The sequence below is a fragment of the Mobula birostris genome, chromosome 22 (assembly GCF_030028105.1).
Source record: "Mobula birostris isolate sMobBir1 chromosome 22, sMobBir1.hap1, whole genome shotgun sequence".
Classification (NCBI taxonomy): Eukaryota; Metazoa; Chordata; class Chondrichthyes; order Myliobatiformes; family Myliobatidae; genus Mobula; species Mobula birostris.
Genome location: NC_092391.1, coordinates 36,536,964 through 36,681,142, shown reverse-complemented (window position 1 = coordinate 36,681,142; position 144,179 = coordinate 36,536,964).

Below are 144,179 nucleotides of genomic sequence, written 5' to 3'. Positions count from 1 at the left end.
AACACTGCATGCAGCATGGCAGAACTAAAGGATAAAGAGCAGAAACATCTCTTTAAAGTACTTGCTGGAAGCGGGTACCCGCAGTACTTTATACAAAAATGCCTATGAGGTCAACAACCCACCAACCAAGAAGTAACCAAACTGGCTGTCCTTTCATACATTTGAAATAACTCAGAAATGACAGCTCGACTGCTCCAAGAACAGAGAATTTCAGTCGCACATAAGCAAACAGCAACGTGAGGAGAGTACTTTGCAGACCAAAAGAACGAACCAAGCTATTAACCAAGCCCAATGTGGTCTACAATGTGGGGACTGTAACAAATATTACATTTCTGAATGTTTCATGGACACTATCGTGTTATTTCTTTTGATACACTATGTATTTATTTTTGTAATTTATAGAAGTATTATGGTTTGCACTGTACTGCTGCAGTAAAACAAAAATCTCATGCTATATTAGTCAGTGGGTTGTAAACTCAGTTAGCTTCATCATGGGCACTAGCCTCCCGAGCATTCAGGACATCTTCAAGGAACGATGCCTCTAAAAGGAGACATCCATCATTAAGGATCCCCCATCACCCAGGACATGCCTTCTCATTGCTACCAACAGCGAGGAGGTACAGGAGCCTGAAGACACACTCAAGAATTCCGGGGCAGCTTCTTCCACTCTGCCATCAGATTTCTGAATGGATGTTGAGTGGCCATGATGTTTACATCTCACTGTTTTTTTTCCCTCTTATTGCACTATTTATTTAACTTAGCTTATATATATATATATATAGCATACTTCTTACCATAGTTCACAGTTTTTATTATGCTTTACAATGTACTGCTGCAGCGCAACAAATTTCACAACATACAGTATGCCAGTGAAATTAAACCTGGATCTGATTCTGATTCTACATGGAGCTTCAATTATAAGTAGGACAATAAAATAATCCACATGTTGATTTGATAAATATGAATGTATCAATTGTGCAGGAAATGAGATATCGTTAGTCATATCATCAGCAGACAATGACGACCGGTGACAATGGAACATTAATTATATACAAAGACACTAATGTTAAGGAGGGGCTGATTTTTTTTTCAGGACGAGTTATTCCCTTGTAGAAAATAAGAAAAACACTTCCATTTAAGATACTTCTGCTTTGCTTGTCCATTCGTTTTGTCCGTTTGTGACACACTAGTTATAATGAGCATTCAGATTCATAGTCATAGTCATACTTTATTGATCCCAGGGGAAATTCCCCATGTGCATGATACCCTGCCTGACATGCAGTAAAAAAAAACAGTTAACACTGAGTTAACAAAATAATCCAGAACAGAAGAACTCGACAAGATAGAAACAGGAGCAAGCATATGCTAGAAAATGTTTTTAACAAGACAAAAGCTGCCTCAGAAATAGCAGAGAATATTAGTTCCATTTTGGCTTTGGTATTTCTCTGATAAACAGTGACTCAGTCTCACAATGCCATTACAGACTTGTGATCCATCTACTCTTGAATCATTACAAACACCTCAACAACTAATAGGCTGTTCCATTCTGATAATTAGAAACCAGCTCCCACCAGCACCATCATTACCACCACTGAAATTTGTGTTTTCAAAGTGGAAAATAAAAGGGATTGATACGCTGAGCAACCCTCAGAGTTAGATGCAGGCAAGCCACATTATAGATAAAATATTGTCTGCAGGCTTATGAAAGAAGCATGTGCCTTGTTTTGGTAATCGGATTTATTTCTTATCAGTAAAACCTGATATCTTTATCTTTACCCTTATTTCTATGTATATTGGAATCATTGATATATGAGGTTCCTGCATTTTTGTAGAAGGAAAGATAAAGCACAGGACTGTGCATTGGTGATCTGGAGAACTAAACTGCAAAACAGTTTCAGTTTTAAATGAGGTATATTCCTGAACTCCTATTGTTCCAGTCACCTCTTCTTCCACTGACAAGTGCTGGGAGATACGGTTTTCCTTCAGGGCACTATGGTTTTATTATACCATAAGAACATAAGACCATAAGATATAGGAGCAGGAGGAGGCCATTTGGCCCATCAAATCTGCTCTGGAATTCAATCACAGGTGATCCAATGCTTCCAGTCATCCCCACTCCCCTGCTTTCCTCAAGGTTTATAAAGGTATGGGCCAAGAGCTGTCAGCTGGGACTAGCTTGGATGGGAGATGTCAGGGGTAAGATTTTTACGCCGAGAGTGGTGAGTGCGTGGAATGGGCTGCCGGCAGCGACGTTGGAGGCGGAAACGATAGGGTCTTTTAAGAGACTCCTGGATGGATACATGGAGCTTAGAAATATAGAGGGCTGTGGGTAAGCCTAGGTAGTTCCAAGGTAAGGACATGTTCGGCACAGAGTTGTAAACCAAAGGGCCTGTATTGTGCCATAGGTTTTCGATGTTTCTAAGTTTCTATGTTTCATCCCATACCCTTTGATGTCCTGGCTAATCAAGAACATATCTATCTATGCCTTAAATACACCCAATGACTTGGCCTCTACAGCTTCTCATGGCAACAAATTCCAAAGCTTTACCGCCCTCTGACTAAAGTAATTTCAATACATCTCAATTCTAAAAGGACGTCCTTCAATACTGAAGTCGTGCCCTCTTGTCCTAAAATTCTCTACCAGGAGAACAACTTTGCCAAATCTAATCTGTTCAGGCCTTTTAACATTCAGATTGTTTCTATAAGATCCCCCCTCATTCTCCTGAACTCCAGGGAATACAGCCCAAGAGCTGCCAGACGTTCCTCATATGGTAACCCTTTCATTCCTGGAATCATTCTCGTAAATTTTCTCTGAACCCTCTCCAATGTATCCTTTCTAAAATAAGGAACCCAAAACTGCACACAAGTGTGGTCTCATGAGTGCCGTATAGAGCCTCAACATCACATTGCTGCTCTTATATTCTATACCTCTAGAAATGAATGCCAACATTGCATTCGCTTTCTTCAGAACTGACAACCTGAAGGTTAACCTTTAGGGTATCTTACACAAGGACTCCCAATTCCTTTTGCATCTCGGCATTTTGAATTCTCTCCCCTTCTAAATAATAGTCTGCCCATTTATTTCTTCCACCAAAGTGCATGACAATACACTTTCCAACATTGTATTTCATTTGTCACTTCTTCGCCCATTCCCCTAAACTACATCAGTCTCTCTGTAGGCTTTCTGTTTCCTTAACACTACCCAATCCTCCATCTATCTTTGTATCATTGGCAAAGTTAGCCACCAATACATTAATACTGTAGTCCAAATCACTGACATACATTGTAAAAGACAGCTGTCCCAAAACCGACCCCTGTGGAACTCCACTGGTAACCGGCAGCCAGCCAAAATAGGATCTCTTTATTCCCACTCTCTATTTTCTGCCAACCACCCAATGCTCCACCCATGCTAGTAACATCCCAGTAATTCCATGGGCTCTTATCTTACTAAGTAGTCTCATGTACGGCATCTTGTCAAAGGCCTTCTGAAAATCCAAGTACACCGCATCTACTGCATCTCCTTTGTCTACTCTGCTTGTAATTTCCTTAAAGAATTGCAGTAGGTTTGTCGGGCAGGATTTTCCTTTCAGGAAACCATGTGCCTCCAGGTATTCGTTAATCTCATCCCTAACAATCAATTCCAACAACTTCCCAACCACTGATGTCAGGCTAACAGGTCTATAGTTTCCTTTCTGCTGTGTCCCACCCTTCTTAAATAGCAGAGTAACATTTGCAACTTTCCAGTCATTTGGTACAATGCCAGAATCTATCGATTCTTGAAAGATCATTGTTAATGCCTCCGAAATCTCTCCAGTTACTTCCTTCAGAACCCAAGGGTGCATTCCATCAGGTCCAGGAGATTTATCCACCCTCAGACCATTAAGCTTCCTGAACGCCTTCTCAGTCGTAATTTTCACTGAACAAATTTCACTTCCCTGATACTCTTGAATGTCCAGTATACTGCAAACATCTTCCACTGTGAAGACTGATGCAAAATATGCATTCAATTCCATTGCCATCTCTGCATCTCTCATTACAATATCTCCAGCGTCATTTTCTATTGGTCCTATATCTGCCCACAACTCTCTTTTACCCTCTATATACTTAAAAACTTTTAGTATCTTCCTTGATATTATTCGCCAGCTTCCTTTCATAATTCATCTTTTCCTTGCTAATCACCTTCTTAGTTTCCTTCTGCAAGTTTTTCAAAGCTCACCAATCCTCGATCTTCCCACTAGCTCTGGCTTCCTTGTATGCCCTCTCTTTTGCTTTTACTTTGGCTCTGACTTCACTTGTCAGCCGCGGTAGTGTCCTTCTTCCCTTTGAAAATTTCTTCTTATTTGGAACATATCTGTCTTGTACTTCCCTCATTTTTCACAGAAACTCCAGCCATTGCTGCTGTGCTGTCTTTCCTGCAAATATCCCTTTCCAGTCAACTTCGGCCAGTTCCCCTCTGAAGCCATAATAATTTCCTTTATTCCACTGAAATACTGACACATTGGATTTCATTTTTTCCCTCTCAAATTTCAATGTAAACTCGATCATATTGTGATCACTGCTCCCTCTGGGTCCTTAACCTTAAGCTCTCTTAACACCACCGGATCATTGCACAACACCCAGTCCAGCATAGCCGATCCCCTAGTGGGCTCAACAACAAGCTCTTCTAAAAAGCCATCCCTTAGACATTCAACAAATTCTCTCTCTTGATGTCCATTACTATCCTGGTTTTCCAAATCCACTTTCATGTTAAAATCCCCAACGATTATCATTACATTGACTTTCTGACATGCCTTTTCTATCTCTGCTGTAACTTGTAATTCACATCCCGGCTGCTGTTTGGAGACCTGTATACAACAACCATTAGGGTCCTTTTACTTAACTCAACCCATAGAGGCTCTACACCTTCTAATCCTATGTCATCTCTTTCCAATGATTTAATATTATTATACACAGAGCCACCAACCCCTCTGCCTACTAAATTATCTTTCCGATATACCATATATCCTTGGGCGTTCAGTTCCCAATTGGCAGCCATCCTTTAGCTAAATTTCAGAGACGGCCTAACGTCATATTTGCCAGTCTTTAGTTAAATTTCAAGATCGTCCATTTTATTCCTTATGCTGCATACTTTCAAATACAACACTCTCAGTCCACTATTCGTTGCTTTCTGTTTTAATTACACCATGTCTCTATTGCCCTGTAACTCACGACACTGGCTTTGATTAAGTCTCATCTTCTGCCTGTTCTTTCTATAATCTCTGTTGTATGCTATCTTGGATTTATTTCTGTTTTCCCCTTCCTCAGCCCTATCACTCCCTTCCCATTCCTCTGCCAAATTAGTTTAAACCCTCCGTAACAGCTCTTTTAAATGTTCTCGCTAAGATATTGGACCTCTTTGGGTTCAGGTGTAACCCATCCTTTTTGTACAGATCGTACTTCCCCCAGAAGAGGCCCCAGTGATCCAGGAATCTTAATCCCTGTCCCCTACACCAGTCTCTCATCCACACATTAATACGCCAGATCATACTATTCTTTCATCGCTAGTCCGTGGCACAGGCAGCAATCCTGAGATTACTATCCTAGAGGTCCAGCCTTTCAGCTTCCTACCTGACTCTGAATTCTCTCCTCAGGACCTCCTCCCTTTTTCTACCTACGTCGTTGGTGCCAATGTGTAAAAGACTTCTGGCTGTTCACCCTCTCCCTTCAGAATACTCTGTACCCGATCCGAGCCATCCCGTACCCTGGCACCTGGGAGGCAACACACCACACGGTTATCTGTATTAGGTAGACAGAACCTCCTGTCTGTTCCCATCACTATGAAATTCCCTTTGACTACCGCATTCCTCATCTTCCTCTTTCCCTTCTGCACCACAGAACCAAGCTCAGTGCCAGAGGCCCAATCGCCATGGTTGCCCTTGGTCAGGTCATCCCCCTCAACTGCATCCAAAGCAAGATAACGATTACTGAGTGGGATGGCCAGAGGGGTGCTCTCTGCTATCTGAGCTCTTTCCCTTGCTCCCTGACCATTACCCACTTATCTAACTCCTGCAGCCTCGGGGTGACTAATTCCCTGTAGCTCCTCCCTATCTCCCGTTCACTCTCCCTAATAAGCTGTAGGTCATTGAGCTGCAGCTCCTGGTCCCTAACACGATCTCTCAGGAGCTGCATCTCGGTGCACCTGATGCAGATGTGGCCATATGGAAGACTGGAAGATTCCCAGGATTCCCACATCTGACACCCAAAGCAAAATACTAACCCTACTGATGTGCTTGCTATTCCTCAAAAAAAAGGCAAAGAATAACCAAAAACAAAGTCCACTTACCCACTTACCTCGCCAAAGCCTGTCGCTTCTACTCTCGCCACTGGCCTACTCCCGACAATGGCCGTCTCAACAAAGGCCACTCCACTTATTCCTTCTTATCCCTTCATTTAGTTCGTCGAACTCAGTTGCCACCACTGATAGCACAATGGACTAATGCCAGTGAAGCTCTCATTTTAAATCACTGACTCTGACCTACTAGAAACACTCCTTCGTCAAGCTCAGTTGCCGCCGCTGATAGGCCCCACACAATGGACTAACACCTGTAAGGCTCTCGTTTTAAATCACTGGCTCTGACTTGCGAGAAGCACTTCTTCGTCAAGTTCATTGGCCTGAAATTTTTTTCCATGTTCTTTTAACATGTTTTTTTTTCTACCAATATTTAAAAAAAATCCTTTCACAAGTAAACTTCATGCACCTTTCAAGAATTTGGTTTGACTTCCTTAGAGCATAAGATTGAGGACTGAATTGCTGGAGTTACGTAAAGGGATACAGCAACGGTCAATTACCCTGAAGTCGTTTATCATTATGAGTACATAATTTGCAGGTGCAATGAAAGACTAATTTTCCGCAGTGTCAAAACCTCATAGCATCAGATAGGCAACTTTTACAAGAAAAAAAATATAGAGGTATATAAAATGTAGATTGCAATAAACTCTCCAAAAACAAGACAGTAAGTTGGAAACATGAATGAATGTGACAAAGAAATACAACAACATGCGTGGGAAACTCGTGAAGCAAGGAGGAGAACGTTTATTAGTGGGAATGATAAGGCCTGAAATTAAGGCACACAGTAATGTCAGATGTGTAGCACTTTCAGCTTTGAGACCAAATCCCATTCCAGAAATACTATGATATAAAGTCAAAAGTCGAGTTTATCATCAGAGTCATGAGTACATGTATGTGCGGGTGAAATGAAAGACTAATTTGCAGTAATGTCAAAGGCACATAACATCAGATAAGCAACTTTGACAAGGAAAATATAAATGTATTGATACTCCAGTGCAACACTGACATTCTGGCCCACTGTAAGTGATAGGATAAAACAACAAAACAAGGCTGTATCTTTTCTTTCATTTGGACCTCAAAGCATTATTCTGGTAAAGGACAACAGAACTCACCAGAATGCTTTGACTGAAGTTTAAATCTCATCATATTGCAATGTTGTCTGTGAGAAGTTTTTGTGCTAAATTGGTGGCAAAAAAACTCAAAGTTATAAAGCCTCTATATTTGAAATAACTAGTCAAAGAAGAGGTCAAAAACAGAAAATTATGGAAGTTTCAACAAGTTAGACAATATTTGTGGCGAGAGAGCTAGAGTTAGTGTTTTACTGTGCTATCTGGATTGTGCTTTCTTATGGATTAGAAAGGTTTAAAAGGTTTGCCAAATTCTGGAAAATGGGATATGTTTGGATGGATCTTCAAAATCTTCAGCAAAAATCCTCTAGACCAATGTCCTGTGCAGAATCAACATGTCTGTGTCAATTTCCAAAAAACTCCATGAAAGCATTATCAGATTATTTAGGAATTTTGCTCACTGTGATCCACTGGGTCCAAGTTTCCATGCTTATTTCCAACTACTGAGGATTCATTTCTCATCCTCCTTTTCTATCAACTGACAGCCTGGTTCATACACTAATTTATGACTGATCAGCGCTTTGCTTCACATACTCTCCTCCAATTCCTAGCCACAGATCCTGTGATGCCTTCCAGCTTACTGGGGCTCAAGTCCCTACATTCCCTTTAAAACAACCAGTATCGTATTCCCTGCACTCCTTAGAAATTCTACTCAATTTGCTTCCCATGATTCTTGAAAAAAAATTCTACCATGTAACATTTGAAAAAACCAGGTAAGTAGAAGGGCTACAAATTACAATGGGAGATTAAAAAAAAAGGTGAGTATAACGAGCCATGTTGCAACAGTGATGGGGGATTTCAAAATGCAGGTAGGTTGGTGCTGGATTCCAAGAAAGGGAATTCGTAGAATGTATACGAGATGGCTTTTTAGATCAATGAGGTTGAGCTCAGTACGGGAGCAGCATTTCTTGATTAGATGTTATGTAATGACCTTGATTTGATTCGTGAGCTTAAGGTAAAGGAACTTTAGGAGGCAGTGATCATATTATGATAGAATTCACCCTGAAATTTGAAAGGCAGAAGCTAAAGTCGAATATGTCAGTATTACAGTGAAGTAAAGAGACTTACAGAGGCATGAGAGAAAAGTTGGCCAAAGGGATACTCACAGGGATGATGGCATAACAGCAACGGTTGGAGTTTCTAGGAACAACTTGAAAGGCGCAGAAAAATACATCATAAAGATGAAGAAATATTCTAAAGGGAGGATAAGACAGCCGTGGTAACTGAATTTATTGTATAGTTCTGGATCAGCAGTCTTGAATGCCACAGATCTAGCTCTCAACAGACTGAAAATCTACTGGTTCATCCATGGCTTTTGGTTTGGTATATCCAGTATGCACTTGAAGGTACACACAGATCAAGATGAAATCGGTGTCAACAGCATTCAAGTGCAACTCCAGGGTGTGTATGATATCTCTGAAGATGAGCTAACTTTTCGCTCTTCTGCCCTTGCAGTGTGGATATACAAAGCTTTTACTGAGTTAAACCCCTTCTCAAAAATCACCCAAAACAGAACCTTCCTTCATTTTTAATGGGTTCTTACTTATGAAACTGCACAAATTTAAGTAAAATATGTATTAAATTCAATACAGAATCATTGCATGCCTGAATATACTAATACTGTCAATTATTCTCACTATCAGTGCTAACCAAGGTAACACACACAACCAACACTCCATAACTATGCCATGTAAAAATAAGAGTAAGCTCAAGGCACAACAATATCTTAATAATGAAAAGTGATAAATATACTTCCTTCAAAATATATCTACTAATGATTTCCAATATTAAAAATACTTAAGACTAAAATATTTTGCTGTTTTAAGGGCAAATAAAAAATGAATGGAGATAGATATATTTCCACCATGTGCTTCAAAATGAAATCTAAATTAATACATGCGGGACATGATAAATAATAAACAGCGTATGTTCAGGAAGTGATGTACTAGAGGCCAGAACATTCTACTTCTCTCCATAGATGCTACTTGCCTGCCTCCATGTGTAACTGAAACTGAACACATTATCCAAGTGTGGCTTCACCAATGTCTTAAACAACTGCAACATAACATCCCAAATTCTACCATGACTGATGAAGTACATAGTTACCAAGAACAACAGTGAAGAAGAGGGTGGGTACTGCGGATGAACATAACTACCAGGAGGTTTTGATGAGAACCTCACAACACAGCCACTTTCACTAAGTGGGGAGGTAAATATAAACAGGTAATTAACATTATGTGGCTTTAGAATCCACGGTAGAGTGCTGCATCACATTCACCATGTGCTTCAAATATAGTTGTTATTGTCACCATCTGCAGTAGAAGCTATTAGCTATTTATTATGCAATCAGTAACCCAGTTGGATAACACTTTTTGAAGTACATACAGATTGGTGAAGATGCAGTGATGAGCACACTGCTTTCTTTGCTTGAGTTGGATTCTCTCCACTAAACAGCCCAAAAACTGCACTGGTTTTAAATTGACCGAAGAGGCAGCATAAGGATTAAGGATCACAGATCAACTTTATTGACCTTATAGATTTACATGTGTTAGAAATAATTAGCAGCATTTATCTTGATGAGGACCATTCCATATCCAGAAGAATCATTTAATAGAATCAATTACCTTCATTAAGGATCTTTTAAATATTAAGGTGTAAGTTACATCTCTTATAACTGTTCTCCAAGTACAGACTGAATTTGTCAAGTTGGAGTAAACTACCAAGGCTCACAGAACAACACAATTCAGAATTATTTTTAGACTTGCACTGCTTCTATATCCTCTCTTCCTATGATCTTAGAGTAACTTTATTTAGCAAAATGGAGTCTGAGCAAATCCTCTAAGGCCGCATAAAGTGCATTATGTCTGTTCTAACCTGAAATGATTGGAACTCGCAGAGAGAGTCATATGTGGATCCAGGAGTCAGAATTCAGAAGAAGTTGTCGTTGAGCACATTGCCGCGATAAAGACCTGATTCAGGGCTGAAATACTGTTACAATGTGTGCTCTGTGGCATGCCAGTTTCTTAATTGATGATTAAGTTCAATCAATATGAACTCCTCAGAATTCGGCAATCATGGATAAGCAGACATACATATATGAGAGAGGTTCACCTGCTTACCCCATTGACAAGTATAATGAACTTGAAAACATGCTTAGGCAAAGTTGTTAAAAATAGCTTGCATGAAGTCACTATACTGTAGTTGATTGCATTAATTATCCAACAATAATGAGAAAATTTAGTCAGTGAATTAAAGTGAATCCTGCTTCAACATATGCTGGGGAAAATCTGAAAATATGTTCTAGAGTAACGGTCACCAACATTTCTAAGACCAAGATCCCCTACCTCGACCTCAGTGAAAGGCAAGATCTACCTAATAAATCGTTTAGCGAAAAAACAGATCAGATTGTACTTCCAATTTGAGGCCTTTTATTTGGGCGAATTGTATTTGAATTACACAAAATACTTTTGTCAAACTTTCAAATTAATTCAAACAAGAAAACACTGTAACTAGCATATCAAACAGGCCATAGCTGTCTTTCTTTAAGAATATTACAATACTTCACACCTTTAATTCTGAGTTTCATTATTTAATTTTATTTCAACATGAAAAATAAATGAATAAAAATTGACTGTTGCACTCAGTGTGATGACTGGGGCTGAATACGTTCTGCTAGTTCCCTGAAATTTGGCTCATAACTACAGACAGACAGTCTGAGACAGTCTGTGAGGTTTAGGGTTGCCAATTGTCCTGTATTTCCCCTGCTAAGGTAGAGTGTTCCTATGAAACCGTTCGTGCCGAAATGCTTTATGCCAAAGAAGCAATTACCATTAATTTATATGGAAAAAAATTTTGAGCGTTCCCAGACCAAAAAAATAACCTACCAAATCATACCAAATAACACATAAAACCTAAAATAACACTAACATATAGTAAAAGCAGGAATGATATGATAAATACACAGCCTATATAAAGTAGAAATAATGAAAATTAAGTCAAAACTGATTCGTGGGGTAAAAAAAATTGGCATGTACGCGCATGCGCACACAGGTGCCTGCTCAAGGCTTCATGGTCATGGTAGTCTTTCTCGGGGTAAACGCAAGTGTCCCGGGATTTGACTGCTACTTTTGTCCCTTATTTGGGAGTGAGAAAGTTGGCAACCCTCGTGAGGTGTCTGTCAGTAAGTCAGCTCCCGTACTTAGATTTAATAACTTTCATCTGTGAAAATGCAATTTCACATAGATAAGTTGACCCAAAGTAGGCACTGACTTTCAGTGCTATAAAACTAGTGCACACACCACGCGTTGCTCGGCCCCATCAGTAGTAATTGTCACCAGTTTATGAATGGGGATGTCATTTTCACAGACATTTTTTAAACTCATTGTAAGTATCCTCACCTCTTGTTCTTTCCTTTAATTGCAAAAGAGTGAGGAAGTCCTCCTTTGTTGTAAAATCCTGGAAAACAATTCCGACAAATACAACAAGCTGAGCTGTTTGCATTATATCCAGGGATTCATTGAACTGTAGTGAAAAATATTCACATCCTCTGACAGTGACTCTACCCTCCTTGTCACTGTTGCAGGGCCAAGTGGTATATTATGTATTGCGGTTGTGATGCCGTTTTTGTTTTTAAAGTCATTAAATACGGTCTCTGCGGTAATGACCAGTGCTTCCTTGAATAAATCGCCATCTGTAAAAGGCTTCTTGTGTTTAGCCAAAAGGTGAGTTACACGAAATGATGCTTCAATAGCAGCCTTATTTTGAGCAGCATGTTTTGTGGAAAACAATTGTTGGGCCTTCAACCCCGATTTCAGCTCCTCAACTTTCCTGGCATGAATTGCACTCTTTGGGGGATGGCTGTCTCTAAATTTCTGGTGGTTGGTGTAGCGGTGCTGCTCCAGATTCCCTCTTTTAGTCAGTGCTTGTGTTTGGTGGCACAACATATATATACACTTGTCTTTCACCAAGGTAAATAGAAATTCCTCTTCCCATTCTGGAGGGAATTTGTACACTTTCGCCTTCTTTCGTGGAGCCTCCGCCATGCTATCAAGGTATCACGAGCGAGAGCTGATTGTGTTGCCTCTGATCTGGGCCGACATTCACGTGCCGGGTGGCACCTAATTAATTATCTTGTTTATTTTGGCTTTTTTTCTTAAATATGTGCTGTGTGCATCCCAACTACTGCTACACCCCTGCTTGCTTTGCGGCCCGGAGGTTGGGGACACTGCTGTATATTGATGTTTGCGACAGTCTGCACTCTTACCTAATCTAATTGGTCACTTTGGTGCAGCACAGGCTACGATGAAAACGCGGTGCATGGCAGGGGAACTACACACATGTGCAATGGGCAGAAAGAACGGAACTAAACCCCCACAACCCGGAAACGATCTCTCTTTACAAACAGCTTTTAGTGAAAGTATTGCTATATTACCATTATCCTAATTAGTATTACTTTTATAATGCCCACTTTACAACAGTATTTGTGTATTTATTTTTGATTTTTCTTCGAGATCTACTGGGCAAGTCTCAAAGATCGACTGGTCGATTGCGATCGATGGGTTGGTGACCCCTATTCTAGAGTATCTAAATGGACTAAGCCCCTCATCTTTCCCTTTTTTTATTCTCTCATATTAGATTTCTTTTTCTTTGGCCTCTTATCTTTCACCTATCACCTCCCAGCTTCTTACATTATTTGCCCTCCCTTACCTACCCTTTTTCTTCCTTATCTGGTTTCACCTATCACCTGCTAACTTGTTATCCTTATATTCTGCCCGTCTCACTATTCTGGATTCTACCCCCATCCTTTCCAGTCTAGGTGAAGGATTGTGGTCCATTTCATTGACTGGTTATTCACCTCCATTGATGCTGCTTGCCTTACTGAGTACATCTAGCATTTTGTACATGTGTGATAGATAATCACTATCCTGGGTCAGGGTCCCCATGTTTTGTGCCTATCTCAGCTCTCTAAAGATCAAAGAGCTGTTCTGAATACGTTAAACTTCCAACTAATATTCATTGTTTAGCTTCTGGCCATAAAGGGGAGCCAGTCTTCAGTTCTTAACGTAAATGGAAGGCAGAGATCAGTTTGAAATTGAAAATAACATGTTTGCAAAGAATATTGTCTATAAACTCAGACTTGCAAGGCTCACTTTTCAAGAGATGCAGTATAAGACAATTATTTATTGAATTTGACTTGCTTCAAACCAGACAATGCTGACTAAATTGTTTAGTTCAAGGAAGCCTGCAGACAGGATTAATATTATCACTTAGCATATCAATAGCTAATCTATGAATAAATTGGAACGTCTGTATACTCATGGAGTCAGCTTCACAACATTAAGTGGAGGAACTCAGCGGGTCGGGCAACATCCGTAGAAAAGATCAGTCAACGTTTTGGGCTGGAACCCTTCTCGACCCCAGCACCTGCAGATTATCTTGTGTTACAACATTAAGTGTTGGTACCTGGGACCTCTGTCTCCAGAAGCTTTTAGACCGTTTGTGTTGAAAGGTAGCTGAAAGAACATCACATGCATAAAGTCACTCAGGTGGTTAAAAAGATAGCATTAATTTAGAAAGCAGCTCAGACTTTTTAAGGATGGCACAAGAAGATCAAGGAGAATGAAAGAAACGTGGGGTGAACTAGAATCCATTTCCCTGCCTGTGACAGACTTGTGGGTATGCTTAATTAGCTTATAGAAATTGTACTTACGTTTTGGAAATTCTTTGTGTGTCAGAAATGATTTGTAATTTGGAAGGCTTTTATATGATAGAAATCCTCTGAGTTTTAAATGTGTACTAAGAATGTTGTTTGCATTTAAATGTGTATCACCCTGAAATGAATGAACTGAGTTTAAACCACTTTGTTAGCTGGAATTATCTTCTCCTTGGTAAGGAGAAGGGACCACCACTCATATAGTGGATATTGGCAGGTAAACTCACCATGGAGAATAAACAGGGCGGTGAACTAGCGTTCAAAAATTGGGAAGTTACATCATAACCTCCCTTTCGTGAGGGTAGCCATGACTATTTGTATCTCATAGGGCTTAAGGTCTTTCTTTGAGTTTAGAACGTTGCGGTCAGTAAACCCAATGCCACCACACATATTGCTCAAGGTTTCCAACATCAGCAGAATCTTTTGTGTTTAAGTTTGCACTTGTTGAGAAAGTAGTTATATATCTTGTGTGAAAAGAAAATGCATTGCAAGCATTCAAATAAAAAATGGAAAAGTTCATGAAAGCAAAGATTGTTGAAATTATAGAAGGTCATGGAGCCAACCCAGTGCGAACTCCTTTATAAAGGTGGAATTGGCTGATAAGACTTTGGCAGGGTTCAAATTGATCGTTGTCTAAAAAAAATGATGACTTTTTCATAATATAGATAATCCTTTGAGCAAGATCAAAGTGAAACATCAGATGCTGTACAAAGCTATGCATTATCCATTGTCTCATATCAGAAGATCTACTGACAGATAATGATAATTAGATTTCCTCATTTCTGTTTGCATGCATGATACAGTCATAAGGTTAAACAGCATGGAAAAATGCATTCAGGATCAACTCATCCATGCTAAGTAAACAAATAGAAATGAGGAAATCTGATTATCATTACCTGTGAATGGATCTTCTGGCTAAGGTACAGCTCCAATGGTATATTCAGGATTGCTGATAACACCATTGTCATTGGCCGAATCAACGGAGGTAACGAATCAGCATATAGGAGGGAGACTGAAAATTTTGTTGAGTGGTACCACAACAACAATCTCTCACTTCATGTCAGCAAGACCAAGAAGTTGATTATCGACTTCAGGAGGAGGAAACCAGAGGTCCATGGGCCAGTTGTTATTGGAGGAACAGAGATAGAGAACGTCAGCAACTTTAACTTCTTCAGTGTTTTTGTTTCAGAGTACCTGTCCTCAGCTCAGCACATAAGTGCAATTATGAAGGAAGCACGGCAGTGCCTTACTTCCTAAGGAGTTTGTGAAGATTTGGCATAAAACTTTGACAAACATCTATAGGTGTGCGTTGGAAAATATGTTGACTTGCTGCTTCACAGCCTGGTATGGAAACACCAATGCCCTTGAACAGAAAATCCTACAAAAAGTACTGGAAACAGCCCAGTCCATCACGAGTAAAGTCCTCCTCACCATTGAGCACATCTACATGGAGTATTGCTGCAGGCAAGCAGTATTCACCATCAGGGATCTGATCCCCACCACTCAGGTCATGCTCTCTTCTCACTACTGCCATCAAAAAGGAGGTACAGGAGCCTCAGGGCTCACGTCACTAGGATCAGGATAAGTTATTATCCCTCAACCATCAGGCTCTTAAACCAAAGTGGATAAGTTCACTCAACTTCCCTCGCCCCATCACTGAACTGTCCCACAACCTATGGACTCACTTTCAAGGTCACTTCATCTCATGTTCTTGATACTTATTATTTGTTTATTAATATTATTTCTTTCTTTATGTATTTGCCTAGTTATTTGCCTTTAGAACACTGGTTGAATGCCCAGATGGCACTACCTTTAATTGATCCTATTATGGATTTTTTTGAGTATGCACACAAGAAAATGAATTTCATGGTTGTATATTGTGACAGATATGTACTTTGAAAATAAATTTATTTTGAAATTTGAACTCCAACCAAGATGTACATCCAAACTAGTCTCATTAATCTGTATATAGCCTATATTCCTCTAAAACTCTTCTATCCGTATCCTTTTAAAATATGGATTTTAAACACTGAAATTGTCCCTACACAAGGCCTTTTATATGCACTGATGTTACCGTATGCTCGCAAAGGACAGGACCCAGATGCAGAGAAATGGCAGGCTTTCTCTCTCATGGAGGACGCAGGCACCAACTGAACCCAGGAGTTGTTGATTGCAGACTCACGACTTGATCCAGGAGAGGAGGAACAGCAGGAGGAGACAGAAACAAGAGTGTAGACATTGGAATACCAACAGAACCTCAGAGGAACGACTGAGCGACACTGCAAGACAAATTGTTTTCTCCAACACAGTGACTCCGCTGAGGCACTGACTAAGAGTCGTCTTTAAATCAGCACAGAATGAGGGAAACACGTGCCAGTCACAACTGACATGACAAGATTAAGTATAAGAGCTTAACAGCTCTAGTTAACATATTAATTAGTAACTACAGGTGCTCAAGAACCCTAGAAGATGAATGCTCTACAGCAAGCCACAGAGGCCATGATGGTTTGGGCCATACACAGCCTTGGTGGAGATTAAGAAAACACTGATGTCACCAGAGTCAGCAAGATGTTGTATTTCTAGGGACCTCTCAGTCCACCACTGATTCTTTACTTCCCTTATTCTATCCTCAACTATGGCCTTAGCTTTGGAGTGGGCTTCTCCTTTTGGCTTGCAGTTGATGTTCTTCTGTCAGGCACAAACATCTTTCCTTTTGTTGTTGATTAGCTCTTCTATTGCATTGTCATTTTCATCAAACCATTTTCCTGGCCTTATATTCAATGATGTTTTTACAAGTATCAAGAATGGTGGTCTTAAGTGTAGTCTACTGTGCTTCAGTGTCCTATGGATAATGCTTTGTGAGTCTTACAGAAAAGGCAACCTGGCGATGTTGTACCTTTGCTGTGTCTTTTAGGTTCTCGATGTTGAACCTGGGATGTCTCAGCTTCTTTTGTACTCTACTCTTCCGCATAATTTTGATGGTCATTTTTGAGCATATATGCCAATGGTCTGTCCAGCTATCATTTGTACTGATCATGGCTGTTTTATTTTTTATGTCTCTGAGATCCAGCCTCTGAACAATGACATAATTTATAAGGTGCCAAGTCTTTGAATGGGGATGCATCCACAAAGCTTTCGCTTTATTTGTCTGGCAGAAGAGGGTGTTGTTAATGGTCAGGACATGTTCAGCACACTTGGAGAGTAAGAGCACTTGACTAGAGCTGATGTTGCCAACACCTTCCTTCCCAATTGTGCCTTTCCAGCAGTTGCTGTCACTGCTAACTCTAGCATTGAAGTCTCCAAGAAGAATGACCTTAGCTGCTATGGGAATATCTGATAGTATGCGGTCTAGTTCAGTGTAAAAGTTCTCCTTAGCACTGTCTGGTGAGCCTAGGGTTGTAGCATAGGTGCTTACAGCTCTATCCATTTGTTTGTTAGTGACCTTAAGGTGCATGATTAGGAGGCATTCATTGATGCTAACCGGCAATACCGAGAGGTGATTGATGATGCTGTTCTTTATGGCGAATCAAACTCTGTGGATTCTCGTTTCATCTGCTGATTTCCCCTTCCAGAAAAGGGTGTATCCCCTCTTCTTCTCCTTCAATTGTCCTTCCTTGGTCAATCGCATTTCAGAGAGGGTGGCATGGTCAATTTGGAAACTTCTCAGCTCTCTTGAGATGATGGCAATACGTCTTTCAGGATGATCACTGGTTTCACCGTCCATCAGTGTCCGTGCATTCCAGGCTCCAAAATTCATATGCTTTTGTTACAGACCGCAGTTTTGTGATCCCACTGGATGCAGTAATCCAGTCAGGAGTGAGGAGGCAGGCTATTTTTAGTGCAACTTTTCTAGCTCCTTCCCCATGTGGGGTGAGCAGAGCAGGTCCTGAATAGGGCTGCTTAGTCATGGGTGCAGCTGCCGAAAAGTTCTATCTGCCTCAGTACAAGATCAAGATGACTCTTTCTAAAACCCACTGCTTGTGTGCCAGGTTGTGGCTGGTAGCTCCCAGTTTTCACTGTCATGCTCTTGTCACCACTTCAGGATACTACAGGGCATCATCCAACTTGGTCGATCACATTACCAAACTAGGAAAAATGCCTGTGTGTGAGATATTTTAATGTGGGGATACTAATACACAAGCAGCCACTGTGTGGTCCTTGACAGAGAAAGGGCCAGAGTCCCATAGTATGGAGACTAAGATGATTAGGTGCCCTCTTCTGCTGCAGCCTTCTTCCACCTTCACAACCATTATGGTGGTCCTCCTAGTTCCAAGATTCCAGACATTCTAATTTACCATCGTCTTTCACCTGCTCCAACACTGAGGTCTTGGTTGGACTGCACTTCATCTGGATCTTCCCCCTTGACTTTACCATCATGGGTACTCTAACAGGAACTAAGCTCCAAACGGCATTATTTTCAGTTTCTCAGGATCACACAAGGCTCTCCACCACGACACCTGGAGTGGAAATAATGGGCTAATGATGCACTGAGAGATCATTTAGTTTATAGAACCTTTGATGAAAGCATGAAAAAACAGTTCCTAACTGAAGCTCAACTCACATTTAAAGGAGCAGTTGAAATTGTATCAATGGCAACAATGAGCATGAACAAAATTGCAACATCTAAACAGAAACCAGATTGGCTGAACAATTGTGTTACTGTTGTGTCAGGGACTCACATACACCAGACCAATACCAGTTTAAAGGTGAAACTTGCTGAAAATCCAACAAAGTAGGAAACATACAAAGAATATGTTGGGCAGACAAAAATAAATTAACTGCACAATGAAGAATAAAGATGAAAACTCAAGTTGCAGTTTCAGAAAGAACATCAATATGCATGCTGCTGATGAAACATTGGATAAGGATGAGAGTGACACGGGACTGAGTAGACTTAAGACTTAAAGTGTGAAAACTAACAGGAGACAAGCGACATGGTTCACTCCAGAAGTGAATGACAGATTAATTAATATTGAATTGGACCCTGGCTCAGCTGTTTCAATTATCCCACAAAATAAGTTTGAATGGTATTTCAAAGATACTAAGCTGATGCCTGCAGATATCCAATGAAGAAATTATTCTGGAGAAAAGATAACTCCTGCAGGAATGACATTTGTAACAGTAAAATAAACAACCAACTGGGCACATTGGGTTTGTATGTGGTAAAAGTAGGAAGGCCATCATTGTAGGACTGTGATTGGCTAAGACAACTACAATTTGATTGGAGATCCATCCAATATTTGCATATCATATCCCATGAAATAGAGTCAACAGAAAGCAAGTTAACAAAGGTACTGGATGATGCCACAGTAGTATTCAAGGATGGCATCGGAAAACTCAAACATACCAAGGCCAAAATAGTGCTAAATGAATCTGCCACACCTAAGTTTTACAAAGTCATTTCTGTACCTAATACCATCTCTGATAAAGTAGCCTGGGAGCTAGATTACATGGAGTCTGAAGGAATGCTTTCCAAGGCTGAGAGGAGCACATCGGCAGTGCCAATGGTCGCAGTAGCCAAGAAGAATGGGCCTGTCAGGATCTGAGGTGATCTTAAGATCACCATCAACCCAATACTGAAAGTAGATCAATACCCTCTGCCCAGGATAGGTGATATCTCTGTAAACCATTCTAGAGGGAAACACTTCAGCAAAGTGGGCTTAGTTGAGGACTATTTACATTGGAAATGAAAGAAGAATCAAAAGTGTTTCTCACCATAAACACTCAAAGGGCTTAATTGTAATAGTTGGATTATTTTTAAGAGTAGCAGCTGCACCTGCGCTTTGGCAGAAAGCTATGGACCAGGTGCTGGAAGGCTGGCCGTGTACTACCCAGTGTTACCAGGATGATCATCGTTTCTGGTGAGGATGAAAAGCAACATCTCCAAAATCTCAAGACGGAATTAAAAAGATGATCAGATTATGGGCTCAGAGCACCGGCAATTGCGAATTATTTTACTGTGGTCACACGATTGATGCGCAAGCATTACACAAGTGTGCTGAGAAAGTTCAAATAGTGGTGGATGCCCCAAGCCAAAGGATGTGTCACAGATGCAGTCCTTTTTAGGATTTTCAGTTACTATAACACGTTCCCTGCCAAACCCAGCGACTGTGCTCCACCCTTTAAACACATTACTTCAGATCAGGAAGAAATAAACAATGAGACAATGGACAAAGCAATGTGTGGTGGCTTTCAAATAGGTAAAGAACATTGTACTTACACATCAACATTCACCTTGTCGAGTCAAGCCTGCCTGCGATGCCTCACCTTGTGGGATAGGTGCAGTCATGTCACATGTTATGAGTCATGGAAGTATACATCCCATAGCCTTTGCATCACATTCACTTAATGCTGCAGAGAAAAAAATTACACACAGATTAATAGCGAGGCCTTGAATCTGGTTTTGGGTGTAGAATGTTTCAAAAGTTTTTGTATGGGAGAGAGTTTACCCTCATTACTGATTATCAACCACTAGAACTGGAAACCTCTTCTCAACAGTCGAGAGTGTGCCTGATATCAGCTGGAGACAACGCACCAATCAATTGAAGAGAGCTGAGTCAATTGTTTGAGAAGTCTACCCAACAATGTGGAAAATTGCCCAGGTATGTCCTGTACGCAAGAAACAGGACAAGTCCAACCGAGCAATTACCACCCTATCAACATACTCTCAATCATCAGCACGGTAATGGAAGGGGTCATCAACAGTGCTATCATGCAGCACCTACTTGGCAACAACCTACTGACGGGTGCCCAGTCTGGATTCTGTCAAGGCTTTTCAGCTCATCACCTCCTTGGTCCAAACATGAACCAAAGAGCTAAATACCAAAGGCGAGATGAAAGTGATAGCCCTTGACATCAAGGCAGCATTTGACTGAGTATGGCATCAAGGTGCCCTAGCTAAAATGGAGTCAATGGGAATTAGAGGGAAACCCTCGACCGGTTGGAATCATAGCTGACACAAAGAAAGATGGTTGTGGTGGTTGAAGGTCAATCACCTCATCCTCAGGACATCACTGCGGGAGTTCCTAGGGAAGTGTCCTAGTTGCTTCATCAGTGACCTTCCTTCCATCATAAGGTCAGAAGGGGTAATGTTCACAGATGACTGCACGATTTGTGACTCCTCAGATAGCGAAGCAGTTCATACCCAAATGCAGCAGGACCTAAACAATATCTAGGTTTGAACTGACAAGTGGCAAGTAACATTCCAACCACACAAGTGCCAGGCAATGACCATCTCCAACAAGGGAGGCTCTAACCATTGTCCCTTGATATTCAGTGGCATCACCATCACTGAATCCCCTACTATCAACATCCTGGGGGTTACCATTGACAGGCAACTGAACTGGTCTAGCCATATAAACACTGTGGCTACCAGAGCAGGTCAAAGGCTAGGAATCCTGTGGCGTGTAACTCACCTCCTGACTCCACAAAGCCTGTCCACCATCTACAAGGCTCGGGTCAGGAGTGTAATGGAATACTTGCCACTCACCTGGATGAATTCAGCTCCATCAACACTCAAGAAGCTTGACACCATTCAATACAAGGCACCCACTTGATTGGTACCCCTTCCACAAACATCCAATCGCTCCACCATCGATGAACAATTGCATCATTGTGTATTATCTGCAACAACACACCGAAGTTCCTAAGGTAGAACCATCCATAACCACGACCACTACCATCTAGAACCACCTCCTGTGGTCCCAGATTCAGCTCCAAATGCCACCACAGAGGAGACCCCAGAACCTGAGATTGTTTCAGAGCCACAAGTTTCTCCTACCAGGCAGAGATACCCAGATTGTCAGGAAAGACGTTATGCCATAAGAACAAGAAATCCTCCACAGTGATTAAATATTTAGGCCTGACTGAGACAATTTAAAATTTACTATGCTGTAGATAATTTAATGTATAATTTGAGATGCATTCTATATATGAGTTGGAGTTTAGAGCTAACCATACAACCATATAACAGTTACAGTACGGAAACAGGCCATCTCGGCCCTTCTAGTCCATGCCGAACACTTACTCTCACCTAGTCCCACCGACCTGCACTCGGCCCATAACCCTCCATTCCTTTCCTGTCCATATATCTATCCAATTTAACTTTAAATGACAATATCGAACTTGCCTCAACCACTTCTGCTGGAAGCTTGTTCCACACAGCTACCACTCTCTAAGTAAAGAAGTTCCCCCTCATGTTACCTCTAAACTTTTGCCCTTTAACTCTCAACTCATGTCCTCTTGTTTGAATCTCCCCTACTCTCAATGGAAAAAGCCTATCCACGTCAACTCCAAAGAATAAAGACCCAACTTGTTCAACCTTTCTCTGTAACTTAGGTGATGAAACTCCGGCAACATTCTAGTAAATCTTCTCTGTACTCTCTTTATTTTGTTGACATCTTTCTTATAATTTGGTGACCAGAACTGTACACAATACTCCAAATTTGCCCTTACCAATGCTTTGTAAGCAGGGAGGAGTATTGTGTATTTAATATTTCAGTAATATTTGTTTAATATTGTCAGTATATTGTTTGTTTAGCATTCCTTGCTGTTTACATCATTTATTATGGGTTATATGTAAAAGTACATATGGGTATAGGATATGTCATTATGTCACCACATCATATGCGCACACCTCACTTAAAGTGAAATGAAACTGAACAAACACAAGTTATCTCCAGCTCTCCTATGTTTTTCTTTTGATTACTTTTGGAGTTATAAAACATAACAATTACCCATTCTAATTTTAGCAGGCGTCGAAATTATGATTTTTCACTCACATGTTTAGCACCACTCCTTTGTTCTTTTGTTATTGCTATCATCAGAAAAAGGCTAGGGTGGCATGAAAACCCATACTCAGCCTCTTCCCTTCCACCATCAAATTTCTGAATGAATCAGAATCAGGTTTAATATCACCGGCTCCTGAAGGTAGCAATGAGAAAGAGGCATGTCCCGGGTGGTGGGGGTCATTTAATATGGATGCCACCTTTTTGAGACATTGTTCCTTGAAGGTGTCCTGGATGCTGGAGATGCTAGAGCCAATGATGGAGCTGACTGAGTCTTGTTACTGCTGCCACATGTCATATTAAATCAGTGATAATAAATCTAATCATGATGTTGATCCCTAACTAGCTGAGGACAGAGACATGAATATCCACCCCTCAGCTACGTACTTTCTCTTCATGCACACTATGAGTCAATAAAAAGGGACTGAAAATAACTGTATCATTAATTGTTGGGAAATTTATTTTTACAATTTGTTTTCATGTACTCTGTGATGAAACAAAATAATATACTAGCACAACCTAATACTAAGTTGCAAACTAGAAACTAACAATACTGAGGGTAATAAAATGAGTGGTGTAATATTCACAGCACATAAATGGACATTCATTCAAATTGCATATACTTCTTCATATACTACCCTGAGATTCACACTCTTGTGGGCATTCACAGTAAATACAAAGAAACACAATGAAAGTACACATACAGCAAAATGGGTAAACATCTAAAATGGAAAAGAAAAACAATTGCAAATTCACAAAGAACAAAAACAATCAAAATAATAATAATAATAATAATAATAAATAAGCAATAAACGTCTAAAACATGAGATAAGGAGTCTTTGAAAGTGGATCCATTGGTTCAAAGTTCAAAGTTCAAGGTAAATTTATAATCAAAGTACGTATATGTCACTACATACAACTTGAAATTTTCTTTCTTGCAGGCATACCTCGTAAGTTCAAGAACCATGATAGAATCAGTGAAAGGCTGCACCCAACAGGGCAGATAAGCAACCAATATGCAAAAAAAACCAACAAAATGTGCCATACAAAAGAGAAAAAAATATAAGTGTGCTAAATATCAAGTACATGAGATGAAGAGTCCTTGAAAGTAAGTCCATAGGTTGTAGGCACAGTTCAGTGATGGGCAAGTGAAGTTGAGTGAGGTTATCCACACTGGTCCAGAGCCTGATGGGTTGGTAGGTTCCTGAATCTAGTAGTGTGATTCTGAACTGAGGTTGCTGTACCTTCTTCCTGATGGCAGTAGCAAAAAGGGAGAATGTTCTGAGTGGTGGGGGTCCCTGAAGATGGACACTACTTTCCTGTGACAGAGCTCCACGTAGATGTATTCAGTGGTGGGGAGTCCTTTACCCATAATGGACTGAGTTGTATCCAGTACTTTTTCTAGGCTTCTGTATTCAAGGGCATTGCTGTTCCCATACCTGGCCATGTTGCAACCAGGCACTATACCCTGCACCATTCATCGATAGAAGTTTGACAAAATTTTAGCTGACCTGCCAAATCTTCGCAAACTTAGCCCGGCACTCATAAGTATAATATGAGTAGAGCACAGGCTAAGCACACAGCTTTGTGGTGCACCAGTGCTGACAGTGATTGTGGAGATGTCATTGCCAATCCAGACGGACTCAGGTCTACAAATAAGGAAATCGATGATCCAGTTGCACAAGCAAGTACTGAGGCCAAGGTCTTCAAGCTTATTGATTAGTTTTGAGGGGTTGATGGTATTGAATGCCAAGCTGTAGACGATAAGGAGTATCCTGTTATACATCTTCACTGTCCAGATGTTCCAGGGTTAAGTGAAGAGCTAAAAAAATGGCATCTGTTGTTGACCTATTGTGACGATAGGCAAATGGGAGTGGATCAAAGTTGCTCGTGAGACAGGAATTAATATGTTTCATGGCCAATCTCTCCCAGCATTTCATCACAGCAGATGTAACCGCGACTGGATGATAGTCGTTGGTACAAATTAACATGCTTTCATGGCCCCTGGTATAATTGAAGCATACTTCAAGAATTTGGGTACCTCAGTCGGCTAAAGCAAGAGGTTAAAGGCATCACTGAACATTCTAGCCAGATGATCAGTGCAGATATTCAGTAGTCAGCCAGGTACCTTGTCTGGGCTGGATGCTTTCTGTGGGTTCACTCTCCTGAAAAATGCTCATGTGTCAACATCAGAGGCTGCAATCATAGGGTTGGCAGTGGGTGTGGGATTTTGTGAAGGTGCCACTATGTTTTGTTGGTCAATCCAAACATAAAGGCATTGAGTTTATCAGGGAACAGATTTTGGATTGTAGAGGGTTTGTAGGTATGGTCAAAGACAAATGTCTGTCATAAATATTAACTTAATCAAGGGATTGAGGTTGCTAATTTGCACACAATGTACTCCCACGTAGATTTAGAAAAATCAATTAAACAACTTGCTTTGATGGTAATTGTTCTCTTTAGTTTCTCTCCTGAAACAAACCATTCTTGTAGGCCAGATTCATAGTCCATAGGGCTGTGCCAATTACAGACCTTCCGTGTTCCATTTCATCTCCAAAGTTACTGACAGTTCCTGATTTTGAAATGATTCTTTCATCATGGTAACTTTACACTATCAACAACCTTCTCCCTTTCTTTCTATTTTTGAAGAGCTTAAAATGAATTGTGCCTAAAGTCCAATGATCATTTACCACTGGACTATTAGTAAAAATCTAGTTAGTTGGTGGTATGATAATGTTGCAACTTGAAATGTGTTAGGCATCTTTAAGGTTTCATCAGCTAAGTAGACCTTGTCATGCCAATTGTTTCAGCTCTACATATGTCCAGAAGATTCTCTCTGAATAAAACCTTTTTATTTAGATTTTTAAATTAGAACTGTCATTAACCTTTTCTTCAGGTAATGTGGTTAATTATGCAAGATATTCATCATTTTTTATCTACAAAACAACAGAAAATGATCAAATGTTTGGCCTCAGGAACTTACCTGAAAGGGATTTTTTGTTTCCAGTTATCTATTTTTTTCAAGTGAACAGTTCTGCATTCTTCTGCTCTATTAATCAAAATTACTAAGCTTATTAAGGTTTCAAGCTTTGTGAGGTCTGCTGCCCTGTTTTGCTGCCCACTGACCTGTGGTTGATAGTTTGATAGAATACAGCAGCTGATCTTAAATCCCTCAATTCAGCAGCGAAGTCAATCAGCCTATTAATGAACTTTGCCCTAATCATTTTTGTCTGAGTCCTTGAATTGAAGTTGACAAATTGCCAGATAGAAAAATATGCAATCATTTCAGGAAGGTTATTTGAAGTGTCTGTCTCCTTATTGCACCTGGAGAAATAGTTGCCGATAGAAACTAGACATTTATTTGACTCTTGCTACTTATACAACACGATCAATGATTTCAATTTTTTGCAGAACACAGAAATGGGGTTAAAAGAATCTTGTGAGTATTTGTGAGTCAGTGTTCATAAATTTCCTATTATCCATTTCACCCCTTCTGACACGAGCCCTGGTATCAGCTGGAATTACTCTGTCCAAAGTTGGGAGGACAGCATCTCAAAGGACTTAGTTCTGTCAAAGTATTTCTATTGAAAACATTATATCTTGAAAGACAAAACTTGGTACAATTCAATGGCTACTTTTATTTGCAACTTGATAACAGTGTTTACTCCAGTTCTTTTAAATTTATTTGGAGTTTAGATATTGCTAAATTCTGCCTAGTGAGTATTATTGCACCATGAAGGAACACTTGCTACTTTTGTCAAGAAAAGTAATTACATGCACAGAGACAGGCTCTTCAGCTCAAAGTATCCATACCAACCATCAAATATCTATCTATATTAATCCCATTTACCAGCACTTGTACTATGGCCTTCTATGCCTTGATAACTCAAGTGCTCAGCTAGATAAACTTCTGTGCCATCGTGGGGCAAAGGATCAATGAACAGATAGCACAAATTAAATGTAGTGAAACCTCATCAAAATCATGGTCTGCATTGAACACCACACAGGGTAACCAATAGCAACCAATCTGCAATAGATATGTGCAGCAAGTTCTGGATAACTGTGTACCAATATTCCATATCCTCCAAGAGGACCACAATTTTGTTGTGGTTTGGAGGCTTGTGAGGCTCAATGATCCAGAGAGCTATGTTGGCTGGAGTCAAGGCTTTAGGCCTTGGCTCTTGGTAGGTTCACCCATGCCAAACAGGTCAAAGGATAGAGCTCAGACTAAGAGTGGTCCACTGATGCTCCAGGTTCAGTGGGGTGGGGGTGGGGAGTTCAGCTCAGTGCTAACAACCCTGAATGGAAAAGCAAAATTGTTTTCCAGAAAAAGCAATGAAGAATCTTTCTACATCTGAGTGCCAAGGTATTCCTGAGCCTCCACCCATAACTTGCATGACTGACTCTAGGGAAAACCAAGCTACTGACATGAAGAAGGAAGCCCTGAACACTACCAGAGAAGGAAGACCTTCATTGGCTGCCCTAAACACCAGCAGTATAATGGGCAGTAGAGAGAGAATGTTCTATAAGCTCAGGTTTGCCAGTGTTTGTATAGATAAATGCATGCCATTCACTGTGGAACTTCCTGAAAAACTCAGCAGAAATTAAGTTTCCCCAGAGGTAAGCAATTCCTTATACAGGGTTAAACAAAATGAGGTATAAAAAGGAGATCAGAAAATAAATTTTAATAACAAGCAACGTCTAACAAATAACAAGAGATACCACAATTCTGTTGCAAGACAGAATGGAAAGTGCTTGAGATACTCAGCACAATTTATAGTTAGAAAAACAGTTAACATTTTGGGTTCATAACCTTTCATCGCAATCGGTTTGCTGAAATACCAACCTGTCTTATTTTTAATGCTGAGTTTGTATTTTCAGCAGCTCCTCTTTCTTACCAGCCTCCATATTCTACGGCTTCCTTCTTTCAGTGTTCTTCCAAAAATTCGACTGATTATTTTGGCTTTTTTCCAATAATACTTCCAGGGTATAAGGTGCTAAACCAAGGCCAACACCAAACTGTAACAATTTATTGGTCGAAGGTACATTCATTTCTGATAAGGAAATATCTTCATTTGGCACTAACATTATCAGAGCATGAGGATTCAATTCCAGCGTCAGTCAGGATATGACAGCTTTTAAAAGTTAAAGGAGAGCCTTTCTCATGGAAGTTTCACTATTAGTGACCACAAGTATTTTGACGAATATCAACCTGTTTTCAAGCAAAAAGATAATAAGAGTTCTTGGTACAATTGAGAGTAAATAGATTCAGAACTAGCAAACTAATAAAAGCCATAATTTGAATGGACATACAAAAGTGTTGTGTCAGTCCACAATACACTTGATCTGTCCTCTGCTGCCTCCAGTAAGTTTAAAAGCCTGAAAAACTTTGCACAGAGTTTTTCATAATTTGCAAAGAACACCATGATGGTTCTCCATGTACAGGAGGTCTTAGTGGTCGTTCCTACCCGCAAGAAAACCATGCTCCTTTTGCTAATTCTTCTTTAGTTATAAACTTTTATCCTGGGATGTCATCCTGGGATAAGTCTATCTTGTATATGTAAGTGAGAAGGTATCCGCATTAATACTGCAGTCATGAAAATTAGCATTCTAGAATCTTATATGAATATAATAATACTTACATCATTTTGAAATCTTGCTGCAACCTTTTTATTTAGTTTTGCAAGGATGCCCAAGAAAGATAATGGAACCAATTGATTCAGCAAATTCAAAAACAAGTCAGATCAGTAATAAAGATGGTAATCATTTATAAATCATCCAAAGGAGCTTCACCACCTCTGAAGAATGTCAGAACTGGATGCTCTTTTCAAATACATGTAACCCGGTGAAAATTAAACAGTAATGTACGAGACATACCATTGTGCTCAGCCTGCCTTTATACACTGCACTAATGCTTTCAAAATCTGTCCATTATTTTGCTCCTGTGGGAGGGAAAATGTTTTGTTCTGGTTAGAGGGTAATTTTCAGAGTGCTATGTAATTTTCTTAAAATGCTATTTCCAATCACATGGTTGTTTATTGAAAGAGTAGAATGATAATTTGTAATTGGTTTATTAATGTCACATGTACCAAGAAACAGTGAAAAAACTTTGTTTTGTATGCCATCCAGAGAGATCATTCCAAACTCTAATTTCTTGGTGGAATGCAAAATGCATTAAGTATAATGTACTGGCATCCCATCTGGTGCATGTGGATGGCAACAGCTTTGAATGGAAACTGGCTTAGAGTATTGTGCACAGTTCTGCTCCCCCAGCTGTAGGAAGGATGTAATTAAGCTGGAAATTGAGCAGAAAATATTCATAACTATGTCATCAGGACTGCAGGGATTGAGTCATTAGGAGATGCTGGATGGGTACATAAAATCATGAGGGGTGGATTGCATAGTCTTTATCCCAGGGTCAGGGAGTCTAAACGAGAGGGCAAAAATTACTTTGTACGTACTCCCCATGACTGCATTGTTTTTCTCCAAGTGCTCCGGTTTCCTCCCACCATCCAAAGGCATACTGATTAGTAGGTAAATTGGTCATGGTATATTGCCCCATTGTCATACTGGATCGACCGTTGCAAAGACAATCGTACCACAAAAACACTAACACACATAATTCTTTTTCAGACCTTTATTCTTTACTTATAGCATGCTATAACTCTTATGAACTCTTATGATTACGAGTTTAGATAATATTAGGTTCATTTCAATCACATGCTAAGATACAATTAGATGTAAAATAATCATTGGTTAGTTAGTTATAATTATTATAAGCCAAAGCTAACCCATCAGCTCCTCATTTGGACACCTTCCCCTTTTCTCTAGAACATTCTAGCCCTTACACTATTATTCCCATATTAAGCTATACCTTGAGATGCTTCTGCAAGATCAGATAGCTCCTTATTTGAACCTTTGCCTATCTTAGAGAACAATGACTAGTACGTCACCGGTTGCTGGGTAAAGCTTCTTTTTGACTATCCAAAACAGTAAGCTAAGGCGCTCACAAGGTGATGGATCATAAATTAATCATTGTTCTTAGCCTATACCCCGATTTACCTATCCCTTCACTCCATCACCATGATTAGGCTAGGGTTAAAATAGGTGTGTTGCTGGGAGCGCAGCTCGAAGGGCTGGAAAGGCTTATTCCATACTATATCTCAATAAATAAATGAATACATAAATTTAAGGTGAAAGGAGAAATATTTAAAAGGGACCTGAGGGAAAACTTCTTCATAAGGAGGGTAAATTAGCTCATTGCTGTCAGGTATGGTGAAAAACTCTTTTGCGTGCTATATATGCAGCTCATGTCATCATATCAGTGTACTGAGGGAAAACAAGAACAGAACGCAGGACAAGTACTACCATCACAGAGAAGGACATTAAGGTGCACTGCCGTCATAAGGTAGATTATAAGGTCAAGATTTCATCTTATCATACTAGAGCACAGATCAATTGTCTTATAACAGTGGGATAGAAGTTGGGTGGGTAGATGAAATGAACTGCCAAACGAATAGATGGGATGGGTAAGATACAATGTTTAAGAGACATTTGTATACATGAATAGAAAACAATTAGGTAGATATGATCCAAAAACAAGCAAATGGGACTAGCTTGGATGGGCATCTGGTCATATGAATAAGTTGGGCAGAAAAGCTGTTTCTTTAAAGTATGATCAAATTCAAGTTTAATTATCATTCAACCATACATGAATACAGCCTGAATTGTACAGTGTTCCTCTGGGGCCAAGGTACAAACTATACACACCACATTCAAAATAGCAAGCAAAAAATATAGTCATGCAAAAAAAAAAACAACATATATATAGCTTAAGTCCCTGAGCAACACGTCACGCAAATTGATGGTAGTTTCTGGCAGTGTTCAAACAGACACATGTGATCCAGCCTGACATTCTACTGATTGAGCACTGGAGGGCAGCACCGATGGGCGAAGCCTGCCCCAACCAAGCACGGATGCCATGTTACATTGCCTCTGGAATTTCCTCTCCTGGGTTGCAGCAGCAGGCAAGCCCGCAGCTTGAAGCCTAGTGCTTGCTACAGCTGAGGCCACACAACTCCCCCACCGTCTGCCATGCAACCAAAAAAGAGAAACAGGCCTGCAGTATCTTACATTATCAATGTCCCAACGGGTCCTTGTGATCGAATAAGAAATGCTGAAGTCAATCACCCACGGTTACACTGTATGCCACCTTTGCGCACTAACCCCGATGCCTTCGATGTCATCCTGTAGCAGGCAACAACACAGTCTCCACCCAGTCCAGCACCTACGCCTCAAGCATCTCACTGATGGAGTAGACCTGCAGTATCACAAGTTCTTGGAGTCCAGCAATGCCTCTCTTTCATAAAAAAAAACATTTTACACAGAAAAAAATTAATTTGGTTGGTCCACAAGAGGCCACTGTGTCTGAACACACCACCATCTTACCAGAAGATGATTATGATAAGTATGTTAAAGTAATACAAAAGGAAAAGAAACAATAAACTGCAGAATATAACATTAGAATTACAGAGAAAATGTAATACAGATCAACAAATAATATGCAAGACCAATACAAGGTAGATCAGGAGTTCATCTTTATTGTACAAGAAATCTATTGAAGGGTCTTATAACAGTGGGATGGAAGCTACTGAAAATATAGTGGTGTATCTTCTGCCGGATGGAAAGGGGAGAAGAAAGAATGACTAGGGTGAAAGATTGTTTTGCTTGTATTAGCTATTTTCCCATTACAGTGGGAAGTGTGGATGAAGTCCATGGGGGAGAGTTTAGTTCACAACTCTCTGTAATTTCTTGCAATCTTGCACAAAGCAATTGTGCACAAACCATACCATGATGTATCTAGGTAGGATGCTCTCTATGGTGCATCAAAAAACTCGGTGGATGTCCTTCGGCTCCTGAGGAAGTAGAGGTGCTGATTTTCTTTCTGGCCCTGACATATATGTGGTTATACCAGAACAGGCTACTGATGATATTTGCACCTAAGAGCTTGCATTGATTGACAACAGAGCTAATAGAGCTTCTGCCTCATGGTGTCAGTGACCTGGGTTCATTCCTGATGTTGTATTCTGTCCGTGTGAAGTATCCATGTTCTTCCTGTTAGCACATGAGTTTCCTTCCTTTAGGTGCTGTAGTCCTCCACCCAAAGGCGTAGTGGTTGGTAGATTAATTGCCCGTAATGTGTGTCTAAGTATTAGAATATGAAAGAATTGAGGGGAATCAGGGGAGAATAAAAAATATGATTAGTCTAAGATTAGTGTAAATGGGGGCTTAATGGTCAGCATAGGCTCTGTGGGCTGAACAATCTGTTTCTGTACTTTGTTTCAGTGACATACTGGAATCTGAAACTTGCATTGTCAAAAATAATCTTTTTCCAAATGAATAGTGCATCAAGCAAAGCCAATTATGCATATGGAAAAATATTGTGACATTTTGTTCTGTGAAATCTGATCACTGCCAACTTGAAACCTCCAGGGAAAGAGAATATCACTAATAATGTCAAAAACAATCACAATGTTAGCAGGTTTACCAGTGCAGAGAAATGTAAGGCAAGAACTCTTTCCCTGACTGATCGAGTTTGATAATGCAGGCTCACTGGTGATGGGATGTGTTGTTAGAATATGAGCATTTAGTCACACTCCCTTATGTAATACTGTTTTAATGAAGAAGAATTTGTCAGACTCACCAACTGAACTACAGAATTTGTTAGCCAAGGTCAAAATACTGTATATAGAAAGCAAGATTTCCAGCTATCACCTCTTCAATATGCGCCAAGATCACACAGCATATGAGATGAGTCATTGATTACCCAATCCCTTAGCTGTTGTAACATGAGGGGGTGTTCTATCTTAGACAGTAGATGTTATTCAGCTAACATTGAGAGCTTCTGCATTCCCAACTATGAAAGAATGGTGCCTGCTACAGTATTGAATTGAACTGCCATTGAGGATTATGCAATATGGTGAGGCTTGAACCCACAAGATCCTGCTTAAGAGAGCTTTCCACCAGCAGGACCAGGCAATCATTGGAAATGAGCAAATTCGGCTGAATTATTGGAAATTTCTAGTACTTAGAACTGGCCTTTGTATTTAGTACCTTAAAAATGTTACACTTCATTTCATGAATTTTAAGTGAAGATTTAAAACAAACATTTTGACAGCAAAATCTATTGAGTCTCATATTTCTGGTATTTTTTTTTAAATTTGATATCACATATTTTAGTGTATCCTTTGACAAAAAAACACAATTTCTATGCATGTGTTATAAATCTCATTTAAATATTTCAAAATGTAATAATTTTAAAAATAAAACTGTTAGTTTATATAACTGCTTTTATATGCACATTTCAGTCTTTATTTAGTCTTGACAAATTAAATAAAAATCATAATTTTCCTTCCTAATTTGCCTGTCTGAGATAATCTTTCTTGTTTTAGGCTGTTCATCCAGCTTATTCCATCAAAGACCTGAATGCAATGGATCACTTTGAAATGACACTGACTGAAGTTGGAAGAGGCATACCATGCTACAGAGATTGCAAGGAATTTGCGGTTAGTATTTGTCAAGATCAAAAAAATGGTGCAGGAGATTTATTTTTGACTGCAGAAATATATTTCACTCATGGTTCCAATCAAGTCAGGATGACTAAGTGCTATATGACATCTGTATCAACAGGCAATTCCCTCTCCGGAGAGAAGTCAAAGCATTACAGACTGTTCCTGGTTACGAACACCCAAATATATAAATAAGCTCCCATAAATATTATTAAATTCAAAAGTCCAATGTACATAGTTCCTCTTTCTCACTGTTACTTTATTAATTGTTCTTTCTTATTAGCCTTATGTGTTTCTGATGCCATTCATTATAATTTTTTGGAATGTTTGTTTACCTTCTGACATACGGACAAAATCAACATGGATGTCTTTAAAAATGGAACTAGATTGATACCCAGGGATGGTGTATACTGATCTCCAGTTCAGCCAGTCTGCATTTTTCCATTTATAAATCTGTGTATCCTCACTACTTGTGTTCATAGCATTGTACTATTGTCCAATCCAATACAAGAAATAATGGAGCTTCAGATGATGATAGAGACATGTGTTCACCCATTGGATGGAGTGCTTTGTTGGTTTCCCTGGTAATGCCTCCCGACTCTCCCCATGCTACACTGACGACTGCGTCGGTTCTGCTGTCATGACACACTCTTAAGGGTCTGGACCCAGGTATGGAGAAACAGCAGGATCCCAGATAATAGACAGAAACAAGAGGTTTAACATCAGAATCAGAGCCTCAGAGGAGTGACAGAGCGACACTACAAGGTAATTCATCTTCTCCAACATAATGACCTCACTGAGGCACTGAATGAGAGTCCTCTTTAAATAATCATAGAATTTGGGAAACATGTACCAGCTACAGTTAACTTGACAAGATTAACCTGAAAGCACAAGGGCTTAACAGCTCTAGTTAAGATACTGATTAGTAAATACAATTGCTCAAAAACACTAGAAGCTCAATGCTCTATGCAAGCCACAGGGCTCATGACAGCTGCTTCATGCACCCAAGCTGAGCTTGTCAATTTCATCAACTTCCACCCTGCCCTTAGCACGGAAATAGGCCATCTCGGCCCTTCTAGTCCGTGCCGAACTCTTACCCTCACCTAGTCCCACCGGCCAGCACTCAGCCATAACCCTCCATTCCTTTCCTGTCCATATATCTATCCAATTTAACTTTAAATGACAACATCAAACCTGCCTGAACCACTTCTGCTGGAAGCTCGTTCCACACAGCTATCACAATTCACTTGGTTCATTTCTGACACCTCCCTCCCCTTTCTTGATCTCTCTCTCTCCATCTCTGGAGACAAATTGCTGACCGACAGCTTTTATAAATCTACCAATTTGCAGTTACCTTGACTATACTCTGTCTCTGTAAAAATGCTATTCCCTTTTCCTAGCTCCTTCGAACCACTGCATCTGTTCCCAGGATGATACATTCCTTTCCAGGACACTCAGTAGGTTTACCAGCATTGGAAGCATATGTACAGATGATGTCTTGGCTATAGACTCTCCATCTGAATTCAAAGATAGAAAGGGGATAGTATAAAAAAGCAAAGGGAAGTGGTAGAGAAAATTCTAGTGACTGATAGATGGATCCAGGTGAGGAGGAATGATTGATGGATGGAGTAGGGGAGAGCAAAAATAGCAAAAGAAACCTGGAGGTGGAGGCAACAAAGAACTAAAGATGATGGAATCTGGTAAGGAAGGAAAGTCGAGCATGGAATAAAGTGACAGAGGTGTGGAAGGAAGATGCAAATAGTGGGAGGAATAAGCTGGTGATGTGTAGATGATGTGTGGATATAGTGGGCGGAGGAGGGGAAAGAAACCATTTGATGGGGCTTGTAAGAGGAATTGCGTAGATCAGGATGAGGGTGAAAATGGACAGGGGGGGAGCAGTTCACCACAAATAAGAGAATTCAATGTTATACATATATTTTTTAAATCTTTCTCCATTTCCCTTTAATAAAATAACACGTGATCTAAAATCAGCACATTGAGGATGCTAAGGTTTCCTCTGTTGTTGAACAACATAATCTCCTTTTATAAGATAAAATTTTGATCCTTGAAGACAAAGCAATTGTACAGGTGTTGAAACCTACTGAATTAAGAAAATAAAACACATACAATAAGCTTTATATATAAAACCAATCCATGAAATGGAAGCCTTTCCTGAAGTATATTCCATTAGTCTTGTTCTGCTGTCAGTGCAAGTATGTTACAGAGATAAATAAAGCTCCTTCTCAATCTTTCTCCTTGGAAATAGATGAGAATATAAAAGCTTCACGTAATCGGATTAAAAGAAAGGAGTTTGTTGGGAACTAAAGAACTTAATTTTGCTCTTGATTTAACAAGCCAGATCAGACAGCTAAACAATGGACACACTGAAAAAATCCAAGCAATGATGGCTGACCAAACCTGTCTGTGAGATAACCAGCCATTAGCTTCAATTTTGCCACTGAATCTTTCAAACATGGGCACAAATAGAGGAGCACTCAGAAAACTCCCATTCATTCCTCAATCCTACTTTATTTTACTTGTGCACAAGGAGAACAGCATTGCCCCTGTCACGCACACTGTTCTGAGTTCTGAACAGGGAAATGTTGTTTTTATTCAGAATTGATAGCAGTTACTGATATTGACCATTTGGTAAACTGCGTATGTTTGAATTCATGACTTGCAAGATCAATTACCATTGACAATATGTGTTAAAATTCAATAGAAACCACAATCTAACAACTGCTGATACTTTGACGTTAGTAAAGTAATTGTCCCTTAGTTGGTGTATGTTCCTTGAATTCTTCCATTACACTCTTATCTTGTCTCTAGTAAGCCAAAACGGCTCCTGTTTCCTCCTATGAAAATGGAAGCTGCATTCATCAAAGACCTCACTTTCCTGGGCTGTCTGTACTTTATCTCCGATCCATCCTTGCCTGGACAAGAATTAAGCTTTGCCTTGCCACAACTTCCAGAGTCAGCTGCTCGTTCGCTTTCTCTGAAACCACTTCCATCCTGACAGTTCCGTAGCTCTAACCATCAAAAGAATCATAAAGCTGTAGAATTGTAAAATCAAAAGTGATGACACAGAAGTAGGCTACTCTGCCCGTCATATGAGTGCTGGTTAAAAAGGAGCTACTTCACTTAATTTATTTGACACTTCCAGCACTAGAGCAATGGCCTTAATGGTCACAGCACTTAAAGTCCACAACCAATCCTTTTCGACATGAGATGAGAGCTTCCACCTCTACCACACTTCCAGGCAGTGAATCCCATGCCACAGCCACCCTCAGAATGAAAAAAAAACTCCTTGCTTCCTTTCTAATCCTTCCACTGAGTGCATAAGTCTATGTCCCCCTTGATTTTGATCCTATGTTTAAGGGAAATAGGTCTTCTTTATTCACTTTCTGCAGAATCCTTTTAATTTTGGACTTCTATTAATTCTCTCCTTAGCCTCCTCCGTTCCAAAGGAAGTGACCCTAGCTAATACAATGTATTTTTTCAGCACTTGAACTTTCCATTTCTGATAACATCCACCTAAATCTCCTCTGCAGTGCAATTGTGTTTCTTGCAAAGTGGTGTATGACTGTGCACAGAAATCAAGCTGTGCCTTAATCCTTGGTATTATAAATTCCAGCATGCTGCAACTTCCCTGCTCTGATACTTTATGCTGCTTTTTGTAAAGGAAAGCATCCTCTCTGCCTTGTACCCAGTTTATCATCTTCCTGTTCTGCTATGTTTAATGATTTGTAGACATGAACTTCAAGGCCACTCTCATGAATTGTATCATCCTTTGCCTTGTTGCAGATTCTCATACTTCACATTCCTCTGGATTAAATTCTGAGATAAGATTTTGACCCGAAACATCGACAATTTATTCCCAGCCCCCACAGATCCTGCTTGACCTGCTAAAGTCCTCCAACAGAATATTTGCTGCTTAACATTGTGTAAGTTGCATTAATTGTTGATTGATATGTGCCACATGTAGATTTTGCTTACTAATTTATATGTGAGGCCCCTTGAAATATTTTACAATATGAATGACAAAGTCTGGAAATAATCTGTCAGTTTTGAAGGGCATGGGTAGGTTGAGTAGAGAAAACTATGGCAGATGGAAATGTGACCTTCAACCCAAGGGAGATGGATCTATGAGCTAAGTGAATCACGGGACCAGCATGAAGGAGAGAATGGCTTGATTTTTTTTCCCCAAATGCCATCAAAAACAGATGGCGGTACATGGCACAGGTTCCCTTAAGCTGTGTACTGTCATTGGTGCTCACTGGTTAAACTCTTGGCTCATCTTTTCTTGACATGACTTGCGTTATTCTGAATAGTCATGTCATTCACAGTACTCACCTCTTGATCTTCACAGCATAACTTCTTCCCAATCTTACATCCGATATTGGCCCTGAAAAATTAGGATATAGTTAATGTCCAAACATAAGCAATAAAATAAGATACCTTCAAAAAGTTTGAAAAGGTTGGACAGGTTCCACACATCCATTAGGGCTTCAGGGATGGATCTGAGGATCTGAGAGTAATTAAGGCACTGAACCACTCTACGTGAAGAACAACTGCAATGGATTCAGTACTTTGGAAATTAGAGCAAAAAAAATGAGTGTAGCAGGAACCAGTTTGACAAAATTACCATGGTACGTCAGCTCATATTGAACTATTAATAATTTAATATACAGTATGTTTAAGTTTTTATTCAAATGGAATGCAATATTAGGATTACAATAGATTAGAATGAGACATGGAAAACTGGTAAACACATTGCACAAGAAAATCTGCAGACACACACAAAATGCTGGAGTAACTCAGCCCTATCTATGGAAAAGAGAGAACTGTCGAAGTTTCGGGCCAAGACACCTCGTCAGGACTGGAAAGGAAGGGGAGACGTCAGAGTAAGGTGGTGTGGAGAGGGGAGGAAGATGTACAAGGTGGCAGGTGATAGGGGAAACTGGGAGTGGGGGAGTGGGTGAAGTAAAGAGCTGGGAAGTTGATTGGCAAAAGAGATAAAGGGCTGGAGAAGATAGGAATCTGATAGGAGAGGGTAGAAGACCACGGAAGAAAGTGAAGGAAGAGTAACACCAGAGGGAGCTGCTAGGCAGGTAAGGAGATAAGATGAGAGAGGGAAACAGGAACGGGGAATGGTGAAGGAGAGAAGGGACAACTACCAGAAGTTCAAGAAATCTATGTTCATGCCAGTATACATAATGTTCACTAGGTACACTGTGGCTAGTTCACTCCTTTCTGGCCTTGCTATACCTGTGTCATATGACAAGTGCAACACTGTTTTCACCTATTTTTTTAAAAGGAAGTTCAATATATTCTATAAAATGGAGACGGAGGCAGAGTTAAGAAGACACTAAATGGCAACTCCTTTGCTTGCATCTTCGGCAACAGCTCTATTTCCATCTTTAATATCTTTATTTTTTTCTTTCGGCATTCTTTTGAAGACCCTGACCTGGAGTTAGATGCAGACTTCAGTCCTTTGCAGGAATGGGACCCGTTCTCAGGGTTTCAGGACTGGTCGTTGTTCAGCACACCAAGGGTTTGGCCTGACAGTACGGCTCGTACTTGGAAGCCCAAGATCTTGGGGCTCTGGAGACGGGCAGATCGAGGGTCGGTGTCACGGCAGGAGACCCGTGTGTTGTTGCGGGAGTTGGAAAATCTACTGCTGTGGGCCTGAAGACCTGGGATCTTTGCGATCTTCAGGCACAGAGCTCGAAAAAAGCGATGTAACGGACTTTTAACATTGTAAACCAGCGAGCTGTTTGTTATGTCTCCCGGCACGCTGGTAAAATGGAGACACCTCCTTCTCCCTTATTAGGGAGAGACAGAAAACCTGTGGTTTGTCGATTGCTAGATGAAACGCAAAGTCTTTGGGGTAACTGCAAGTCTGTGTCTTTGCTATTGCCTTGCTCATGCTTGAGTGCTTGGTAGTGGTGCTGATTCTTGCTTTTTTTTGCTGGTGGGGGAGGAGGGCATTGTCACTCGCAGCTGCTTACATGCGGGAGGGGGTAGTGGGGGGACTTTGGGGTTCTCACATTTAACTGTCATTCATTCATTGGGGCACTGCTCTGTTTTCGTGGATGTTTGCGGAGAAAAACCATTTCTGGATGTATATTATATACATTTCTCTGACATTGAATTGGACCTTTGAACCTTTGAACCTTTCATACTATTTACAAATTGCTGAGTTCCTCCAGCATCTTGTTTTGATTTTTGCTCCAGATTCCAGAATCTGCAGTCTCTCGTGTGTCTATTTCTCCTTTTGCCATCTTGAATCTCTTTGATCTTCTTACAAAACTTGTGTCATTGACATTGTAGCAATTTATTGGTGACGATAAAGTAACTTCAGCTTTGTGGAACCTTGCTTATTCACACCAATCTCCGTTGGATCGGCACGCATGATCTCATAACTTCTCAAAATTCTGATGTGTGTGTCTTGCTAGAATTACAGTAAGTGATTTATGTACACACATTTAATATTTCCTGTTTTCACAAGAAATCTCTTTGTATTGCACTACTATTACTCCACAATTTCTGAAGGTTGTTGTTCATCGAGCGTTGTCAGCGATGAAGACCTCGACACCATTAGTCACTTTAAGACTGGATGCAGTGTGTCCGAAGATGACTGGTCAGGCCAATTCAGGCACGAAATGTCCTGGCACATGTTGGGCAGATATGTGTAGGCACTGCAGTTATTGCGCTGGTGACTCTGGACTTGCGCAGCACGCGTTTATGTTGTGCTTCAGCAATGCGCCTTGGTTCATAAGCTTAACAGCCCTTGTGGGTCAGACCATGCTAGGTAGTGTGGTTTTGTGCTAGTGTTTCCCAGGTGGTCGGGTCTACGTCAAGCGACTTCAGGGAGGCCTTTAGTGTGTCTTTATAACGTTTCTTCTGCCCTCCATGCAAGCGTCTTCCAGCAGGGAGTTCCCCAAAAAGGAGCTGCTTGGGTATGTACTCGTCCGGCATGTGGATAACATGACCTGCCCACCAGGTCTGTGCTCTCATCAGCAGTGTGAGGACTGCTGGTAGACTTGATCTAGAGAGAACTTCAGTGTCTGGTACTTTGTCTTGCCATCTGTTGCCTAATATTTTGCGAAGCCACGTCATGTGGAAATGGTTGAGCTGTCTTGCATGCCTCGATACACAGTCCACGTTTCAGAGGCATACAGGAGGGTAGTGAGTACCATGGCTCTGAAGACCTTCAGTTTTGTTGCTGGACTGATTCCTCAGCATTCCCTTGCAGTGGAGTGCAGTATACCGAAAGCAGGACTTGTCTTTGCTATTCTGCAGTTAACTTCTGTATCAATAGTCACTGCTCGGGAGAGGGTGCTGCTAAGGTAAGTAAACTGGTCAACTGCCTGCAGTTTCTGTCCTTTGATTGTGATTTTCGGTTCTGTGTACGGTGCATGAGGGGCAGGCTGGTGCATGACTTCGGTCTTGATGTTGATGGTGAGTCCAAAGTTGTCACAAGCCGTGGAGAATTTGTCCATGTTGACTTGCGTCTCTGGCTCAGAGCCAGCATACAGGGTGCAGTCATCAGCAAAGAGGATGTCTCTCAGAACAGTCTCCTTCAATTTGGTAATAGCTTGAAGTCTCCTCAGGTTGAAGAGCTTCCCATCCACTCTGTACTCGAGGCTGATTCCAGCATCACTGTCCTGGAAGACATCATTCAGCATGGCAGAAAACATCATGCTGAACAGTGTGGGTGTGAGCACACAGCCCTGTTTGTCACCATTGGTGACTGGCAATGCCTTAGAGGGTTCTCTGCCGTCCAGCACTCTGGCCATCATGCCATCATGGAACTGGCGTACCATCTGAATGAGTTTGGCCGGGCAGCCGAACTTTGACATGATCCTCCACAGGCCTTGTCAGCAGACAGTGTCGAAGGCTTTTGTGAGGTCAACAAAAGTTGTGTAGAGTTTGCGATTCTGCTCCTGACACTTCTCCTGAAGTTGGCGCACGACAAAAATCATGTCAATAGTCCCATGACCTTTGCGAAAGCCACACTGTGACTCTGACAGCAGGCCCAGCTCCAGATGAGTGACCAGATGATTTAGCAGGACTCTTGCAAGGGTTTTTTCCTGCGATGGAGAGCAACGAGATTCCTCGGTGATTGTCACATACTTGACGATTGCCCTTCCTCTTGTAGAGGTGTACGATGAATGCATCTTTAAGTTCCTGAGGAATGGATCCTTGCTTCCAAAAAGACTGGAACAACTCAGTGAGCTTAAGATTAAGGTTATTAGAAGGTACAAACACATTAATTCTATCAGGCCATTTGTTCCCATAAATAGAGTTGTAGTTTTGTTGTGCCTCTATTGCTTCACCTCTCCTCCTCCCAGGGTCTGGATGAACTAAAACTCAAGCGTACAGTGACTTTATCATGCATTACTGACACAAAAGGAGGAAAAAAAACATTGTGAAAATTGATGATGTTCTGTAGTTTAGTAAAGCATATGTTTGTGAATGTTTCATTATTAGAATTGAGCACTCTTGAAGTCTTTGCTGCTTTTGTTGCTTCTTTGAAAATTTTCATACATCTCTCTATAACACAATTTTATGCTGGCTAATGTGGTGAAATACTATGATTTTGATTCATAAATCACTTAAATCCTGTAGAAATGAACAGAATGGAGGACTATTATCTAAAGCCAACTCTTCTCATAAGCTATGCCATAGGCACCAAATTTAAATTATTTGATAGTATGATTATCTGTAATAATAGATAAAGGCATGCCCTCAGTGACCACTTTATTAGATATACCTGTATGCCTGCTCGTTAATGCAAATATCTAATTAGCTAATCATGTGGCAGCAACTCAATGTATAAAAGCATGCAGACATGGACAAAAGATTCAGTTGTTGTTCAGATCAAGCATCAGAATGGGGAAGAAATGTGGTCTAGGTGACTTTGACTGTGGAATGATTGCTGGCGCCAGACAGGATGGCTAGAGTATCTCAGAAACTGCTGATCTCCTGGGATTTTTGCACATTAGTCCCTAAATTTTTCAGAGAATGGTGTGAGAAATAACAAAAAGACATCCAGTAAATGGCAGTTCTGTGCCTTGTTCATGAAAGAAGTCAGAGGAGAATTTCCAAATTGGTTCAAACTGACAAGAAGGCGATAGTAACTAAAATAACCATGTGTTATAACAGTAGTGTGTAGCAAAGCATCTCTGAGTACACAATACTTGAACCTTAAAGTGGATGGTCTACAGCAGCAGAGGATCATGGACGTGCACTCAGTGACCACTTTGTTAGGTATAGGAGGTTCCTCATAAATTGACCACTGACTATAAACAAGCTACCCTTAATTTTAGCAATTGTCATATGTTTCATTTTGTTCCTTATCCACTTTGAGTGGACATAGATCTAGTCTGCTGAAACTTAGCTTCTCTAGAGTCTGTCCAATTGACCTGTGAAGTGGGTAGTGGATTATCAATTTGATTCAAAAAGTATAATCCTGAAGTTGGGATCATTGTCTGAAACAGAATCTTCAGCTAGCAAAATAGAGGAACCAAAGAGTGAGAGTCATTGGACATTGGATGTGCTGCATCAGGTTTTGCCTTGAAATGTTGACAATTCCTTTCCTTCCACAGATGCTATTCAGCCCAGTGTAAACATGTAATTATCTCTCAGTTAGACCATTTTGTCTGCTTCCTGTGCCAGACATTTTAATAATCAGTCACTCTAGCTTGAGTTTATCAGAACTCCATTTCATTCTCAGTTATCCAACTTGCCTTCCATCTGGTTTGTTAACATTTATGGCACAGTCCAAGGTCAAGCAGATTGGACATGCATTGGCTTGATATGGCTATGGGCACAGAGAGAATATACAAGCTCCACATAGATAATGCCTGAGGTCAGAATTGAACCCAAGTCACTGAGAACTTGCAGTGACTACTAGCTGCACCATTGTTTGCAAAACATTCAGTGAATAAAGGTCACAGTGTAAAACGATGTAAAGATAAGATATTTAGCCATTAAAACATATTGAGTAGTGAAGGTGTGAACCATAGATTTAGTAAGTTAACCAAGTTATTAGGTTGGGGTAGCTCTTGTAACTGAGATAAATATCTCTAGGCTCTGGGTGGGTGGTGTGGTCTTGATAGGGAAGTGATCGCACACTCTCGTTTCTGATCATAGTGTGCTCAGCTAGCCATCAACTCTTTTGAGGGTGTGTGGTACTTTGTGAATGAAGAGATTGTATTTTTTCCTGTCATATTTCAATACTACTTTGCAGTTATAAAGACCCTCCTATGACGTCAAATTATCCCAAGGCTGTTTGTAGCCAATGAGGTCTCCATGAAGTACTTCCTCCGATTTCAGACTTCTCTCTCTCTTGAAATGAGTGGCTTCTTGAAAAGTAAGATTTGTTGACCTAAGAGAGAAGAACAAAGGAAATTGATTCAATATGTATAGTCTTGAAGATGGGATCATTTTCTGAAACTGTATCTTCAGCTAGCAGAATAGGGCAACAAAGGAGTGAGTGTTATTGGAGATTGCAGATACTACATTAGGTTTTGATCTGAAATGCAAAAAAATCCTTTCCTTCCACAGATACTGCTCAGTCAAATGAGTTTTTCCAGCAGCTGCATAAAAAGAAAGAATTAAGGAGTTGTTAAATGCAGTGGCAGATTTCATGCCCAATAAATTGGTCTGGACTTGCACAGTCTTGACTTCCTGTCAAGATGATGCCAAAGTGTGGTCACTGGCATTTGTTTAGGTTTGTAGGTGTGGTTTTGGGGAGTTATGGGTCAGGTTAGGGTTTAGGGACAGGGATGTGGGAGGAGTTAGAGGACAGGCTGGATTCTGTTCCACTCCGCATTGCAAGGCTAGGAATGTGGTCGGATGTTGGGATGGCAAACCACTGAGCTGAGGACCGGTGCCCTCTCATCTCCTGGGTCAGCGAGTAATGTTCCGGGATTAGAATTCCACACTGGCAGCAGGCACAAGGCCCAGTGACCACCTAGGTATACGGATCGGTGAGACAGGAATATTAGATTTGTGTCACATGTACCACAAAAAAAAATTCTTTTCCTCTAAAGACTTTGAAAAGTGTCACTTTGAAGCCACTGTAAAGATGTGGAAGAAAGTTATGTGGAATTTTGCAGCCACAGCACTAAGCGGGTATGTGTGGTGGAAATTCAGCACTGTGCATCAGCCAGGTAACCTACTGTAAAAGATAGAAGAGGTAGCATCATGCTCTGGGGATGCTATTTAGGAGCAGGGACTGGAAATCTGGTTGGGATTGACGGGAAGATGAATGCTGCTAAATACAGAGTGCTCCTGGATAAAAAACCTTCTCGACTCTGCCAGAAAGTTTAAACTGAGGAGGAAGAAGTTTATCTTTCAGTGGGACAATATCCTGAAGCACACCACCAGAGCAACATGGAGTGGCTTCAAGTGAAGAAAATTGATGTCTTTGAGTAGCCCAGTCTGAGTCCTGACTCTGCCCTGATCAAACAACTCTGGCAAGACCTCTGAATTGCTGTCCATTGCTGCTCTCCAACTAGCCTACAGCTTGAGCAATTTTGCAAGGAGAAATGTGCAAATCATACTCCATCATGTTATGCAAACTAGTGGAGACTTATCGAAAAAGACTACTGGCTATAATAGCTGTGAGAAGTGGTTTGAGCAAAGGGAGATCATTACTTTTGAAAAGCTAACATTTCAGCTTTTGAATTTTTAGGTTTTCGTGCTTTACAATTTCTGTGTGCTTTGGGCTCTGCTGTGAAAAAAGAAGCACGTGATTCACAAATAAAAATTCTCAGTTATATTGATCAAAATCCCCACTTGTAATACTCATTTATGTGAACAAAGTGTTGGGGGCTGAATATTTTTACAAGGCACTGTACATTATATAAATCAATATTAAGGATGAACAAAATATGTACTAGAATGTTGCTTTGGATGAACCATTCCAGCTTTGAGGGAGACTAGATGGGCAGGAACTCTTTTCCTTGGAGCAGAAAGAACTGAGGGGACACCTAACTGAATTGTACAAAATAACAAAGGGCATAGATAGAATAGACTATAGGAAACAGTTTTCTTTAAGAAAAATTACAATGCCTGTGGCATAGGTTTAAGATATATTTGAGGATGTATTTTTCCCTCAAAATAGGGTTGAAGTTAGAAACATAAGGCCCGAGAGGATGGTAGGCAACTTTTAACAAGTATTTAAATAAGTACTTAAAATACCAAGGTGAAGAAGGGTACAGGTAGAGTTCCAGAAACAAAGTGGTTAGAATAGAAGTGGTGGGACCAACCAGGGTAGCTCTTACACAGTGAATGGTAGGGCACTGAGGAGTGTGGTAGAACAAAAGGATCTGGGAATACAGGTCTATAATTCATTAAAAGTGGCGTCACAGGTAGATAGGGTCATAAAGAAAGCTTTTGGCACATTGGCCTTCATAATTCAAAGTTTTGACTACAGGAGATGGGATGTTATGTCGAGTTTGCATAAGACCTTGGTGAGATCTAATGTGGAGTATTGTGTGCAGTTTTGGTCACCTACCTAAAGGAAAGATCTAAATAAGGTTGAAAGAGTACAGAGAAAATTTACAAGTATGTTACTGGCACTGGAGGACTAGAGTGATAAGGAAGGATTGAATAGGTTAGGAGATTGAGGGGAGATTTGATAGAGGTATACAAAATTATGAAGGGTATAGATAGGGTAAATGCAAGCAGGCTTTTTCCATTGAGATTGGGTGGGACAACAACTAGATGTCTTGGGTTAAGAGTGAAAGATGAAAAGTTTAAACATGAAGAGAAACGTCTTAACTCAGAGGGTTGTGAGAGTGTAGAATGTGTTGCTCGAGCATGTGGTGCATGTGAGCTCAATTTCAATGTTTAAGAGAAGTTTGGACAGGTATCTCAATGCTAGTGGTATGGAGCGCTATGGTCTGCGTGCAAGTTGATGGGACTAGGAAGTTTAAATGATTTGACATGGATTAGATTTGCTGAAGGGCCTGTTTCTGTGCTGTATTATATATGGAGTAGAGAGTAAGAAACCTTTTCTTTAGCAAAAATTACAATGCCAGTGGGAATAGGTTTAAGGGAAATTTGAGGAAGTATTTTTCTCTCAAAATAGGGTTGAAGTCAGAAACATATGGCCCAAGAGGGTGGTAGATGACATTTAAGAGGTATTTAAATGAGCACTTCAATTACCAAGGTGAGGAAGGCTATAGGTAGACAGCCAGAAAAAAAAAGGGGTTAGAATAGATATTGTGAGTGAAACAACCTCTTTTCATGCAGCATGACTCAATGACTATTTTCTTCAGTGCTGTATAATCTTTTGATTTTATGGGCAGGTGAATTGATAAAGCTCAGAGAACAAGATACTGAAAAAACACAGAAGACAGGGATTTGGGTAATTGTGAAGAACTGCAACTGGCTTTCAAAAGACAAAGCTATATTAACAGAATGTGCAAGTAAATGACAGATTCAATTTAGTACAGCAAATTTTGTAGTTCTCACCAGTGTAAAGTAATAGCTTTTTGGAGAAGAACAAGAAATGGGAACAAAACACTCATTAGAAAGATGCTGAAGTGTGCAGAATAAAAGGAAGACCTGGGATTAAGAAAAAAAATCTATTCTCAAAGTATAAGGGAAGATGAGTAAGCCTTTTGGATTTAAGAAATACAGTAAAGGATTGATAACAGATTTGTTCTGTGAATAGTTATGCCATAGTTCTAGGTTTCACAGAAACAGTTTGCCTTAGTGAATGGTTGAGATAGACATGACTACCTATGATAATGAGGAATTTATATACCTTTGAATCAGTGAAAATACATGAGTGGAGATCTAGGCAGTAATGAAGCATATTATTATAACTCCCTATTTTTCTAAAATATCCACTAGCTTGGGATGAGTGGTGAACACATACATACAAGAAAAGACTGATAAAGGATCTTCAACAACATTGATATTGTTTCTCTTTCCAAAGATGCTGAGTGTTGCCAGCACTTTCCATTTTTGTTTCTGCTTTGCACATCTCTTTCATTGGCATAACTTCCATCTCTGTTTTTTCATTAAATACATATCTAGTTTCTTTCATAATATGGCTCTGCTATTTGAATTTACTCTTTCTTGAGAGCAGCTTCAGGTCTGTGCACCTCTGCTGTGATGTTGGTACTGCTGGATCTCCTGTTGACTGTGCTACCCCAGTGACTAGTATTCCTAGTAACACAGCACAAGCAGCACCCATACTGATATGGTCAATTGAAGCATCAAAGGGGATCTTCACAGTTTTCAAACTAATCTTTCAGTGGAAGTACTGTGAGCAAAGTCTTCCACAGAAGCAGCCAAGAAAATAGCTGTGAGTTGCTGATGATTACATATCATACTGTCATGTTTTCAAGACCTTGGTTGTCAATGTAGCTTGATCTTATTCCTGTTGGAGAGCTTCAATACTCTGAAGGAACCATAGAGCCACACAGTTGGACAGACCTTCAGCATATCATGTTATGCCAATCATTGTACTCATCTCCTTATGAAATGCTTTAACACAGTCAAGATCATGATGAATCTCCTCTATTTTCTCTAGAGCAGTCCTTCCTGCAATACGGTGACTGGACATTCACAATACTTAGGTAGACCATGGTCAAAATGTCACTTGTCTCTGGGTAAAGATTCTCTGGTTCTTTTCAAAGTACATATTTTTGACAGTATGGAAATATTTGTGGATGTGCAGAAATAATTCCATTATTCCTTAAAGTGTAGATGTACAAAAATTGATGATTAGCCTCTGGTTAAATCTAGCACAATCTGGGAATACTCAGATCAAGCAGCATCTGCGCAGAGAGTAATGAATGTTTCATCAGATTTCTTTTTTATTTTATTTTTCTTGCCTGCGTTTTATATCCTTCGCTTTTCAATGGACACATGATTAACTAAAATAATGGCAAGATGTTTAGACTTTGCATCCCCACACAACCTCTGGAATGCTCACTGTCTCCAATTCATTTACTCTCCCAGGAGCATTTTTAGGTTTAATCCCCCACAGCCAGCTTCTCTCCAGAATCAAAATTTGAAAACATCATGTGTCAGGGGAAAGCAGAGAGTTTGCCATGAGGACGATGAAGACAAGTGAAAGATAACAGCTCTTCTTCACTTCATTAAGGGTTAATTTTTAATAGGTGAAGTTGAAATATACCTTTGTGTAATTGTCATCAGAAGCATTTCCACCTCAGAAATTAAACAAAAACAGAAAATTCTCAAAGCACTCAGAGGTCAGTCTACATCCATGGGAAAAGAAAAAGAGATAGCATTTCAAGCCAAAGATTCTTTGTTAAGGTCTGTTCCTCTTCTCAGCCTAAGTATTCCCAGCATTTTCTGCTGTATTTTGGATTTCCACAATCATTTTCTTTTGTTGTTACTACTGAATTTGGCACTTCAGTTGTAACTGTGGTTACTGCAAAAGGGAACTCACAGTGAAGTCATAATTAGATGAAGATGCACGGGTGATCACTCAGCAAGTATGTGCTTCATGTTTTTGATTGTGCATGCCATATTTGGCATTTTGTTTTGCCTGGTTCTGGCTTTCAGTGTGCGTGCAGAAGGGGAAAAAGATCTTTGGTTGTAGAGAGAGAGCAACCATAAGCATGTCAATTAAAAATGGAAGTAAACAATTGCATCATTCCCTATGGGTCCTGAAGAACGGTCTTGATGTAGAACAGCTCCTGTCCAATTCCTTCTGTAGATGCTGCTGGACCTGCTGGATTTTTCTACTCCTTTGGGTGTTGCTCCAGATATCCAGCATCTGCAGTCTTTTCTGCCTCTGCGTCACTTAATTCATTGGCATATGTGTTGATAGCTATTGCTGCATGCATGCCATTTTTTGCTCTTCCCTATGTGTTGTTGACAGTGACACGGATCCCACAATCTGTGTGAGTGAGGATTATCTGCTGCTGCTGTTATGATGGCAGCTCCACAGTGAATGAGCAAGGAAGTGATTATTTACAAATTCTGATCTTGTGCAACTGGGGGTTGGAAGTGCTGTCCTTGACTTTTTTATTCAGCATATGACGATGCTTCTTGCAATGGGAGACTGCTTCTTAAGTTGCTGCAACTTTATTGAAAATGTCACGTACAGACAATGCACCAGTCAATGCACCATGGACTGCAGTGAAATGTCAGTCTGGTTAGGCTGAGCAAAGATCTGTGTTATGCAGAAAGAGGTAGTAGTACATTCATTTACTGCACATCTCTGGAATGCATAATTAAAGGCAAATAGAGAGCACTCATTGTGCCTTTTGATCTGTATCTATTCCCATTTTCTTACTTAGTTTTTCGGATAATGGAACAGTTTTACAGATTAAAGGATTGGAGGATTTACAGCCGCTGACACACTACTGCAGTGACAGTAATTATGCCCTGCTTCAGGCGTCATCCATGAATTCAACTACATTTCTGTTAGTGAGGGGTGGAAGTTGGATTGTAAATGGGGTGTGAGTGTCATGGGGAGCTGTTGAGACTTCTGATGCGCAAACGTCCGTTGCTTGACACTAATGTGGAGAGAGTGTAACTTGCATCCTAACATTCCATGTCGCCATGCTCTCAAGGTTTTGCTGCTATATTGAGCACTGACAGGCTGTTGCTTGTGCAGGCCAAATGGAGCAAGGAACTCAGGCCTATATGGTGACACACTGAAAGCATGTTTAGTAAAGGTGTCTCTTGATCTTCCTGTTCATCTTTTCCTTTTTCTCCTTCTTGGAAAGCCTCTGTGCTGTGAGTAACTGACTACATGCAACTTGTGTTGATGTGTGCAAGATGTGTTCATTTTCAGGCCATTCCCACAGATACTGCCATATTGCAGCTATCTTTTCAGCCTGACAGACCAGGACTGTCAGCTCTGTCCTGAGTGCTTCACTCCATTCTGGGCTGCTTGTGACACTGGAGAGCACAATTATATTTACAGCCTGTGGGCTGCAAAGAGTTCAGGAGGGAATGCCAGTGGGAGTTATCAAGATCAGATTTCATTGTCTGGCTCATGAAGGAGTTAGACCTCATGCAAGCCTTTCTCCTTTGCTTTCTGGAAGTTAGTTTGAATCTTAGTTCCTCTTGTCTAGATCTTCCAGGGAAACCACTAAAGCTCCTATTACAAACATCAATATGAGGCAAATTAGAGTTCCACATTCACCTCAACTCACAGCAGATTTTCTGACCACATTCTCCTACTTCCTGCAATGGACTGAGCTCAACTTTCACAAAATCCACAACAGACCTGTAAGCAATTGGCTGTCCTTTATAGAGCACAAATTCAGTACAGTCCATCATCGTTAGAAGTTGTCTCCTCACCACCGTGGTGGTCCATTCTTGATGTTGGAACACAAATGTGATTTAGATTCAAAGAAGAGCCAGAAGTTGAGTGTTTCACATGAATAAACATATAACCTGTGCTCCACACGCATCCTGTGATCACTAACGTTTGCATAAAGCATTTCGGGAGAATTAAGATCACAATGAGTTTTGTCAATGACTCATCATCAATTGATCATAAAAGATGTAATGCATATTTTAGCTTATAGGCCAGTGAGTTTCTACCTAGAAGATGCACAGGATAAAAATGCTATTCAGAATAGCTCATGTGGAACAAGCAATAGCAATGTAGTGCCGGAAGGTCTATTGATGTGATAGCAGGAATTGTGAAAATTCCTACTACCACAAGTCAGAAAAGGGTTCTGGCAGATAAAGTCCCAGCAGCTGGAAGCAAGTGGGAAGACCAAAAAGTCTGTGCTTACTTTTCCATGTTGGAAAATTTCGCAGCAGGGTCTTCAGAGCCACAGCAGTTATGCATCATTGAAATAGGAACTCAAAAGTTAATTGAAAATAAGGATTATTCAGTTAGGTTGTCGATTAGTTTGCAATGTAAGAAAGATAGATGGTATAGCATTTACCAGTGCTAATTACCTTCTGTTAGTTTAATTTATTGATTAAGTTACAGAGTCGTACAGCAGAGAAACAAGCACAACCACAAGGGTATATATTTAAGGTGAGAGGGAAGAGATTTAATAAAAGCCTGAAAGCCAACTTTTCAGCCTGAGCATTGTCAGTATGTAAAATGAGCTGCCAGAGGAAGTGGCTGAGGCAGGTACATTAACAACATTTAAAAGGCACTTAGACAAGTACATGGATGGAAAGGCTTGGAAGGTTATTGACAAACACAGGCAAATGCTAGCGTAGCTGGGCATTTTGGTTGGCATGGACTAGTTTGTCCAAGGGAAATGTTTCCATGATGTATGACTCTATGACCATGACTAATGAAGAACATTTTCAATGACTTAGCCTATGACCATCTACGCCTTTGTCATTCAAGTTCTCATCCATTGATGTATTAAATGTAAGGAGAACTTCTACCTCCACTTCCCTCACTTTAGTTGCCTGCACTGTACATTCATACACTTGACCCAGAATGCTCCCGCCCCAACCACCCACCCACCCCCCAACCCAAGCGAGAGCTCCAGGCTGATCCTCCCACCTTTGACCTTGCTCTCCCACTCCGCTGCCCCTGGAAACATCTTCGAGACCAATTCCAGCAAACCCTCCCTCCTCATGCTTTGGTCAGTGATACATATACCTCAACCTTGGAAGCTGGAAGTTACAGGAAAAGACAAAGAGGACTTCTGAACTGAAGTTGACCTCAGCCCAACTCCCAGAGGGATGCCAAGGGGCTTGTCAGCTTTAATGTCAAGCTTGGAAGAGATGGGAAGCTCCAGAACAGTATGATTGGCTTGGAGCAAGAAATGAATCAGGAATGCTCCTCCTGATAATATACACGCAGCATGGTTTTGTCACAACCAAGACCCTATTTGCCAAAGAGTCAAGTGCAGAGTCTTGTAGCAACAATCCTATTGCAAGTGAGAGACTGTGAGGATGACTGCATCACCCACAAAGTGATAAGTATGGAGGCATCTCCTAGCCTGCTCTGTCATCTCCAAAATAACAATGATAGCAGAAATACTACAAAAGGAAAATCCAACTTCTCATGGGACCTGCAAAGATAGCTGTCCTCAGATGGCATTTGTTATGCAATCAGAGGCTACAGGGTTTTCATGCAATCTGGACTACCTTAAAATTCACCACCTGTGAATACTGTCAGCTTTACTACCAGAATGATAAGGAGCTAAATTCTCTCTGTAAGGGGTTTCTTCTTTTATGTTACTGCGAAGGTGAACAAAATGGCTTCTTTGTTATGTTACAATTAAAATGGCTTTTCTGTAATAATAACTGTGATGTGAGGAGTTCTCTCTCTCTCTGCTTGTTCAGCTTATATTATTGATAAGAGAGAGAATGAACTAATTGAGATAGATGTTATTCTGTCTTGTGTGTCTGTAAGCTATTGTGTTTTGCAGGGTTTTGGCGCAGAAGACAGATGAGGACAGAGTGCGGAGACGCGATGCTGTAAACTGGGTGACAGGATGGACCCCGAGTGGGGGTCCGAGGCCCAGGGTCTTCGGTGAGGAGAGGAGACGAAGACAGACTCATGTGGAGCGTCTGGTGGACCACCGTGGTTGGTCCCAGGTGGCGGGTCGAGGTGGTCGGAGGGGATGAAATGGTGGAAAGAAGACTCCGTTACTTGAGCTCCAACTGTTGTGCATGAAGTGGTTGAAATTTGATAAGTTTGGCGCCTTTTATTTTCCTTTAATATTTTATCTCTATTAATTACATAGTTCCAGTAAGATTAAACACGGTTTTTTTGGACTTCCGGGTCATCAAGGGAATGGCGGCGTAAGGAAAAGGTCTCTTGACAAAAAAGAAGGTAAACTGCCCCATAATCGAATTTAGACAAATACTTAATATTGCATAACTATATTAATAAAAGGGGCAAGGATGATGTCTAAGAACAAGATTAAAAAGTCCGCTCCGAAGGCTGATAAACATAAAGAGACGCAGCAAGGCGATGGGCCTAGCTCCCCCACGGCAAGCCAGGATGGAGATAATGAGGGGGAATCGGTGACTCTGTCCTAGATTCGCTAGTTCCGACAAGATAACAACAAACAGCTGGAAGATATTAAAGGAGAAATAGTAAAAACTAACTCGCAGATAGATGAAGCCGAAGCGAGGATTGTTGGAATTGAAGAGAAGCTACAAGACACAGAGGAGGTGATAGCAGAAGTGCTGAAGCTGCAAGACCAGCTCCAGTGGAAACTAATAGATCAAGAAGGCAGCTCGAGAAGGGAAAATGTGAGGATTTACGGAGTTCCAGAAGGAACTGAAGGTAAACCCGGATTGATGATTCCCTTCGTGGAGAAGCTACTTAGAGAGAACCTTGATATACCGGCCGCAAAAGACCTACAGATAGAAAGAGCTCACCGCGCGTTGGCACCACAGCTTCCAGCAGGCGCCCAGCCCAGATCGATTCTGGTCAGATTTCTCAGTTACAGAACGAAGGAAGAGGTGCTTAAAAGGGCATGGCAAAAGAAAGGTTTCATGTGGAACAACTGTAAAATCAGTTTAGACCACAACTACGCACCGGGGATTCTTGCCAGACGGAAGGAATATACGGAAACACGGAGAGTCCTGAAGGAAAACAACATCAGATTCCAGACCCTGTATCCAGCTCGGCTGAGAGTCTTTTACGACGAAGGGACAAAAACTTACGCTATGGTGGAGGAGGCAACATTGGACCTGGCGGACCAGGGACTACCTATTAAAGTTATCACCCAACCGGAATCGCTACTGGAGAGGATTCAGCAGAAATCGTGGCAGTTAGTGCTGCGAGGACGCTCCACACGAACCAGAGTGTCAAACTACAAGGAAAAGCTGCAAATATTCAGACGCGAATGTACAGAGAACACAGATTAATTAAGAGAAATGACTGAAAAGAGTAAATCGGACTTAAAGGTAAAATGAAAACTGGTAACTGAAAATAAACTAGACGGAATAACTTGAATGATAGCAATATGGTCGAGACATAAATAGGAGAAAATTCTCTATGATTATTCAAACTGCTGAGGGCCCTCTAACACAGGGTGAAGCTAGAGGTTATCCCTCTGAACTGAGGCGGGTCGGTGCTCAGGCCTCACTGTGGAAAGTCGGGAAAAATTTTCAAATGTTGCACGTTCAAAAATGTCTAGGGTGTGGTTATATGTCTTGGTTTACTGTTGAGAAGGGATTGCTTACTGTTTGGTTAGAAAAGGAAAGTGTTTTTTTTTCTACTAGAGAAAAATGCAAACTGAATTGGTAAAAATAATTTCCTATAATGTTAATAGGGTTTTGAATCCAATTAAAAGAAATAAGATTATGTCTAAATTGAAAAAAGAGAGGGCACAAATAGCTTTCCTCCAGGAAACACATATGAGCCAATCTGAACATGGAAAATTATAAAGAATGGGCTTTAAGCATGTATTTTATTCATCATATAAATTGAGTCACAAAAGAGGGGTAGCTACTTTAATATCAAGTACTCTTAATTATGAACATATTTCAGAGACTAGAGACAAAGAAGGACGGTTCGTAAAAATCACAGGAAGAATAGAAGGTACAAAAATAACATTGCTGAATGTTTATGCTCCTCCAGGTTGTGAATGGTCATTTTATAGACACATTTTTGACCTAATGGTCAGTTCTCAAGGGGTAGTAATTTGTGGAGGGGATTTTAATATTAGATTAAATCCTATATTAGATTCTTCAAGAATAGTTACTCAGAATAAACCTCTGACTCAGAAAGTGAATTCATTGATGGAGGAGTAGGGAATTATAGATGTCTGGAGGGAATTACACCCTACTAGTAAAGATTATACATATTATTCTTTCCCTCATTCAGCCTATTCAAGGATAGACTATTTCTTTATCTTTAATACAGATAGACTCAGGATAAAAAATTGTAATATTGCAACAATTGATCTGTCGGATCATAGCCCAGTCTCTATGTCTCTAATCCTGGAAAGGAAAATGAGGAAAACACTATGGAGGCTAAACTCACATATACTCAATAACCCAAAAGTAATGGAGAGATTAAGGGGAGAAATCAAAGAATATCTAGACCTTAATGACACGGGAGAAACATCACCAGTGATCTTATGGGATACATTGAAAGTTGTACTGAGAGAGAAAATTATTTCCATTACCACTCACATGAAAAAAATCAATGCACAAAAATTAGCAGACCTTCAAGGAAAATTAAAACAACTTCAAGTTGTAGATAGCAACAAAAGTAATTCAAATCGAAAACAGGAAATTAGGAAATTGCAAAGTGAAATTGACGATATTTATACGTTGGAAACTCAAAGAAATTTTCTTTACCTGAGACAAAAGAATTATGAAGTAGGAGGTAAATCAGCTAGATTATTAGCATATAAATTACGAAAACAACAAGCAGACAATACAATTCATAAAATAAAGAATCCAAAGACAAAGCTTGTGGAGAGTACAATAGGGAAAATTCAAGAGAGTTTTGAAACATATTATCGAGAGCTGTACTCCCAACCCTGGGCCCCCAATGAGCCCTATATAGACAGTGTATTGAATTTTTTAGATCTACCTAAACTTACAGATTTACAAAATGAAAGTTTATTAGAACCAGTAGCTGTCAAAGAACTGAACGTGGCCATCTCTAGGTTAAAGGCTGGAAAGTCCCCGGGTTCTGATGGGTTTACCTCAGAGTGGTACAAGTCCCTGAAGACACAGTTAGCCCCATTACTACTTAACACCTTTAATTGGATCTTGCAGAGAGGAGAAACTCCACCTTCCTGGGGAGAAGCGATTATTTCAGTTATTCCTAAAGAGGGTAAAGATAAACTAGAATGTGGCAATTATCGGCCAATTAGTGTTCTTAACTTAGATTACAAACTATATTTACATCTATATTAGCGCGCAGATTGGAAAAGCTTTTACCTGGCCTAATCCACTTAGACCAGACTGGATTTATTCAACAAAGACAAACACAGGACAACATAAGGAGAACTCTGCACATATTAGAACAGGTTAATAAGAACGAGACAGAGACAATGGTAGTAGGATTGGACGCTGAGAAAACTTTTGATTCGGTTAGTTGGGCATTCCTATACAGAGTGTTAGGAAGATTTGGCTTTCAAGAAAAGTTTATTAAAGTAATTCAGACTCTATATGACAGCCCTACAGTCCGAATTAAGATAAATGGGGACCTCTCTGACTCCTTCATCTTAGAGAGAGGCACTAGACAGGGATGCCCAATTTCTCCTCTCCTTTTTGCGCTATATATTGAACCGCTTGCCCAACTAATAAGACAGAGCGAAATCGTAAAAGGTATCAAGGTGGCAGGGATTGAACAGAAAGTGGCGTTATTCGCAGATGATGTTTTGGTCTATCTGAGTGAACCAGAAAAATCATTTATAGGATTGTTTACACTGTTGGATGACTTTGGGAAAATATCAGGTTATAAAATAAATGTAAAGAAAACGCAGGTTATATCCCTAAATTATACACCATCCAAAAGATTGCAGGATACATATGATCTTAAGTGGGAAGCTAAATCATTAAAATATTTAGGAATAACCCTGCCGAAGGATCTTTCAACACTGTCACAGGTAAATTATGGGCCATTAATCTCAGAGATAAAAGCAGATATGCATAGATGGAATCTTATCCCCTTTTTAAGTTTAAATTCAAGGATAAATACTATAAAAATGAATATTCTTCCTCAGTTATTGTATCTTTTCCATACTTTACCGGTGGAGGTGGATGATAATCAATTCAGGGAATGGGACAAATGGATTTCCCGCTTCATTTGGCAAGGAAAGAAACTTAGAATTCGATATAACACCTTACAGTTAGGGAAGGAAGGAGGAGGTATGGTTCTTCCTTGCCTGAGAAATTATTTTTATGCCTCACAGATAACCCCTCTGTTATATTGGTGTAATAGGGAATATAAGGCTAGATGGAAGGAAATAGAATTTGGATTAGTTGACAGTTTTCCTCTTCAGGCCTCAATAGCTGACAAAGGATTGATGGCCCAGTTGGAAAAATTTAAAAACGCTTGGATAAATCTTACATTAAAAGTATGGCAGAAGGTGGTTAATTCATGTGGAATTAATAACATGTTAAAACTCTTTAGATGGTGTGCATATGATACCGAATTCCTTCCCAACACAGGAGATAAAAGATTTGAGCTATGGATAAAGAAAGGTCTTACAACCTACCTCTCATTTATAGATTAAAGAGTATTACAAAGTTTCCAAATCCTGCAGGACAAACATGGCCTAGAACATAATGACTTTTTTAGGTACCTTCAAGTACGAAACTATGTTAACCAGAGTTGTAGATATACAGACCTATCAACAGTAGAATTAGAATTTTTCAAGATTCTGAATTCGGCTTGCAGTTCAATACCTAGTAAAATCAGTTTCTCGATTATATAATGCACTCTCCCATGCTAAAAATGTAAATACACTGTATATTAAAGAGAAGTGGGAGAAAGAAGTGGGGTTGGTACTTTCAGAGGAGGCTTGGGAGAAAATCTGCAGCTTTCAATGGTCCTCGACTAATTCTTTGACTTGGAGAGAACATTGTTGGAAAAACATTGTAAGATACTTCAAGACCCCATATCAGGAAAAATATAAAGATACAAATGTGATGTGTTGGAGAAGGTGCAGCTCCAAGGAGGCAAAACATTTTCATATTTTTTGGGATTGCCCTAAATTAAGTCTATTTTGGGAAGGTATTCATAGAACATTAGTTAAGGTACTTAGGTCCCAGATACCTCTGAACTTTGAGATGCTCTATTTGGGGCATGTATTGTTTCTTGAACAGAAGGAAGATATAAAGTTGCTGCAGGCCCTCTTAGCGGCAAGTAAGAAACCAATCACTAGAAATTGGCTAAATCCAATACCACCTACATTAGAAGATTGGTACAAAATTATCTTGGAAATATTTAAAATGGAAAAGTTGACTTACTCCTTGAGAACTCAAAAAGAAAAATTTTATCAAATCTGGAATAAATGGATTGAATATATAACCTCAATGCGAGCAGACTTTAGATGACACTCCTAATAATTTATACTGCTCTTCTCATCAACACAGTAATATTGCTAACGTAAGCACCCCTGGTCTAAATGTTTGTTTTTTTTTGTTTTCTTTTGGAAAATAGAGAATTAACACAAGTAGAGGGAAAGATTTGGGAAAGGGATAAAAAATGAAAAAATTAAGTAAATAAGTACATAGGGATTGGATAATTATGTCTGCGGGCAGGAGCAAGCATGAACAAATTAGGATATAAACACCTACAATGGTTGATACATAGGCTTATATACAACATTTTGGACCAGTGGAAATGGTCCAGAAGGGTTATATGGAAACTATTATTACCATTTTTCTTAACAACTAATTCCATTACTTAGCCTAATAGGTTAGATTTACCACAGTACATAATTATCTATTTAAATGTTTATTTTCCTTTTATATCATCTCAATGTGTACTTAAGAATGTATAAATAATTGTAGTTTTATACATATAAAAAAATGGAAAAGGTTGTATGTGTGAAAAAAGTACATGATATTTGTGAATTCCTTATCCAAATAAAAATAAAATTATAAAAAAAAGATTAAACACGAATGGAATCTAGGTGATAAGTCAGCTATAAGTCACTTATAAGTGCCTAATACACTGAATTTCATTTCTAATAGTGTTTATCTAATGAATTTAATATTAAACACACAGCATATATTTTCCTCGCATGAATATAGTGATGTCTAAGTCACTTATAAGTCAATAGGTCACTTATAAGTCAATAGCATCATAACATTTTAAGTAACGTTGGGATATTAAACACACAGCGCATATTTTCCTCGTATGAGCATATAAAATCATTGCAACACACCAATATCACTGAATCAGTGGGAGCCCTGGGCTTGTTTTCGTTCAAAAAGACGGTCCTATTGAGGGGTGAAGGGAGACAGCGATACTCGAAGGAGGTTCCTTATGTCCAGTCTATTCCACAATTTAGTTTTCGTTGCATTCATTGCAGAAAACTCCGCTTTGCAGAGACATGTTGGAAATGGAAGCAACGTTTTCAGTGCTTTCATGGCTATCTCAGGATATTTAGCCTTGACTTTGATCCAGAATGTCAGCAGAGATGTTATGTCGACCTGCCGTCATTTGCAAGCTCGAGGAGTTGATCTTCTTCCCGCGCTGACATGGATGACGCGAGCGTAATGACCTTGCATGCATTCAAGTTCAACAGTGGGCGTGACAGGGAATGAGGAAAGGTGCAGCTGACTCATATTGCCAAATCATATAGTTTCCTCATGGCCTGATGGTTGGGGACCACTGCCCTAGACAAAAGCGAGTTGAGCGAGCCTGAGGCTTACCAGGGGGCTATATCTCAAACATAAGGCATTTTGCAATCGGAAATTGTGCCATGACTCAAGCAAACACAAATAACCATACAAGCAGATGAAGCCAGCAATGCATTAGAAAATCTGTGACCCAAAGTACAGATAGTGACTGGCCAAGGGTAGGAAGTCCAGAAACTTCAGAGACATGATGACCAAGATGTGTGAATTCTTCAGTTTCCTTATTCTGAGGCTGTGCCCTCGGATCCTAGATTCTCCTACTAATGGAAATATCTCTTCCAACTCCATTATATCTAGCCCTTTCAGTATTCAGTATGTTTCAATACAATTTCCACGCCCAACCTTCCGAACTTCAGGATGAGGGCACCCATGACCTCACATGGACACATCATCAATCCCAGGGAAGTTCCACTAAGGACACAACAGGGGAATTGGAGATGCTTCCCTTCTGGCCCCCCTGCTTTCCACCAGCCTCAGCTAAACCATCCTGCGAGACCACTTGTATGTGTTGAGTAACCTATGTGAAAATGGTAAGAAAAGATAGGTTTTTGACATCAATGTTAACATTTTAATGAATTAATATAATTTAAATGAAATGATTATTTTAAAGTATTTAAAATGATTGTTCAGATATCTGAAGATTGGAGATCTAAGTGGGAAATGTCTTCTGATAATGCATATCACCTGAATTCTTCTCAGAAGTTGAGTCTAAGACTCTGAATTCTGGCAAGAATTGCGAAGATATTGAGAGTGAGGACTGCAACAGGTCAGTGACACATCAAGCACCAGAAGCAGGCAAACATAAAACATGCATTGAGTGTGATCAGGCTCATTGGTTGTCTCACTGCAAAGTCAGAGGTTAGTCTGATGCCAAAACATGATCAACAAGAGGTAGACATCTAAAGACACCAGCTTCAAGGCAGATGAAGAGAAAGAAAGAAATTTTATATAATCCTTGGGATGTATCAATGTGCTTCAAAGCTATTGAATCTGGTCGAAAGAGAATCACAGATCTTATGTAGAAAATATATTGATTGTCAACTTGTATGCAAGACAGTCCTAAAAATAACAAACAAGACTTTCCTTAAGTGCTGGTCAAATCCAAGTTTCAATTTTTTCTCCAGAATACTGCCTCAGTATCTTTGCCATTTTACCAAACTCTTGCTCTATTTAACATCAGTGTCGGGAAACTGTCACCTTTCCTGCCCACTCACCCCCCCCCCCACTCTGCACAGGAGTCATTGGCATGAACATGATGACTAGTGCTGTGATGGGTTGGATAAGCAGAATGGTTGAGAATGAAGTGGATGTCATTTAACCAGCGGTAGAATGGGCTGAGAAGGAAGGAGGTGGAACAATGCGGTATGGTAGCATAGTTGTTAGTACAATACTTTACAGTACCAGTGACCTGGGTTCAATTCTCAATACTTTCTGTAAGGAGTTTGCATGTTCTCTCCATAACCGCATGGGTTTCCTCAGGGTACCCTGCTTTCCCTTCACAGTACAAAGACCTACCAGTTAGTAGGTTAATTGGTCACTGTAAGTTGTCCCATGATCAAGTTAGAGTTAAATAGGGGGTTGCTGAGTGACGTAGTTCAAAGGGTCAGAAGGGCCTATTCTGTGCAGTATCTCAAAAAATAAATAGCTTCAGTTGTTTCATTAAACAGGATTCACCTGCAGGGAGACCTTCCTGCGTTCTTGAGAATTTTTTGTTCCTAAAGAGGAAGATATTTTAAACTGATATGACAAAAACCAGGTTACAAGAAATAGAAGATTTGTTAATATTCCATCAGTGCCAGTGTTGGCTGAATCCCATAAATGTCATTTTCTCTTGTCATCTAGGAGTGCTCCTTTTAATCTCTGTACCTCCCTTGTCTACTGTGCAGCATAAACACAGCTTATTGCTTGCTTTATGTTCTTTTGTCACTTCTCATTCCAGTGAAACTAACTTTCTTCCTTGCTGTTTTTGCTCACTGTGAGTCATCGCAATACAACACCTCTGGGACATTCTCAAGATTGAATTTTGCACCATAATACCAATTACCATTCTGGGCAACATCAGTTTTCCGGTGCAATGTAAAACTGGCTCAGTTATTTTTGCTTTCAGTCATCATGATTTTTGCAAACGGTTGGTAATTAGTTGTACAATATATTAAGTGAGACACTGAATGGGAAGTTGACGGTGGACATAGACTAAATGGGCTGAGTGTATGTTCGCGATCTTCTGTTGCTGCAGCTCTTCCACTTTAAGCTTTAACATGCTGTGTGTTCAAAGATGCTCTCCTGCACACCACTGTTGTAACATGTGGTTATTTGAGCTACTGTCACCTACTTTCAGTTTGAATCTGTCTGGCAATTCTACTTTGATCATTAACAAAGTGTTTTCATCCACAAAACTGCTATTCACTGGAAGATGTTGTTTTTGCACTATTCTCTATAAACTCCAGAGGATTTGTGCGTGAAAATCCCAGGAGATCAGCAGCTTCTGAGATACTCAAACCGTCCCATCTCGTGCCAACAATCATTCCATAGACAAAGTCATTTAGATCACATTTCATCCCCATTCTGATGTTTGGTCTGAACAACAACTGAATCTCTTGACCATGGCTGATTTGATATTTGTATTAAAGAGCAGGTGTACGGATGTACATAATAACGTGCCCACTGAGTACATGATTCAATGGTTTTGTGACTCAGTTCTTTCAAATCAAATCATCATCTCTGTTTCAGCCTTGCTTGTAAAATTTGCTCCTTTCCTTCAACAATCTGCCAACTTGAAAATTCTGGTCTTAAACAGAAAATACTGGAGATATTTAACAGGTCAGTCAGCATCTACAGACAGGAAAACAGAGTTACCGTTCAACTTTTGCCCAGTTGCTCTCTCATGGATGCTGCAGTCCCATTGAGCATTGTCAGCCATTTTTAATTTTAAAGAGAGACTTCCACAAAATGGTTTCCACATTTAACAGATCATTCTCTGAAGTTTCTGCAATTGCACTTCCCTTCTATTGATCTGCATTTGATGTTCTGAATGTGATCACCTCTCTAACAGTGAAATAAAGCACGGATTGGATGATCACTTTACTGAGAGTCCAAATTCAGCCCACGAGAACAATCCTGAGCTTCTCATTACTTGCCGCTTTAATATTCCATCCATTTCAACTCCGACCTATTGGTTTGTGGCCTCCTTTACTGTTCTAATGAAGTGCAACATCAGTTTGAAAAACAGCACCTCCTGTTCTGTCTGGATATATTGCAGCCTCTAGACTTAATAATGACTTGCTAAATTGATCAATTTAATCGGTCCCCCATATGTGATATTGGCTCAGTTAGTATGATATTTGTTCATTTTTTTCCCCTTCTGAGAGTGGAGGACATGCCCAACCTGACCTGCCAGGTATGACTTCTTGTTCTTGCATTTTGTAACTCCAGCAGTCTTTTGTCAAAGTTCTCACTCTTTCACTGCTCCCAGTCGCTCATTGACAAGATAACCTTGTTTTCAACCTAATCCCATGGTCGCCCTCATTATACCCTCTCCCAGATGCTTCCTCTCCACAACTCTCCTTGCAGCTCAGCAAGCTTCTTTTAACTTCACCCCAGTTCTGATGAAAGGTCCCAGACCTGAAATGATAATCCTGTTACTCTTCCCACTGACGCGGTCTAACCTGCTGAGTTCTTGTTCCAGCATTTTGTTTTCCTTTCTATTTTTAGTTTTTAGACAGGATTTGTAACATCAGCAATATGTTGCTTTCTGAGGGCAAGACATTTTGACCCGTCTTCACTGAGGAACTATGGGTATCTTCCTTGTTGTATCCATGGTACAATTTTGCAAGGTTAGAAAGTGAGTTAGCTCTAGCTTAAAAGGCATGAAACTGATTTTCCTCCAAATTCCGTGTGCTGACACCCATTAAGATCCACTGAAAAAGAAACATCATAAAATAGTGTACAGTTTAATTTGAAATAGTGTTTGGAAAGTTTACATGCTGAAATAGGCACCAAACCAGATCATGCAGGAGTAGTAATGTTACCTTAGAGGTTCTTTTTGAAAATTATTTTCATATTATGTTGTCCTTCGTATCTCATTTGGCCAATGAATGTTCCTCTCCTCAGCTGAGGCTATTGATGCAGGAGTAAGATCATAAAACATGTCAGCAGAATTAGGCCATTCAGCCCATCGATTCTGCTATGCCATTTCATCATGGCTTACTCATTTCCTTCTCAACCCCATTCTCCTGCCTTCTCCCTGTAACCGTTCACACCTGGACTAATCAAAAACATATCAACCTCCTCGTTAAATATGCCAAATACCTTGGTCTCCATAGCTACCATTGACAATGAATTGAAGAGATTCACCACCCTCTGGCTAAAGAAATTCCTTCTCATCTCCATTCAAAATGGAGTCTGACTATTCTGAGGCTCTACCCTCTGTTACTAGACTCCCCCACCTGAGGAAACATCCTCTCCACAACCACTCTATAAAGGCCTATCAACAATCCATAGGTTTCAATGAGAATATCCTTAATTCTACTAAATTCCAGTGATTAAAGGCCCGGAGCCATCATTGCTCTTCATACAATAAGGGTTTCACTCCTGGAATCATTTACGTGAACCTCCTCTAAAGCTGCTCCAATATCAGCACATCCCTTCTTAAATAAGGGGCCCAAAGCTTCTCACAATACTCCAAGAGAGGCCTCAGCAGTGCCTTATAAAGCCTCAGCATTACATCCTTACTTTTATCTTCTAGTCCTCTCGAAATGAATGCTAACATTGAATTTTCTTCCTCACCACCCATTCAATCTGCAAGGTAACCTTTTAGGAATCCTGCACGATAACTCCCAAGTCCCTTTGCTCCTCCAATTTTTGAATTTTTACTCTGTTTAGAAACTAGTCTATGCTTTTACTCTTTCTACCAAAGTGGATGACCACATACTTCCCAACACTACATTCCATCTGCTACTTCTTTGCCCATTCTCATAATCTGTCTGGGTGCTTCTGTATTCTCCCTGCTTTTTCAACAGTATCTGCCCCTATCTTTGTATTGTCCGCAAACTTGGCCACAAAGCTTACAATTCTGTCATCCAAATCATTGACATACAACATAAAAAAAAGTGTCCCAAGGATTGTCCCCTGCGGAACACTACTCGTCACTGGCAGCCAATCAGTAAAGACCCCCTATATTCTCACTCTACCTCCTGCCAATCAGCCAATGCTCTATCCACAGTAGTATCTTTTCTGTAATACCATGGGCTCTTAACTTGCTAAGCAGCCTCACGTGCAGCACTTTGTCATAGCCCTTCTGAAAATCCATGTACACAACATTCACCGATTCTCCTTTGTTGATCCTGCTTGTTATTTCCTCAAAGAATTCCAACAGATTTGTCAGGCAAGATTTTCCCTTAAGAAAACTATGCTGACTTTGGCTAATTTTATCATGTGCCCCCAAGTACCCGAAACTACATCCTTAACAATTGGCTCCAACGTCTTTCCAGCCACTGAGGTCAGGATAACTGGCCAATAATTTCCTTTCTTCTTCCTCTGTCCCTTTCTGACAATCGGAGTAACATTTGTAATTTTCCAGTCCTCCAGGGCCATGCCAGGATCTAGTGATTCTTGAATGATCATTACTAATGCTTTCACAATCTCTTCACATACCTCTATCAGAACCCTGAGGTGTAGCCCATCTGATCCAGAGACTTAGCTATATTCAGACATTTCAGTTTCCTATGCACCTTCTCCCTAGTAATAGCAATTGCACTCACCTGCTCCCTGACACTCTCAAACTTCTGGCATACTGCTAATGTCTTCCACAGTGATGACTGACGTAAAATACTTCAGTTCATCCAGCATTTCCTTGTCCCCAATCACTACCTCTCTGGCATTGTTTTTCAATGGTCCAAAATCTATTTTGCCTCTCTTTTACTCCTTATATATCTGAAGCACCTTTTGGTATCTGCTTTGATATTTTTGTCTAAATTAACTTTGTATTCCATCTTTATGATTTTATTTAGTTACCTTTTGGTTTTTAAAAGCTTCCCAGTTCTCTAACTTCCCACTAATTTTTTCTCTATAAGCCCTCTCTTTTGCTTTTATGTTGGTTTTGACTTCCCTAGTCAGCCACAGTTGTATCATCCTGCACGTTGAATACTTCTTCTTTGTGATGTATCTATCCTGTGCCTTCCAACTTGCTTCCAGAAATTCCAGCCATTACTGCTGTCCATCACCCCTGATCTTCCCATGGCAACTTGATGGAAGTACATAGAGTGAATTTCCAAAATGGTGGAAGTACATAGAGTGAATTTCCAAAACGTCCTTAAACCTTAGGCCAGCAATGTTGAACAAGTAAAATAGAGGATGTACAAGAGGGTAGCATCAAAGCAACACACTCAGGAATTGTACAGATGACTAGGAAATGGAAGGCTTAAGCATGAGGATGAGAATTTTTGTATCAAAGTGCTGGTAAACCACAGGTCAATGAGCAAAGTAGTGACAAATAAATGGGATCATGTTCTCAAGTTCCATCACGTAACTGAACATAGAAACATTTAACTGTTTTTATAGCTCTCAGGCTCACCAGAGGACTGCTGCCACATTTTATGTGGATGATTTTACAAAGAGCAAATTGACCAACTGCATTATTATATACTCATCTGTTACAAAATGATTAGTCTTTTTTAATAAGAGAAAAGCTGAATTCCCATTAATCATGTGAATTACTTGTATCTACGGACTGATTATGATCTGATTATATTTACTGTTCTTTATTAGATGTCATTTTCCAGAAGCTAAATCCACTGTGAATTTATGAAGATGTGGGTCTGGTCTCATAAGAACAGCTGCAAAGAATCTTTCAATTTAGTTTGTTCATCTCAGCACATATTAAATATTGTGCAAAATACTCCGATCTAAATGGAAGGTGGTGAGGGCAATGCGTAATGGTTGTAGTAATAAAAACGCATCTGTTCTGGTTGATAGGCCATGAGACAGAGAGCCCAATTTCACTAACACTTTCAGTCAATTCAGTGTATTCAGACTGAGATCATGAAACAGCAGATAGCTCTGGAAGCAGCAAGGTACAGGGACGAGACAACATTACAGCAGGTGTATTGTACTGGTACACTATTGTCACATATACTAAGTTACAATGCAATGTTTTTTATTGAGGTAATGCAATGGAATATACCCTTCCAGCCTTTCAAGCCCTCCGAGCCCATGATGTAACTCAAGCCTGATGACAGGACAATTTACAATGACCAAATAACCAACAAACTGTAACATCATTGGACTGTGCCGGTATGTCTTTGGACTGTGGAAGGAAACCAAGATCACCAGAAGAAAACCCACACAGTCACAGGGAGAACATATAGGCAGTGGCAGGTATTGAACCCGTGTCGCCTGTACTATAAAGCGTTGTGGTAACCGCAATGCTAGAGTGCTGCCACATTGAAGAGTCTTTTGCATTGAAAATATCTACACCGGCATGAGCCAGGCATTTTACCAAACTGTTCAAGTGCAATTACAACAATGGCATCTACCCAAGCATGGGCAATGGTTCAGGTATGTCAAAAAAGCAGGTGAAATTCATTCCAGCTAATTACCACTCTGTTAGTCTATTCTCAAACTTCAGTAAAGTGACATTAGCTGGCAGTGCTATTAAGTTGCAGTTACTACTCTATAATCTACTCACCAGGACTCAATTTGGGTTTTGTCAGGAGCACTTAGCTCCAGACATCTTCACGGTCTTGCTTCTAAGACGGAATGAAAGAGATGATGCTTGTAACATTAAGGCCACCCTTGATTGAGTATACCAGGGTAAAACCCAAGTCAATAGGTATCATGAGGAAATCATGCCAGTGCTTAGAGCCATAATTTGCACAAAGGAAGATGATTGTTGTAGTGTATGGATCTACATATTTTTTTAGTGCAATGACTCCCTTTAGCACTAATTATTGACTGATAACATACTCACGTGCATTGATTTGTTGCTCTCTCTGTAAAGTGAATATACAAGTTAACTTCACCTTTGAGTATGTACCTTTATTCATTTGACTCGTAGTTGCACAGACATAGCAAACTGGCATTATGAACCTGAATGTCAGTGAATATCACCAAATGCACTGACAGTAATGAGATTACAGATCTCAGAGGAAGGGGGAGAGACAGCAAGAGGAAAGAGTGAACAGTACAGAGAAGGCAAAAAGAGATGCTAGCACAGCAATACATGAGTGGCAATGCACAGTGAGAGACATGCACCTATAAAAGCTAAAGTGAAAATAACATGACAATAGAATTAGTCAGGAAAGTTGACAAAATTGAATATGCTAATGAGGATTGGGAATCATATATCGAGAGAGTTGAACAATATTTCAATGCTAATGATGTGGATGAGGAAAAGGAAGTCTGTACACTTCTTAGCTTAATGGATGCATGGACATACATTCTCTTACACAACTTAGTAACTCCTGAAAAGCCATCAAGCAGGATGTTCGATAAAATTGTTGCAATTTTACAAAGTCACTTGAACCCAAACCTGCAAGTAATAGCTGAGAGGCTTAGTTTTCACAAAAGGAACCAGTCAAAGGGTGAATACATTGCAGAACTGTGCAAACTTTTCCAATATTGTGACTTTGGAGTTGGACTTATGCATTAAGGGACAGGCTTGTATGTAATATGCATTGTCAAAGCACTCAAAAGAGGTTACTGCCAGAAAGAGACCTGATCTGAGAACAGGCATTGACCATCACAATATTAATGGAGACAGCAGCAAAGGATATTTCAGAACTACAGAAAAAAGATTTTAGAATGTGAAACACACAAAATATCCCTGAATGGTGCAAAAAGCCAAAAATGCTATCAAGGTGGCAAATCCTCCCATGATGCAAATGACTGTTGCTTCAAAAAAAAAGTTTTCAGATCGTGTCACAAACGAAGTCACATAGATTTCGTGTGCAAGTCAAACAAAAAGCAAAACCAAAGAGAAAAATCACACTGAGTGAAAAGTTTCAAACACAAAACTAAGCAAATACATAAAGTGCCTGAATGTGAAACTGAATTAGACAACACAGAGACTCACAAAGGTGAGTTGTCATGCCTAGAGTTGCATAGCATTACTGAATCAGACTGCAAATTCATATGGATCACAACAGAATTTTTGGATGTAAAACTGTAAAAGGAACTGAATACATAGTCAGCTTTCTTTGTAATTTCAGAGGCTGGGTTCAACAGACTGTTTTCTAAGCAACTTTACAAAAGATCTCAGTGATGCTGAAGACCTACACAGCCAAAAATGTGTCTCCCAAAAGCAAACGGAACATGGGTGTGATGTACAGACGCAAAACACAGCCGTTAGAGATTTATGTGTTGAAAAGTGGAGGGGCAGCACTTTTCAGATGTGAGTCGTTGAGAAAAATCAAGCTACACTGCACACAATCAAAGCTCTCAATGGGTCTTCAACAGGTAACCCCATCTAAATGGTAGCAAGAAACAGAGACTGTCACAGCTGCTTAAGGCTAATGAGGAAGTGTTTGAGAAGGGTATTGGTAAACACAAATGCTTGAAGGCCAGAACTGGATGAAGCAGCAACACCAAGATTCCATAAAGCACATCCAGTGCCTAATCCACCACATCCTAATGTGGATGCCGAACTTCAGAGCTTGGAGGCATCTGGCATTCTCTCCAAGGTTAAGTGGAGTGATTGGGCCATGCCCTTTGTCCCAGTGATAAAGGAAGGGAAGGCTGGAGCTGTTTGCATACACAGGGATATAAAAGTGAGCATCAACCCTGTGTTGTGTATATACAGTATCCCCTGAAGTGAATAGAAGTTATTTTGCATCTTTGGCAGATGGGAGCATGTTTTCAAAGATTGACTGGTTACAAGCCCATCTGCAAATGGAGATTGAAGAGTCAAGCAGAAAACTTCTCACAATCAACACTCACAAGGGACTGTTCCAGTATAATCATCTCATCTTTGGCATTACATCAGCTCCAGCAATTTGGCAAAAAGCAATGGACCAACTGCTCCGAGTTGTCGCAGGGACACAATATTACCTTGATGGCATCATTGCGACTGGTAAGAATGATGATGAGCACCACCAGAACCTTGGTAAAGTGTTTACCAGGTTGAGTGAATATGGTCTGTGTGCAAAGAGAGAGAAATATGAGATTTTCAAGAATGAAATCTCATTTTGTGGACATGTCATTGACAAGCATGGCTTACATACAGTATGTCACAACAGACGATTGAAGCAGTGCTATAGGCACCCAAATCAGAAAATGTGTCACATTTCAGTTCATGCTTGGGCTTTTTAAACTACCAGCACTGGCTTCTCCCAAATCTTGCTACAGTGCTGTGCCCATTGAATGCATTGTTGCAGGCAGGAGCATAGTGGGAATAGTCAGAAAGATGTGAAAGAGCATTCAAGGAAACAATGAGACTAATAACATCAGATGAATTGCTCACATATTATGACCTATCTCTGTTCATGAGACTGGTGCGCAACTCATTCTTCTGGCATTGAAGCCATTTTGTTTACAAGAGGACATCCAAGACATCTCATTCCCTGATTCCCTTAAGTCTTTGCACCACTTAAAACAAGAGTACCCAAACTTTGTTTTGCCAAGGACTCCTATCATTAACTAAGGGATCCATAGACCCCAGGTTGGGAACCCCAAATCTAAAAGAAACAGCATAAAATATTCTCCACTTGACCGAATGAGTACAGTTCCAACACAAGTCAAAAAACTCATCATCATCCAAGACAAAGCAATCACTGGTCTGTCATCCTTTCCACTAGTCCATGCATTCATTCCCTCCACCATCAGTCCATATTATCTAAACCTTGACTATCCTGAGAGAACCTCCCAAAGTCATAATCACTGCCACTAAGAAGGACGAGGGCACCAGATGTGTGGAAATGCCACCCTTTCAAGTGCCCTTCCAAGATGTACATCTCCCTGACTTGGAGATATATCAGCATTCCTTCATAACCATCTGTTCCAAATCCTGGAACTGCTAAATAATGCTGTGGGAGTATCTTCAACAGCCAGACTTGTAACAGTTTAAGGTAGCATCTACTTGAAGGCACGTTGGGGTAAACAGTAAATACTGGCCTTTTCAGTGACATTCACAGCCTGAAATATTTATAAATAACAATATTTAAATACATGAGCTAGAAATATATTCAGTATTCCTTCACTTTCAATGAGATGGGAATGTCAATATAAAAAAAAACTTCAAATTTTTACAGAACTTTCAAATGTCAAAGCACTCCAATGAGCAACTTCACAACATGCTTTTGTAGAACCCACGCACTTATTACTCCTTGCTGATTGTTTATTGAGATAATTCTGGTGAATTACTTCCTTGAATCTCTGTAGAACTTTTGTAGAAGCTAGCTCATCAGATCATTGTAGAGGGACTGCAAAATTTAGATCAGTGAAGACAAAAGGATGGCTATGCATTTCCAATTTAGGCGGGTGTACAATTTGAAGGGTAAATTCCAGATGGTGTTAATTACAGGATCGTGTGATATCCAATAGGACAAATTTGGTGAGGAAGCATCCAAAGTGATTGTGGTGCTTGGCCAAGTGGTTAAGTTATTGGATTGGTGATCAGACAGTCGTGAGTTCGAGCCCCAGCCAAGACAACATGTCGTGTCCTTGAGCAAGGCACTTAACCACACACTGCTCCAGTCCAGCCAGCTGAAAATGGGTACCAGCAAAATTCTGGGGGTTAACCTCGCAATAGACCAGCATCCTATCTTGGGGGGGGAGGGGGGAAGACTCGTACTCTCAGTCACTTCACGCCACGGAAACCGGCATAAGCACCAGCCTGATGAGCCTACAAGGCAAGGGACAGACTTAACTTCTAACATCAGTATGATTACTGATCATACTTCACTATAAAACTAATTTAAAGATTTTTGGCATTGGGCTCAAGAGTTCTGGGTACATATAACTAATGTACATGTAACATTGATAGGAAAGTGCACAAGAGACCAGAGTCTGAGGCAGCACCATTGTGAGCACTAGCCTCCCCAGTATTCAGGAGATCTTCAAAAGGCGATGCCTCAAAAAGGCAGCATCCATTATTAAGGATTTCCTCCACCCAGATTATGCCCTCTTTTCATTGCTATCATCACAGCAGAGGTACAGGAGCCTGAAGACTCACACTCAACATTTTAGGCACAGCTTCTTCCCCTCCAAAATCAGATTGTTGAATGGACAATGAACCCTTGAACACTACCTTACAATTTTTTTGCTCTCTTTTTGCACTATTAGTTCATTATTTCTTTGATACACTGTATATATTTCTTATTATAATTTATAGCATATTTATGTATTGCACTGTATCGCTGATGCAAAACAACAAATTTCATGACATATGTCAGTGATAATAAACCTGCTTCTGGTTCTAATATGAATGGCTGAAAGCTGAAGGAGATTCTAGAGAAAGGGAGACCAAAGAGATATTTGAAAGTAAACAAGTGAAATTTATATTAGAGTAACTAGGGGAACGGGATGGAATGGAATACGAGTTCAGATAGTGACGGTAAACATGAGGTGACTTTGTTTAAATCAAAGTTTAAGCTGAATTAATTAGGTTCAGAAGCTTCAGGTTATCAAGAACCACAAGACAGCATTGTCACAAGTTTAGCTTGTAGCCTGTAGCCATTTGTGGCATGCAGATTTATATTTTGACAATCATCTATATACAACCTTAACTATAGTAACAGGCCCCATAGTGTCAAAGAACACTACAGCACTCAAACAGACCCTTCAGCCATCGATTCTAAACATTCCATCGATCCACTCCTGGACTATAGCCTTCCATATACCACCGACCCATGGATTTGCCCAATTTGCTCTTAAATGTTGAAATCAAACCCACATCCAGCATGTGACGAAGGCCCGTCACTAACTACGGACGGCACATGGTGCACCCAGTAAAACACTCATCCCCAGCAGTAATAGTGACTGGGTCTGAACCAGAGCTGCTGCATGGAGCTGTCTCATATAGAGGCAGCAGCAACCTGCACAAGTGTGCTGATGGTGGAGGGTACCATCTTTAATTGGATAACTGAGTTAATTAGCTTTTGGTTGGTCTAGGGGCAGGGGATTAACAGTTATAAGCCTCAGGTTACCAAGGCTTTGGGGTTAGTTTTCTTTGGTGTTTAGTCTGAGGGTGGCTATATATACATATATATATATATATATATATATATACACACACAGACACACACACACACACACACACACACACACACACACACACACACACACACACACACACACACAGTTTTTTTTCCCAGTTTTTGTCTTGTTTTGAGGTAAATAAAAGCACCTCAATTTATTTTTGCGACTCAAGCCATCTGGTTATTTTTCTTAAACAATTGAGCCACAGTTTTTTGTGACAAGCACCTCCACTCACAGCTTGTTCCACACCCTCACCACCCTCTAAGTGAAGAAGCTCCCTCTCAGGTTCTCCTAAAATATTTCACTCTTAACCCTTAATCCATGGTCTCTGGTTGTAGCTTCACCCAACTTCAGTGGAAAAAGCCTGCTTGCATTCACTCTATATAACTCTCTTAAGTTTATGTACCTCTACTAAATCTAACCTAATCCTCCTATGCTCCAAGGAATCAAATCCTAACCTATTCAACCCTTCCCCATAATTCAGGTCTTCAAATGCCAGCAACATCCGTGCAAATTTTCTCTGCAATATTTAAATCTAATTGATATCTTTCCTATAGGTAGGTGACCAGAACTGCACTCAGTGCTCCAAATTTGGCCTCATCAATATCTTATCCAACCTAACCCCAACACCCAGTACTCTGATTTATGAAGACCAAATTGCCAAAAGCTCTCTTTATGTCTCGATCTACCTGTGACATCACTTTCAAGGAATTATGGATCTGTATTCCCAGATAGTGCTGTTCTACCACACTCCTCAATGCCCTAAAGTCATCCTAAAGTGCAAAACCTCATATTTGTCTGCATTACATTCAATCTGCCATTATTCAGCCTAATATTCCAGCTGGCCCAGATCCCACTGCAAGATTTGATAGCTTTCCTCACTGTCAACTCTGCTCAAATCTTGAAGTCATCTAGTTTACCATATTTTCACATTATTTTTTGATATAGTTTACCACATTATCATCCAGATCATTGACATAAATGACTAAACAATGGACCCAATTCTGGTCCTTGCAAAGCACTACTAGTCACAGGCCTCTAGTCAAATAGACAGCCATCTACTACCACTCTGTGGATCCTCCTGAAAAGCCAATGTTGTATCCAGTTTAATATCTCATCCCGAAAACCAAGTGACTGAACTGTCTTGTCCAGCCTCCCATGTAGGATTTTGTCAAAGGCTTTGCTAAAGTCCATGTAGACAACATCCACCTCCTTTCCTGGTAACCTCCTGAAAAAAAGCTTTATAAAATTGATTAGACATGACCTACCATGCACAAAGCCATGCTCACTATCCCTAAACACTTTACCTGTGGTTAAGGACATTTTAAATACCTCTGCTAGGGCATCTGCAATTTCTGTACTATCCTCCCAGTAGGCCCAAGGGACACTTTGTCAGGTTCTGGGGATTTATTCACCTTAATTTGCCTCAAGGCAGCTCCTGGGGATTTAAAACATGAGAAAATCTGCTGTTGCTGGAAATCCAAAGGAACATACAGTACACAAAATGCTGGAGGAACTCAGCAGGCTAGACAGCATCTATGGAAAAGAGTAAACAGTCGATATTTTGGGCCGAGACACTTCATTAGTTCTTTTCCATAGATGCTGGCTGGCCTGCTGAGTTCTTCCAGCATTTTTTGTGCATCGTCCTGGGGATTTATCCACCCTAGTTTGCCTCAAGACTACACAAATTCCAATCACTTGCAAAAGACTTTTTTTCTATCCATTGTATGTAAAATTCTGTTGTTTCACTTTTGGATTTGAGATTTTAAATGGTTTTCTACTTATAATTCAGTACAAGTGAACTGAGGGTATCTAAAAGATAATTTTAGCAATGAAATAGTAACACATGCAAGAAAATTCTCATATAAAATAGATACAGGAGTGAAGATGACAGATTTTATTGGTTAGCTTTTCAAATTCCATTGGTAGATCACAAATAATTTTTTTTTAAATAAAACCTTTTTACTGATCTTCATCCTATTTGAAGATAGCTTAGTTTGACTCAAAGGCATGAATAATGTTGGATTTGGAAGCTACAAGTACACTGCTGTTGGGAACTAGCATCTCAGTTTATGGTGCTGGTTAAGTTAATAATTCCAACCCATTTCCCCAAAAATATTGTGTTGTATTGTATTATATTACTATTTCCTAGTGAATCTTCAGTGGTGAATATCATAGAGTACATGGCTCATGAATATTCCAACTGGATCTCACCACATTATCCATAGTGAGTGGGAAAAAAATCCTTATTTTTTTCATGGATTTTTGCCTGTTGTTTTGAAATTCAACCCCCTGTCAAAATTCTCCTAAAGTCTCATTTTGCTTTACTCTTCATTCAGAGTACATTCCCAACATTGCTGTTTCCTTCACATTGCTGAATTCACTCAAACCTGTTAACATTCAGGAAAATCTCTTCAAAGTTCTGATATCCTTGTACAGCCCATATGTTATTCTTCAGAAGGTCTTAACTAGCTTTTGTTGAATCACTACCACTCTTTTGGTGAAGGTTTGCCCATAGTGCTACACAGGAAAATATAGATAATACAATCTGGATTCCTGATGCAGTGTTTCAACCTGACAGTTGACAGTTGACAGTTCCTTCCCCACACCACCACAGATGCTGCTGTACTGGCTGAGTTCTCCCGGCAGATTTATATGTTGTTTTATGCCCATAACGTTTTTGGTATGTCTGTTCCAGAATTTAAGCCCAACAATTATGAAGGAACAACAATGTACTGTATTTTCAAGTCAGAGTGGCATATGACCTGCAAGGGGTTCACAGATGATAGTATTTTCTTACTATTTTAATCTTGGATTTGGATTATAATCTAATGTATGTGAGCATTAGCTAAACTCTATATACTAACTCTACGGTGTGACACAGGAGAGTAGCGACTAGCACATCGCTTTACAGCACCAACTGTAAGATCAAGGTTCAATTCCTGCGCTCTGTAAGGAGCTTGTACATTCTCCCAGTGACCTCATGGGTTTCCTCCAGTGTTTCGGTTTCCTCCCACAATTCAAAGACATATGGCTGGGATTAGTTAGTGGGTTGTGGACTTTCTATGATAGTGCCAAACTGTAGCAACACTTGCAGACTGCTCAGCATAACCCTCGCTGATCTGATATGATGCAAATGACAAATTTCACTGTATGTTTGGATGTACGTGTGACAACTAACGCTAATCTCTTTTTAACTCTGCTATGATGACTTTCCGATTACATAGTGAGAACCAAACCGATTGCCTAGTTTCAAGCAACACACATCAAAGTTGCTGGTGAACGCAGCAGGCCAGGCGGCATCTCTAGGAAGAGGTACAGTCGACGTTTCGGGCTGAGACTGTACCTCTTCCTAGAGATGTTGCCTGGCCTGCTGCGTTCACCAGCAACTTTGATGTGTGTTGCTTGAATTTCCAGCATCTGCAGATTTCCTCCTGTTTGCCTAGTTTCAAGATTGGATTTTATTCATGGGTGGAATATTTCCAATCTGCAGTCAGCCTCGAACATCAGTATGAAGAATGACTACCTGAAGATAAAAATATGAGTAGATCAACCTTTGGCTTCGTCAGCTCCAACATGGGTACTAGCCTTCAAAGAGCAGTGCCTCAAAAAGGCGACATCCATCATTAAGGACCCCCACCACCCAGGACATTCCCTCTTCTCATTGTTAATCAGGAAGAAGGAACAGAAGCGTGAAAGCCCACACTCAATGATTCAGGACCAGCTTCTTCCCTTCTGCTATCTGATTTCTGAATGGACATTAAATCCATGAGGACTGCCTCACTACTTTTTTATTTATGTTTTTGCACTACTTATTTAATTTAACTTTTAAATACTAACTGTACGGGGTGACACAGTAGAGTAGTGGTTAGCACATTGCCTTACAGCACCAACTGTAAGATTCAATTCCTGCGCTCTGCAAGGAGTTTGTACATTCTCCCTGTGACCTCATGGGTTTCCTCCTGTGTTTTGGTTTCCTCCCACAGTTCAAATTTAACACATTTCACAACATATGCCAGTGATATTGAACCTGATTCTGATTCTGGTCTGTTTTATAATTGTGAATCTATATCTGAAAGAACATTGCAGAAGGTAAGCATGGCAACTTGTGGCTTTAATATACAAGCATTGCAATAGTACTTTGGTTTAAATCTGGTCATACGCCTGAGAAAGTTAATCCATTCCACTTTACCACTTCATTCAATTCCAAAATTCACAAAGCAATCATATTAGTGTTTTCCCCGTGCTTAACCACGAAAAATGCTAAAATCTGTTACCATGATCCTCCCAAATGAAATACATAATTGCCATATATACTACTTTCCCTCATGATGAGTACCAGGAAGAAAGTTGCCCCCAATGCCTTTTATCAAGATAAAACCACATTGTACACCAGCAGGAAAATAACATATTAATAGAACTTTAATTAACCTGCAAAAACACTTCTGTTGAAAGTCATCAAGCAGAAACATATACAGGTATTCTCTTTTTCTCTTCACCACCTACTCGGTAGCTCCAACATGTTTTAAATGAATCGAAACAGAAATTAACCTAATACACCTGAAAAAATTACTGCTGCTTTCATAAGCATTGATGTAAGACAGATTGATACAGTGTGATCAAGACAGCAGGTATTAACGTACATGATTTTGTATGTCTTTTCACCAGATATATCAATTAGATGATGTTTATGGAGAGAAAGTATTTCTAATGACAAAAGACGATTAGAAATTAAATACTGAATGATCACAAGTCAGCTGTAAATATTGCCATGTGCAACCTATGTCGAACCTATAAAGCCTATGGGTGTGTAAATTATACCCATTACGCCTATGTGCAATACAGTTGAGAATATGTTAATTTTGAATAGTGTGACTGTGAAATATTTATTAAATTGGCACTTTTAGCAAGCATGAACATAATAGACAGAAGCAGGTGGAGGCCATTTGTTCCCTTGAGACAACTCCTGCAATCCCATGGGATTGTCTACCTCTGTGCCAGTTCCCTGCAGTGAACCCACATCCTCTGATTTCCTCAGATTCGTAAATCTAAAGCTTTTCTTCATACTTAAGCAACATGGACGTTAAAATGAGCAATCATTGTGGGAGTTAAAGTAGGACAAGGTCTGATCTGAAATTTATTTCAATGATTGGCTGCATGAGTTTTTGACACTGTTGTTAAGGTTTTGGAGCATCATCTCCAAGCAAGTCAATAGACAGTTGTGTCTGGATCAATAGAGAAGTGCAGACATTTAATGATATTTGACAGATCAGCAATTAAGTTATACAGTTTATTTCTGATAATTTAGCATGACGTAACGATAGCAGAAGATAGATTTCAACTATTGGGTTTCCACATAGCTGACTTACTAATCATGCAGCGATTCAATCCATTTTATGACTTAGTCTTTGAGAAGTGCCATCAATAGGAGCTCCAGAACAAACCCATACAATGACACTGTAGACATTTTAGACATGCCAGGACTTTAATCCCTTCTTTCTATAGGAATAATTTTATGGACATCTGAAACACATTCAAAATGCTGGAGAAACTGAGCAAGTTAGCTAGCATCTATGGAAAGGGTTAAACAGGCAATGTTTTGGTCCAAGGCCCTTCATGTGGACTCAAAGAGCCTCTTCCGTGATATCACTTTGGTATCCTGGACATTTTGAGAGTACATGCAGTGCACAGTTAAAATTTCATCCTGCTCTGATATATTTGTTGGGAGGCTCATCTGCAAATATCAGTCAGAAAAGTGTCTCAGTTACTCATCAGAAAGTTTGGAGTTATTGATGTTCAGGAAGAAATAGAGACTTACTGCCAACTCCAGTTCATGTCTTTTTTAGCTTGGTGGAGGGGTTAAAATCTTTCCAATAAGTCATTAATATTTTTTTTCTGATTCAGTACTTCAGAATTCAATTTTAAAAAGGGATTATTTCATCACAGTAAAGTCACTTTTCTGTTACATTTTGATAATTCCAAATGACTGAACAATGCTTTCTGACCTCATTGTACATGGTTCTGTGTGTTTGTCATGTTTAGCCTTTTCATTTTCCATGCTTGTTGTCCTTTTGCAAGTGTCTTCCTTCTCGATGAAATCAAGTGTTACCACCTAGAAAGAGGAACCAATAGCAAAAAAAAGTACTAATGAATCTCAGAGCAACCCAAGCTCAGGGCATCTTTGGAAAGAGCAACTGAGTTAGCATTTCCAAGATATTTCAGCTGAACTGGGTAGGAGAACAGGACAAAGGCTCTCAGAAATCAAATGTTAACTTTGTCTATCTTTCCACAGATGCTGCCTGGGTTGCTGAATTTCCAGATTTTCTATTTTTATTTCAAAGTTCCAGCATCTGAAGTTCTTTTTGATTTTCATGCTGAGGTCATTATGCTCCTTCAATGGGCCTGTGAAATAACTTTGTTGCAGGTAAATATTATATACTTTTCATGCTTGTATCTCTGGGAAGTCTGTTTACAGAGTCGGGTGCTAACAGTTCAAGAGAATGACATTATTCAGAGTGGGAAGCTGCTTTCACAGAAGACTGGTGTCATGTTGAGGGGGTGTAGTGGTGTAATTCTGAGAACAGAGTTGATAATTGCGGCTAAAAAGCTATATTCAGAACATTGTAATAATCACTTGCTTCATTCATTAAGTTGGTACAATATAAGCAGAATGGATAGCTCTCAAAAGATCTCACTACAAATGTGTTAATTGGGGAGATGGAGAAGCTTGATAAGTTTTAGGTAATTCTGTGAGGCTGTTTTCCTCAAATGTTTCTGTGGCAGGGAGAGTCAGAAATTAGGTTCAATTTGTCAGGGTCTTAAAGTGATATCATATTCACTGCTGGTGCATGTTTAAATTTGGAACTGGAACTAAACACTAATGTGAGTACGCATGCTAGGACTAATTTCCGTCAGATTCACACCCTATTTCTGCTTCACACGCTTCTCAGGTTGTTGTAGGCTGCTCTATGTGTTCCTAAAAGAGGAGCTTTATTTTTCATTAAACAAGTCATGTCTTCTCATTGTAGCCCCTGACATATTTGTCCTTTTTCATCACTCATGCTTCCAAAACTAAGATTCTTAATGCTAAATTTAAATGCTGAAAATGTTTCAAGAGGCAGGTATTGTAACGGTCCAAGAACGAAAGTTCACATGAAAGGAGAGCACTTCCTTCAACAATCATAATGATTTACCTTCAGTGAAAGTGTTGTTGATGAAAGAAAATGGACCTGATACCACAAGCTCCTATGATTTACATGAAGCAGATGATGTATGCTTATACTTCATACTCCCCATTGCATTATACCCTCACCCTACCTTTGAAATGTGGCCTGGCCAAACAGAGCTAGCAAATGCCTTTTATCACCAGGCAGTAGACCTGTTACCTCTTCTCACATGCCTATCACTTCCCCCTGCATCCCTTCCTCCTTCCCTTTCTCATGTGGTCCACTCTCCTCTCCTATCAGATTCCTTCTTCAATTCTTGACCTTTCTCACACACCTGGCTTCACCTATCACCTTCCAGCTAGTCTCCTTCCCTTCCCTCCATCTTTTTATTCTGCCATCTTAGCATCTTCCTTCTCTGTCCTGAAGAAGTGTCTTGGTCCAAAACTTCGACTGTTTACTCATTACCATAGATGCTGCCTGATCTGCTGAGTTCCTCTGGCATTTTGTATGTGTTGCTTTGGATTTCCAGCATCTGCAGTCTTTCTCATGTTTATAACTTTTAGTCTGGTGTGCTAGATCAAACCTTAGCAGATCGTTATAAGGTCAGGAAACTGTGGCTGTCCGAAGCAATATTGATTTAACCATTACAGCTACCATAGTCATACATCAACAGCACCTCCATTGAGGGCAAACCTCTGTGATTACTGAATTAAAAGGAAGTGTTTTGAAAGCAACCTAGTTGTGATTTATGGTGCTCTGGCCAGGACAGAGCCTGCTGTCCTTGCAAAACTATTTAAACTCATTGGCTGCTTCTCTCTTCTTTTCAGTATGAACAGCCCCAAGACTTCCTTAATGACTGGTGTGTGGCAAATTATACTTGCAGCAGCACCTGAGAGTATTTTTGACAAGGAAACATAGGGCCACCATTACTTTTACTTCAGATGGGAGTGGCTCTGACCTTGTTCTGTGCCTGTGTCAAGTGTCTTCCAAATATCCTTCTATAATGATTTATTGTTGCCTGGTAGTTTATGAACTTTGGGCTTGGTTGGAAGCACAAATATCACAGTGCTTCCTTTTTTATATTTAATTTCCTTCATTTTTTTTTTCTCTCAGGCAGCTAAAGGTTCTACTTGTGCTTTGAAAACAAGGGTGAATGTTATCACTGGTGCCTGCCTTATCAGGGAGGTGGTTCCCAAGATGTGATAAGCAGTCCCCATTTTCCTGATTCTTGTGCAGAGGGCAGCGTTGTACAATGGATATAGACTGGTAGTGGAGTTGTTTATTGTAACACTGACAATAAAAACCTAGGTGCTTAGAGTCACTGGGCTGAGAAGTGGCAGATTAAGTTCAACCCAGATAAGTGTGAGGTGGTTCATTTTGGTAGGTCAAGTATGATGGCCGAATATAGTATTTATGGTAAAACTCCTGACAGTATGGAGGATCAGAGGAATCTTGAAGTCTGAGTCCATAGGACACTCAAAGCTGCTGCGCAGGTTGACTTTCTGGTTAAGGAGGCATACAATGGCTTGGCTTGAATGCATTGGCTTTCATAAACCATGGGTTTGAGCTTAAGAGCCGAGAGGTAACGGCTATATAGGACCCTAGTCATACCCCACTTGGAGTAATGTGTTCGCTTCTGGTCACCTCACTACAGGAAGGATGCGGAAACTATATAAACTGGGCTATCTCTACTCCCTTTCTTGAATAAGGGAACAACATCTGCAACCCTCCAATCCTACGGAACCTCTCCCGTCCCCATTGATGATGCAAAAATCATTGCCAGAGGTTCAGCAATCTCCTCCTTTGCCTCCCAAGGTAGCATGGGGTACATCTCGTTTGGTCCAGGTGATGTATCCACCTTGCTGCTTTCCAAAAGCTCCAGAACATCCTCTTTCTTAATGTCTATGTGTTCAAGCTTTTCAGTCTGCTGTAAGTCATCCCTAGGATCGCAAAGGTCCTTTTCCGTAGTGAATACTGAAGCAAAGTATTCATTAAGTACCCCTGCTGTCTCGTCCGGTTCCATACACACTATCCCACTGTCACACATGATTGGTCCTATTCTCTCACATCTTATCCCCTTGCCTTTCATATATTCGCAGAATTCCTTGGGGTTTTCCTTAATCCTGCTCGCCAAGGCCTTATCATGGCCCCTTCTGGCTCTCCTAATTTTATTCTTAAACTCCTTCCTGCTAGTCTTATAATCTTCTAGTTCCCTATCATTATCTATTTGTTTGAACTTCTCTGAAACATTGACTGTACCTCTTCCTGGAGATGCTGCCTGGCCTGCTGCGTTCACCAGCAACTTTGATGTGTGTTGCATTAGCTTTTCTTTTCTTCTTGACTAGATTTTCAACAGCTTTTGTACACCACAGTTCCTGTGTCCTACCATCCTTTCCCTGTCGCATTGGAACATGCACATGCAGAAAGCCACACAAACATCCCCTGAACATTTGCCACATTTCTGCCGTACATTTCCCAGAGAATATTTGTACCCAATTTATGCTTCTAAGTTCCTGTCTGATAGCCTCATGTTTCCCCTTACTCCAATTAAACACCTTCCTAACTTGTCTGTTCCTATCCCCCTCCAATGCTATGGTAAAGGATATACAATCGTGATCACTATCTCCAAAGTGCTCTCCCACTGACAGACCAGGTTCATTTCCCAATACCAGATCAAGTACAGCCTCTCCTCTTATAGGCTTATCTACATATTGTGTCAGAAACCTTCCTGAACACACCTAACAAACTCCAGTTCATCTAGACCCCTTGCTCTAGGGATATGCAAATCAATATTTGGGAAATTAAAATCTCCCATCACAACCACCCTGTTATTATTACACCTTTCCAGAATCTGTCTCCTTATCTGCTCCTTGATGTCCCTGTTACAATTGGGTGGTCTATAAAAAACACCAAGTAGAATTATTGACTCCTTCCTGTTCCTAACTTCCACTCACGGAGACTCAGTAGACAATCCCCCAATGACTTCCTCCTTTTCTGTAGCTGAGACACTATCTCTGATCAGCAGTGCTACACCCCCACCTCTTTTGCCTCCCTCCCTGTCCTTTCTGAAACATCTAAAGCCTCACACTCTGAGTAAACAGTCCTGCCCCTGAGCCATCCAAGTCTAAGTAATGGCCACAACATCATCGCTCCAAGTACTGATCCATGCTCTAAGCTCATCTGCTTTGTTCATAATACTCCTTGCGTTAAAATAGACACATCTCAAACCATCAGTCTGAGTGCATACCTTCTCTATCACCTGCCTATCCTCCCCCTCGTACTGTCTGTAAGCTTTTTCTCTATTTGTGAGCCAACTGTCCCTTCCTCTGTCTCTTCAGTTTGGTTCCCACCCCCCAGCAATTCTAGTTTAAACTCTCCCCAGTCGCCTTACCAAACCTCCCTCCCAGAATATCGGTCCCCCTTGGATTCAAGTGCAACCCATTCTTTTTGTACAGGTCACGCCTGCCCCAAAAGAGGTCCCAATGATCCAGAAATCTCAGTTCTTGTCTCCTGCTCCACGCATTTATCTTGTCTCCTCAGCCACGCATTTATCCTCCACCTGACCCTATTCCTATACTCACTGTCGCATGGCACAGGCAGTAATCCAGAGATTACTACCTTTGAGGTGCTGCTTCTCAACTTCCTTCCTAACTCCCTGTAGTCTGTTTTCAGGACCTCCTCCTTTTTCCTGCCTATCTCATTAGTACTAATATGAATTATGGCCTCTGGCTGTTCTCCTTCCCACTTCAGGATATCATGGACACGATCAGAAACTTCCCGGATCCTGGCACCTGGCAATCTACCATCCATGCTTCTTTCCTGAGTCCGTAGAATCACCTGTCTGACCCCCTAACTAACTAGGGACTGGCCCCCTATTACTGCTGCCGTCCTCTTCCTTTTGCTACCATTCTGAGCCACAGGGCCAGACTCTGTGCCAGTGAATTACTTTCCCCAGGCAGGTTGCCCACCCCCAACAGTACCCAAACAGGAGTACTTATTGTTAAGGGGAGCCGCCATTGGGGTACTCTTTAGTGTCTGATTCTTGCCGTTCCCACTCCTTTGTATTTGTTAATAGTTAAATGTACACCCTTCCATATGCAGCACAATTTAGGCCACAACAAACTCCATCATCTGAAAGGCAAGTCATGCAACTTTGCTGCAGTAATAGAAAGGAATCATGAGGAAAGTTTGTTTAATCTGGATTTGCAAAATGCGCAATATAACATATATCATTAAGATAGAACAACATGAGTAAGTGGGATATAACAGGGTTTGAACTGGATCACAGTTTCATTAGGTTAAATGGATACAATTTCCAAATTGGTATTCAAATTGATAATGCGGTGAACCACCAAAGTATAGTAGTAAAATTCAAGGTAAAATAAACAAGCTGGTGGAATAGATGGATAGGGGAGAGAAGTGTATTGCCTTTAAAAAGCACTAATGTCATGAGAAATATGAATACAGAATAAGTAACTGAGAATCACTTCCATTGGAACAGGTTGAATGGTACCTCCCTGCTGCTATATTTCAGGTTCAATGTTAGCTTTTAATGAAGTATATTGGATGGATAAATACCGCATAACTTGGATAGATGTTGTCAAATTTCTGTGGTCCTAACATCAAGCGAGCATGTACATAGCATGCTTACTAAGTATACCCTTCAGCGTAATCGAATTTTCTGGATATTAGGCTTTGCATGTAAAGTGCAGACTCACAAATGTGGATGTATAAAGATAGGTGGAAGGACAGGAGGTGTTGACAAGCAGGGAGTCTGCAGAAGGACTTGGACTAACTAGTAGAATGGGCAAAGAAGTGGCAGATGGAATACAAGGTTGGGAAACATACAGTCATGCACTTTGGCAGAAGGAAGGCATAGACTATTTTCTAAACATACACCTTATCCTCGTTATTTGCGTCTTCAGACTATGCGGATTCACAGTTATGCGAGGAACCTATTTCTACCAACGTCTCGTTATATGTGTCCAAAATTCACAGTTACGCGAGGAGCACTGCCTTCCCGCCAATACGAGTCGCGTGCGCACAGCTCGCAGTCTTACTGTTGGGATGAGAAGCACCGCTTTCCCACCAATACGAGTCAGGTGTGCGCGCCTTGCGATCTCTTTCCCGCCACTCTCGCATTGGTTTTGGCAAGGTGTGGATGCACGATCTTAAACTTCTGTTGCTTTTACCAACGGTGCAGTGAATTTGTGCTTGAAAGATTTAATTAATCATCCTAAGCATCCGATGTCATGTCTTGGGCCGTCAGCCGAGCGGCAGAGAACCGCTTTAACACTTGAAAAAAAAATTGGAAATTATAAACAGCACGGTATCAGCTGAAGGTAACACAGCTCTGGGACGCTACTGTCGGGAAAAGAATCTTGCCTTTAAAGTTCTTTTGTTGCTTGACAATGCGCCAGCCCATCCTAAACATTTGGACAGCATTCATCCTAACGTAACAGTGCGTTTCCTGCCGCTTAACACAACATCGCTGATTCAACCACTCGACCAAGGTGTGATATCCACATTCAAGGCGTACGTATTTTTTTTTAAGGCGAACTATCTCTCAGATGCTGCAAACAACAGACTATTTTGAAAATCCCGGGAGTTTACCAACAGTGAGGGAACGGTGGAAGTCGGAACATTTGGTACAAATGGCGATGGACATGGACCCACGATTAAAACAGAGTCAGCATCTCAGTCGTTCCCTACCGTCAACCTTTCTTCCCTTCAAGCAAATTTATGCTGAAAAACATAATGCTGCCAAGCAAACAACCCTTACCACTTGATGCAAATCGCTGTAATCTTTCTGCTACCGGCAGTTCTAAGAGTTCTGTGAGTCTTCCTTCACCCCCTTGCAGTGCTTGATATTATCCTGACGACCACAACCACCAACCTTATCCGTGTAAAGCTGCCTGACACCACAACAACCACTCATCTCCCGGAGCGAACACACCTGCCACTGTTGGTGAGTACTGTACATCAAAGGATGTTAACTTTCTAGCATTTATTACATTGAATATTACCTTAAATTGATTAAATATAATATGAATGTTGTCTTGTTGTACTGCTTTTGTGTCGTATTGGTGTAAAATGTGAATAAGTTACAGATAAAACATATTTAGGAAGCCCTCTGGAACGCATCCCTATTTTCTCCGTTTAAATAATCGTTCACATTATGCGATTTCACATTATGCATCAACTTCGAGGACTGTATCCCTCGCATATAACGAGGATAGGGTGTATAGCCAATTCAGAAATAGGAGGTGTGAAGAGACTTGCATGTTTTGGTGCAGGATTCCTGATGTTTAACTTGTAAGTTGAATCAGTAGTAGGTCAATGGCGGTGTGAGTCCTGTTCAAGATCATCCGATTGTATAATTGACTCTAAGCTAAGATTCAATCAGAATGGTTTTCCGCAGAAGCGCACAACAGTAATACAAATACTTGCTCTCCGTAGGATCATCAAGGAAGTCAAGAAGAACAACCTACCAGCTGTGCTTACTTACATTGATTTTCACAAAGCTTTTGACTCCATCCACCGAGGTAACATGCTGAAGATCCTGAAAGCTTATGGAGTGCCAGACCATCTACTGAGAGCAATAGAGTCCAGCTATACCAAAACCATGGCGAAAGTTGTATCACCAGACAGAGAAACAGCAGTGTTCGAGCTCCCAGCTGGTGTGCTGCAAGGAGACACTGGCACCCTACATCTTTATAATCGTCCTTGATTACGCTCTGCGTCAAACTACCAAAGATCATGACAAGCTTGGTTTTACCATAAAACCAAGGCGAACCAAAAGGGTCAGACCAGTTACATTCACAGATCTCGATTTTGCAGGTGACATAGTCCTGCTCTCTGACCAGATGGAAGAAGCACAGCAGCTACTGACAAAAGTGAAAATTGAATGCAATAAAGTTGGACCACCTAAATGCTAAAAAGATAGAGTACATGGCGTTTAACTGCGACAAAGGTACTCTCAAGACCGTAAAGAATGATACCATTAAGAAAGTCTTTGACTACAAGTACCTCGGGTCAAGAATGATGAGTTCAGAGAAGGATATAAAGATACGGAAGGCACTGGCGTGGAGGGCTATGAACGACATGAAGGAAATCTGGAAGTCGAACCTGACCAAAGGGCTTAAAAAGAGGATTTTCATAGCAGTCATAGAGTCCATTCTCACGTACGGATGTGAGACGTGGACACTCATAAAGACGATGCGAAAGTCTCTAGATGGTTGCTATACACGAATGCTCCGGATGGCTCTTGATGTGAGTTAACAACAACACATGACGAACATCGAGCTCTACAACAACCTACCGATGCTCTCTACGAAAATCGAGGTGAGAAGACTGCAACTAGCGGGGCACTGTCTACGCCACCCCGAGCTACCTGCCAGCCTAATCATCATATGGGAGCCCAAGCACGGGAGAATGAACCCTGGGTGCTCTCCCAAGACTATGGTCAACACACTCCTAGAATACGGTGGCGTGGCTAATGTAGATGAACTGAACACACTGATGAGGGAGAGGGAGAGTGAAGAGTCCGTCATCATGCCCAACGCCAGCCCCAGAGGCCTGAGTCGACGTAGTAGTCTGAGTCAGTAGTAAGGAAGGCAAATGCAATGCTAGCATTCATTCTGTGAGGACTAGAATATAAAAACAAGAATGTAATGCAAAGATAATTTATAAGACATTGGTTGGACCACATTTGGAGTAATGTGAGCAGTTTTTGCCTCCATATCTTAGAAAGGATATGTTGGCATTGGAGAGAGTCTACAAGAGGTTTACAAAGCTGAATTTGGGAATGAGAAGATAGTATGAATAATGTTTGGTGCCGCTGGGCCTTTACTCTCCATAGTTTAGAAGAATGAGGGGATATCTCATTGAAATCTACAAAATACTGAAATCACTAGACAGCGTAAAATGTTACGAGACCATGCATTTCGTTTACTGTGGGTGTCACCTTACACACCTGGACGAAGCAGGAGTATGATGTCAGTATAACAGAATGCGGACAGACTGCTGAGACAGAGCGAGAGAGAGAGAGAGAGAGAGAGAGGAAGAGGGAGAGGGAGAAATATGGATCACTTTGTATGATCCATACGTGGATTTTGTTGGCGGATCCTATGGCGGCCACTTTCGTTAGCCCTTACACAGATTCGGGTGTGTTATGTGGTGACCACTTGTGCTGAGGAATATTCCATGACTGTCACCTTGTAATATCTCTACATGGATTTCGGAATACAACTCGATGGTTGAGATCTTCTGTGGCTGATACTTCGTTTTCCCAGCATGAAACCTGTGGAATTCTTCGTGATCACCTCCTCATTGCATTTTAATGTGGATTTACAAGTTTCTCCCCTCACCTATCCCAGGGTTACTGGAACTTTTTCAGCTTGCCATTTTGAAACTTTAAGAACTGTTCCTAAGCTTGACAGTTTCGGAGCCACACACTGTTAACTTCTGTTTATTTCATTTAATTTTCTATATTTTGTGCAGATACTAATAAGTATAGTGTTTTAACATTAAAACCTGACTCAATTTGTGATCTATGCTGCTGATATGTAACAAAAGGTAGAGAGAATGTTCCTGATAATGGGAGAGTCTGGTACCAGAGAGAACAGAGATGAGGAGGAATTTCTTTAACCAGAACATAGTGAATCAGTGAAATACATTCAGGGGGCCAAGTCATTGTGTACAGCATATTTAAAGTGAAGATTGATAGGTCTTTGATTAGTAAGGACATCAAAGGTTACAGAGAGAAGGCAGGAGAATGGGGTTTAGAGGGAAAATAAATCAGCCATGATTGAACAACTATTGGTTGTTACTGGTTGAATAGCCTAATTCGGCTCCTATGTCTTCTGCACTTAAAGTGCAATTCATGCTAGAATTTGTAAAAATTTACCACTCAGAGCTCTGGAGGAATTGTTAGTGATGCTAATTTCTCAAATTGAATCCAATAGACTTTGAATCACTGAGGGAATCAAGGAATATAGGGATGGAGCAGGGAAGTTAAGCTGATAACAAAATTTATCTGTTGTCCATGGGACATGTATTGATGAGCCTTTGATGAACCAAACTATGGAACATGTATTGATGGTTCCCCTTTGATTTTCCTATTTTTTTTCTTGTAGTTTAATATGCCAACATCCTTAACATCTCACTTCTTCTTTACAGCTTTTCCTTGATATATGCAAAGTGTTCTTTCCTGGAAAACATTTCCTTCAGTGGAATTTGATAAAAGAAAAGGAAAGTCCGGGCAAAATGCATTGGTATAGTATGTTGGCCTTTAGCAAACTGACTTAGGTTAGGTAAATTATCACACAGATTTAATCAAAAACCACACTTGAATTGAATTGACTTTATTACTTACATCCTTCATATGTACGAGGAGTATAAATCATTACATTTCTATCTAAATGTGCGATGTGCAATTTATAGTAATTTATAATAAAAACTATGTACAACAGGACAGTCAATATAACATAGAAATACAATTGTATCAGCATGAATTAATCAGTCTGATGGCCTGGTGGAAGAAGCTGTCCCGGAGCCTGTTGGTTCTGGCTTTTTCACCGTGGTACTGTTTCCCGGATGTTGGCAACTGAAACGGTTTGTGGTTGGGATGACTCGGGTCCCCAATGATCCTTGAGATCCTTTTTTCACACCTATCTTTGTAAATGTCCTGAAGAATGGGAAGTTCACATCCACCGTTACATACCTCATGGGTATCTTGTGACTATCTTATGACCATGATGTAATTGAGTATCTTATGAGCATGATGTAATGGTCTTGCAGAGGTCACATGATGTAATTTTCCCACCAGTGTGAGGTCACATGATGACCTGTTCTCAACAGGTATATAAAGGAGACCCTTGGTGTGACACAGTTAGTTTTTCAGTTTAGTTTTGTGTCAGTTACTCCGTATTGCTGCGTATTTGTTTTATGATGCAGTTTCATTTTAAAACGGAGTGTTACTTTCTATTGTAAGCAGTGTTGGAGAGTGAAGACCTTTCTAAAGTACAGGAACTCACGGAGTCGAGTAAAGCTGATGTCGTTTGGCGGTATTGGAGAGGATTGACCTTTATTGACTCTTCGTTCAAGAAATAGTGACCTGCATGAGGTATCCTCTGCTAAAGCAGGAAGGATTGAGCAGTGTCTATTCTCCACAAGAAAAGGTCAGTTACTTTAAACGGTTTTATTTCCGTCATCGTGAATCCTGTGGACAAGGTAGGTTCCGGCTGGGATCAGCTATAACGTCACTTCTTTAAGGAATCCTTTACTTCAGGAAAGTCTCTCCTAATTGACTGTATAAATCTCTTGGACTTTCGAATTTACCATTCTAAGAACTGTGTTCGAATTTACCACTTTAAGAACTGTTTTCACATTTACCCTTTTAAGAACTGTTCCAACTTTGCCATATAGCAGTTAACTTACGGTTAAATTAGTCGTTCGAATATTTTTCGCTATTGTTGAGCAGAGTTTAATAAATGTTTGTTTTTATAAAATCTGACTCAATTGATATTCATTGTTGCCAGTCACGTGATGTCTACAGATGTGCTGGGATGTCCGCACCACTCCCTGCAGAGTCCTGTGATTGAGGGAAGTACAGTTCCCATACCAGGCAGTGATGCAGCCAATCAGGATGCTCTCAATTGTGCCCCTGTTGAAAGTTCTTAGGATTTGGGGGTCCATACAAAACTTGATTGATTTCCACAAATAACCACATAAATCGTGTTGATACCTGATCAATTACTTGAGATCCTAAATGTTATTGTTCCCTTTTACCAAAACTCACTCAGGCCCCACTCCAACTTTTAACACTGAAATAGGTTATCTCCAACTAGTCAAACAATTGTTCCTTCTTCTCCCTGCCCCTGGAATGGGTGCTTTCCTTGAGATAGTTCACCTCCAGAGTTCTTGCTGCTTTGCATCCTGAGCCCCTCCTTCTTATTCTCTTTCCTCACTAGTTCAAACTTGTGTCAGCTTCTCATTGGCTCTGGCCCAAGACTACAAGCAGTATCACTTCATTGTTCTTCCACCAGACTTGTGCCTCATGTGTCTTATTTTGCTCTCTCTGAGAGAGAGTATTTAGCCACGTCACCCAGTTACTGGGGTCAGGTTACTTCAGGTCACAGACACACGCTGCCCTATGCATCTTCTATTGCACCAAAGAACTTCTTATTTCGAAGAGATTTCTAGTTCAGCAGATTATTTACAGGGACCTCATTCTGTTCATTTTAAATTGCTTTGATTGAATGATTTCTGAGCAAAACCAGTTCATAATATTGTTCACATAATGAAGGCTGCAGAACAGTTTCACAAAATGGCAGTCTCCATTCCCTCCGCCACTTGCAAGAGTGAAGACATTTGTTTTGTTTACTTCCAATGTACTTGCTTCACTCCAGTCAGAATTTTTTTTTCATATTTTAATCCCTTCATGGCCAACAAGTAGTTGGCAATTGATACTCTAGTCCTTGCTGCAAAAAGTAGTATTACAAGTTATAAACACTCTCATTAAAGATTTAATTGAATCATGAAAAAAATTTGAAAATTGAATATTATGAGTATTCCCAAGAGTAAAATGTAAGCCACCATTAAGGTTAATTCCTCAACCTATTTATCATTCTCTGACTCAAAATACACCATTCCAGATAAGTAAATTCCCTTTTGAGCTCCTCTCTACTAAATCTACCATAGAAACAATTCATTTATTTAATTATTTATTAGGATTCAGTGCTGAATAGGCCCTTCGAGACATGAAGCCCAGCAATCCCCAATTTAACCCTAGCCGAACAGGACAATTTACAATGACCAATTAACCTATCAACTAGTATGCCTTTGGAATGTGGGAGGAAATTGAAGCACCACGTAGTCACGGGGAGAATGTACAAACTCCTTACAGACAGTGACGGGAATTGAACTGGGGTTGCTGGTACTGTAAATTGCTGTGCTAACCACTATGCTACTGTACCCCCCCCTTCCACCCCAATTCCACCCTATAAGTGCATTATTACTGTTCTTCTCTACTACCCCATAGAAGAGAGCACAAGGGGAACCCACCATAATTGTGCTGGTCAAAATAGACCCCACTTTCCAGCACATGGTCAACCTTTCCTTTCTTTTGAGCCTCTGTTCCTGATTAACTCACCCAATAAACAATTCTCCTTTTTCTATTTCTTGCTGTGAAATGAAACATATTCCATATCATTTCCCTTTGAATCTTGTTTAAAGGGAATATTAAACATAAAAAAAACTGTCATGGTATTGAACAAGCAAGAATTGAGCCCAGCTCAAATACCATAAAAAAGGTTGATGCAACCATATAATTTGAATTGGGTGACCACTAACTAATAACAGAATCTGTAAAGGATGATGGATTTCAACGTATCAACAATGTTGTGCATCGTTCATTTCATAATCAACAACATGGAAAAATTGATGATTGCGGTAAATAGTACGTGTGAAGGCCACTGAGGTCCTCCTAGCCTTTAACCTCATTACAATGTTTTGTAATTAAATATGTCATGTTTCATTTTTTGCATTGATGAAATTCTAAATACATCTTTCTACCTAGGGGTTTGTCACATGTAATGTACTTTAAGAAAATATCTGATTGCTATCTCATCAGGGGAATTTTGCTATTCCATAGCACTTGGTTGTGTGAAATGGCGTCATTGCCTTTGGCTGACTTTGATTGACTGTCTTTGCCGATTATTTAAGTTCTCTGTCCCATGTGAACTGATGAAGTATTTAAGAAAATAGGAAGTTTTCATGTTCCAGTTTAATTATAGCTTTTTTTTTGATAGTACAATTTGCTTAGCCTGTCAATTTTTGCTTACATTCAATGAGTTTACTGGGTTAGGTTCTTTGTTGGTCCTTTCCGCACCTTGTGGCGCATCAGACGGTAACCTTGCCATTTCTGTAGCATTTTTGCCTGTTTTTTGATGAGGCTGAGTTGCTAGCTCGACATTCAACCCAACACAGATGCAAGCAGCCGGCTGGATTCGATCCTGGGACCATTTGTCTCAAAGTCCGGTGCGAATCCACTACACCAACAGTCGCATTGGGTTAGGTTGGAAGAAATGAAATTCAGTTGTCAGATCAGAGTACTGTTGAAAAGCGACAAACGTAAATTACCAACTGTTTTGTCTCTCTATGGAAGCAGACTGACCTGTGTACAGTGTCATTTTGTCAGATAGCTAGCTTCTTTTGTAAAGATAAAATATTTCAAAATTAGTATCAGAATGTTTATTATCACCGACATACATCATGAAATTTGTTGCGTCACACCAAACTACACATAAAATTACTATAGGTTACAAAAGCAAATAAATAATACAAAAGATGAACATAGACTGTTGGGAAATCTGATGATGGAAGGGTAGAAGCTGTTCCTAAAACATTAGGGTAGGTTTTCTGGCTCCTCTACTGCCTCTTCTATGGCAGTAACAAGCAGAAGGCATATCCCACATGGTGAGTGGCTTTAATGATGACTGCTGACCTCTTGAGGTATCACCTCTTGAAGATGTCTCTGGTACAAGGAGTGTGGTACTCTTGGTAGAGCTGGCTGAGTCTAAACCCTCTATAGCTTGTGCAGCATAGGTTCACGAGGTTAATCCCCAGGATGATGGGACTGTCATATGTTGAGAGATTGGAGCAACTGGGGTTGTATACACTGGAATTTAAAAGGATGAGAGGACATCTGATTGAAACATATAAGATTATTAAGCGATTGGACACGCTAGAGGCAGGAAACATGTTCCCGATGTTGGGGGAGTCCAGAACCAGAGGCCACAGTTTACGAATAAGGGGTAGACAAATTAGAACGGAGTTGAGGAAAAACATTTTCACACAGAGGGTTGTGGTTCTGTGGAATGCTCTGCCTCAGAAAGCAGTGGAGGCCAATTCTCTGGATTCTTTCAAGAAAGAATTAGATAGAGCTCTTAAAGATAGCAGAGTGAAGAGATATGGGGAGAAGGCAGGAAAAGGGTACTGATTGTAGATGATCAGCCATGATCACAGTGGATGGTGGTGCTGGCTCGAAGGGCTGAATGGCCTACTCCTGCACCTATTATCTATTGTCTATTGTTCGCTACCACATAATGATGAAATTAGTCATATTCCAAGGTACATCTTCAAAAATTTACAAGAGTCAAACTCCGAATGAAGTATATGGGCTGGCTTGCCTACTTCAAAATCACATCAGTGTGTTAGGCCCAATAAATTTCCTTTGAGGTGTTGATGCCTTGGAGCCGGAAGCTGTTCCCCATTTCCACTGCTGACCCCTCAATGAACACTGTTGCATGTTCTCCCAACTTCCCCTTCCTGAAGTCCTCAATGAATTCATTGGTCTTCCTGATGTTGAGTGTGAGTTTGTTGTTGTGATACCATTCAACCATCCCATCCACCTCCTGTGTGCTGTCTTGTCACTATTTGAGATGCTGCCAACAACAGAGGTATCATCTGCAAATTTTTAGACAGTACTTGAGCTGCACCTAGCAACGTAGTTGAGAGTGTAGAGAGATCAGTGAGTTAAGCACCATCCTTGAGGTGTGCCTGTATTACCAGCAAGGAGGAGATGTTATTACTGATCTTCGCTGACTGTGGTCTCCTGATAGGAAGGCAAGTGTCAAATTGTAGAGGGATGTACAGAGGCTCAGGTTTTGAAGCTTGTTGATTAATACTTAGGGAATGATGGTATTGATAATCAATAAACAGCAGCCTGTCGTATGATTTGCTGTTGTCCAGATTCAACAAAGTCTTCTGGAGAGCCAATGAGATTGTGACCAATGTAGATCTGTCGCGGTAGTAGGCAACTTGTAGTGTATGCAGATCCTTGCTCAGGCAAGAGTTATTTCCACCGATAACCAACTCTCAAAGCATTTTATCACAGTAGGTGTGAGTACTACTGGATGACTGTTGTTAAGGCAGCTCACCCTGCTCTTCCTAGGCATTGGTATGATTGCTACCTGTTTGAAACAATTGAGAACCTCGGTGAGAGGATGAAAATGTCCTTGAACACTCTAAATAGTTGCTCAGCACAGATTTTCACCTTGCTGTGCACACCATCAGGACCTGACACCTTGCGAGATTTCACCTTTTGAAGAATGTTGTTACGTTGGCTCTGAGACAGAGATCACTAGATTGCCAGATGCTGTAGGGATTTGCACAGGAATAGTGTTATTCTCCCTTTCAAAGCATAAAAGATATTGAGATCATTGGCATTGAGGAAGTAATAGCATGTTAACACTGCCAAAGCTGTTGTGCTCCGTGTCTCTAACTACATATGGAATTGCTTTCACTCCCACAAAATGACTTTCCAGAGACCATATCTGGACTTTTTGTAGGGATGAATCATTGGTCTTGAACACCACGGATGGATCCAGCCCTAAGTAGACTGTGAATCTCTTGATTCATTCATTGCTTTTGAGTTGGAAAGACTTGGTATGTTCTCAAAGGCACACACACATCCGCACTGGTCTTGAAGTCAGTGACAGTAATGGCATACTCATTCAGATCTGAATATGAATCACTGAAACTGGTCCAATCCACCAATTCAAAGCAATCCTGTAAATGTCCCTCTTCCTCCCTTGAAATTTGAAGTGTGTAATATATGTAAATTCCATAATATGTCAACCAAATCAGAAATGTTTTTCAATTTATTTAATGGGCTAAAATTTAGATATTGACCACTAAATAGTGATTTATTGGAATACATAAATGCCACACCTGATTGATTTTCAGTGTATTGGTTTCAGTGAAATTAATCATGAATTGAGATCAAGCATAGTCAGACACCCTTGCCTGCCAGATCACCTCCTAGAAGTTGGACTTAGTCCCATCACTACACTGAAGGATTAGAAATTTAATCAAAGCAAAATGAGGCTTGGCAGTCAGGGACTTCCTCTGTGGCTAATTCCATTTCATAATCTGTTTCTCTTCTCGCCCTTAATTTCCTCATTTTTTCTTCCTTTGGTAATCATGTGTGTTTATCTCCAATCAAGTTGTTAATTAACTTCTATTGGAGAAACTACCTTAAAGCTATTATCTCTGTGTCAAGTTTTAAAAATATTTGTGTTGCTTTAAAGCACTTGACAAAGTTTAATTAAAGTTGTATATTTTCAGAACCAGTTAAGTTGGCAGACAACAATAAACTGCCTAGAATTCCTATAAAAAATACATTCATTTTCTGTGTTTGAACTTAACAATATTAATAGTTAAAACCAATTCCTTTACAATAACAACAGTACTTTTCTGTCAGCTATAATGAATATGTAAGTTCCAAATATTCCCTCATATAAAGATTTGTGCTATGAATTGTTTGAATCATAGAAGCAGAGACATTATTTTGTCATGTGGTGACGTTTATGAATATTTAAGTTATAAATACTCAATTTCTTTTGCACTGTTGTCCGACTGAACTGTTCATCAGACAAAACAATTTTTTCTGTCATTTGCAAACTATTTACCTTCCAATTTCATCTAACAGCATGAATTGTGTCAGAACAAAATGAAATTTAAAGACATATGGCTGAGTGAGTAAATGCACCAGCTACTTAGCCAAATAGGCCACAGAGGTCTCAGGTTCAGTGCCTTGTCTGTCCTGGTGCTGGGTAGTTCAATCACTGGAAACAGTGGCCTACCACAGTCTGACTCAACACTTCGCCATTAACAGCTGTTATCCTTTGTTTCAGAAACTGAACGCAAGCCAAGGACGGAGACCAACATGGAAAGAATGACAATTCAAGGATTCAAAGTACACTTATTATCAAAGTATTACCGAAGAATAAAAATATTGTTGATCCTGACATGGATATGAAGATAAAACAGGTATGATTGGACTGTGTGGTTTTCTAGCTTCATCCTTCTGAGGGAATAGCCATCCCTCTGAAGAATTAAGCTGTTACTCTTTTCAGGATCTTGAAATATCTTTTTAAGACCCAAAATGCTGTCCATTTTGGACAATCATAGCTTTGGAAATTGCACACCACAGAGCCGTTTGAAAAAGTGAAGTCAATGTGTATATATGTATGTTGGACAGCGTGGATGTGTAGTGGTTAGACCAACACTTTACAGTACAGACGTCAGATTCCATTCCCACTGCTGCCTGTTAGGTGTTTGTATGTTCTCTCTGTGACTCTGTGGGTTTTCCTCCCACAATCCAAAGACATACCAGTTGTCAGAAGGTAAGTAAATTTGTAAATTGACCCATGGTTAGGCTAGGGTTAAATTGGGGAGAATTGCTCGGTGGGGTGGCTCGAAGGGCCACAAGGACCTAGTATGCACTGTATCTCCATTAAAATGTCAGTGTAACACCCTGGGAAAGGTTTCACTGCTAACATAATGGTATTTCTGTAGAAGCAGTGCTTGGGTTATGGCTAGAGATAACGGGTGCTTTGGACCGTGAGCCATCGAATGAAGGGTGTGTATTTTTGTGTTGTGTGCCTGACATTGATGTGAGCTGGGCCTTTTGTGGGAGATGAAGGGAGAAGATGCCGGAGAGAAGAAGTTGTAGGACACGACCCAGAGAAGGGTCATGACCAGGGAGATCGAAGGAGGATCAGTGAAGGATAAACCATAGTTCCAACTTGTGCACATTCAACTGTTTCAATAAAATGGGCCCTTTTCTTTTTTTTTGCTTTTCCCTTACTAACACTTTAGTCAAATTAAGAATTATAAAGTTAAATTGTTTAATTGTATGTGACGTACTGTCTGTTATTTCATGGTACTTATTTGTAACCGAGTAACAAATCATGCAGCCTCCACACAAACAGGGGGTTTCAGGGTGAGCTCGCACCTCAATCTCACACGTTTGGCAGGGCCAGAGATTGTCTTCCCTAGACTTACGCAGCCAACAGAACCAGAGTGTTTCATTAATAAAATTGGAAAGAAAATAGCTTTCTTCCATGGCATACTTTATGGTTAGAGCCAAGGACAGGAAGAACAAATTTCAAACGTTTTTTTCCATCGGTGAATTGGAACAATAATAAGAAAAGTTTATCTTTATTGGCTTTTTAATCTGTTAACCATTTAGAGAAACTTATTGTGAATGAAATGAAAATGAAATAAAGGATATACACTCATTGGCCACTTTAGTAGGTATCTCCTGTATCTTATAAAGTGGCCACAGAGAGTATGTTGGTGGTCTTCTGCTGTTGTAGTACACCCGCTTCAACGTTCAACATGTGTATTCTTCTGCACACCACTGTTGTAACGCATGGTTATTTGAGTCACTGTTGCCTTCCTGTCAGCTCAATCCAGTATAGCCATTCTTCTCTAACCTCTCTCGGACAACCTCTCTCAAACATTGGTTCTGGACAACCCGGCTATCATAAACATCAACTTTGCTTCTATGCTGATGAACAGCAAGGAATGATTTTAATGAAATTAGCTCTTCTAAGTCTTTATACAATAAACCTGCCACCCATGACTTAATCTTGTAAACTTGGTGGCTGTCCATCTTTAATAAGTATACATTTCCTTATATCGGGATACCAGACAGTACACAATATTCTAGATATAATCTTCACCATATCTGAAGCAAGATTTTCTCGTCTTGAACTAATCCTTGAAATAAGAAAGAACATACCTACCACACAAATTATTTGCAGTTCTTACAATAAAATTTCATTCATTGCTTCTCACAGTAAGTTTTTGAATATGAAACACCTCGTGCCATTCCTGAAGGACGTGATAAGCTGTTACATATAGTAAATAGTGGATTTTTGGCAGAAAGTTACTTGCCATATTTATTAAGTTAAAAACTGGGAAATGTGACATCAAAATAAAAACGTTTCTCTCTTCCCCTGAGGATTTAACTTTCATCTCTATTTCTTGTATGATAAGATAGACTCTTGACCTCAGAATCTACCTGGTCAGGGCCTTGCACCTTATTATCTGCCAGCACTGCACTTCTTCTCTAATTGTTACACTTTATACTGTATTTTGTTATTGATTTTCCTCTGTACTATTTCAATGTACTGATGTGACAGTATAGTCTACTGTATATGTATCTCAGTGTTTTCTACTGTACCTTGGTACATGTGACAAAGTGACATTCGGTAAGATGGTAGCCCGCTTGGCTGCAGCGGCCTCTCTGGGTCCAACAAATGATGCAAATTTTTCTTGTGATCATAAGACCCCGTTGGACATTTGTGAAGTACGGACTGCAAGTCCAGTTCATTGATGACACCAATGGCGGGGTAGCTGCTTAGCCTCAGTTGTTGTGCGCACCAGATCCTCATGCCGCTGTGTCATTTGTTGAAACCACCCAGAGGAGGTGGCGCCAGGGCCAGTGTGGGAAAGGACAGAGGCACGATGGATGCACTGGGATCATGCCGGGCTGAGTCTGGCCTCTGCAGGCCGGCTCTTCCGTCGAAGCTACTCTCCAGTGTTAGCTTACTGGAAGACAAGCTGCGGCTTGTATCTGGGAGGAGGGAGTGAGAGGCTTCAGGGTTTATCATGTTTCTATCATTCATTCTATGGGGTTTCTTGTTTCGTGGATGTCTGCGAAGAGTAGGAATTTCAGGTTGCATACTGTATACATTTTCTGATATTAAATTGAACCATTTGAAACTAGCACCAGATGAGGAACTGCTGCATTCCTGTTCCTCAAGAGAAGTGGCTCCAGGACAATATCCCATGCACCATCAATCTTCAGGCCATGCTACTTAGGGACCTGAGCTAATATTATTTTTGTGACTACATGTGCTGTTTGCTCTGTGTGTGATTGTGCTGTGTTTTACACCTTGGCCTCAGAGGTACACTGTTTCATTTAGCTGTATACATGTGCATGGTTAACAGACTATTAAACTTGAATTTCAACCTGAACTTAATAAACTAACTAATTAGTTTCTTGAATCTTTCATGTGATGAGGTTGAGAGTGAACTTTTTAGAAATAACTGTCTGCAAAATGATCATTTCCGAGAAAAAGTATGACCATTGTGACTCCCCCAAGCCCAACACTTGATGTTAACTTCCAATAAAGGTCTCATGTAATGACAGGACAAGAGATCAGTTTGCTTCCCAATCAGCTGAGCTCAGGCAATTCTGCATTGAGGACCTTACCTCTGCATGCATTGTTTGATATGCAAAATTTACTGTTCTTGTCTCTGAGTTAGAATGCTGCTGGTATAGGACTTGGCTAATAAAGTGAGTGTTCAAGCTAGGGTAATGGTCCACTGCTGCACTATCTGAATTGCTACATTTCCAGCGGTATATTAAACATGTGAAAATATCAAAAATTAACTTGAAAGTAAACATATCATGGACAGTTGATGTAATTGTTGGATTTTTGTTGAGTGATGTTAATGAAGCAATTTTCAAATCTTGTTTGCACTGCTTCTGGGCTATTGTTGAGGAATGGCAGCGTGAAATAAGGCCACAAGCACCATGTTTCCCATTATGTGGAAATACGCTGATTACACATCAAATGTAGTCATGAGCTAGCATTAATTACTTTGCTGGATTTCATGCAGCAACAAGAAGTTTGAGTATGGCCAGACTGTAAAGCACTGAACTCCTGAACAGTGCTGTGAAAGAGATGATAAATCAAAATTGATCTGACCAGCAAATTTAACACTGCCAAACTCAAACAAATGCATTTATCTGTTGTTTGAAAATTTAAATTTTATTTTAGGTATGATTCATAGCAGACTCAGTAGATAATTCCACATCCCATTCCCATTCTGACATGTCCATCCACGGCCTCCTCTACTGTAAAGATGAAGCCACACTCAGGTTGGAGGAACAACACCTTATATTCCGTCTGGGTAGCCTCCAACCTGGTGGCATGAACATCGACTTCTCTAACTTCCACTAAGGCCCCACCTCCCCCTCGTACCCCATCTGCTACTCATTTTTATGCACACATTCTTTCTCTCACTCTCCTTTTTCTCCCTCTGTCCCTCTGAATATACCTCTTGCCCATCCTCTGTGTCCCCCGCCCCCGTCTTTCTTCCCGGACCTCCTGTCCCATGATCCTCTCGTATCCCCTTTTGCCTATCACCTGTCCAGCTCTTGGCTCTATCCCTCCCCCTCCTGTCTTCTCCTATCATTTTGGATCTCCCCCTCCCCCTCCAACTTTCAAATCCCTTACTCACTCTTCCTTCAGTTAGTCCTGACGAAGGGTCTCAGCCTGAAACGTCGACTGCACCTCTTCCTACAGATGCTGCCTGGCCTGCTGCGTTCACCAGCAACTTTGATGTGTGTTGCTTGAATTTCCAGCATCTGCAGAATTCCTGTTGTTTCAGTAGATAATTCTTCCTCTCCTCCCCCCAGATTCTTGCTCTAACTTCTCATCTTTTTTTTTCCCAGTCCAGATGAAAGGTCTCAGCCCGAAACATCAACTGTTTACTCTTTTCCATACTTGCTGCCTGACCTGCTGAGTTCCTCCACAATTTTGTGTGTGTTGCAATAATTAGATGGCTTAGTTTTGCTTGTGCACCTTAACAATTTAATGCACTCTCCTCTCCAATTAAACAGAACACTTTTTGAGATATTCAACAGGTCAAGCAGCACCTACAAAGACAGGAACAGAGTTAGTGTTCTTTCATCCTGATGAAAGATTCTGTTGGACAGTGATGAATGTAAAATGTTCACTGTTTGTATCTCCATCACCAGGTAATTCCTGCATTTTCTCTGGTCTATTTCATTTACTTAAGCAGATTCTATCCAAAGGTATAAGACCCCAGGTTTGAGTCGATTTTCTATTCTCTGCTAATCTTCAAGATTAAGTTTAGTAGCATCTGAGTATTTCTTGTGTGCTTGGTTGCTCTTTGTTTTATTGATGGAATACCAGCCTTTCTTCTGCAACCTATTTGGCTTTCCATAAACAGTATAACATTCTATCGCCTTTTATGTGGTGATTTCTTCCCTGAGAGGTTGGTAAATTTTTGGAATTTTTCTCCTCAAAGTGGTTGTGAAGGCTCAGTCAATAAATATTTTCAATACAGAAAGATTTTTGATATCAAGGAAATCAGATGATATGGAGTCAGCACAGGAAGGAACGTATCCTGACGTTGAAGATGTATGATGATCTTATTGAATGGCTGAGCAGGCAAGTGAGGCAGAATGATCTACATCTGCTTCCACTTATGTTCTCAACAAACCAATCATAAGTCAGCAAGGAAATAAGCCAGCAAAGGACATTTTGTTTCCAAAAAAGAAGAAAAATAAAATCATTTCCAGCTTATTTCTTCTGGTCAAAGGGATAACTCCTAAGATTTTCACTCAGCACCAGGAATCCAAAAGAACAGTGTCAACTAAGGCACAGATTTGCTGATTGGTGATGTTTTATTTCAACAGACAAATGTCCAGAGGAACATCTACTCACCTGTAAATGGTGACTGCACATGCCTGTTTGCAGCATTTATCCACAGACAGGTAACAAACTAGGAGTAAAAGGTGATTTAAAAGGCAGTTCAAACAGTCTTGTGCAGGTTAAGAACAAGTCAAATTAAGCATAGGCTTCACATGAACAACAATTGTGCTTCCTTGAAAGTAATCCCTTGGTACAATTTAGGCAAGGCTGCTCTATGATACATTGCACTTACCTTGGGTATGTCAGAATTATCAACGAGGTCTATTTGCATGCAAGAGTACATAAGATTCTTTCATTTCTTCAGTACATGTCTTTCCAGCATCAGTGTAGATTCTGCCACTGGAGGGGTTGAATAGATTTCTTCATGTTCACTGCCTATCTGATTGAAAGGTAACTTGATCTTTACAGAGCCTGTATTTTTTCAATGGCCTACAGCCAATTTACACAAATAATTGCTGACCAAAGAAGTCATGGTAAAAGCCTACCTTGTTTCTGCAAAAGCCTGCCCCTCTTTTATGCAATGAAAAGACTGTGATGTGGCCCCCTCTACATTGGTGAGAACAAGCGAAATCTTGGCCACCATTTTGCAAAGTACCTTTGCTCTGTCTACATCACCATGTTAACCTTATTGTTGCTTGCAATTTCAACTTCCCACACTGTTTGTTCTCAGATTTCTTCATTGCCACAATGGGACCAAATGCAAAGTAGAAAGGTTAACATCTCACATTTCGCTTTGGTAGCTTACAGCCCAGTGGAATAATGAATTTTCCAATTTCAGGTTAACCCACTTCCCATTATCTCCAATCCCACTCCTACCAGTCCACCCAGAGTCTCTCACTCATAGTTTATCTTTATCATTCCACATTCACGCCCAATACCTAGACGCCTTACCCTCTGCTGCCTGGATGTATCTGCCCATCACCCACTTACATTTCTACTTGATGCAACAAACAATCTGCTGGAAGGACTCTATAGATTGAGTAATCGCTGTTGGGGGAAGAAACAGTCAACATTTTAGGGTCAAAATTTTGCATCACCTACCATCCTCCGCTCACCCTCCACTTTCGCTTCTATACACTGCTGGTTCTCCCTCTATACTTTGAGGCTGATGTCCCTTTGCCTCCACAGATTCCATCTGACCTCTTGAAATCTTCGAGCAGTTTATCTTTGTCCCAGATTCCCTGCACCTGCAGTCTCTTGTGTCTCCAGCCTTTCCCTTTTTCCCTTTATCCTCACTGGTGGGAGGATCTTAAAGGAAGAGATGTAATTACAGGATAAGGAGTTGGTCATTTAAAATAGAGAGTGGAATTCTCCAACCAAACTGTTGTGGAGACCAGATCACTAGAGAGATTAAGGTGGAAGTAGATATATTTTTGAAATTTGGGGAAACTGAGTACTAAAGGGACTTAGTACAGAAGAATTGTTAAGACCAATGTAAATCTACATCAGACTGATTGTTGTACGGAATGACCATGTGAGCTTGTGGGGGTCAGGTATCCTGTACATTAGATTGCTGTTCACCGACTCCAATCCATAGCCAACAACAACTGCATCCCATTCCACCTCATCAAGCATCTGATCACTCATATCATTTGCACTCCAATCATTAACATTTCTTATCTATTGTCTCCTCTGAAGCCCAATCTTCAGTCTGTCAGTCCTCTCCACATTCAACCTCTGACTCTCCTGATCTCTTTGTTCATGAACAGAGTCTCTTCTTTTCCAGCATTTTTCCTTCCCCTCCCACCTCAATATTAGTTGTGTGTTCACTTTCTTCTCTCCAAGTCCATAATACATTATAGAATTCAATGAGGATCATGTTTTAAAAGAAGTTCACTCATTCTATACTGACTGGGCAACATTCTGTAACAGCAATCCAAAACATCCCACTATCCTGCTGCTGTCATTACCCTCCATCTCCCTTTGATTCAAAAATGCACCAGACCTTCTGAGCTATATCTGGTACATGAGTCAAAGATTTCACTTTTCAAAGACAGCCTTCAGAATTTTTCCACTTACATAGTTCTAATACTGCTTGTTAGAGCAGTTTCTGGGTTTTTGCACATTTACATTTAGCAAATGATTCTGGATATGTATGGTGGATTTAATTTGGAATGCATCTCTGAACAATGGGTTCCTGGAAACTGTGAATCCCAGACCAGCCAATGCGGATTAAAATTCATTTGGGCGTCTGTGGTGTGGGTGCGAATCGAGAGGTGTGAATTTTGTGTGCTGTTTCAAAGAAAGTATTGTCAATACATTGTAAATATGGACATGTCCTTTGATGTTTAGCACATAAAATATCAAACTCCCCGTTGTGCCAGCCAGACTTTTCAGCCAAAATTATCTCCATATGATGACTGCTGTACCTTGTTTTGTCGAATAAAGAAGCTGCTTTGTATCAACCAGTACTTTTCTACAGTGACTTCATTCAATCAACAACATTTGGTGCCAGAAGTGGGACACCTTCGTGTGACCCCTCGTGTGGCCAGCAATCTTAGCAGTATAATTGGGTGAGTATTTTTAAAAATTGTCACTCACACTCGGATCTGTTTGGGTACATTGGGAACACGAGATATCACAAACACGGAGCGCTGAACTGGTAGATATAAAAGTAGTGTGTGCACACGCATGTGCATTTATGTATGAGATGAAACTTTACTTACTTTACTTTATACTTTATTGTCGCCAAACAATTGATACTAGAACATAAATCATCACTGCGATATTTGATTCTGCGCTTCCTGCTCCCTGGATTACAAATATTAAATATTAACAATATTAAAAACAGTAAAAATTAGTAAATATAAAAATTTTAATTATAAATCATGAATAGAAAATAGAAAAATGGAAAGTAAGGTATTGCAAAAAAACCCGAGAAGCAGGTCCGGATATTTGGAGGGTACGACCCAGATCCGGGTCAGGATCCATTCAGCAGTCTTATCACAGTTGGAAAGAAGCTGTTCCCAAATCTGGCCGTACGAGTCTTCAAGCTCCTGATCCTTCTTCCGGAGGGAAGAGGGATGAAAAGTGTGTTGGCTGGGTTGGTCGTGTCCTTGATTATCCTGGCAGTACTGCTCTGACAGCGTGCGGTGTAAAGTGTTTTTGTGTGTTAACTTGTGTTAAATTGGTGAGACGGAGCCACCAATTGCAGAGGGTCGTTACTGACAGTTCAGGACGCCAGATAGGGGCGTGTATTAAAACCAGTGACTTTGATCAATTTAACCGAGAATCTTTATTTGTGAATCACATGCTCCTGGTTTCACAGTAGAGCTTCTGCAAAAAAAGCAGGGAAAATTATAAAGCTTGAAAAACTAAAAATTCAAAACTCAAATGTCAGCAGTTCAAAAGTATTCATCACTCTTTGTTCAGTACCTAGTTGAACCTCCTCTCACTGCTATTATAACCAGTAGTCTTCTTGCATTAGCCTCTATTAGCTTTGCACAACGTGATGGAGCACAATTTCTCCATTCTTCCTTTCAAAGTTGCACAAACGATGCCAGGTTAATTGGGGAGCGGCGGCGAACAGCAATTTTGAGGTCTCACCAGAAATATTCGATCGGGTTAAGGTCAGGACTCTTGACTGGGCCATTCAAGACATGAATTTTCTTCACTTGAAGCCACTCCATGGTGAAAGTAGAAAGAAGTGAGTCACAGATACTTGAAGTTGACGGGGTGCATCTTCCAATATATTTCTGGGTACGTCCAAATAATGAGGGTACTATCCTTGAAACAGACATCCTAAGGGAAACAGGGGACATTATACATTCAGGGAAGAGAGAAATAATGTGGACAAGTCCGAAGCAGTGAACGTGTACAACCAATAGAATATACAATCTGGCCAGCATAGTCACAGCTGCCCCGATCATCAGAGACAGGAGCCAGAATGCTGTCCATGGGTTACTTTGTCAGCAGTTCCCAGCAATATGGGGTAGACACAAGTAAGATTATGCTCAAGTAAAGATAAACCCAGATAAAATAGAGTAGGGCCTGCATAAACCCCATAAACTGTACCTTATAAAAACAGATGCACTGATAGCCGTTCAGGGTAAAGTGAAGGAACTAAAACTCCTTGAATCCACCCCCATCGGCTCTCCTCTATTGGACGTAAACATGAATCCTTCCAATCTTGTCTGTATTCAAGCTGCACCAATGCATCCCCAACTACAATTTCAGTACAAAACATGCAAAGTGCTGAAAGAACTCAGAAGGTCAGGCAGCATCTATGGAAATGAGTAAACAATTGATGTTTGAAGCTGAGACCCTTCTTCATTATTTCATTAGCCAGACAATGCATCCAATGCAATCATCAGCATAGAAACATAGAAAATAGGTGCAGGAGTAGGCCATTTGGCCCTTCGAGCCTGCACTGCCATTCAGTACGATCATGGCTGATCATCCAACTCAGAACCCTGTACCAGCCTTCCCTCCATACCCCCTGATCCCTTTAGCCACAAGGGCCATATCTAACTCCCACTTAAATATAGCCAATAAACTGGCTTCAACTGTTTCCTGTGGCAGAGAATTCCACAGATTCACCACTCTCTGTGTGAAGAAGTTTTTCCTAATCTTGGTCCTAAAAGGCTTCCCCTTTATCCTCAAACTGTGACCCCTTGTTCTGGACTTCCCCAACATCGGGAACAATCTTCCTGCATCTAGCCTGTCCAATCCCTTTAGGATTTTATATGTTTCAATAAGATCCCCCCTCAATCTTCTAAATTCCAACGAGTATAAGCTTAGTCGATCCAGTCTTTCATCATATGAAAGCCCTGCCATCCCAGGAATCAATCTCACTAAGGTCTGCCCTGGTGCACTACCCAACATACATTATCCACTCCCATATTCACTACCCCAACCCATAACGTATCTTTCAAAATCAATTACAGCACCCATTATCCAACAATCGCAACCCACTGCCCATTACATACCACCCACCATTCATAACCTGCCTGCCAGCACCCTTTACCTTCCACACTACCCACCATTGTCACCTTTATCCGCATGCTGCCCGGGGTGATTTCATCGAAAACCACTGAGTCAGTTTCCAATCTACCACCATACAAGCCTCAGCTCTATGACCCTTGCTACGACACAGCCAACAATCATTCCGTGCTAATTCCAAATATATTTCAATTTGCTGCTGTTTTCGATATTGGAAAAAAAACAATAAGCTCACTTCCTTTTACATTGTTTACAATTTGGTTCCTTGTAATCAGTTGAGATGTAACAGTTTCTTTGCCACAGCTTGCATACAGAACAGAATCAGGGCATCACACAACTGGAGTAAACATGTAAGGTGCATCCCAACTAGTATTCAGTGCATGCTAACTAACTTTTCAGTTCTACCTGTCTGGCTGCTACCTTTATGGCATAATTAACATAAATTACAGTGGTTTGCATCTCTGTACTTCTACATTACTATTGCAAATCAGACTCATTCATTTTAAGTAATAGGCAAGCTCATTTTCCCAACCAAATCCATTAATTTATCAGCAGTGGAACTAATTTATCTATTTGCATGTTGTCTTAAATCACATTGTTCCTCTATTTCAGAATCAGAATCCGGTTTAATATCATCAGCGTATGCTGCAAAATTTGTTGCTTTGTGGCAGAAATACAATGCAATACATAATAATAAAAAACTTGACTTACAATAAGTATATATAGTATTTATTTATAAATAGTTAAATTAAATAAGTAGTGCAAAAATAGAATTAAAACAAAACTAGTGAGGTAGTGTTCATGGGTTTATTGTCCGTTCAGAAATTAGATGGAAGAGGGGGATGAAGCTGCTCCTGAATCGTTGAGTGTGTGTCCTTCGGCTTCCGTATCTTCTTCCTGATGATAGCAATGAGAAAAGCGCACAACCTGGGGTAATGATGGACGCCGTCTTTTTGAGGCATCACTCCTTGAAGATGTTCCCTGAGTACCACAAGACTAGTGCCCATGATGGAGCTGATATCTTCACCCACACATTTTGAAAATACGATTTCGGATTCCAAGTTATCAATGAAAAATTTGACTGCATTGGTTCCAGCTCTGGGAATAGTCAGTGCAGACAGGATCGATTGAAAGGTGTCCTTCTCTTTCATGAGAACATTAAAATGAAAATATCGGTATTACTCCCACTTCCTTTCAAAAGGAGGAACTGTACACTTGGCTGACTCAGTTTTCTATTTTGTGATCAATGTGCTATCAATGGAGAGAACAGTTAAATATGGGAAGTTTAGAAAGTTAAAGCTAAACCATTTGGGTAACTAGGGTGTGACAACAAAGGAAAGAGTGCATCTATAATTAGTGCCTAAGTAGAAGCTGCTAAAGTAATAAATATAGATGTTCTTTATCTGAATACACATAGCATACACATTAAGACGGATGAGTTGGTGACATAGACAGAAATAAATAGGTATGGTCTAATTGCTACTACAGGGGCTTGATTATGTAGGAGTTGACTGAAAGGACAGACAGAATTGCTGTTTGAAATAATGGGTACTTTATTTACCTAAGAATGTGTTTGGTACAGCTTTTACATTCTCAGTTGGCGCAATTACTTGTAAAATTACATTTTGATAACAGAATGGTGGTTACAGGAAGATTTAATTAAGTAACAAACTAGGGTTCTGGTTACAGAATAAAGTGATTTTCCACAGGTTCAAAAGCAAAACCAATTTTCCATTACAAATATTCTATTAAATACTCTTGCACTGTAGCAGCCAAACCAAAACAACTGTGGATGCCTGCGACACTACGGATTTGTTACATTTACATGATGCCCCCTCACGCCAGTGGTGGTTGCTCCAAAAGTCGAGGATATGTATTTGTTCCTTTATTAGCAATTAGCAGACGTACAATCTTGAAGCAATGAAACGTAAGCGTAATCAAGTGTAAGTTAAATGTAACTGAGTGATCAGCAAAAGATACGATACCCGCCAGCCCCCCAGCTACTATAAACTGCAATGAACAAAGCACGAATACGTACTTTATTCCCTTCGCTTTTATCTTACCCCCTTATGTGATTAGTTACCTTAATTAACATAATAAATGTGCAACACCAGAATACAATGCAAAACGGGAACATAGAAACATAGAAAATAGGTGCAGGAGTAGGCCATTTGGCCCTTTGAGCCTGCACCACCATTCAGTACGATCATGGCTGATCATCCAACTCAGAACCCTGTACCTGCCTTCTCTCCATACCCCCTGATCCCTTTGGCCACAAGGGCCATATCTAACTCCCTCTTAAATATAGCCAATGAACTGGACTCAATTGCTTCCTGTGGCAGAGAATTCCACAGATTCACCACTATCTGTGTGAAGAAGTTTTTCCTCATCTCGGTCCTAAAAGGCTTCCCCTTAATCATCAAACTGTGACCCCTCGTTCTGGACTTCCCCAACATCGGGAACAATCTTCCTGCATCTAGCCTGTCCAATTCCTTTAGAATTTTATACGTTTCAATCAGATCCCCCTTCAATCTTCTAAATTCCCGAGAGTATAACACAAAATAATCTGCAGATGCTGGGGTCAAAGCAACACTCACAACATGCTGGAGGAACTCAGCAGGTCGGGCAGCATCCGTGGAAAAGATCGGTCGACGTTTTGGGCCAGAACCCTTCATCAGGACTGTAGAGAGAAGGGGCAGAGGCCCTATAAAGAAGGTGGGGGGAGGGTTTGAAGGAGAAGGTCGGTAGGTTCCAGGTGAAAAACCAATAAGGGGAAAGATAAAGGGGTGGGGGAAGGGAGGCAGGGAGGTGATAGGCAGGAAAGGTGAAGAAAGAATAGGGGAAAACACAATGGGTAGTAGAAGGAGGCAGAACCATGAGGGAGGTAATAGGCAGCTGGGGGAGGGGGCAGAGTGACATAGGGATAGGAGAAGGGAGGGAGAGGGAATTACTGGAAGTTGGAAAATTCTATGTTCATACCAAGAGGCTGGAGACAACCTAGACAGTATATGAGGTGTTGCTCCTCCAACCTGAGTTTAGCCTCATCATGGCAGTAGAGGCCTCCCCCCACCTTCTGTATAGGACCTCTTCCCCTTCCCTCTACAGTCCTGATGAAGGGTTCCGGCCCGAAATGTCGACCGATCTTTTCCACGGATGCTGCCCGACCTGCTGAGTTCCACAAGCGTGTTTGAGTGTTCCGGAGAGTATAAGCCTAGTCAATTCAGTCTTTCATCATATGAAAGTCCCGCCATCCCAGGAATCAATCTGGTGAACCTTCTTTGTACTCCCTCTATGGCAAGAATGTCTTTCCTCAGATTAGGGGACCAAAACTGCACACAACACTCCAGGTGTGGTCTCACCAAGACCTTGTACAACTGCAGTAGCACCTCCCTGCTCCTGTACTCAAATCCTCTTGCTATGAATGCCAGCATACCATTCGCCTTTTTCACCGCCTGCTGTACCTACGTGCCCACTTTCAATGACTGGTGTACAATGACACCCAGGTCTCGTTGCACCTCCCCTTTTCCTAATCGGCCACCATTCAGATAATAATCTGTTTTCCTGTTCTTGCCACCAAAGTGGATAACCTCACATTTATCCACATTACATTGCATCTGCCATGAATTTGCTCACTGACCTAACCTACCCAAGTCACCCTGCATCCTCTTAGCATCCTCCTCACAGCTAACACTGCCTCCCAGCTTTGTGTCATCCGCAAACTTGGAGATGCTGCATTTAATTCCCTCATCTAAGTCATTAATATATATTTTAAACAACTGGGGTCCCAGCACTAAGCCTTGCAGTACCCCACTAGTCACTGCCTGCCATTCTGAAGAGGTCCTGTTTATTCCCACTCTTTGCTTCCTGTCTGCCAACCAATTCTCTGTCCACGTCAATACCATACGCCCAATACCGTGTGCTTTAAGTTTGCACACTAATCTCCTGTGTGGGACCTTGTCAAAAGTGTTTTGAAAATCCAAATATACCACATCCACTGGTTCTCCCCTATCCACTCTACTAGTTACATCCTCAAAAAATTCTATGAGATTTGTTAGACATGATTTTCCTTTCACAAATCCATGCTGACTTTGTCCGATGATTTCACTGCTTTCCAAATGTGCTGTTATCACATCTTTGATAACTGATTCCAGCATTTTCCCCACCACCGATGTCAGGCTTACCGGTCTATAATTCCCCGGTTTGTCTCTTCCTCCTTGTTTAAAAAGCGGAGTTACATTAGCCACTCTCCAATCCTCAGGAACTAATCCAGAATCTAAAGAGTTTTGAAAAAATTATCACTAATGCATCCACTATTTCTTGGGCTACTTCCATAAGCACTCTGGGATGCAGACTGTCTGACCCTGGGGATTTATCTGCCTTTAATCCCTTCAATTTACCTAACACCACTTCTCTACTAACATGTATTTCCTTCAGTTCCTCCATCTCACTAGACCCTCGGTCCCCTACTATTTCCAGAAGATTATTTATGTCCTCCTTAGTGAAGACAGAACTAAAGTAGTTACTCAATTGGTCTGCCATGTCCTTGTTCCCCATAATCAATTCACCTATTTCTGACTGTAAGGGACCTACATTTGTCTTAACCAATCTTTTTCTTTTCACATATCTATAAAAGCTTTTACAGTCAGTTTTTATGTTCCCTGCCAGCTTTCTTTCATAATCTTTTTTTCCCTTTCCTAACTAAGCCCTTTGTCCTCCTCTGCTGAACTCTGAATTTCTCCCAGTCTTCAGGTGTGCCGCTTTTTCTGGCTAATTTGTATGCTTCTTCTTTGGAATTGATACTATCCCTAATTTCCCCTGTCAGCCATGGGTGCACTACCTTCCCTGATTTATTCTTTTGCCAAACTGGGATGAACAATTGTTGTAGTTCATCCATGTGATCTTTAAATGCTTGCCATTGCATATCCACCGTCAACCCTTTAAGTATCATTTGCCAGTCTATCTTAGCTAATTCACGTCTCATACCTTCAAAGTTACCCTTCTTTAAGTTCAGAACCTTTGTTACTGAATTAATTATACCGCTCTCCATCTTAATGAAGAATTCCACCATATTATGGTCACTCTTACCCAAGGGGCCTCGCACAACAAGATTGCTACTCATTGCTCAATACGTTGTCTAGAATGGCCTGCTCTCTAATTGGTTCCTCGACATATTGGTTCAGAAAACTATCCCGCATACATTCCAAGAAATCCTCTTCCTCTGCACCCCTATCAATTTGGTTCACCCAATCTATATGTAGATTGAAGTCACCCATTATAACTGCTGTTCCTTTATTGCACGCATTTCTAATTTCCTGTTTAATGCCATCCCCAACCTCACTACTACTGTTGGGTGGCCTGTACACAACTCCCACCAGAGTTTTCTGCCCCTTAGTGTTATGCAGCTCTACCCATATCGATTCCACATCCTCCTGACTAATGTCCTTCCTTTCTATTGTGTTAATCTTCTCTCTAATCAGCAATGCCATCCCATCTCCTTTTCTTTCATGTCTATCCCTCCTGAATATTGAATATCTCTGAATGTTGAGCTCCCATCATTGGTCACCCTGGAGCTATGTCTCTGTGATCCCAACTATATCATATTCATTAATAACTATCTGCACATTCAATTCATCCACCTTGTTACGAATGCTCCTTGCACTGACACACAAAGCCTTCAGGCTTGCTTTTACAACACTCTTAGCCCTTATACAATTCTGTTGAAAAGTGGCCCTTTTTGATTTTTGCCCTGGATTTGCCGGCTTGAGACTTTTACATTTCACCTTACTACTTTTTGCTTCTACCCTCATTTTACAACCCTCTGTCTCTCTGCACTTGTTCCCATCCCCCTGCCACATTAGTTTAAATCCTCCTGAACAACAGTAGCAAACGCTCCCCCTAGGACAGATGCACTTATCCTAAAAACATAATTAATGAGTTTCCTGAAGTTTGCGTGTTGTCACTGCTGCATGCTATGGTCTACTCAGCTTTATCTGCAGCTCCCATGTTACCACATTAACACAATCCACATCCCTATTTACAAGTTACTAGCCCTCATTATTCTTTTCCCTAGAACAGTGTTACGTACCCCATAACTGGGTTGCCAAACCAGCAGAAATGGATCACTCAGTTGGAGTCTGGATTACTAGAACTAAGAGAGTTTTATTAAAGAAACAAGCAACACAGTAATCGAAAGGATAATAAATGCAACAATTCAGCAATGATAAACACACATGTGCACAGAATTAAGATAACAGCATCAATCAAGCTCTATCGTTGTCTAGGGGTAAATGACCAATTTCAAAGTGACACAAAGTCCAGTTCAATTTAGTTCAGTTCGCAGTAATCATTGCCATGGTGATGGACAATGTGGGGGGAAGGAGAGAGAACAAGAACGAATGATCATTCGAGACGGCTTCCACTCACAGACCGGCGATATTGCTCACAAGCAGCTTTCGGGCAGGTCCTTGGTGATGTCACCTGAGGTCACCGACTGTGACCCCTCCTCCAGATGCGGTCGATCCTCTGCAGTGAACCCGGCACCCAAGCGAGGGTGGACACACACCGGGTTCCCGCTGATCGTACCTTTCCACCCTGTGCGTTTATGGCCCGCTACTTCCCACCGACTTGTGAGAGGCGCACCGCTTCCAGGGTCTCGTTACCTCGGGTGTCGTGTGTGTCCTGCCTTAGCGAACCTGTCCCTGTTTATCCCCCTGCTGGGGTATTGCCTGTCCATCACTTCAAACAGTTCAGGGTTCAAAGGGGGAGCTGCTCTAGACAGCTCTCTCTCCCGTCCCGTCATTACACATCTCCAGATCCTGCTTCATTGTGTGCCTTATCTCTCCCTTCCCTGAGGACAGGTGGCAGACCAACTGCTGATGCCACTGGTGCTATCCCAGGCCAGCAAACATCTTAATTTATGTGTATTCTCGTCACAACAGTTACAAGGTAACCAAGGGTGAGTATTGAATAGTATAAAGTGTTAGACTTTTCAGAAGAATAAGCAAAATGCAAAAGAAGGTGGAATAATTCTGTTAACAAAAATAAGATTAATATATGTAGCAGTGAAAAATTATTGCAACTTGGTAGGTCAAGATATATAATCACTTTGAATAGAAATGGCAGAAGTTCTTGTTGGGAGTATATAGAGGCCTCCTTGTGGCAATCACATTACAAGGCAGCTTATACTTGAATGTCTTAGAATCAAATTAGGGAAAGGAAGTAGTCTTGAGCATTGGTTAATGAAGTGTATTTGGGTCAACTGCTTAGAACCAACAAGGGAACAGGTTATTTCAGATTTGTTCATGCACAATAAAGCAGGATTAATGACTTACATTAAAGGATCTTCTGGGAAAGAATGATCATATCATGACAACATTCATGTTCAGTTTGAGAATGAGAAATTAAATCTGAAACTAATATACTAAACACAAATGAAAGCAATCTTTAAAGGTATCAGAATGGAGTTGCCTAAGTTTAACAGAAATAGATTAAAAAGGAAGATGGCTAATAAATAGTGGAAATAATTAAGGAAACATTTTAATTCTTAATAAAATTTACTCATTTGAGGTATAATGAAATATGAGAAGGCGGTTTCAAATGCAGCTAACAAAAGAAAATAGCATCAAATTGAGGAAAAGACTTACAATATTGCAAAAGTTAATTACAGGCAAACTATTGGGAAGATTTGAGAAATACATAAAGGATGACTGAAAGGGGAAGTAGAAGGAGTAAACTAATAAGAAATCATAATGGTTTGTAAAAGTACAAGAAAAAATTGAAAATGAAAGAAGAGAAATATAAAATATAAAGAAAATGTAAGTAGGGTTGTGGAAGCAGATACAGTTTCCGGAAGATTGTGGAACTGAGCGCTGTGAGGATCTGACACGAAGGATTTGAGGCCAGTAAAGATCACCATGGTCATATTGAATAGTGGGACAGACTTGAAGGGCTAAGTGGCCTGTTTTCTTGTGTTCTTGTGGCTACTTCAAGAATAGCAATGGGGAATTAGTAATGAAAAATAAAGAAGCAACAGAGAATTTAAAAACACAGCAACATAAGATTGTTGTAGTAGGTGATTTTAACTTTCCAAGTATTGACTGGGAATCCCATACCATAAAAGGACTAGATGGAATAGAGTTTGTCAAATGTGTCTGGGAAGTTTCCTTCATCAGTATATCGAAGTCCCAATGAGAGAGAGTGTGATACTGGATCTGGTATTAGGGAATGAGACAGGGCAGGTGACAGAAGCTTGTGTCAGAAGCTTGTGTAGGGGAACACTGCATCTAGTGAACATAATGTCATCAGTTTAAAAGTAAGTATGCAAAACCATATGTTTGGACTAGGCTGTGATTCTAAATTAGAGGAAGTCCCGGCAAAGGTGTACATGGTAAGTGTAAGTCCTTCAGAAGTGAAATTTTGAGAGAACGTAGCTTCTATATACCTGTCAGAATTAAAGGTAAAGATAACAAGTGTTGGGAACCTTGGTTTTCAAGAGATGTTGAGACTCTGGTTTAGAGAAAAAAGGAGGTACATAGCAGATATACGTAGGTAGGTAGGAACAAATGAGGTGCTTATGGAGCATAAGAGATGCAAGAGAACACTTAAGAAAGAAATCAGAAGGGCTAAAAGAAGGCACAAAGATGCCCAAGCAGACAAGGTAAAGGAGCAAAGGGATTGCATGTGAGAAAATTGGTTCTCTGGAAGATCAGAATTGTAATCCATGTGTGGAGCCAAAACAGATGTGGGGATCTTAATTAAATTTTTGCGTCTATATTTACTAAGGAGATGAACACAGAGTGTATAGAAGTGAAGCAAAGCAGCAGCAACTTCATGGACTCAGTACAGCTTACAGAGGAGGAGCTGTTTGCTATCCTGAGACAAATCAGGGTGGATAAATCCCCAGGCCTTGACAAGGTGTTCCTTGGACCCTACAGAAGGCAAGTGCAGAAATTGCCGGGGCCCTAGTAGAGAGATTTAAATCACCCTTCACAACAGGAGAGGTACCAGAGGACTGAAGGATAGCCAATGTTGTTCCACTACTTAAAAAATGCTCTAAACCATAAAACAAAAAAATTATAGACCAGTGAGTCTGGGATAAGTTGTGGGAAAGTTATTAGAAGGTATTCTAAGCGATGGATATATAAGTACAGTGGTGCTAGAAAGTTTGTGAATCCTGTAGAATTTTCTCTATTTCTGCATAAATATGACCTAAAATGTGATCATATCTTCACATAAATCCTAAAATTTGATAATGAGAACCCAATTAAATAAATAACACAAAAACGTTATAGCAAAACCATCAACAAATAGAGGAGGTGGAGGAGACTTGAAAACAGGAGTCAAGGAACTAGAAAGTATGAGTTTAATGAATGGAAAAATGAGTACACAGAGTTTTTGATAATTGTAGGTGGTGTGGCTGAAATATTTTGGAGCCAGTTTCCAAGATTTGATCTGCATAGGGTAACGTCAGTCAACTTCACTTGCCCCATCACTGAACTGTTCCCACAACCTATGGTCTCACTTTCAAGGACTCTTCCTCTCATGTTCTTGATATTCATTGCTTATTTATAATTATTATTTATTTATTTTTACAGTTTGTTGTCTTTTGCACACTGGTTGCCCACCCTGTTGATTCGGTCTTTCATTGATTCGATCATAGTTATTGAATTTATTGAGTATACTCACAAGAAACTGAATCTCAGGGTTGAGTATGGTGACGAACATGTACCTTGATAATAAATTTACTTTGAATTTTGAACCTTGAAAATATAGAATTCCAATCTAAAGCATGGTAATTGAAAAGGGTGAGAAGTTGCCGTTGAGTATGACAATTTATTTAAAGGTTTATGCACTCAATGCAAGTGTGATGAGGTATACTAATGTGTTTTTTTTAGCAATCCGCATGCAATATTTTCCATTGCCATTGATGCAGGATGCCTGAGAATATTCTGTATTTGACACTGGGAAAGAGCTGGCATCTGCCATTAAGGAAGTAACAACAGAGCATTTAAAAATTCATGAATACAAGCAGAACCAGCATGGAAGCAAAATCATGTCTGACAAATTTATTAGAGCTCTTCGAAGTTGTAAAGTGGCGTGTGGTAAAGGGTAACTTACTAAAGTATAGTATTATAAATTCCAGAAGACAGTTGATGAAACCACACAGGTTAGGGGACCTCACCTGTTGAGTACTTATGGCATCAGTGACAATAAATAAAGAACTGGCTAGCTAATATAGAGTCAGATTAAATGTTTTGCTTTTTATTTGCAAACTTAGTGAGTATTTGTGCTGAAACTTCAACTGTATAAAATTTTTACTAAGTGAGGTGTTGTGGTCAAATTTGGTGATGGAGTAGATATAGAGGACCAAATGTCATGAGGAGTACACTAAGAGTCTGTAGATACAGTATGCAAATGAGTGGGTTAACATTTTCAGATGTGAAAAAAGGTGATGCCGACTTTGCTGGAAAAAACAGAAATGGTAGAACATTATGTGAATGGAGACAGGCCACAACATTCTGGTGTACAGAGGGATCTGGGTGCCTGTGGTAATTGGAAAGGCAATTGGAGTATTGGCCAATCACAACAAGAGCAAATCAGCAGATGCTGGAAATCCAAGCAGCACACACAAAATGCTGGAGGAACTCAGCAGGCCAGGTAGCATCTGCAGAAAAGAATACAGTCAACATTTCAGGCCGAGACCCTTCATTGGGACTGGAAAAAAAGATGAGGAGTCAGGATAAAAAAGTGAGGGGAGGGAAGCTCATTAAAAGCACTGAGGTCGGCAGCAGGGGTTGTGGTCTGGAAATGTTTATGCCTGCTGCCATTGGAGACTGCAGGTCATGTAGTCTGCGGACGGGCAATCTTCCAATCCTTGCAGGACGGGACCTTCCCCTCACTTTCTTACTCTGACTCCTCATCGTTTTTATCAGTCCTGATGAAGGATCTGAGGCCAAAACATCGACGACACTCCTTTCCTTGGAGTATAGACCATTATTAGCAAGAAGAATAAAAGTAGCAAAGTCTTATTGCATTTGAAATAATTTGTCCTCCATATTTAAAGAGAAACACATTTGGCTTTGAGGCAGTTCAGAGAAGGTTTGTCAGCTTGATTTCTGAGATGAAGGCATTGACTTGCAAGGAACAATCAAGAAGATTTAGCAAAAAGGGAGGCAATCTTATGAAAATATGTAAGATTCTAATAAATGTTTAGAGGGTTAGGTATTGAGATCTGATTTGTTTTCATGAAAAGTTCAGGAAAGGAAGGAACAGGTGCAAAGAAAAACTTACTTGCAGCAGCACCACCAGCACATAGCATCAGACATGCCACATTCACAAGAAAAACAAAAGTAAACACAAATTATACGCATTTTTACAAGAAAAATTACAATTAAAACTATACAAGATGTGCGCTGTAGGTCAAAATGATCATACAATGTCCTCTGTTATACAGCAGTAATCATTATGGCTGAGGGCAAGCAGTTGATCTTGAACCTTGTGGTGTGGACCAGGCTTCTGTACCTCCTGTCCAAAAGTAGCTGCAAAGTAGTTGATATCACTGCCTTCACAATGTTGAAATAGATGTATGGATGAATCATGTGATTGGTTGCATTCTGTCCACCACCTTGTCATCTTGACTCAGCTGGCATTCAGCTTTGCAGATGACACACGCAATCTAGGCTGAGACTTCAGCTTAGTATTATAAGGGAAATGTTGGAGGATCTTTGTTCAAATGATCTATTTAAACAGGCTCCATCAGCGAGATATTATTGATGCTTTTCAAAGAATTCTGTGGGTGTACTCCATCAACGAACGCTCAAACAAATTATCAACATGTCTTTGTTTTACGTACTGTCTTTAGCTGTAATAAGTGAACTTTAAAAGTAACTAAATTCTTGTGAAGAGCTATGAAATACACTAGAAACATGGTAAAGTTTTTCTGATGCTGAGTGGACAGCAGAGTCTAGTCTCCTCTTGGATCTTTCTGAATTGTTCCCATTGTACTTTTGGGCAATAGCAATGCCATATTGAAAGAAGTCTCTGACAGCTAATTTCCACCTGTAATGTGAAGTTCAGGAATAGAATGGTAGGGCCATTGTGGGCAGTGTCAGTTGTGACAAGTAGGACTACTTGTTGTTCTGTTATCATAGACGAGGCATTCAGATGCTTTGACATCGACATTGCTTCACTGGGTGAGATATGCCAGGCAGGAGTTGGCCAATTTAAAGAGTAATGTGGTAGGTACACCTTATTCTGGAGTGATAACCCAGAAGAGAAACATTGTCTTCATGGAGTGACTTCATGATATGGAGGGTGCTAGACCTCTGTGTCAGTAACCCACTCCACACTATCAGTGAATAGCTGATGACTTTTGGCTCACTTTCACATACCACTGTCACCAAACTATACAGACCAGCGCAGAAAACGTGAATGAGTTCAATGAGGGCATCCACTCAGCCCTGCTCCACACCATTCTGGGGCGATTTCAGCACCAGGGTACAGAGGGATACAAGACCCTGCTGAAGTATAATTGGGAAAGAAGGAGTGGGGGAAGCTAACTTCAGAGAGGTTCTTCTCCTGACAGACTATTTAGAATATTTGCTTGTCATAACTAACACCTTGTTTCATCAGAGAGACAATCACAAAGCTTCATGCCAATATCCCTACTCCAGCCCTGCTAGATCATTTCATCATTTGAATCAGAGTGGAGAGATGTTCCAACACCCATGCCAGAATAGATACAATGACTGCTCAACTAATGATGGTTAATGTTATCTCCTTCAAGCTGGCCCAAGAATGTCAGCTTCAAATGACATGTAGCTAAAAGAAAATCAATATCAAAGTTCTCAAGGACTGAGCAACCTCCAGACTCCCAGAAAAATCCATAGAGTATCCATAACGTAAGGGTTATCCTGAAATTTACGTCAATTGACATCAGGAGGAAAGCTTGGCAAATCTTCCAAGAAAAAACAGACATTGGACCACGTTGATTAGAGTTACCCAGATGTTGCAAAACTGGAGGCTAAGTACCTTCGGAGAACCTGGAACCCAAAGATTATATACAATGGTGAAAGCTGAGCAATTCACTAACAATCGAAGTTTGTATTGGTGATTGGTTCCTCAGCTCTTTCCAAGCTATTCGAAGGCTCAAACATCCACAGCTGCTGAAAGTCAAATACCAAGCTGAATATTTTGAGGACAGATGTTTACTTGAAACTTCTTCAACTGTAATCCACTAATTGGCATGAGTGTCCAATGAGTCTAATCTTTTCAGATGGCATGAAGGTTGGTGGTGTTGCGGGGGATGATGGAATGCAGAGCCAGGCTGAGAAATGGCTGATGGACTTCAGTCTGGAAAAGTGTGAATCTATACATCTTGGAAGGTCAAACTTGAAGACAGAATACAGGGTTAGTGGCAATATTCTTACAAAATGGAAGAATAGAGGGATCTTAGAGTCCACATTCATAGATCCTTCAATACTGCTGCACAAGTGGTTAAGATGGTGAAGGAGGCATATGTTGTTTTGGCCCTCAACAGTCAGGGATTGAGTTCAAGAGCTGAAAGGTAGTTGCAGTTTTATAATACTTTGGTTAGACCACACTTGGAATATTGTACGTACTCACTTCTGATCCCTCATTGGGGAAGGTTGTGGAAGCATTTGAGAGGGTGCAAAAGAGATTTTCCAGGATGATGCCTGGATTAGAGAGATTGTCTTATGAAAACAAGTTGAGCAAGTTTGGGGTTTTCTCTTTGGAGCAAAGGAGGACGGGAGATGACTTGATCAAGGTATTTAAAATGACAAGAGGCACACCAGAAACTATTTCCCATTGTAGAAATGGCTAAAATGAGGGGGAATTATTGTAAGGTGATTTGAGGAAAGTTTAGGGGTGGATATCAGAAGTAAGTTCTTTACACAGAGAGTGATAAGTGCATGGAATGTTTGGTTGAGGATGGTAGTATAGGCAGATAAATTGGGGACATTTAAGTGAGCCTTAGATAGGTATATGGACAAATGTAAAATGGAGGGTTTTGTGGAAGGAAGGGTTAGATTGAACATAGAGTAGGTTAAAGGGCTGGTACAACATTATAGGCCAAAGGGCCTATACTATGCTTTGCTGTTCTATGTCCTGTGGCAACTCATTCAATCCAGCCTTACAGCTTTTCTGGCCAAAAAGTGAGAAAGCCAACTAAAAGCTATAAATTATTGGGAGAAGATGACGCGGCTGACACACACCAGTGAAGAGTTCCAGTCACAAATTTATAATCTCATCTCAGCTGATTAATCTAATTTATTGGTATGCTTTAGCCAGTTCTGCTATCTTGTTCACACAATTGCCCACCTTTACACTTGAAATACCAGTCTTAGTGTTTCTCCTCCTCCAGATGAATGCAAAACCTAATCATATCATAATCACTTCCATCTAACAATGCCTTAACAATGAGTTCATTAATAAATCCTTTCTCCTTGCTCAATAAAAGAACCAGTTTAACTTGGCTGCATCTAGAATTTCTTGTTGTATGAAACTATCCTGAAACTACTCATTCAAGCCAACTTCACCCATCTGATTGCTCCAGTCTATATATAGATTAAAATTTCTCCTGATTTTCACCATGTCTTTCTGACAAACTCCCATTATTTCTTATATTATACTCGATTCTGTTATGTGTTTAATAGCCGGATTGGTGCATCACTTTCACAAGAGACTTCTTGCCTTTATCATTCCTCATCTCAACCCAAACAGCTTCCACATTCCAGTTTCATGAACTTGGATTTTTCCCTCCATTGCACAGTTAACTATTAAGTAATAGAATCACTTTTCCCCTTTAACCAGTTTACTCTCATTCTCAGTGCCAGAACGCCTTCACTATTCAGGTCCTAACCTGTGTCACTCAGCACTTAAATAACAGATATCAGATTATACTTATCTTTATTTGCACTTTTGTTCATATTTTAGTTAGAATGCTACCTGCAAGAAATAGTCTTCAGTTTTGTTCTCTTATTATTTGCATACTTACTATTAGGTTTGTGTTTTCCAAGGCAACATTGTACATTATTTCCCACATTTATACACTGTGATCTTCGACTGACCTCAACTTCACTCCTTGTTCCCAATAATTCATTTTAAATCCTTATTTTCTTCCTGATTATGCAGCTTACTTGGCTCCCTGATTTCTTGTGTAGGTTATCCCAGTAATAGCATTCCCTTTACCCTATTATACCTGGAATTTCCCAATGAACCAAAATCCATTGTCTCTACAAATTTTTGAGCTACACACTCTTCTCACGAACATAATTTGTCCTATGCTAAATCACATTTTGCTTAAGTAAAAAACCTGAGATTGCTATATCTCAGAGTCTGCTTCTCATTTGGTATATAGATCCTCATAATGACAATGCAGAACTCTTCCTTTGTCCTGCCATTATTATCTGCATGTGCCGCCCCTCCTGGAGTCTTCTCCCCACATTTAATGTTCTTCTCTATATGGTCCAAACGAAAGTCACCAGAGACATGCAACTTGTAGTACCTGAAACTTCGACTGTACCTCTTCCTAGAGATGCTGCCTGGCCTGCTGCGTTCACCAGCAACTTTGATGTGTGTTGCTATAAAAGCTTTTATTTGGCATACACAAGCTGACCGCATTTGGGGTCACTCTGGAGAGATGCTCCCTGAGCCAACATTATATGACATTTTTATTTACTAAAGATCAAAAGTAATGGCTGGACAATTCTATAGTTACAATGTATCCACAATGTTTCCTTTAAATTATATATAATCATCAAAAACTTAGATCTTCACCCCAACACTGAAGACACCCAAAATAATTGTTAATCATCGCTGTCTGTAAGCTGCATTCATGTATATGTACATCTCAGGTCAATGGAATGTTTCCTGGTTTGCAATCAACCCCAATCTGCAGCTCTAGGAAGACCACGAAGCAATATTTCAAGTTCAATCTGCAATCCATGTACAGATCTGAAGACTGGTTGATGTTGAAATTAATATTGGCTATATTCCACAACTCCAGAATTCGCCCTGTCAATGTTCACTCGTCTTCTTTACAGCTTCCACTCTCATCTAAACAATAAAAGAACCTGAGATTCATTAAACACACAAAGGCTTCTTAATCCCCTTACAGGCATATTGGTACTCACATTCCCTGGACCATGTCAGAATCCCTATCTTACGATAGGTGACCATCTCCTGGTACAACATGGGTAACTTCCTCCTGGAGCTATCCTGCAGGACCACAGACTGGGAAGGAAATCTCAGGATGAACTGAAGACTTTCAAATGTGGATGAGCTGGAATGAAATAGGTGCTGCCTTTATAAAGTGAAATTGAACAATATATCTGACAAAAGTTTCTACTATTTTTACATTTTGAGTCATGATTGTACCTAACATGTGTCTGTAGCCTCTGTAACTACTTCGTTGTAAATTATTTCTTATTTCATTTTATTTTTCAGTATAGTTAATTCTGCATGTGTTCCAAAGCTTCTTGTGAAGGTGACTAAATATAGATTTTGCATGAAAAGCATTGTGCATGTTATTGGAATGGAAAAAATATTACAGGGTAAAGTTAACCACTCTGCATTTTATTTCATTTTCTTTTTAGTAAATGGTTTTGACATGTATATTAAGACACAGGACTCGTAACAATATTTGTATTATTGTGTCTATTTTTTTCTTTACTCAAGCTGACAAAAACAGCTTAAATGTACGCAATACATGGTATGTTTTATAAAAATAATTACTGTCTAGATCATTGTTCCTTTCTGACAACGTAACAGCATTCTTAGCTGTGCCATGGCCTTTCTTATCCTCCCTATTGTTTATAACGCTGGGATTAATGAAGTGCACAAAATACTCTCATTATAATACATATATCATTCGAACATATTGCCTATATAGTTCCTAAGGGAGCAAGATAATGAGGGGTTCATTCTAGCTTCATAGGTCTTAATTGGTGAGGGCAATGAATGATGTGAAAATGTCATTTTTATTATTCGTTATATCATCCCTCAAAAAATGTGCAAACATTGGCAGAGATTTCTATCCTGCATTGATAATGTTAGCTGTAGAACTTATCAAATTTGTCGCAACGCAAGGGATAAGCCATGTACCAGCTGTTGGAAATATTTATTTGAAACACCTCAGCCAAGACAGTTAGAATGAAAAACAACTTCTTCCTGAGGACTGCTGGGTAGCTGAATAATGCTATACTCTGGCTTGCCAATGGCCTTTGAGTGCTCGGGGCATCAAAGTCATAAGTTGCATGTAAATAACAGATTCTTTAAAATTAAGCCGTACTGCATGCATTGTAAATATTTGTTTTGCACGGACTTGAGTACTACTGTAATTTCATTGTCTTGAACATTGATAACAAAGCCAAGCAGCAATTACCACTGAAGTGAAACTTAATGGCAGTGACCATTCGTAAGACCGACACTTGATTGGGATTGCCTAGTCAGGACTCAGCAAAGCATATTTCTCTGTTGTAATTGTAGTGGGGTTTTAACGTTCATGTGGACCTTTGCAACAAGGGAGTCAAAGCTTTGAAGCTTTCAGGGAAATGGGAAGAAATGAACAAAACATTCTAACAAGAGTCAGATTCAGAAAGAGCCCCCTTTTTCTGTGACTACTTCCACCAACTTGCACTACTCTGGAAGCACAGGGCAGAAAGCAGACAAAAGGAAGTCAAGCATCAAGTTAAAAACAATCGTGATTATTTATTTCTTACATATAGTTTCACTTGTTTACTCAGAGGTGTTTCTTGAGAATCACCCTGGGAACGAAAGGGTTAAACTATGAGGAGTATTTGACGGCTCTGAGCCTGTACTGACTTGAGTTTAAAAACGAGGGGGCAATTTATTGAAACCTATTGAAAATATTTAATGCCCAGGTAGAGTGGACATGGAGAGAATGCTTCCTGTCGTGGGAGTGTCTAGGACCAGAGGGCACAACCTCAGAAAAGGAGAGCATCCCTTCAGAACAGAGATGAAAAGGATTTATTTTAACCAGAGGTGCTGAATCCATGGAATTCACTGCTAAGACAGCTGTGTAGGTCAAGTTATTGGGTATATTTAAAGTGGTGGTTGATAGGTTCTTGATTCGCAAGGGCAAAGGTTATGTGGAAAAGGCAGCAGAATGGAATTGAGAAGGACAATTAATCAGCCATGATGGAATGGTAGCGCAGACTCGATGGGCCAAATGTACTAATTCTGTTCCTACGTCTTATGGTATATGGTCTTATGGTATTTATCATATAATAAATTTGAGGCACTATCTCTACTAACTATTGCCACTGTAGATTGGTGAAATCCAATATGCAACAATGGTTTGGAGATTATAGCTGATTTTCGTCAATCAAAGGTACAAAGGTTCATTTATTCTCCAAGTATGCATGTACAATACAACTCTGATATGTGTCTTCTCCAGACAGCCAAGAAATACAGAAAGACTATGGGAGTTGGTGAAGAAAAAGACATCAACTACCCTCCCTGCGGTATGAAAAGAAAAAGAAAAAAAATGAAACTCACAGACCCCAAAACCCCCACCCCTCCCCTGCAGAAGAACAGTGATAGTAACAGTTCCCAACCCCCTCACTCATAGATAAATAATAGTGACAATTCCCGACACCCTCATTTGCCGAAAAAATGACAGCGACAATAACAATCCCCAATCCCCTCATCCGCAGGGAAAAAAAGTGCCGACAATAACAATCCCTGACCCCCTCACTCATAGAAAAGACCATTTGATTTCTCCATGAAATAAGATGGAGGCTGCATTTATGAAGACTAAGAGAGCATGGTTATGACATACTCTTTGTGGCTAGACCTCTATCTAAAGGAGATGGCACCTCCTTGGAGAATAACAGCCTCTGAGTACATTGCAACTCTGCAGCAAGACACAGAAACAATCATTGCCACTGAATGTCTTTTGGAGAATAAACCTTTAAATATTCCCAGCCTCCTCTTTCAGTATTTCTCTTCGTCCTTTACTCTCTTCTCATAGCATGTTTGTTTTACTTCATCATTTCCTCTCTCTAATGATATTAAAGGCTCATTAGGCTTAAAACCCAAGTTATGCTTTCAAATATGCACCATTACAAATGTTCTTTCTTGAGATATCATAGTTCTACATTGCAGAAAAACAGCTTAGGGAACAGCAGAGTTCTCTCAATAATATCACCTCTGAATCATTCAGCATCAAACCTGCCAGTTACTGAAGATCCCTTTCAATGTCACAAATGCAAAACTTCTTTGAAGGATAAGGTGAGTCTTCCTGTTCATGGCCTGCACTGTGTCATAGCTCAGTGTGGCAAAACAAGCACCAATTTAACTTCACATAAGTGCTGCTATCAGCAGCTGCCCACTTCTGCAATGCTTACAGAAACAAGGAAACACACAGCTCATTTGACAGGTAGTGTGGGCCAATTGTGTGATTGTCATTCACAGCTGAAATTAAAATCATCAGAAGGAGCTCCATGAAAAAACAGAGCAGCACGCTTGATATACACAGAATATGTTTTTGATCTATTATGCAAGTGTCAGTTCCTCAACAAAGCTTCCCAGTATGTTCCCACACTCCAACTGATTGCCAATGGCCCTGCAAATCTGGCCTCTTCTGTCTTATGTGCTACTGCTTTTTAAAACATTCCAAAGGAAAACAAAAATACCTCACCACATTTGCGGGTTGAATTTAAAAATGAAAGGGTGTCAAAAATTAACAATGCAAGTACTAAGAAGGAAGTGTAAAGCAGAGTGGGTGGGTTCAATGTTGAGCTAAATGCCAAAAAAAGAAATAAAGAGAAGGAAAACAAGAATTGACAAAAAAGAGAGAAAATGAAATAATATTTTTAACAATAAAACAGTTTAATGCTATGGTTTATGTTCCACTGCATTAAAAAGACAAAACAATAAAACAATAAAAGGTCATCCTTTTATCTAGAAATATCAAAACTAGAAAGGTTTGATGGAATAGCTTATCAGATTCCTTTAAGAAAAAATGGGACAAAATGTATCGTCCTTTGGTAAAATTTGTTGGAATCTGATGCAAATGCCATCAACCACTAAGCTTCAGGTTTAAGCCAAGGAATCCTATATGGCCACACAGCCTCAAATCTACACCAAACTCAAGGTGTAGCTATGGTGATCCTCATGGGCCCCTAGCTATGCCTGCCATTTTGTTAGCTATGTGTTACGGTCCATGTTTCAAGCCTTCCTTGGTAATGCTCCCAAATCTTTCTGCACTACATTGACAACTGAATTGGTGCTGCTTCAAGCATGTGCTGAGTTCATCATTTTTCAGCTCTGTCTTCAACTTCCACCCTGCCTTTAAATTCAGTTGGTCCATTTCTGACACCTTTATTCCCTTTCTCGAGCTCTCTGTCTCTATCTCCAGAGACAAACTGTCAACTGATATCTTTCATAAACATATCGATTTCCACAGGTATTTTGACTATATCTCTTCTCAGCATGTCTCCTGTAAAAGATACCATTCCCTTTTCTCAGTTCCTTCTGGTTCCAAGATGAGGCTTTCCTCCTTTTTCAAAGAACAGGATTTTTCCTTCCTCACTATTGATGCTGCATTACCAGCATTTCCTCCATTCTTGGACATCCATGATAACTCCATCTTATACCACGAGACATAGGAGTAAAATTAGGCTATTTAGCCCATTGAGTCTGCTCCACCATTCCATCATGGCTGATTTGATATCCCTCAACTCCATTCTCTTGACTTCTCCCCATAACCTTTGATGTCCTGATTAATCAAGAACCTATTAATCTTCACCTTAAATATTTCCATTGACTTGGCCTGCACAGCTGTGGCAATGAATTCCACAGATTCAGCACCCTCTGCCTATAGAAATTTTTCCCCATCTCTGCTCTGAATAGACATCCTTCAATGCTGAGGCCATGCCCTCTGGTGCTAGACTCACACACTCCCACACTATAGGAAACATCGTCTCCACACCCACACTATCAAGGCCTTTCAATATTCAATAGGATTCAATGAGATATTCCTTCATTCTTCTGAACTCCAGCGAGTACGGGCCCAGAGCAATCAAGTGTTCCTCATGTGTTAAGCCTTTAATTCCTGAAATCATTCTCATGAAACTCCTCTGGACCTTCTCCAATGTCAGCACATATAACCATATAACCATATAACAATTACAGCTCGGAAACAGGCCACCTTGGCCCTTCTAGTCCGTGCCAAACTCTTACTCTCACCCAGTCCCACGGACCTGCACTCTCCCCATAACCCTCCACTCCTTTCCAGTCCATATAGTTGTCCAATTTAACCTTAAACGACAACATCGAACCTGCCTCAACCACTTCTGCTGGAAGCTTGTTCCACACAGCTACCACTCTCTGAGTAAAGAAGATTCCCCCTCATGTTACCCCTAAACTTTTACTCTTTAACTCTCAACTCATGTCCTCTTGTTTGAATTTCTCCCACTCTCAATGGAAAAAGCCTATCCACGTCAACTCTATCAATCCCCCTCAACCTTCTACGTTCCAAAGAATAAAGACCCAACTTGTTCAAACTTTCTCTGTAACTTATGTGATGAAACCCAGATAACATTCTAGTAAATCTTCTCTTTACTCTCTCTATTTTGTTGACATCTTTCCTATAATTCGGTGACCAAAACTGTACACAATACTCCAAATTTGGCCTCACCAATGCCTTGTACAATTTCAACATTACATCCCAACTCCTATACTCAATGCTCTGATTTATAAAGGCCAGCATACCAAAAGCTTTCTTCACCACCCTATCCACATGAGATTCCACCTTCAGGGAACTATGCACCATTATTCCTAGATCCCTCTGTTCTACTGCATTCTTCAATGTCCTACCATTTACCATGTATGTCCTATTTTGATTAGTCCTACCAAAATGTAGCACCACACATCCTCACATTTATCAGCTTTAAACTCCATCTACCATCTTTCAGCCCATTCTTCTAACTGGCCTAAATCTCTCTGCAAGCTTTGAAAATCTACTTCATTATCCACAACTCCACCTATCTTAGTATCATCTGCATACTTACTCATCCAATTTACCACCCCATCATCCAGATCATTAATATATATGACAAACAACATTGGACCCAGTACAGATGCCTGAGGCACACCACTAGACATTGGCCTCCAATCTGACAAACAGTTATCCACCACTACTCTGTGGTGTCTCCCATCCAGCCACTGCTGAATCCATTTTACTACTTTAATATTAATACCTAACAATTGAACCTTCCTAACTAACCTTCCATGTGGAACCTTGTCAAAGGCCTTACTAAAGTCCATATAGACAACATCCACCGCTTTACCCTTGTCAACTTTCCTAGTAACCTCTTCAAAAAATTCAATAAGATTTGTCAAACATGATCTTCCACGCACAATTCCATGTTGACTGTTCCTAATCAGACCCTGTCTATCCAGATAATTATATATACCATCTCTAAGAATACTTCCCATCAATTTACCCACCACTGACGTCAAACTCACAGGCTGATAATTGCTAGGTTTACTCTTAGAACCCTTCTTAAACAAAAACAAAAATCTCCTCACAAAACTCCTGACAGTACTCCAAGTGCAGTTAGAACAATGGATAATAAAGCCTCAGCATTACATACTTGCTTTTGTATTCTAGTCCTTTCGAAATGAATGCTTTCTTTCTTTCTTTTTAATTCTTTTTATTGAATAAGTATACAAAAAGGTAAGCCATATAGGCACGAGTACACTGTTAGAATATAATAAAATTACAGGAGATATTAATACAGAAAAAAAAGTGATACAAACAATGTAATTTAAACATAACATACTAAGGTAACATAATAGTATACTAATTTATATATATATATATATATATCAATAGAGAAAAGGAAAAAAAAAACCCAAAAAAAACCCCACCGTGCAACTAAACTAAAAGCAAAGCAATGGGCTAACTTGGAACCAAGTAGAGTTAAAGAACTTAAAATCACGTCCTCAAACCCGACCTCCATTAAAAACATTAAAAAAAACAAGAAGGGTATATAAATATGGAGCAAAAAAGAGAAGAAAAAAAATTACATTAAATGAAAATATTGAATAAAAGATCTCCAGGTCTGTTCAAATTTAAGTGAGAAATCATAAAGATTGCTTCTAATTTTCTCCAAATTCAAGCATAATATCGTCTGAGAAAACCAAAAAAAGGTGGTTGGAGCATTAAGCTCTTTCCAATGTTGTAAGATACATCTTTTCGCCATTAAAGTAAGAAATGCAATCATTCTACGGGCTGAAGGAGAAAGATTACTGGAAATTTTAGGTAGTCCAAAGATAGCAGTAATAGGGTGAGGAGAGATATCTATATTCAATACCTTTGAGATAATATTAAAAATGTCTCTCCAAAAAGTTTCCAGAGTAGGATAAGACCAAAACATATGAGTTAAAGAGGCTATCTATCACAAAAGGATTAATATGAGAATAAAAGCGAGCTAATTTATCTTTGGACATATGTGCTCCATGAACAACTTTAAATTGAATTAAGGAATGTTTAGCACAGATAGAGGAAGTATTGACTAATTGTAAAATCTGCCCCCAGTCATCCATGGAAATGATAGACCCCAATTCCTGTTCCCAATCTACCCTAATCTTATCAAATGGAGCTTTCCTAAGTTTCATAATAATAATATAAATCATAGCTGATGCACCTTTCTGACATGGATTAAGGTTAATTATAGTATCTAAAATGTATGTAGGAGGAAGCATTGGAAAAGAAGAAAGTATAGTACTTAGGAAATTTCTAACTTGTAGATATCTGAAAAAATGTATTCTTGATAAATTATATTTATTAGATAATTGTTCAAAAGACATAAGGGAACCATCTAAAAATAAATCCAAAATCCGTGAAATACCCTTAGTCTTCCAAATTTGAAAAGCACGATCTGTAAAAGAGGGAGGAAAAAATGTTACCTAAAATAGGAATTGCTAGCCCAAATTGGTTAAGATCAAAAAATTTTCTGAATTGAAACCAAATACGTAAGGTATATTTAACTATCGTGTTAGATACCTGTTTGAGGCGTTTCAAATCAAAAGGAAGAGAGGAACCTAAAATAGAGCCAAGTGTATAGCCCTGAACAGATTGTAATTCCAATGCTACCCATTTAGGAATGGATAGTATATCCCGGTCAAGTAACCAAAATTTCATATGTCGAATATTAATTGCCCAATAATAGAATCTAAAGTTAGGTAATGCTAAACCTCCATCTCTCTTAGATTTCTGTAAATGTATTTTACCCAGTCTCGGGTTTTTATTTTGCCAAATAAATGAAGATATTTTTGAGTCAACTTTATCAAAATAAGATTTTGGAACAAAAATCGGTAATGCCTGAAATATATATAAAAATTTTGGCAGAAAAAACATCTTAACTGCATTAATACGACCAATCAAAGTTAAATATAAAGGAAACCATTTAGATGAAAGTTGAATAATATGGTCAATTAAGGGTAAAAAATTAATCTTAAATAAATCTTTGTATTTATAAGTAATTTTAATCCCAAGATATGAAAAATAATTATTAATCAATTTAAACGGAAAGTTATGATATAAGGGGAGTTGTTTATTAATTGGGAAAAGTTCACTCTTACTAAGATTTAATTTATAACCTGAAAAGAGACTAAATTGTGCTAATAACTCTAAAACAGCAGGGATGGATTTTTGAGGATTAGAAATATATAAAAGTAAGTCATCAGCATAGAGTGATATTTTATGGGACTTTAAGCCCCGAGTTATCCCAGTAATATTTGGAGATTCTCGAATGGCAATTGCAAGGGGTTAGAAATGAATGCTAACATTGCATTTTCTTCCCTTACCACTGACTCAATTTGTAACTGAACCTTTCAAGAATCCTGCATGAGGACTTCCAAGTCTCTTTACACATTTGATTTCTGAACATTCTCTCCATTTGGAAAATAGTCCTAAACTTCATTTCTTCTTCCAAAGTACATGACCTTGCACCTCCATGTACTATATTTCATCTGCCACTTCTTTGACCATTCGCCCAATCTGTCGAAGTCCTTCTGCAGACACCCTGCTTCCTCAACACTACCTACATCTCTACCTATCTTTGTATTGTCCTCAAACTTAGCAGCAAAGCTATCAATTCCTCTTCTGAATCATTGAGATATAATATGAAGAGAAGTGGTTCCTACACTAACCACTGTGGCACACCAGAAGTTCATGCTGCCTTAACAGGGATAGAATTCTTCTTATTCTCACCTACCACCCCATGAAACTCTGCATTCAATACATCATTCTGCACTATTTCTGCCATCTTTAACAGGATCCTAAAACCAAACATATTTTAACCTCCCCCACCCTACAATCTCCACTTTCCACAGAGATTGCTCCCTCCATGATTCCCTTGTCTATTCATCCCTCCCTGCTGGTACTTATCCCTGCAAGCAGCAGAAGTGGTATATCACCTTCTTCCTAACCAGCATTCAGCACCACAGTCATTTTCCTGTCTCCTGATGTGGCTTCCTCTATACTGGCGAGATCTGACATAGTTTGAGGGACTGCTTTGTCAGCATCTCCATGCTATCTGCGAGAAGTAGTATTTCCCAGTGGCCAACCATTTTAATTCCTATTCCCATTCTCACATGTTGGAACCTGGCCTCCTCTTCTACAATGATGGGGCCACTCTTAGGCTGGAGGAGTAATTCCTCATAGTCCATTTTGGTAGCCTTCAACCTGATAGCATGAAAATTGATTTCTCCAACTGTCAGTAATTTTCCACTTCCTCCTTCATCAATTCCCCACTATGGCTTCTTAATTCCTCTTCACTTGGCTGTCTCCTCCCCCTGCTACCTCTCCACCTTTTCTTTCTCCCATATGGTCCAGTCTCTTCTCCAATCAGATTCCTTCTTCTCCTCCCCTTTACCTTTTCTATCTATCACCTCCAAGCTACATACATCCTCTCCCAGCCACCTGGCTTCACCTCCTCCCGCCCCTCTAACTCTTTTCAAGCACCTTCCCCTTCCTTTCCCGTTCTGACGAAGGGTCTTGGCCCAAAATGTCAGTTGCTTATTCATTTTCATAGATGCTGCTTGACCTGCTGAGTTCTTCCAGCATTTTGTGTGTGTGTTAGTCTGAATGTAAGAGCCAATAGCGTAAAAATTAGATTCAGGCACTGATGTATTCAGCCTAAAACATTAACTCTGCTTGGCCTGCTGAGTGTTAAGCATTTTCTGCTTTTATTTTGTGATTCTGGCATCTGCAATTTGTTTAAAATTTTAATTAAACGACAGAAGTTTGTTGAAGATTTGACTGTCCAGCTTACAGATTCCTATCTGATGTGTAAATGTTGGACAGTGCTGATCCACAGGTATGCAGAACAGCAAAGGATGTATCGGAGAGGTAATTTTGCAGCTATATAGGACCCTGGTCAGACCCCACTTGGAGTACAGTGCTCAGTTCTGGTCGCCTCGCTACAGGAAGGATGTGGAAACCACAGGAAGGATGTGGAAACCATAGGAAGGGTGCAGAGGAGATTTACAAGGATGTTGCCTGGATTGGGGAGCTTGCCCTATGAGAATAGGTTGCGTGAACTCGGCCTTTTCTCCTTGGAGTGACGAACGATGAGAGGTGACCTGATAGAGGTGAATAAGATGATGAGAAGCTTTTACCTAGGGCTGGAATGGCTAGCACGAAAGGGCACAGTCTTAAGGTGCTTGGAAGTAGGTACAGAGGAGATGTCGGGGTAAGTTTTTTACGCAGAGTGGTGAATGCATGGAATGGGCTGCCAGCGACGATGGTGGAGGTGGATACCATAGGGTCTTTTAAAAGACTCCTGGATAGGTACAAAGAGCTTAGAAAAATATAGGGCTATGGGTAACCCTAGGTAATTTCTAAAGTAAGGACATGTTTGGCACAGCTTTGTGGGCTGAAGGGCCTGTATTGTGCTGTTGGTTTTCTATGTTTCTATGTTTCTATTTATTAGACAAGTATTGCAGCACACATTCACCCAAAATGCATATGTGCTGAGATGCAATTAATGAAAACATAGTATAAATCCTTGCCATGAAATTTCATAATATGGGAAAACAGCAGAAATCCACTTAGTCAGCCAGGATGCCACTGAAATTTGAATTGGAACTTTGAAATGTATTCTTAAAGCTAGTCATTAAAAAAAAGACAAGGACGACATAAAGCATCACACTTTTCCAATGTGACAACAGAAGCCACATTTTCACAAGGGTTTAATTGGCTGTAAATTGTCTTGGGATATTATGAAGTCATGAATAACAGTCTTTCAATGCACTTTAACTTCCATGCTTCAAAGATTTGTTTATGTAACACATCGGAAGTACATCTGATTGTCAATATGAATATTTTTGTCCCTCTCCAATAATTCTTTCATTTCATTTTCAAACCCAGATAACTTTTTTTATTGTCCATTTAAATATGAATGAATGTTTCTCCTTAGTTGTAACATTACCACTCATTAGTAAGCATCAAAACCAAGTGCATAGCTTTGACATCCTGCAGAGAAACATCTGTGATTGACAAAAGCAAAACCCTGAATGTTAGAAAACTGAAATTAAAACAGAAAATACCGGAACCACTTGGCAACATTCGTGGAGAACATAAAAAAAAAACAAAGTTTTTGTTTTAAAACTAAGTTTTAAGTTGACTGTACTTCAACTACATGAATCTATTTGTTCACCTTGCTTCACTGTGTACTTAGACATGAGGAAACCTGCAGATGCTGGAAATTCAAGCAACACACACAAAAAATGCTGGCGAACGCAGCAGGCCAGGCAGCATCTATAGGAAGAGGTACAGTCGACATTTCGGGCCGGGACCCTACGTCAGGACTAACTGAAAGGAGAGAAAGTAAGAGATTTGAAAGTGGGAGGGAGAGGGGGAGACCCGAAATGATAGGAGAAGACAGGAGGGGAGGGGTGGATCTAAGAGCTGGAAAGTTGATTGGCAAAAGGGATACCAGACTGGAGAAGGGAGAGGATCATGGGATGGGAAGCCTGGGGAGAGAGAGAAGGAGGAAGGGGAGCCCGGAGGGTGGAGAGCAGGCAAGGAGTTATAGTGAGAGGGACAGAGGGAGAAAAAAGAAAGAGAGAGAAAAAAGGGGGGGAAAATAAAAAAATATATCAAGTAAATAAATAAGGGATGGGGTGTGAAGGGGGAGGAGGGGCATTAACAGAAGTTAGAGAAGTCAATATTCATGCCATCAGGTTGGAGGCTACCCAGGCAGAATATAAGGTGTTGTTCCTCCAACCTGAATGTGGTTTCATCTTGACAGTAGAGGAGGCCGTGGACAGACCTATCAGAATGGGAATGGGACGTGGAATTAAAATGTGTGGCCACTGGGAGATCCTGCTTTCTCTGGCAGACAGAACGTAGATGTTCAGCAAAGCGGTCTCCCAGCCTGCGTCAGGTCTCGCCAATATATAGAAGGCCGCACCGGGAGCACCGGATGCAGTAGGTCACCGCAGCCGACTCACAGGTGAAGTGTCGCCTCACCTGGAAGGACTGTCTGAGGCCCTGAATGGTGGTGAGGGAGGAAGAGTAAGGGCATGTGTAGCACTTGTTCCGCTTACAAGGATAAGTGCCGGGAGGGAGATCGGTGGCAAGGGATGGGGGAAACGAATGGACAAGGGAGTCACGTAGGGAGCAATCCCTGTGGAAAGCAGAAAGGGGGGTGAGGGAAAGATGTGCTTAGTGGTGGGATCCCGTTGGAGGTGGCGAAAGTTACGGAGAATTATATGTTGGACCCGGAAGCTGGTGAGTTGGTAGGTAAAGACAAGGGGAACCCTATTCCTAGTGGGGTGGTGGGAAGATGGGGGGGGGGGTGAGAGCAGATGTGCATGAAATGAGAGAGATGCATTTGAGAGCAGAGTTGATGGTGGAGGAAGGGAAGCCTCTTTCTTTAAAAAAAGAAGACATCTCCTTCATCCTGAAATGAAAAGCCTCATCCTGAGAGCAGATGTGGCGGAGATGGAGGAATTGCAAGAAGGGAATGGCATATTTGCAAGAGACAGGGTGGGAAGAGGAATAGTCCAGGTAGCTGTGAGAGTCCGTAGGCTTATAGTAGACATCTGTAGATAAGCTGTCTCCAGAGATAGAGACAGAAAGATGAAGAAAGGAGAGGGAGGTGTCGGAAATGGACCAGGTAAACTTGAGGGCAGGGTGAAAGTTAGAGGCAAAGTTAATGAAGTCAACGAGCTCAGCATGCGTGCAGGAAGCAGCGCCAATGCAGTCATCGATGTAGCGAAGGAAAAGAGGGGGACAGATACCAGTATAGGCTTGGAACATGGATTGTTCCACAAAGCCAACGAAAAGGCAGGCATACAGGTGCCCATGGCTACACCTTTAGTTTGGAGGAAGAGGGAGTCTAATTCTGCTAGACGGAGGAGAGTGGTGGTAGAGGGGAACTGGTTAGATCTGGAATTCAAAAAGAAGTGGAGAGCTTTGAGACCTTCCTGGAGGGGGATGGAGGTATATAGGGACTGAACATTCATGGTGAAAATAAAGCGGTGGGGGCAAGGGAAAAAAGAGGCAGGCATAGCTGGAACTGATACGCTCTGAATCTTTTCAATGATTTTAAGTTCCCTGGCCCCCACCGCTTTATTTTCACCATGGAGTATATTGACTGGCTGCATCACAGCCTGGTATGGAAATACCAATGTGCTTGAACTGAAAGACCTATAAAAAGTAGTGGATACAGCCCAGTTCATCTCTGATCAAGTGCTCCCCACCATGGAGGACATCTATATGGAGTGTTGTTGCAGAGAAGCTGCATCCAGCATCAGGAACCCCCAACGCCCAGGCCAGGCTCCCTTCTTGCTGCTGCCATCAGGCAGAAAGATTCACACCACAAGGATCAGGAACTTACTACCCTTCAACCATCAGGCTCTTAAACCAGAGAGGATAACCATTCAATTTCACTTGCCATATCAACCTATGGGCTCACTTTCAAGGACTCTTCATCTCATATTCTCAATATTTATTGTTTTATTATTATTATTTGTATTTACATAGTTTGTTGTCTTTTGCACACTGGTTAAATGCCATTGGTCCAGTCTTTCATTGATTTATTACTGTTTTTATTCAGTATGCCTGCAAGAACATAAATCTCAGGATCGTATAGGGTGACAAGTATGTACTGTGATGATAACTTTACTTTGAACTTTGAAGTGAGGGGAAGGATATCTATTACGGAGACAGCAGCTAAGTTGATATGTTAATAATTCTATCAACAACTCTAAGCAACCACTGTCTGCTACCAGCAAAAATTAGTAAAACTGCAGTGGCTGATAAAATGCATTGCACTTACTTGCCCAGGCTATTTCAACATCTACTGCCATGAAAAACAAGGGCTTCGGAGCAAGGGAATACCCCCAGGTGAATTTTCCCCTGTAATAGGAGTGCTGTGGATGATGATGAGCCAAGTGAGGGGTCAGATCAACAATACACTCAGATCCTGACTCCAAACAAGATGATGTAAACAAAATCCAAAGGTAAAATCACAAACAGTAGTTCTTGAATCTTCCATGCCATGGTAATAAGCTGCTGGATGAGAGGCGAAAAGGGGATTTCAGCAGGGTGAGAGAACACCCTCCTTAAAGTTACTGAAAGGATGCCTGCACTGGTACAGACAGGTGAGTCCTTCTTGCAGAGTGCAGTGGCCCAGACAAACGCCCTTCCATTGAGAAGCAAGATAATATACTGTTGACTATCTTACTGCACTCCAGTGGGAACTTGGATAGCTGTAACTCAATGGCCAAGGAGCATTATACTAGGAACTCTTGGTATACTTCAGGGTTACTGCTCAGGCACTGGTAGATGCAACGATTCCTTTCAAGTGTTGATAGAATCTCCAGCTTGAACACAGCCAGACCTGGCAGCTACTCCAGCCAAACTCAGATCTTGCTTACCGGAGTCAAAGAGTTTCTGAGTGGTGAGGATCTCCTGAAACATCTTGTCATGTCTACCTACAATTACTCCCTGGTAGGCTAATACAGTTCACCAGTTCATTATACTTTGCTAGCTTCATGATGGCACAATTGTGCTCTAACAAGAGAGCTATGGTGATAAACCCAAGTGCAGAGTAAGGTCTAGAGTTGCCTTTCTGACTCAAAATAAACAAGACAACGCAAACAAGAGCCAAAGGCAAAATCACAGACAATAGTAATTGAGCACTGAAGCCTTTAAATGCAGACTTTCCATGAAAGAATGTGACAGGCAAAAACTGGCAGTCTGATTCATAAAGGGACAGCAGCAACTAACCATACTCCATGGATTTGGAGCACTGAAATTTGCAAGCCTATCACTGTTCAGTCAGGACCATGACATCCCTTCTGAACAGTGGACCGTCCTTCATTGTAGTTGAGGCTAGAGCCTAGAACAGTGGTCCCCAAACTCCAGGCCACAGACTGACACATTGCCGCGAAGAATGCACGGTGCAGTGGTATCAGAACGCACTCAGCACATCTTTAAGATAAAAGCTGAAATAAGCAAGCTAATTAATTAGGTACTGCCCGGCACGTAAATGTCAGCCCAGATCAGAAGCAATTGCCGATTGCTCGCCTCTGATCTGGGCCGACATTCACGTGCCGGGCGGCACCTAATTAATTAGCTTGTTTATTTCGGCTTTTTTCTTAAAGTTGTGCTGGGTGCGTTCTGGCACCGCTGCATGCTTCATGGCAACGTATCGGTCCGCAGCCCGGCGGTTGGGGACCACTGTCCCAGAATGTCCTCATGCAAACATGGTAGAAGTACCTTCACCAACAGGACTATATTGTTTGAAGCCTGCTACCCACTCAAGGGCATTAAATACTGCCCTTCCTGATAGCTCCCAGATCCTGAAATTAAATATAAAAGTAACTCAAGTGAGCAAGCCAAAAATCCAGAGACAGGAGTTCAGATATTGCCATGGCAACTGTGGAAATGTACAAGGTAATTAAGGAAATCTGGAATTAAATATCTAGTATCATTAATGGTGATCATGAAACTACTGGATTGCCGTTGGGAAAAAAAGCATCTGGTTCATTAATGTTCTTTGGTGCATGGTATCCGCTGCCTGGTGCAGTATACACTGTAGAACGACACTTTACTGCCATCTAAAATGTGCTATTGAGACTGCTGCAACAAATCAGCATGCAAATTCAACATCAATGCACAATGGAACGCTAAGATATTGTAGAAGACAACTTGCTCCATTCATCTTGTGCCATCAAATGGTAATGGTCTCCTTTTTTGAGAAAAATAAGCAGATGTTGGAATTCTACCATCTGAGAAGAACCCTGCAAAGTATACTTTATTTTAATGAGTTCAAGGTGGCAATAAAGAAGACAACTGAGATGTTTGTAGCTCAATTACACTTTAAGCATTCACTGGGGTGATTAGTTTCCTTATGTTTTGTTTCTGCTCATGAACATGGAGCTCTAACTATACTTATGGTGTCCTGCTGAGACACTCCTATTGCCCATGCCACCAACCTCCATAAACACTCTCAATTAAGCTCATATGTGTCACTTAATACGAGTAGATGCGAGCCATTTTGGAGGGATTTTTTTCTCATTTAATGCTGATGTTGCTTCTACTACAGTTTGTGACTGGAGGTGCATGCTGGATAGAAAAATGTGCCCAAGCAGAATTTTTCAATAAATGTGAGGTGTACAATATTAGGGAGAACTAATGTATTCTTTTGTTATTTCAAATGTGTGCAGTCATGTTTAGTCAGGCACTTCAATAATGGCAGTTGTTATGCCAACAAGGTTAGTGATTATAAACTAAAATGGCGATAGTTAACCATTATCTTTTTAAAGTTTAAAACCAGACAATACTTAAACAAACAAGAAAATCCGCAGATGCTGGAAATCCAAACAACACATGCAAGATGCTGGAAGAACTCAGCAGGCCAGGCAGCATCTACGGAAAAGAGTACAGTCGGCATTTCGGGCCAAGACCCTTCATCAAGATGAAGACGAGAAGTCAGAGTAAGAAAATAGGGGGAACGGAGGAAGAATTACAAGGTAGTAGGTGAAACTGGGACAGGGGAAGGGGTGAAGTAAAGAGCTCAGAAATCGATTGATGAAAGAGATAAAGGGATGGAGAATGGGGAATCTTATAAGAGAGGACAGAAGTCCATGGATGAAAGGGAAAGGGGAGGAGCACCAGAGGGAGGTGACAAACAAGTAAAGAGACAGAGGGAAATGGGAATGAGGAATGGTGAATGGGGGGGTGGGAGTTGCCATTACCAGAAGTTCGAGAAATCGATGTTTATTCCATCAGGTTGGAGGCTACCCAGACGGAATATAAGGTGTAGCTCGTCCAACCTGAGTGTGTCGTCATCGTGCAAGTAGAGGAGGCCATGGACTGACATGTCGGAATGGCAATGGAGGTAGAATTGAAATGGGTAGCCACTGGGGGATTCTGCTTTTTCTGGAGGTGGTGGTGTAGGTGCTCAGCGAAGCAGTCTCCCGATCTACATCAGGTGTCACCGATATACAGGAGGCCACACCAAGAGCTCTGCATACAGAGATGACCCCAACAGACTCACTGGTGAAGTATCACCTCACCTGAATGGTAGTGAGGGAGGAGGTGTAGCAGCAGGTGTAGAACTTGTTCCACCTGCAAGGATGTGCCAGAAGGGAGATCAGTGGGGAGCGACAAATGGACAAGGGGGTTGCATAGGGAGGGATCCCCGTGGAAAGCAGAAAGTGGGGAGGAGGGAAAGATGTGCTTGGTGGTGTGATCCTGTTGGAGATGGCGGAAATTGTGAAGAATTATGTGCTGGATGCGGAGGCCAGTGGGGTGGTAGGTGAAGCCAAGAGGAACCCTATCCCTGGTGGGGTTGCAAGAGGATGGGATGAGGGCAGATGCGCATGAAATAGAAGAGATGGAGGTGAGGGCAGCATTGACAGTGGAGAAAGTGAAGCCCCTTTCTTTGAAGGAGGCGGCAGCGGAACAAGGAACATTTTAATTTGACTTCCCACTTCCATTCCAACATGTCAGTCCATGGCCTCCTCTGCTGCCATGATGAGGCCACACTCAGGTTGGATGAGTAACACCTTATATTCTGCCAGGGTAGCCCCCAACCTGATGGTCTGAACATTGATTTTTCAAACTTCTGGTAATAGTCCTCCCTTCACCACTTTCCATTCCCTTTTCCCTCTCTCACATCTCTTTTCCTGCCCATCACCTCCCTCTGGTACTCCTCACCCTTCCCTTTCTTTCATGGCCTTCTGTCCACTCCCATCAGATTCCCTCTTCTCCAGCCCTTTTACTCTTTCACCACTCGACTTCCTGGCTCTGTACTTCACGCCTCCCCTTTTCCCGGTTTCACCAATCACCTACTATCTAGGATCTCTTCCTCCCCTCTCCCCACCTTATTACTCTGACTCCTCACCTACTTTCTCCATTCCTGATGCAGGGTCTCAGCCCAGATCACTGACTGCTTACTCTTTTCCATAGATGCTGCCTGGCCTGCAGAGTTCCTCCAGCGTTTTGTCTGTATTACTATGTTTAAGTACATTGTTTGAGTATAAAAGGAACATGATTTTCCTCCGCAGTTACAGGGTTTATTAGAGTTTCCATCATTATTTTGGTGGTCTGAAGTTACAGCATTAAATAACTGAAAAATTAATTTCAATATCTCACATCTATATAATTCTCCAATCCTTTTCGCATCTCTTTCCTGGTTCACGTGATGACAAAATATTTTTAAGATGCCCTTTATGACTGAGGGCATGCTATCTCTTTTGATTCATCTTCTCTTTCTCAATTCTTTCTGTACTATGCCTATTTTTCATATGCAAACGACCCGGCATCATTGTAAACACAAAAGATTCTGCAGATGGTAGGTGTAGTGGATGCCCCCACAGTTTCTGAAGCAATCGCTTTCTCCATGATTCCCTTTTCCATCTGTTCCTCCCTACCAATCTCCCACCTGCCTCTTTCCCTAAAAGGGGATGAAGTGCTACACCTGCCCATACACTTCCTTCCTTACCTCCATTCAGGGCCTTAGCCAGTCCTTCCAGGTGAGGCAACACTTCACCCGAAAACTTATAAGAGTCATCCACTGCATACAGCACTTTTGGTGCTGCTACCTCTACAGTGGTGAGACCTGATGCAGATTGCGGGACCCCTTTGTCGAGCACCTTCTTTCCATCCACAACAAACAGGATTCTCCTGTGACCAAACAGTTTATCCCCACTCTCCACTCCCATTCCAACATGTAGGTCCAAGGTCTCACCTCCTCTATCTCTATTTTTCATATATATAAATAAAAGTGACACCACTATTGTCACATGTGTTTGAGTTACTGTCATCTTCCTGTCAGCTTAAACCAGTCTAGTCATTCTCCTCTGACCTCTATCGGTAACAAAGCATTTTTGCACACAGAACTGCTGCTCACTGGACATATTTTGTTTCTCGCATCATTCTCTGTAAACTCTAGAGATTGCTGTGTGTAAAAACTCCAGGAGATCAGCAGTTTCTGAGACACTCAAACCACCCCATATGGCACCAACAATTATTCCACAGTCAAAGTTACTGAGATCACATTTCTTCCCCTTTCTGATGATTTTTCTGGACAACAACTGAACTTCTTGACCATGTCTGCATGCTTTTATGCACTAAGTTGCAGCCACGCGATTGGATAATTAGATATTTCCAAAAACAAGCAGGGAGTGAGTGTAGCTTTTACCACTAACTGGCCTATTAGTTGATTAGTTGACTACAGCTAATATATGTTTTATTGTATTTACAGTGTCAGGTTTTCTTGAACTCTAAATATTGTGTGGACCACCCCCCACTTCCCCACTATTTACACCAGCCCCAAAGCCTCAAAAAACATGAGGCAGTTACTGACATCTAGCTTTTTTTAAGAAAAGCATGGATGGGGTTTCTCTTGCTTAACACAAGATTTGACAAATTGGATATTTTTCACAACAGGGTGCCGAATTTAACAGCTTTAAATAGTGTGAGAAAATCTGAATAAATCTAGCAATTATCCTTTCGTTTATATGTAAATTATGCAAATTTAGTCCCATTTAACTGTTGCACAGATATAAAAAAACATGAGAGAATACAGAAGTATACTCTTAATTTTTTTACAAATCATCTTTACCCTTCCAATTACTGTTTGAACAGTCCTTCTCTGTCTATTATTAGTAGTTTATTTGTCTAAAGTTCTTGTTGAATTTAATTCAGCTTATTCCAACAACACTGTTAGAAGCTAACACCAGGGGTCCCTGACTGGTTCAGATGGGAATGTGTTACTTAATATAAACCTCATTTGCAGATACTAGATTGCTCCCTTATTCTATTACAAGTTGTTGCAGAATGAATAGATGTCATCCCATATTACTGTAGGGGCTTGATCATTTACTTTGTGAGAAAGAAGCAGAGAGACAGCCAACCAGGTCGTCTGCTGACAGTGCAGTGAAATGGAATAAGACTCAAATGCTGATCAGCAGCCAACTATTTATTTGACACTCAAATGGAAATGCATCCATCAGATCAATCAGCAATTTAATTGTTCAAAGCGTTAAACTTCAAGGGAAGCAGATTAATCGGCCAAAGTTAGGTTTAAGTAAATATAGAACAGGCGTTGGTTTGTTCTGTGTGCTCAGGGTAGAGGAACAACATCTTATATTCTGTCTGGGTAGCCTCCAAATTGAAAACATTAACATCGATTTCACCTTCCAGTAATCAAATTCTATGCCCC